Here is a 144,179-nt window from a genome sequence, read left to right as displayed (position 1 = left end):
CGAGGTATATCGAGATATTTAAAAGTTCCGAAGCCGCACCAACATAATAGAGATACAGAAACACCGTGGCCCCTTTCTTTGAGATAACTCTGCACTATTGCGAGCTGCAAATGCCACTTCGAGCTTAGCTGTGCAGAAGAAGAACAACAAGAAGAAGAAATATCTCGAAATATGTCCGTCAGGCCCCTTCCCTTGAGATAAATCTGCAAATATCTCGGAAACGAAGAGAGCTATGGCAAAATGTTAAGAGACCTTTTTTGTAGAGAATTAAGTTTCCTACTTTTCATGTTCTATGATATTTTTTGATCAGATGCGTAGTTCTCGAGATATATCAAGATATTTAAAAGTTCCGAAGCAGCACCAACATAATAGAGATACAGAAACACCGTGGCCCCTTTCTTTGAGATAACTCTGCACTATTGCGAGCTGTAAATGCCACTTCCAGCTTAGCTGTGCAGAAGAAGAACAACAAGAAGAAGAAATATCTCGAAATATGTCCGTCAGGCCCCTCCCCTTGAGATAAATATGCAAATATCTCGGAAACGAAGCGAGCTATGGCAAAATGTTAAGAGACCTTTTTTGTAGAGAATTAAGTTTCCTACTTTTTATGTTCTATGATATTTTTTGATCAGATGCGTAGTTCTCGAGATATATCAAGATATTTAAAAGTTCCGAAGCCGCACCAACATAATAGAGATACAGAAACACCGTGGCCCCTTTCTTTGAGATAACTCTGCACTATTGCGAGCTGCAAATGCCACTTCCAGCTTAGCTGTGCAGAGGAAGAACAACAAGAAGAAGAAATATCTCGAAATATGTCCGTCAGGCCAGTTCCTTTGAGCTGAATCTGCAAATATCTCGGAAACGAAACGAGCTATGGCAAAATGTTAAGAGACGTTTTTTGTAGAGAATTATGTTTCCTACAATTTATGTTCTATGATATTTTTTGATCAGAAGCGTAGTTTTCGAGATATATCGAGATATTTAAAAGTTCCGAAGCCGCACCAACATAATAGAGATACAGAAACACCGTGGCCCCTTTCTTTGAGATAACTCTGCACTAGTGCGAGCCGCAAATGCCACTTCCAGCTTAGCTGTGCAGAAGAAGAACAACAAGAAGAAGAAATATCTCGAAATATGTCCGTCAGGCCCCTTCCCTTGAGATAAATCTGCAAATATCTCGGAAACGAAGCGAGCTATGGCAAAATGTTAAGAGACCTTATTTGTAGAGATTTAAGTTTCCTACTTTTTATGTTCTACGATATTTTTTGATCAGATGCGTAGTTCTCGAGATATATCAAGATATTTAAAAGTTCCGAAGCCGCACCAACATAATAGAGATACAGAAACACCGTGGCCCCTTTCTTTGAGATAACTCTGCACTATTGCGCGCTGCAAATGCCACTTCCAGCTTAGCTGTGCAGAAGAAGAACAACAAGAAAAAGAAATATCTCGAAATATGTCCGTCAGGCCCCTTCCCTTGAGATAAATCTGCAAATATCTCGGAAACGAAGCGAGCTATGGCAAAATGTTAAGAGACCTTTTTTGTAGAGAATTAAGTTTCCTACTTTTTATGTTCTATGATATTTTCTGATCAGATGCGTAGTTCTCGAGATATATCAAGATATTTAAAAGTTCCGAAGCCGCACCAACATAATAGAGATACAGAAACACCGTGGCCCCTTTCTTTGAGATAACTCTGCACTAGTGCGAGCCGCAAATGCCACTTCCAGCTTAGCTGTGCAGAAGAAGAACAACAAGAAGAAGAAATATCTCGAAATATGTCCGTCAGGCCCCTTCCCTTGAGATAAATCTGCAAATATCTCGGAAACGAAGAGAGCTATGGCAAAATGTTAAGAGACCTTTTTTGTAGAGAATTATGTTTCCTACTTTTTATGTTCTATGATATCTTTTGATCAGACGCGTAGTTCTCGAGATATATCAAGATATTTAAAAGTTCCGAAGCCGCACCAACATAATAGAGATACAGAAACACCGTGGCCCCTTTCTTTGAGATAACTCTGCACTATTGCGAGCTGTAAATGCCACTTCCAGCTTAGCTGTGCAGAAGAAGAACAACAAGAAGAAGAAATATCTCGAAATATGTCCGTCAGGCCCCTTCCCTTGAGATATATCTGCAAATATCTCGGAAACGAAGCGAGCTATGGCAAAATGTTGAGAGACCTTTTTTGTAGAGAATTATGTTTCCTACAATTTATGTTCTATGATATTTTTTGATCAGAAGCGTAGTTTTCGAGATATATCGAGATATTTAAAAGTTCCGAAGCCGCACCAAGATAATAGAGATACAGAAACACCGTGGCCCCTTTCGTTGAGATAACTCTGCACTAGTGCGAGCCGCAAATGCCACTTCCAGCTTAGCTGTGCAGAAGAAGAACAACAAGAAGAAGAAATATCTCGAAATATGTCCGTCAGGCCCCTTCCCTTGAGATAAATCTGCACATATCTCGGAAACGAAGCGAGCTATGGCAAAATGTTAAGAGACGTTTTTTGTAGAGAATTATGTTTCCTACTATTTATGTTCTATGATATTTTTTGATCCGAAGCGTAGTTTTCGAGATATATCGAGATATTTAAAAGTTCCGAAGCCGCACCAACATAATAGAGATACAGAAACACCGTGGCCCCTTTCTTTGCGATAACTCTGCACTAGTGCGGGCCGCAAATGCCACTTCCAGCTTAGCTGTGCAGAAGAAGAACAACAAGAAGAAGAAATATCTCGAAATATGTCCGTCAGGCCCCTTCCCTTGAGATAAATCTGCAAATATCTCGGAAACCAAGCGAGCTATGGCAAAATGTTAAGAGACCTTTTTTGTAGAGAATTAAGTTTCCTACTTTTTATGTTCTATGATATTTTTTGATCAGATGCGTAGTTCTCGAGATATATCAAGATATTTAAAAGTTCCGAAGCCGCACCAACATAATAGAGATACAGAAACATCGTGGCCCCTTTCTTTGAGATAACTCTGCACTAGTGCGAGCTGCAAATGCCACTTCCAGCTTAGCTGTGCAGAAGAAGAACAACAAGAAGAAGAAGTATCTCGAAATATGTCCGTCAGGCCCGTTCCTTTGAGCTGAATCTGCAAATATCTCGGAAACGAAGCGAGCTATGGCAAAATGTTAAGAGACGTTTTTTGTAGAGAATTATGTTTCCTACAATTTATGTTCTATGATATTTTTTGATCAGAAGCGTAGTTTTCGAGATATATCGAGATATTTAAAAGTTCCGAAGCCGCACCAACATAATAGAGATACAGAAACACCGTGGCCCCTTTCTTTGAGATAACTCTGCACTAGTGCGAGCCGCAAATGCCACTTCCAGCTTAGCTGTGCAGAAGAAGAACAACAAGAAGAAGAAATATCTCGAAATATGTCCGACAGGCCCCTTCCCTTGAGATAAATCTGCAAATATCTCGGAAACGAAGCGAGCTATGGCGAAATGTTAAGAGACCTTTTTTGTAGAGAATTAAGTTTCCTACTTTTTATCTTCTATGATATTTTTTGATCAGATGCGTAGTTCTCGAGATATATCAAGATATTTAAAAGTTCCGAAGCCGCACCAACATAATAGAGATACAGAAACACCGTGGCCCCTCTCTTTGAGATAACTCTGCACTGTTGCGAGCTGCAAATGCCACTTCCAGCTTAGCTGTGCAGAAGAAGAACAACAAGAAGAAGAAATATCTCGAAATATGTCCGTCAGGCCAGTTCCTTTGAGCTGAATCTGCAAATATCTCGGAAACGAAGCGAGCTATGGCAAAATGTTAAGAGACGTTTTTTGTAGAGAATTATGTTTCCTACAATTTATGTTCTATGATATTTTTTGATCGGAAGCGTAGTTTTCGAGATATATAAAAGTTCCGAAGACGCACCAACATAATAGAGATACAGAAACACCGTGGCCCCTTTCTTTGAGATAACTGTGCACTAGTGCGAGCCACAAATGCCACTTCCAGCTTAGCTGTGCAGAAGAAGAACAACAAGAAGAAGAAATATCTCGAAATATGTCCGTCAGGCCAGTTCCTTTGAGCTGAATCTGCAAATATCTCGGAAACGAAGCGAGCTATGGCAAAATGTTAAGAGACGTTTTTTGTAGAGAATTATGTTTCCTACAATTTATGTTCTATGATATTTTTTGATCAGAAGCGTAGTTTTCGAGATATATCGAGATATTTAAAAGTTCCGAAGACGCACCAACATAATAGAGATACAGAAACACCGTGGCCCCTTTCTTTGAGATAACTGTGCACTAGTGCGAGCCGCAAATGCCACTTCCAGCTTAGCTGTGCAGAAGAAGAACAACAAGAAGAAGAAATATCTCGAAATATGTCCGTCAGGCCCCTTCCCTTGAGATATATCTGCAAATATCTCGGAAACGAAGCGAGCTATGGCAAAATGTTAAGAGACCGTTTTTGTAGAGAATTAAGTTTCCTACTTTTTATGTTCTATGATATTTTGTGATCAGACGCGTAGTTCTCGAGATATATCAAGATATTTAAAAGTTCCGAAGCCGCACCAACATAATAGAGATACAGAAACACCGTGGCCCCTTTCGTTGAGACAACTCTGCACTAGTGCGACCCGCAAATGCCACTTCCAGCTTAGCTGTGCAGAAGAAGAACAAGAAGAAGAAATATCTCGAAATATGTCCGTCAGGCCCCTTCCCTTGAGATAAATCTGCAAATATCTCGGAAACGAAGCGAGCTATGGCAAAATGTTAAGAGACCTTTTTTGTAGAGAATTATGTTTCCTACTTTTTATGTTCTATGATATTTTTTGATCAGATGCGTAGTTCTCGAGATATATCAAGATATATAAAAGTTCCGAAGCCGCACCAACATAATAGAGATACAGAAACACCGTGGCCCCTTTCTTTGAGATAACTCTGCACTATTGCGAGCTGCAAATGCCACTTCGAGCTTAGCTGTGCAGAAGAAGAACAACAAGAAGAAGAAATATCTCGAAATATGTCCGTCAGACCCCTTCCCTTGAGATATATCTGCAAATATCTCGGAAACGAAGCGAGCTATGGCAAAATGTTAAGAGACCTTTTTTGTAGAGAATTATGCTTCCTACAATTTATGTTCTATGATATTTTTTGATCAGAAGCGTAGTTTTCGAGGTATATCGAGATATTTAAAAGTTCCGAAGCCGCACCAACATAATAGAGATACAGAAACACCGTGGCCCCTTTCTTTGAGATAACTCTGCACTATTGCGAGCTGCAAATGCCACTTCGAGCTTAGCTGTGCAGAAGAAGAACAACAAGAAGAAGAAATATCTCGAAATATGTCCGTCAGGCCCCTTCCCTTGAGATAAATCTGCAAATATCTCGGAAACGAAGAGAGCTATGGCAAAATGTTAAGAGACCTTTTTTGTAGAGAATTAAGTTTCCTACTTTTCATGTTCTATGATATTTTTTGATCAGATGCGTAGTTCTCGAGATATATCAAGATATTTAAAAGTTCCGAAGCAGCACCAACATAATAGAGATACAGAAACACCGTGGCCCCTTTCTTTGAGATAACTCTGCACTATTGCGAGCTGTAAATGCCACTTCCAGCTTAGCTGTGCAGAAGAAGAACAACAAGAAGAAGAAATATCTCGAAATATGTCCGTCAGGCCCCTCCCCTTGAGATAAATATGCAAATATCTCGGAAACGAAGCGAGCTATGGCAAAATGTTAAGAGACCTTTTTTGTAGAGAATTAAGTTTCCTACTTTTTATGTTCTATGATATTTTTTGATCAGATGCGTAGTTCTCGAGATATATCAAGATATTTAAAAGTTCCGAAGCCGCACCAACATAATAGAGATACAGAAACACCGTGGCCCCTTTCTTTGAGATAACTCTGCACTATTGCGAGCTGCAAATGCCACTTCCAGCTTAGCTGTGCAGAGGAAGAACAACAAGAAGAAGAAATATCTCGAAATATGTCCGTCAGGCCAGTTCCTTTGAGCTGAATCTGCAAATATCTCGGAAACGAAACGAGCTATGGCAAAATGTTAAGAGACGTTTTTTGTAGAGAATTATGTTTCCTACAATTTATGTTCTATGATATTTTTTGATCAGAAGCGTAGTTTTCGAGATATATCGAGATATTTAAAAGTTCCGAAGCCGCACCAACATAATAGAGATACAGAAACACCGTGGCCCCTTTCTTTGAGATAACTCTGCACTAGTGCGAGCCGCAAATGCCACTTCCAGCTTAGCTGTGCAGAAGAAGAACAACAAGAAGAAGAAATATCTCGAAATATGTCCGTCAGGCCCCTTCCCTTGAGATAAATCTGCAAATATCTCGGAAACGAAGCGAGCTATGGCAAAATGTTAAGAGACCTTATTTGTAGAGATTTAAGTTTCCTACTTTTTATGTTCTACGATATTTTTTGATCAGATGCGTAGTTCTCGAGATATATCAAGATATTTAAAAGTTCCGAAGCCGCACCAACATAATAGAGATACAGAAACACCGTGGCCCCTTTCTTTGAGATAACTCTGCACTATTGCGCGCTGCAAATGCCACTTCCAGCTTAGCTGTGCAGAAGAAGAACAACAAGAAAAAGAAATATCTCGAAATATGTCCGTCAGGCCCCTTCCCTTGAGATAAATCTGCAAATATCTCGGAAACGAAGCGAGCTATGGCAAAATGTTAAGAGACCTTTTTTGTAGAGAATTAAGTTTCCTACTTTTTATGTTCTATGATATTTTCTGATCAGATGCGTAGTTCTCGAGATATATCAAGATATTTAAAAGTTCCGAAGCCGCACCAACATAATAGAGATACAGAAACACCGTGGCCCCTTTCTTTGAGATAACTCTGCACTACTGCGAGCTGCAAATGCCACTTCCAGCTTAGCTGTGCAGAAGAAGAACAACAAGAAGAAGAAATATCTCGAAATATGTCCGTCAGGCCCCTTCCCTTGAGATAAATCTGCAAATATCTCGGAAACGAAGCGAGCTATGGCAAAATGTTAAGAGACCATTTTTGTAGAGAATTAAGTTTCCTACTTTTTATGTTCTATGATATTTTTTGATCAGATGCGTAGTTCTCGAGATATATCCTGATATTTAAAAGTTCCGAAGCGGCACCAACATAATAGAGATACAGAAACACCGTGGCCCCTTTCTTTGAGGTAACTCTGCACTATTGCGAGCTGCAAATGCCACTTCCAGCTTAGCTGTGCAGAAGAAGAACAACAAGAAGAAGGAATATCTCGAAATATGTCCGTCAGGCCCCTTCCCTTGAGATAAATCTGCAAATATCTCGGAAACCAAGTGAGCTATCGCAAAATGTTAAGAGACCTTATTTGTAGAGAATTAAGTTTCCTACTTTTTATGTTCTACGATATTTTTTGATCAGATGCGTAGTTCTCGAGATATATCAAGATATTTAAAAGTTCCGAAGCCGCACCAACATAATAGAGATACAGAAACACCGTGGCCCCTTTCTTTGAGATAACTCTGCACTATTGCGAGCTGCAAATGCCACTTCCAGCTTAGCTGTGCAGAAGAAGAACAACAAGAAGAAGGAATATCTCGAAATATGTCCGTCAGGCCCCTTCCCTTGAGATAAATCTGCAAATATCTCGGAAACCAAGCGAGCTGTGGCAAAATGTTTAGAGACCTTATTTGTAGAGAATTAAGTTTCCTACTTTTTATGTTCTACGATATTTTTTGATCAGATGCGTAGTTCTCGAGATATATCAAGATATTTAAAAGTTCCGAAGCCGCACCAACATAATAGAGATACAGAAACACCGAGGCCCCTTTCTTTGAGATAACTCTGCACTATTGCGAGCTGCAAATGCCACTTCCAGCTTAGCTGTGCAGAAGAAGAACAACAAGAAGAAGAAATATCTCGAAATATGTCCGTCAGGCCCCTTCCCTTGAGATAAATCTGCAAATATCTCGGAAACGAAGCGAGCTATGGCAAAATGTTAATAGACCTTTTTTGTAGAGAATTATGTTTCCTACAATTTACGTTCTCTGATATTTTTTGATCAGAAGCGTAGTTTTCGAGATATATCGAGATATTTAAAAGTTCCGAAGCCGCACCAACATAATAGAGATACAGAAACACCGTGGCCCCTTTCTTTGAGATAACTCTGCACTATTGCGACCTGCAAATGCCACTTCCAGCTTAGCTGTGCAGAAGAGGAACAACAAGAAGAAGAAATATCTCGGAATATGTCCGTCAGGCCCCTTCCCTTGAGCTAAATCTGCAAATATCTCGGAAACGATGCCAGCTATGGGAAAATGTTAAGAGACCTTTTTTGTAGAGAATTAAGTTTCCTACTTTTTATGTTCTATGATATTTTTTGATCAGATGCGTAGTTCTCGAGATATATCAAGATATTTAAAAGCTCCGAAGCTGCACCAACATAATAGAGGTACAGAAACACCGTGGCCCCTTTCTTTGAGATAACTCTGCACTATTGCGAGCTGCAAATGCCACTTCCAGCTTAGCTGTGCAGAAGAAGAACAACAAGAATAAGAAATATTTCGAAATATGTCCGTCAGGCCCCTTCCCTTGAGATAAATCTGCAAATATCTCGGAAACGAAGCGAGCTACGGCAAAATGTTAAGAGACCTTTTTTGTAGAAAATTAGGTTTCCTACTTTTTATGTTCTATGATATTTTTTGATCAGATGCGTAGTTCTCGAGATATATCAAGATATTTAAAAGTTCCGAAGCCGCACCAACATAATAGAGATACAGAAACACCGTGGCCCCTTTCTTTGCGATAACTCTGCACTATTGCGAGCTGCAAATGCCACTTCCAGCTTAGCTGTGCAGAAGAAGAACAACAAGAAGAAGAAATATCTCGAAATATGTCCGTCAGGCCCCTTCCCTTGAGATAAATCTGCAAATATCTCGGAAACGAAGCGAGCTATGGCAAAATGTTAAGAGACCTTTTTTGTAGAGAATTAAGTTTCCTACTTTTGATGTTCTATGATATTTTTCGATCAGAGGCGTAGTTCTCGAGATATATCAAGATATTTAAAAGTTCCGAAGCCGCACCAACATAATAGAGATACAGAAACACCGTGGCCCCTTTCTTTGAGATAACTCTGCACGATTGCGAGCTGGAAATGCCACTTCCAGTTTAGCTGTGCAGAAGAAGAGCAACAAGAAGAAGAAATATCTAGAAATATGTCCGTCAGGCCCCTTCCCTTGAGATAAATCTGCAAATATCTCGGAAACGAAGCGAGCTACGGCAAAATGTTAAGAGACCTTTTTTGTAGAAAATTAGGTTTCCTACTTTTAATGTTCTATGATATTTTTTGATCCGATGCGTAGTTCTCGAGATATATCAAGATATTTAAAAGTTCCGAAGCCGCACCAACATTATAGAGATACAGAAACACCGTGGCCCCTTTCTTTGCGATAACTCTGCACTATTGCGAGCTGCAAATGCCACTTCCAGCTTAGCTGTGCAGAAGAAGAACAACAAGAAGAAGAAATATCTCGAAATATGTCCGTCAGGCCCCTTCCCTTGAGATAAATCTTCAAATATCTCGGAAACGAAGCGAGCTACGGCAAAATGTTAAGAGACCTTTTTTGTAGAAAATTAGGTTTCCTACTTTTTATGTTCTATGATATTTTTTGATCAGATGCGTAGTTCTCGAGATATATCAAGATATTTAAAAGTTCCGAAGCCGCACCAACATAATAGAGATACAGAAACACCGTGGCCCCTTTCTTTGCGATAACTCTGCACTATTGCGAGCTGCAAATGCCACTTCCAGCTTAGCTGTGCAGAAGAAGAACAACAAGAAGAAGAAATATCTCGAAATATGTCCGTCAGGCCCCTTCCCTTGAGATAAATCTGCAAATATCTCGGAAACGAAGCGAGCTATGGCAAAATGTTAATAGACCTTTTTTGTAGAGAATTATGTTTCCTACAATTTACGTTCTCTGATATTTTTTGATCAGAAGCGTAGTTTTCGAGATATATCGAGATATTTAAAAGTTCCGAAGCCGCACCAACATAATAGAGATACAGAAACACCGTGGCCCCTTTCTTTGAGATAACTCTGCACTATTGCGACCTGCAAATGCCACTTCCAGCTTAGCTGTGCAGAAGAGGAACAACAAGAAGAAGAAATATCTCGGAATATGTCCGTCAGGCCCCTTCCCTTGAGCTAAATCTGCAAATATCTCGGAAACGATGCCAGCTATGGGAAAATGTTAAGAGACCTTTTTTGTAGAGAATTAAGTTTCCTACTTTTTATGTTCTATGATATTTTTTGATCAGATGCGTAGTTCTCGAGATATATCAAGATATTTAAAAGCTCCGAAGCTGCACCAACATAATAGAGGTACAGAAACACCGTGGCCCCTTTCTTTGAGATAACTCTGCACTATTGCGAGCTGCAAATGCCACTTCCAGCTTAGCTGTGCAGAAGAAGAACAACAAGAATAAGAAATATTTCGAAATATGTCCGTCAGGCCCCTTCCCTTGAGATAAATCTGCAAATATCTCGGAAACGAAGCGAGCTACGGCAAAATGTTAAGAGACCTTTTTTGTAGAAAATTAGGTTTCCTACTTTTTATGTTCTATGATATTTTTTGATCAGATGCGTAGTTCTCGAGATATATCAAGATATTTAAAAGTTCCGAAGCCGCACCAACATAATAGAGATACAGAAACACCGTGGCCCCTTTCTTTGCGATAACTCTGCACTATTGCGAGCTGCAAATGCCACTTCCAGCTTAGCTGTGCAGAAGAAGAACAACAAGAAGAAGAAATATCTCGAAATATGTCCGTCAGGCCCCTTCCCTTGAGATAAATCTGCAAATATCTCGGAAACGAAGCGAGCTATGGCAAAATGTTAAGAGACCTTTTTTGTAGAGAATTAAGTTTCCTACTTTTTATGTTCTATGATATTTTTCGATCAGAGGCGTAGTTCTCGAGATATATCAAGATATTTAAAAGTTCCGAAGCCGCACCAACATAATAGAGATACAGAAACACCGTGGCCCCTCTCTTTGAGATAACTCTGCACGATTGCGAGCTGGAAATGCCACTTCCAGTTTAGCTGTGCAGAAGAAGAACAACAAGAAGAAGAAATATCTAGAAATATGTCCGTCAGGCCCCTTCCCTTGAGATAAATCTGCAAATATCTCGGAAACGAAGCGAGCTACGGCAAAATGTTAAGAGACCTTTTTTGTAGAAAATTAGGTTTCCTACTTTTAATGTTCTATGATATTTTTTGATCAGATGCGTAGTTCTGGAGATATATCAAGATATTTAAAAGTTCCGAAGCCGCACCAACATAATAGAGATACAGAAACACCGTGGCCCCTTTCTTTGCGATAACTCTGCACTATTGCGAGCTGCAAATGCCACTTCCAGCTTAGCTGTGCAGAAGAAGAACAACAAGAAGAAGAAATATCTCGAAATATGTCCGTCAGGCCCCTTCCCTTGAGATAAATCTGCAAATATCTCGGAAACGAAGCTAGCTACGGCAAAATGTTAAGAGACCTTTTTTGTAGAGAATTATGTTTCCCACAATTTACGTTCTCTGATATTTTTTGATCAGAAGCGTAGTTTTCGAGATATATCGAGATATTTAAAAGTTCCGAAGCCGCACCAACATAATAGAGATACAGAAACACCGTGGCCCCTTTCTTTGAGATAACTCTGCACTATTGCGACCTGCAAATGCCACTTCCAGCTTAGCTGTGCAGAAGAAGAACAACAAGAAGAAGGAATATCTCAAAATATGTCCGTCAGGCCCCTTCCCTTGAGATAAATCTGCAAATATCTCGGAAACCAAGCGAGCTATGGCAAAATGTTTAGAGACCTTATTTGTAGAGAATTAAGTTTCCTACTTTTTATGTTCACCGATATTTTTTGATCAGATGCGTAGTTCTCGAGATATATCAAGATATTTAAAAGTTCCGAAGCCGCACCAACATAATAGAGATACAGAAACACCGAGGCCCCTTTCTTTGAGATAACTCTGCACTATTGCGAGCTGCAAATGCCACTTCCAGCTTAGCTGTGCAGAAGAAGAACAACAAGAAGAAGAAATATCTCGAAATATGTCCGTCAGGCCCCTTCCCTTGAGATAAATCTGCAAATATCTCGGAAACGAAGCGAGCTACGGCAAAATGTTAAGAGACCTTTTTTGTAGAGAATTATGTTTCCCACAATTTACGTTCTCTGATATTTTTTGATCAGAAGCGTAGTTTTCGAGATATATCGAGATATTTAAAAGTTCCGAAGCCGCACCAACATAATAGAGATACAGAAACACCGTGGCCCATTTCTTTGAGATAACTCTGCACTATTGCGACCTGCAAATGCCACTTCCAGCTTAGCTGTGCAGAAGAAGAACAACAAGAAGAAGAAATATCTCGAAATATGTCCGTCAGGCCCCTTCCCTTGAGATAAATCTGCAAATATCTCGGAAACGAAGCGAGCTATGGCAAAATGTTAAGAGACCATTTTTGTAGAGAATTAAGTTTCCTACTTTTTATGTTCTATGATATTTTTTGATCAGATGCGTAGTTCTCGAGATATATCCTGATATTTAAAAGTTCCGAAGCGGCACCAACATAATAGAGATACAGAAACACCGTGGCCCCTTTCTTTGAGGTAACTCTGCACTATTGCGAGCTGCAAATGCCACTTCCAGCTTAGCTGTGCAGAAGAAGAACAACAAGAAGAAGGAATATCTCGAAATATGTCCGTCAGGCCCCTTCCCTTGAGATAAATCTGCAAATATCTCGGAAACCAAGTGAGCTATCGCAAAATGTTAAGAGACCTTATTTGTAGAGAATTAAGTTTCCTACTTTTTATGTTCTACGATATTTTTTGATCAGATGCGTAGTTCTCGAGATATATCAAGATATTTAAAAGTTCCGAAGCCGCACCAACATAATAGAGATACAGAAACACCGTGGCCCCTTTCTTTGAGATAACTCTGCACTATTGCGCGCTGCAAATGCCACTTCCAGCTTAGCTGTGCAGAAGAAGAACAACAAGAAGAAGAAATATCTCGAAATATGTCCGTCAGGCCCCTTCCCTTGAGATAAATCTGCAAATATCTCGGAAACAAAGCGAGCTATGGCAAAATGTTAAGAGACCTTTTTTGTAGAGAATTAAGTTTCCTACTTTTTATGTTCTATGATATTTTCTGATCAGATGCGTAGTTCTCGAGATATATCAAGATATTTAAAAGTTCCGAAGCCGCACCAACATAATAGAGATACAGAAACACCGTGGCCCCTTTCTTTGAGATAACTCTGCACTACTGCGAGCTGCAAATGCCACTTCCAGCTTAGCTGTGCAGAAGAAGAACAACAAGAAGAAGAAATATCTCGAAATATGTCCGTCAGGCCCCTTCCCTTGAGATAAATCTGCAAATATCTCGGAAACGAAGCGAGCTATGGCAAAATGTTAAGAGACCATTTTTGTAGAGAATTAAGTTTCCTACTTTTTATGTTCTATGATATTTTTTGATCAGATGCGTAGTTCTCGAGATATATCCTTATATTTAAAAGTTCCGAAGCGGCACCAACATAATAGAGATACAGAAACACCGTGGCCCCTTTCTTTGAGGTAACTCTGCACTATTGCGAGCTGCAAATGCCACTTCCAGCTTAGCTGTGCAGAAGAAGAACAACAAGAAGAAGGAATATCTCGAAATATGTCCGTCAGGCCCCTTCCCTTGAGATAAATCTGCAAATATCTCGGAAACCAAGTGAGCTATCGCAAAATGTTAAGAGACCTTATTTGTAGAGAATTAAGTTTCCTACTTTTTATGTTCTACGATATTTTTTGATCAGATGCGTAGTTCACGAGATATATCAAGATATTTAAAAGTTCCGAAGCCGCACCAACATAATAGAGATACAGAAACACCGTGGCCCCTTTCTTTGAGATAACTCTGCACTATTGCGAGCTGCAAATGCCACTTCCAGCTTAGCTGTGCAGAAGAAGAACAACAAGAAGAAGGAATATCTCGAAATATGTCCGTCAGGCCCCTTCCCTTGAGATAAATCTGCAAATATCTCGGAAACCAAGCGAGCTATGGCAAAATGTTTAGAGACCTTATTTGTAGAGAATTAAGTTTCCTACTTTTTATGTTCTACGATATTTTTTGATCAGATGCGTAGTTCTCGAGATATATCAAGATATTTAAAAGTTCCGAAGCCGCACCAACATAATAGAGATACAGAAACACCGAGGCCCCTTTCTTTGAGATAACTCTGCACTATTGCGAGCTGCAAATGCCACTTCCAGCTTAGCTGTGCAGAAGAAGAACAACAAGAAGAAGAAATATCTCGAAATATGTCCGTCAGGCCCCTTCCCTTGAGATAAATCTGCAAATATCTCGGAAACGAAGCGAGCTATGGCAAAATGTTAATAGACCTTTTTTGTAGAGAATTATGTTTCCTACAATTTACGTTCTCTGATATTTTTTGATCAGAAGCGTAGTTTTCGAGATATATCGAGATATTTAAAAGTTCCGAAGCCGCACCAACATAATAGAGATACAGAAACACCGTGGCCCCTTTCTTTGAGATAACTCTGCACTATTGCGACCTGCAAATGCCACTTCCAGCTTAGCTGTGCAGAAGAGGAACAACAAGAAGAAGAAATATCTCGGAATATGTCCGTCAGGCCCCTTCCCTTGAGCTAAATCTGCAAATATCTCGGAAACGATGCCAGCTATGGGAAAATGTTAAGAGACCTTTTTTGTAGAGAATTAAGTTTCCTACTTTTTATGTTCTATGATATTTTTCGATCAGAGGCGTAGTTCTCGAGATATATCAAGATATTTAAAAGTTCCGAAGCCGCACCAACATAATAGAGATACAGAAACACCGTGGCCCCTCTCTTTGAGATAACTCTGCACGATTGCGAGCTGGAAATGCCACTTCCAGTTTAGCTGTGCAGAAGAAGAGCAACAAGAAGAAGAAATATCTAGAAATATGTCCGTCAGGCCCCTTCCCTTGAGATAAATCTGCAAATATCTCGGAAACGAAGCGAGCTACGGCAAAATGTTAAGAGACCTTTTTTGTAGAAAATTAGGTTTCCTACTTTTAATGTTCTATGATATTTTTTGATCAGATGCGTAGTTCTCGAGATATATCAAGATATTTAAAAGCTCCGAAGCTGCACCAACATAATAGAGGTACAGAAACACCGTGGCCCCTTTCTTTGAGATAACTCTGCACTATAGCGAGCTGCAAATGCCACTTGCAGCTTAGCTGTGCAGAAGAAGAACAACAAGAATAAGAAATATTTCGAAATATGTCCGTCAGGCCCCTTCCCTTGAGATAAATCTGCAAATATCTCGGAAACGAAGCGAGCTACGGCAAAATGTTAAGAGACCTTTTTTGTAGAGAATTATGTTTCCCACAATTTACGTTCTCTGATATTTTTTGATCAGAAGCGTAGTTTTCGAGATATATCGAGATATTTAAAAGTTCCGAAGCCGCACCAACATAATAGAGATACAGAAACACCGTGGCCCCTTTCTTTGAGATAACTCTGCACTATTGCGACCTGCAAATGCCACTTCCAGCTTAGCTGTGCAGAAGAGGAACAACAAGAAGAAGAAATATCTCGGAATATGTCCGTCAGGCCCCTTCCCTTGAGCTAAATCTGCAAATATCTCGGAAACGATGCCAGCTATGGGAAAATGTTAAAAGACCTTTTTTGTAGAGAATTAAGTTTCCTACTTTTTATGTTTTATGATATTTTTTGATCAGATGCGTAGTTCTCGAGATATATCAAGATATTTAAAAGCTCCGAAGCTGCACCAACATAATAGAGGTACAGAAACACCGTGGCCCCTTTCTTTGAGATAACTCTGCACTATTGCGAGCTGCAAATGCCACTTCCAGCTTAGCTGTGCAGAAGAAGAACAACAAGAATAAGAAATATTTCGAAATATGTCCGTCAGGCCCCTTCCCTTGAGATAAATCTGCAAATATCTCGGAAACGAAGCGAGCTACGGCAAAATGTTAAGAGACCTTTTTTGTAGAAAATTAGGTTTCCTACTTTTTATGTTCTATGATATTTTTTGATCAGATGCGTAGTTCTCGAGATATATCAAGATATTTAAAAGTTCCGAAGCCGCACCAACATAATAGAGATACAGAAACACCGTGGCCCCTTTCTTTGCGATAACTCTGCACTATTGCGAGCTGCAAATGCCACTTCCAGCTTAGCTGTGCAGAAGAAGAACAACAAGAAGAAGAAATATCTCGAAATATGTCCGTCAGGCCCCTTCCCTTGAGATAAATCTGCAAATATCGCGGAAACGAAGCGAGCTATGGCAAAATGTTAAGAGACCTTTTTTGTAGAGAATTAAGTTTCCTACTTTTTATGTTCTATGATATTTTTCGATCAGAGGCGTAGTTCTCGAGATATATCAAGATATTTAAAAGTTCCGAAGCCGCACCAACATAATAGAGATACAGAAACACCGTGGCCCCTCTCTTTGAGATAACTCTGCACTATTGCGAGCTGCAAATGCCACTTCCAGCTTAGCTGTGCAGAAGAAGAACAACAAGAAGAAGAAATATCTGGAAATATGTCCGTCAGGCCCCTTCCCTTGAGATATATCTGCAAATATCTCGGAAACGAAGCGAGCTACGGCAAAATGTTAAGAGACCTTTTTTGTAGAAAATTAGGATTCCTACTTTTTATGTTCTATGATATTTTTTGAACAGATGCGTAGTTCTCGAGATATATCAAGATATTTAAAAGTTCCGAAGCCGCACCAACATAATAGAGATACAGAAACACCGTGGCCCCTTTCTTTGAGATAACTCTGCACTATTGCGCGCTGCAAATGCCACTTCCAGCTTAGCTGTGCAGAAGAAGAACAACAAGAAGAAGAAATATCTCGAAATATGTCCGTCAGGCCCCTTCCCTTGAGATAAATCTGCAAATATCTCGGAAACCAAGCGAGCTATCGCAAAATGTTAAGAGACCTTATTTGTAGAGAATTAAGTTTCCTACTTTTTATGTTCTACGATATTTTTTGATCAGATGCGTAGTTCTAGAGATATATCAAGATATTTAAAAGTTCCGAAGCCGCACCAACATAATAGAGATACAGAAACACCGTGGCCCCTTTCTTTGAGATAACTCTGCACTATTGCGAGCTGCAAATGCCACTTCCAGCTTAGCTGTGCAGAAGAAGAACAACAAGAAGAAGAAATATCTCGAAATATGTCCGTCAGGACCCTTCCCTTGAGATAAATCTGCAAATATCTCGGAAACGAAGCGAGCTATTGCAAAACGTTAAAAGACCTTTTTTGTAGAGAATTAAGTTTCCTACTTTTTATGCTCTATGATATTTTTTGATCGGATGCGTAGTTCTCGAGATATATCAAGATATTTAAAAAATCCGAAGCCGCACCAACATAATAGAGATACAGAAACACCGTGGCCCCTTTCTTTGAGATAACTCTGCACTATTGCGAGCTGCAAATGCCACTTCCTGTTTAGCTGTGCAGAAGAAGAACAACAAGAAGAAGAAATATCTCGAAATATGTCCGTCAGGCCCCTTCCCTTGAGATAAATCTGCAAATATCTCTGAAACGAAGCGAGCTATGGCAAAATGTTAAGAGACCTTTTTTGTAGAGAATTAAGTTTCCTACTTTTTATGTTCTATGATATTTTTTGATCAGATGCGTAGTTCTCGAGATATATCAAGATATCTAAAAGTTCCGAAGCCGCACCGACATAATAGAGATACAGAAACACCGTGGCCCCTTTCTTCGAGATAACTCTGCACTATTGCGAGCTGCAAATGCCACTTCCAGCTTAGCTGTGCAGAAGAAGAACAACAAGAAGAAGAAATATCTCGAAAAATGTCCGTCAGGCCCCTTCCCTTGAGATAAATCTGCAAATATCTCGGAAACGAAGCGAGCTATGGCAAAATGTTGAGAGACCTTATTTGTAGAGAATTAAGTTTCCTACTTTTTATGTTCTATGATATTATTTGATCAGATGCGTAGTTCTCGAGATATATCAAGATATTTAAAAGTTCCGAAGCCGCACCAACATAATAGAGATACAGAAACACCGTGGCCCCTTTCTTTCAGATAACTCTGCACTATTGCGAGCTGGAAATGCCACTTCCTGTTTAGCTGTGCAGAAGAAGAACAACAAGAAGAAGAAATATCCCGAAATATGTCCGTCAGGCCCCTTCCCTTGAGATAAATCTGCATATATCTCGGAAACGAAGCGAGCTATGGCAAAATGTTAGGAGACCTTTTTGGTAGAGAATGAAGTTTCCTACTTTTTATGTTCTATGATATTTTTTGATCAGATGCGTAGTTCTCGAGATATATCAAGATATTTAAAAGTTCCGAAGCCGCACCATCATAATAGAGATACAGAAACACCGTGGCCCCTTTCTTTGAGATAACTCTGCACTATTGCGAGCTGCAAATGCCACTTCCAGCTTAGCTGTGCAGAAGAAGACCAACAAGAAGAAGAAATATCTCGAAATATGTCCGTCAGGCCCCTTCCCTTGAGATAAATCTGCAAATATCTCGGAAACGAAGCGAGCTATGGCAAAATGTTAAGAGACCTTATTTGTAGAGAATTAAGTTTCCTACTTTTTATGTTCTATGATATTATTTGATCAGATGCGTAGTTCTCGAGATATATCAAGATATTTAAAAGTTCCGAAGCCGCACCAACATAATAGAGATACAGAAACACCGTGGCCCCTTTCTTTCAGATAACTCTGCACTATTGCGAGCTGGAAATGCCACTTCCTGTTTAGCTGTGCAGAAGAAGAACAACAAGAAGAAGAAACATCCCGAAATATGTCCGTCAGGCCCCTTCCCTTGAGATAAATCTGCATATATCTCGGAAACGAAGCGAGCTATGGCAAAATGTTAAGAGACCTTTTTGGTAGAGAATGAAGTTTCCTACTTTTTATGTTCTATGATATTTTTTGATCAGATGCGTAGTTCTCGAGATATATCAAGATATTTAAAAGTTCCGAAGCCGCACCAACATAATAGAGATACAGAAACACCGTGGCCCCTTTCTTTGAGATAACTCTGCACTATTGCGAGCTGCAAATGCCACTTCCAACTTAGCTGTGCAGAAGAAGAACAACAAGAAGAAGAAATATCTCGAAATATGTCCGTCAGGCCCCTTCCCTTGAGATAAATCTGCAAATATCTCGGAAACGAAGCGAGCTATGGCAAAATGTTAAGAGACCTTTTTTGTAGAGAATTAAGTTTCCTACTTTTTATGTTCTATGATATTTTTTGATCAGATGCGTAGTTCTCGAGATATATCAAGATATCTAAAAGTTCCGAAGCCGCACCGACATAATAGAGATACAGAAACACCGTGGCCCCTTTCTTCGAGATAACTCTGCACTATTGCGAGCTGCAAATGCCACTTCCAGCTTAGCTGTGCAGAAGAAGAACAACAAGAAGAAGAAATATCTCGAAAAATGTCCGTCAGGCCCCTTCCCTTGAGATAAATCTGCAAATATCTCGGAAACGAAGCGAGCTATGGCAAAATGTTGAGAGACCTTATTTGTAGAGAATTAAGTTTCCTACTTTTTATGTTCTATGATATTATTTGATCAGATGCGTAGTTCTCGAGATATATCAAGATATTTAAAAGTTCCGAAGCCGCACCAACATAATAGAGATACAGAAACACCGTGGCCCCTTTCTTTCAGATAACTCTGCACTATTGCGAGCTGGAAATGCCACTTCCTGTTTAGCTGTGCAGAAGAAGAACAACAAGAAGAAGAAATATCCCGAAATATGTCCGTCAGGCCCCTTCCCTTGAGATTAATCTGCATATATCTCGGAAGCGAAGCGAGCTATGGCAAAATGTTAGGAGACCTTTTTGGTAGAGAATGAAGTTTCCTACTTTTTATGTTCTATGATATTTTTTGATCAGATGCGTAGTTCTCGAGATATATCAAGATACTTAAAAGTTCCGAAGCCGCACCAACATAATAGAGATACAGAAACACCGTGGCCCCTTTCTTTGAGATAACTCTGCACTATTGCGAGCTGCAAATGCCACTTCCAGCTTAGCTGTGCAGAAGAAGAACAACAAGAAGAAGAAATATCTCGAAATATGTCCGTCAGGCCCCTTCCCTTGAGATAAATCTGCAAATATCTCGGAAACGAAGCGAGCTATGGCAAAATGTTAAGAGACCTGTTTTGTAGAGAATTAAGTTTCCTACTTTTTATGGTGTATAATATTTTTCGATCAGATGCGTAGTTCTCGAGATATATCAAGATATTTAAAAGTTCCGAAGCCGCACCAACATAATAGAGATACAGAAACACCGTGGCCCCTTTCTTTGAGATAACTCTGCACTATTGCGAGCTGCAAATGCCACTTCCAGCTTAGCTGTGCAGAAGAAGACCAACAAGAAGAAGAAATATCTCGAAATATGTCCGGCAGGCCCCTTCCCTTGAGATATATCTGCAAATATCTCGGAAACGAAACGAGCTATGGCAAAATGTTAAGAGACCTTTTTTGTAGAGAATTATGTTTCCTACAATTTATGTTCTATGATATTTTTTGATCAGAAGCGTAGTTTTCGAGATATATCGAGATATTTAAAAGATCCGAAGCTGCACCAACATAATAGAGATACAGAAACACCGTGGCCCCTTTCTTTGAGATAACTCTGCACTAGTGCGAGCCGCAAATGCCGCTTCCAGCTTAGCTGTGCAGAAGAAGAACAACAAGAAGAAGAAATATCTCGAAATATGTCCGTCAGGCCCCTTCCCTCGAGATAAATCTGCAAATATCTCGGAAACGAAGCGAGCTATGGCAAAATGTTAAGAGACCTTTTTTGTAGAGAATTAAGTTTCCTACTTTTTATGTTCTATGATATTTTTTGATCGGATGCGTAGTTCTCGAGATATATCAAGATATTTAAAAGTTCCGAAGCCGCACCAACATAATAGAGATACAGAAACACCGTGGCCCCTTTCTTTGAGATAACTCTGCACTATTGCGAGCTGCAAATGCCACTTCCAGCTTAGCTGTGCAGAAGAAGAACAACAAAAAGAAGAAATATCTCGAAATATGTCCGTCAGGCCCCTTCCCTTGAGATAAATCTGCAAACATCTCGGAAACGAAGCGAGCTATGGCAAAATGTTAAGAGACCTCTTTTGTAGAGAATTAAGTTTCCTACTTTTTATGTTCTATGATATTTTTCGATCAGATGCGTAGTTCTCGAGATATATCAAGATATTTAAAAGTTCCGAAGCCGCACCAACATAATAGAGATACAGACACACCGTGGCCCCTTTCTTTGAGATAACTCTGCACTATTGCGAGCTGCAAATGCCACTTCCAGCTTAGCTGTGCAGAAGAAGAACAACAAGAAGAAGAAATATCTCGAAATATGTCCGTCAGGCCCCTTCCCTTGAGATAAATCTGCAAATATCTCGGAAACGAAGCGAGCTATGGCAAAATGTTAAGAGACCTGTTTTGTAGAGAATTAAGTTTCCTACTTTTTATGGTGTATGATATTTTTCGATCAGATGCGTAGTTCTCGAGATATATCAAGATATTTAAAAGTTCCGAAGCCGCACCAACATAATAGAGATACAGAAACACCGTGGCCCCTTTCTTTGAGTTAACTCTGCACTATTGCGAGCTGCAAATGCCACTTCCAGCTTAGCTGTGCAGAAGAAGACCAACAAGAAGAAGAAATATCTCGAAATATGTCCGTCAGGCCCCTTCCCTTGAGATATATCTGCAAATATCTCGGAAACGAAACGAGCTATGGCAAAATGTTAAGAGACCTTTTTTGTAGAGAATTATGTTTCCTACAATTTATGTTCTATGATATTTTTTGATCAGAAGCGTAGTTTTCGAGATATATCGAGATATTTAAAAGATCCGAAGCTGCACCAACATAATAGAGATACAGAAACACCGTGGCCCCTTTCTTTGAGATAACTCTGCACTAGTGCGAGCCGCAAATGCCGCTTCCAGCTTAGCTGTGCAGAAGAAGAACAACAAGAAGAAGAAGTATCTCGAAATATGTCCGTCAGGCCCCTTCCCTCGAGATAAATCTGCAAATATCTCGGAAACGAAGCGAGCTATGGCAAAATGTTAAGAGACCTTTTTTGTAGAGAATTAAGTTTCCTACTTTTTATGTTCTATGATATTTTTTGATCGGATGCGTAGTTCTCGAGATATATCAAGATATTTAAAAGTTCCGAAGCCGCACCAACATAATAGAGATACAGAAACACCGTGGCCCCTTTCTTTGAGATAACTCTGCACTAGTGCGAGCCGCAAATGCCACTTCCAGCTTAGCTGTGCAGAAGAAGAACAACAAGAAGAAGAAATATCTCGAAATATGTCCGTCAGGCCCCTTCCCTTGAGATAAATCTGCAAATATCTCGGAAACGAAGCGAGCTATGGCAAAATGTTGAGAGACCTTTTTTGTAGAGAATTAAGTTTCCTACGTTTTATGTTCTATGATATTTTTTGATCAGATGCGTAGTTCTCGAGATATATCAAGATATTTAAAAGTTCCGAAGCCGCACCAACATAATAGAGATACAGAAACACCGTGGCCCCTCTCTTTGAGATAACTCTGCACTATTGCGAGCTGGAAATGCCACTTCCAGTTTAGCTGTGCAGAAGAAGAACAACAAGAAGAAGAAATATCTCGAAATATGTCCGTCAGGCCCCTTCCCTTGAGATAAATCTGCAAATATCTCGGAAACGAAGCGAGCTATGGCAAAATGTTAAGAGACCTTTTTTGTAGAGAATTATGTTTCCTACAATTTATGTTCTATGATATTTTTTGATCAGAAGCGTAGTTTTCGAGATATATCGAGATATTTAAAAGTTCCGAAGCCGCACCAACATAATAGAGATACAGAAACACCGTGGCCCCTTTCTTTGAGATAACTCTGCACTAGTGCGAGCCGCAAATGCCACTTCCAGCTTAGCTGTGCAGAAGAAGAACAACAAGAAGAAGAAATATCTCGAAATATGTCCGTCAGGCCCCTTTCCTTGAGATAAATCTGCAAATATCTCGGAAACGAAGCGAGCTATGGTAAAATGTTAAGAGACCTTTTTTGTAGAGAATTAAGTTTCCTACTTTTTATGTTCTATGATATTTTTTGATCAGATGCGTAGTTCTCGAGATATATCAAGATATTTAAAAGTTCCGAAGCCGCACCAACATAATAGAGATACAGAAACACCGTGGCCCCTTTCTTTGAGATAACTCTGCACTATTGCGAGCCGCAAATGCCACTTCCAGCTTAGCTGTGCAGAAGAAGAACAACAAGAAGAGGAAATATCTCGAAATATGTCCGTCAGGCCCCTTCCCTTGAGATATATCTGCAAATATCTCGGAAACGAAGCGAGCTATGGCAAAATGTTAGGAGACCTTTTTTGTAGAGAATTAAGTTTCCTACTTTTTATGTTCTATGATATTTTTCGATCAGATGCGTAGTTCTCGAGATATATCAAGATATTTAAAAGTTCCGAAGCCGCGCCAACATAATAGAGATACAGAAACACCGTGGCCCCTCTCTTTGAGATAACTCTGCACTATTGCGAGCTGGAAATGCCACTTCCAGTTTAGCTGTGCAGAAGAAGAACAACAAGAAGAAGAAATATCTCGAAATATGTCCGTGAGGCCCCTTCCCTTGAGATAAATCTGCAAATATCTCGGAAACGAAGCGAGCTATGGCAAAATGTTAAGAGACCTTTTTTGTAGAGAATTATGTTTCCTACAATTTATGTTCTATGATATTTTTTGATCTGATGCGTAGTTCTCGAGATATATCGAGATATTTAAAAGTTCCGAAGCCGCACCAACATAATAGGGATACAGAAACACCGTGGCCCCTTTCTTTGAGATAACTCTGCACTAGTGCGAGCCGCAAATGCCACTTCCAGCTTAGCTGTGCAGAAGAAGAACAACAAGAAGAAGAAATATCTCGAAATATGTCCGTCAGGCCCCTTCCCTTGAGATAAATCTGCAAATATCTCGGAAACGAAGCGAGCTATGGCAAAATGTTGAGAGACCTTTTTTGTAGAGAATTAAGTTTCCTACTTTTTATGTTCTATATTATTTTTTGATCAGATGCGTAGTTCTCGAGATATATCAAGATATTTAAAAGTTCCGAAGCCGCACCAACATAATAGAGATACAGAAACACCGTGGCCCCTCTCTTTGAGATAACTCTGCACTATTGCGAGCTGGAAATGCCACTTCCAGTTTAGCTGTGCAGAAGAAGAACAACAAGAAGAAGAAATATCTCGAAATATGTCCGTCAGGCCCCTTCCCTTGAGATAAATCTGCAAATATCTCGGAAACGAAGCGAGCTATGGCAAAATGTTAAGAGACGTTTTTTGTAGAGAATTATGTTTCCTACAATTTATGTTCTATGATATTTTTTGATCAGAAGCGTAGTTTTCGAGATATATCGAGATATTTAAAAGTTCCGAAGCCGCACCAACATAATAGGGATACAGAAACACCGTGGCCCCTTTCTTTGAGATAACTCTGCACTAGTGCGAGCCGCAAATGCCACTTCCACCTTAGCTGTGCAGAAGACGAGCAACAAGAAGAAGGAATATCTCGAAATATGTCCGTCAGGCCCCTTCCCTTGAGATATATCTGCAAATATCTCGGAAACGAAGCGAGCTATGGCAAAATGTTAAGAGACCTTTTTTGTAGGGAATTATGTTTCCTACAATTTATGTTCTATGATATTTTTTGATCAGAAGCGTAGTTTTCGAGATATATCGAGATATTTAAAAGTTCCAAAGCCGCACCAACATAATAGAGATACAGAAACACCGTGGCCCCTTTCTTTGAGATAACTCTGCACTATTGCGAGCTGCAAATGCCACTTCCAGCTTAGCTGTGCAGAGGAAGAACAACAAGAAGAAGAAATATCTCGAAATATGTCCGTCAGGCCAGTTCCTTTGAGCTGAATCTGCAAATATCTCGGAAACGAAGCGAGCTATGGCAAAATGTTAAGAGACCTTTTTTGTAGAGAATTAAGTTTCCTACTTTTTATGTTCTATGATATTTTTTGATCAGATGCGTAGTTCTCGAGATATATCAAGATATTTAAAAGTTCCGAAGCCGCACCAACATAATAGAGATACAGAAACACCGTGGCCCCTTTCTTTGAGATAACTCTGCACTATTGCGAGCTGTAAATGCCACTTCCAGCTTAGCTGTGCAGAAGAAGAACAACAAGAACAAGAAATATCTCGAAATATGTCCGTCAGGCCCCTTCCCTTGAGATATATCTGCAAATATCTCGGAAACGAAGCGAGCTATGGCAAAATGTTAAGAGACCTGTTTTGTAGAGAATTAAGTTTCCTACTTTTTATGGTGTATGATATTTTTTGATCAGATGCGTAGTTCTCGAGATATATCAAGATATTTAAAAGCTCCGAAGCTGCACCAACATAATAGAGGTACAGAAACACCGTGGCCCCTTTCTTTGAGATAACTCTGCACTATTGCGAGCTGCAAATGCCACTTCCAGCTTAGCTGTGGAGAAGAAGAACAACAAGAATACGAAATATTTCGAAATATGTCCGTCAGGCCCCTTCCCTTGAGATAAATCTGCAAATATCTCGGAAACGAAGCGAGCTACGGCAAAATGTTAAGAGACCTTTTTTGTAGAGAATTATGTTTCCTACAATTTATGTTCTATGATATTGTTTGATCAGAAGCGTAGTTTTCGAGATATATCGAGATATTTAAAAGTTCCAAAGCCGCACCAACATAATAGAGATACAGAAACACCGTGGCCCCTTTCTTTGAGATAACTCTGCACTAGTGCGAGCCGCAAATGCCACTTCCAGCTTAGCTGTGCAGAAGAAGAACAACAAGAAGAAGAAATATCTCGAAATATGTCCGTCAGGCCCCTTCCCTTGAGATAAATCTGCAAATATCTCGGAAACGAAGCGAGCTATGGCAAAATGTTGAGAGACCTTTTTTGTAGAGAATTAAGTTTCCTACGTTTTATGTTCTATGATATTTTTTGATCAGATGCGTAGTTCTCGAGATATATCAAGATATTTAAAAGTTCCGAAGCCGCACCAACATAATAGAGATACAGAAACACCGTGGCCCCTCTCTTTGAGATAACTCTGCACTATTGCGAGCTGGAAATGCCACTTCCAGTTTAGCTGTGCAGAAGAAGAACAACAAGAAGAAGAAATATCTCGAAATATGTCCGTCAGGCCCCTTCCCTTGAGATAAATCTGCAAATATCTCGGAAACGAAGCGAGCTATGGCAAAATGTTAAGAGACCTTTTTTGTAGAGAATTATGTTTCCTACAATTTATGTTCTATGATATTTTTTGATCAGAAGCGTAGTTTTCGAGATATATCGAGATATTTAAAAGTTCCGAAGCCGCACCAACATAATAGAGATACAGAAACACCGTGGCCCCTTTCTTTGAGATAACTCTGCACTAGTGCGAGCCGCAAATGCCACTTCCAGCTTAGCTGTGCAGAAGAAGAACAACAAGAAGAAGAAATATCTCGAAATATGTCCGTCAGGCCCCTTCCCTTGAGATAAATCTGCAAATATCTCGGAAACGAAGCGAGCTATGGTAAAATGTTAAGAGACCTTTTTTGTAGAGAATTAAGTTTCCTACTTTTTATGTTCTATGATATTTTTTGATCAGATGCGTAGTTCTCGAGATATATCAAGATATTTAAAAGTTCCGAAGCCGCACCAACATAATAGAGATACAGAAACACCGTGGCCCCTTTCTTTGAGATAACTCTGCACTATTGCGAGCCGCAAATGCCACTTCCAGCTTAGCTGTGCAGAAGAAGAACAACAAGAAGAGGAAATATCTCGAAATATGTCCATCAGGCCCCTTCCCTTGAGATATATCTTCAAATATCTCGGAAACGAAGCGAGCTATGGCAAAATGTTAGGAGACCTTTTTTGTAGAGAATTAAGTTTCCTACTTTTTATGTTCTATGATATTTTTTGATCAGATGCGTAGTTCTCGAGATATATCAAGATATTTAAAAGTTCCGAAGCCGCACCAACATAATAGAGATACAGAAACACCGTGGCCCCTCTCTTTGAGATAACTCTGCACTATTGCGAGCTGGAAATGCCACTTCCAGTTTAGCTGTGCAGAAGAAGAACAACAAGAAGAAGAAATATCTCGAAATATGTCCGTGAGGCCCCTTCCCTTGAGATAAATCTGCAAATATCTCGGAAACGAAGCGAGCTATGGCAAAATGTTAAGAGACCTTTTTTGTAGAGAATTATGTTTCCTACAATTTATGTTCTATGATATTTTTTGATCTGATGCGTAGTTCTCGAGATATATCGAGATATTTAAAAGTTCCGAAGCCGCACCAACATAATAGGGATACAGAAACACCGTGGCCCCTTTCTTTGAGATAACTCTGCACTAGTGCGAGCCGCAAATGCCACTTCCAGCTTAGCTGTGCAGAAGAAGAACAACAAGAAGAAGAAATATCTCGAAACATGTCCGTCAGGCCCCTTCCCTTGAGATAAATCTGCAAATATCTCGGAAACGAAGCGAGCTATGGCAAAATGTTGAGAGACCTTTTTTGTAGAGAATTAAGTTTCCTACTTTTTATGTTCTATATTATTTTTTGATCAGATGCGTAGTTCTCGAGATATATCAAGATATTTAAAAGTTCCGAAGCCGCACCAACATAATAGAGATACAGAAACACCGTGGCCCCTCTCTTTGAGATAACTCTGCACTATTGCGAGCTGGAAATGCCACTTCCAGTTTAGCTGTGCAGAAGAAGAACAACAAGAAGAAGAAATATCTCGAAATATGTCCGTCAGGCCCCTTCCCTTGAGATAAATCTGCAAATATCTCGGAAACGAAGCGAGCTATGGCAAAATGTTAAGAGACGTTTTTTGTAGAGAATTATGTTTCCTACAATTTATGTTCTATGATATTTTTTGATCAGAAGCGTAGTTTTCGAGATATATCGAGATATTTAAAAGTTCCGAAGCCGCACCAACATAATAGGGATACAGAAACACCGTGGCCCCTTTCTTTGAGATAACTCTGCACTAGTGCGAGCCGCAAATGCCACTTCCACCTTAGCTGTGCAGAAGACGAGCAACAAGAAGAAGGAATATCTCGAAATATGTCCGTCAGGCCCCTTCCCTTGAGATATATCTGCAAATATCTCGGAAACGAAGCGAGCTATGGCAAAATGTTAAGAGACCTTTTTTGTAGGGAATTATGTTTCCTACAATTTATGTTCTATGATATTTTTTGATCAGAAGCGTAGTTTTCGAGATATATCGAGATATTTAAAAGTTCCAAAGCCGCACCAACATAATAGAGATACAGAAACACCGTGGCCCCTTTCTTTGAGATAACTCTGCACTATTGCGAGCTGCAAATGCCACTTCCAGCTTAGCTGTGCAGAGGAAGAACAACAAGAAGAAGAAATATCTCGAAATATGTCCGTCAGGCCAGTTCCTTTGAGCTGAATCTGCAAATATCTCGGAAACGAAGCGAGCTATGGCAAAATGTTAAGAGACCTTTTTTGTAGAGAATTAAGTTTCCTACTTTTTATGTTCTATGATATTTTTTGATCAGATGCGTAGTTCTCGAGATATATCAAGATATTTAAAAGTTCCGAAGCCGCACCAACATAATAGAGATACAGAAACACCGTGGCCCCTTTCTTTGAGATAACTCTGCACTATTGCGAGCTGTAAATGCCACTTCCAGCTTAGCTGTGCAGAAGAAGAACAACAAGAACAAGAAATATCTCGAAATATGTCCGTCAGGCCCCTTCCCTTGAGATATATCTGCAAATATCTCGGAAACGAAGCGAGCTATGGCAAAATGTTAAGAGACATTTTTTGTAGAGAATTATGTTTCGTACAATTTATGTTCTATGATATTTTTTGGTCAGAAGCGTAGTTTTCGAGATATATCGAGATATTTAAAAGTTCCAAAGCCCCACCAACATAATAGAGATACAGAAACACCGTGGCCCCTTTCTTTGAGATAACTCTGCACTAGTGCGAGCCGCAAATGCCACTTCCAGCTTAGCTGTGCAGAAGAAGAACAACAAGAAGAAGAAATATCTCGAAATATGTCCGTCAGGCCCCTTCCCTTGAGATAAATCTGCAAATATCTCGGAAACGAAGCGAGCTATGGCAAAATGTTGAGAGACCTTTTTTGTAGAGAATTAAGTTTCCTACGTTTTATGTTCTATGATATTTTTTGATCAGATGCGTAGTTCTCGAGATATATCAAGATATTTAAAAGTTCCGAAGCCGCACCAACATAATAGGGATACAGAAACACCGTGGCCCCTTTCTTTGAGATAACTCTGCACTAGTGCGAGCCGCAAATGCCATTTCCAGCTTAGCTGTGCAGAAGAAGAACAACAAGAAGAAGAAATATCTCGAAATATGTCCGTCAGGCCCCTTCCCTTGAGATAAATCTGCAAATATCTCGGATACGAAGCGAGCTATGGCAAAATGTTAAGAGACCTTTTTTGTAGAGAATTAAGTTTCCTACTTTTTATGTTCTATGATATTTTTTGATCAGATGCGTAGTTCTCGAGATATATCAAGATATTTAAAAGTTCCGAAGCCGCACCAACATAATAGAGATACAGAAACACCGTGGCCCCTTTCTTTGAGATAACTCTGCACTATTGCGAGCTGTAAATGCCACTTCCAGCTTAGCTGTGCAGAAGAAGAACAACAAGAAGAAGAAATATCTCGAAATATGTCCGTCAGGCCCCTTCCCTTGAGATAAAGCTGCAAATATCTCGGAAACGAAGCGAGCTATGGCAAAATGTTAAGAGACCTTTTTTGTAGAGAATTAAGTTTCCTACTTTTTATGTTCTATGATATTTTTTGATCAGATGCGTAGTTCTCGAGATATATCAAGATATTTAAAAGTTCCGAAGCCGCACCAACATAATAGAGATACAGAAACACCGTGGCCCCTTTCTTTGAGATAACTCTGCACTATTGCGAGCTGCAAATGCCACTTCCAGCTTAGCTGTGCAGAGGAAGAACAACAAGAAGAAGAAATATCTCGAAATATGTCCGTCAGGCCCCTTCCCTTGAGATATATCTGCAAATATCTCGGAAACGAAGCGAGCTATGGCAAAATGTTAAGAGACCTTTTTTGTAGAGAATTAAGTTTCCTACTTTTTATGTTCTATGATATTTTTTGATCAGATGCGTAGTTCTCGAGATATATCAAGATATTTAAAAGTTCCGAAGCCGCACCAACATAATAAGAGATACAGAAACACCGTGGCCCCTTTCTTTGAGATAACTCTGCACGATTGCGAGCTGTAAATGCAACTTCCAGCTTAGCTGTGCAGAAGAAGAACAACAAGAAGAAGAAATATCTCGAAATATGTCCGTCAGGCCCCTTCCCTTGAGATAAATCTGCAAATATCTCGGAAACGAAGCGAGCTATGGCGAAATGTTAAGAGACGTTTTTTGTAGAGAATTATGTTTCCTACAATTTATGTTCTATGATATTTTTTGATCAGAAGCGTAGTTTTCGAGATATATCGAGATATTTAAAAGTTCCGAAGCCGCACCAACATAATAGGGATACAGAAACACCGTTGCCCCTTTCTTTGAGATAACTCTGCACTAGTGCGAGCCGCAAATGCCACTTCCAGCTTAGCTGTGCAGAAGAAGAACAACAAGAAGAAGAAATATCTCGAAATATGTCCGTCAGGCCCCTTCCCTTGAGATAAATCTGCAAATATCTCGGAAACGAAGCGAGCTATGGCAAAATGTTAAGAGACCTTTTTTGTAGAGAATTAAGTTTCCTACTTTTTATGTTCTATGATATTTTTTGATGAGATGCGTAGATCTCGAGATATATCAAGATATTTAAAAGTTCCGAAGCCGCACCAACATAATAGAGATACAGAAACACCGTGGCCCCTTTCTTTGAGACAACTCTGCACTATTGCGAGCTGCAAATGGCACTTCCAGCTTAGCTGTGCAGAGGAAGAACAACAAGAAGAAGAAATATCTCGAAATATGTCCGTCAGGCCAGTTCCTTTGAGCTGAATCTGCAAATATCTCGGAAACGAAGCGAGCTATGGCAAAATGTTAGGAGACGTTTTTTGTAGAGAATTATGTTTCCTACAATTTATGTTCTATGATATTTTTTGATCAGAAGCGTAGTTTTCGAGATATATCGAGATATTTAAAAGTTCCGAAGCCGCACCAACATAATAGGGATACAGAAACACCGTGGCCCCTTTCTTTGAGATAACTCTGCACTAGTGCGAGCCGCAAATGCCACTTCCAGCTTAGCTGTGCAGAAGAAGAACAACAAGAAGAAGAAATATCTCGAAATATGTCCGTCAGGCCCCTTCAATTGAGATAAATCTGCAAATATCTCGGAAACGAAGCGAGCTATGGCAAAATCTTAAGAGACCTTTTTTGTAGAGAATTAAGTTTCCTACTTTTTATGTTCTATGATATTTTTTGATCAGATGCGTAGTTCTCGAGATATATCAAGATATTTAAAAGTTCCGAAGCCGCACCAACATAATAGAGATACAGAAACACCGTGGCCCCTTTCTTTGAGATAACTCTGCACTATTGCGAGCTGTAAATGCCACTTCCAGCTTAGCTGTGCAGAAGAAGAACAACAAGAAGAAGAAATATCTCGAAATATGTCCGTCAGGCCCCTTCCCTTGAGATATATCTGCAAATATCTCGGAAACGAAGCGAGCTATGGCAAAATGTTAAGAGACCTTTTTTGTAGAGAATTCTGTTTCCTATAATTTATGTTCTATGATATTTTTTGATCAGAAGCGTAGTTTTCGAGATATATCGAGATATTTAAAAGTTCCGAAGCTGCACCAACATAATAGAGATACAGAAACACCGTGGCCCCTTTCTTTGAGATAACTCTGCACTAGTGCGAGCCGCAAATGCCACTTCCAGCTTAGCTGTGCAGAAGAAGAACAACAAGAAGAAGAAATATCTCGAAATATGTCCGTCAGGCCCCTTCCCTTGAGATAAATCTGCAAATATCTCGGAAACGAAGCGAGCTATGGCAAAATGTTGAGAGACCTTTTTTGTAGAGAATTAAGTTTCCTACTTTTTATGTTCTATGATATTTTTTGATCAGATGCGTAGTTCTCGAGATATATCAAGATATTTAAAAGTTCCGAAGCCACACCAACATAATAGAGATACAGAAACACCGTGGCCCCTTTCTTTGAGATAACTCTGCACTATTGCGAGCTGCAAATGTCACTTCCAGCTTAGCTGTGCAGAGGAAGAACAACAAGAAGAAGAAATATCTCGAAATATGTCCGTCAGGCCAGTTCCTTTGAGCTGAATCTGCAAATATCTCGGAAACGAAGCGAGCTATGGCAAAATCTTAGAGACGTTTTTTGTAGAGAATTATGTTTCCTACAATTTATGTTCTATGATATTTTTTGATCAGAAGCGTAGTTTTCGAGATATATCGAGATATTTAAAAGTTCCGAAGCCGCACCAACATAATAGAGATACAGAAACACCGTGGCCCCTTTCTTTGAGATAACTCTGCACTAGTGCGAGCCGCAAATGCCACTTCCAGCTTAGCTGTGCAGAAGAAGAACAACAAGAAGAAGAAATATCTCGAAATATGTCCGAAAGGCCCCTTCCCTTGAGATAAATCTGCAAATATCTCGGAAACGAAGCGAGCTATGGCAAAACGTTAAGAGAACTTTTTTGTAGAGAATTAAGTTTCCTACTTTTTATGTTCTATGATATTTTTTGATGAGATGCGTAGTTCTCGAGATATATCAAGATATTTAAAAGTTCCGAAGCCGCACCAACATAATAGAGATACAGAAACACCGTGGCCCCTTTCTTTGAGATAACTCTGCACTATTGCGAGCTGCAAATGCCACTTCCAGCTTAGCTGTGCAGAAGAAGAACAACAAGAAGAGGAAATATCTCGAAATATGTCCGTCAGGCCCCTTCCCTTGAGATATATCTGCAAATATCTCGGAAACGAAGCGAGCTATGGCAAAATGTTAGGAGACGTTTTTTGTAGAGAATTAAGTTTCCTACTTTTTATGTTCTATGATATTTTTTGATCAGATGCGTAGTTCTCGAGATATATCAAGATATTTAAAAGTTCCGAAGCCGCACCAACATAATAGAGATACAGAAACACCGTGGCCCCTCTCTTTGAGATAACTCTGCACTATTGCGAGCTGGAAATGCCACTTCCAGTTTAGCTGTGCAGAAGAAGAACAACAAGAAGAAGAAATATCTCGAAATATGTCCGTGAGGCCCCTTCCCTTGAGATAAATCTGCAAATATCTCGGAAACGAAGCGAGCTATGGCAAAATGTTAAGAGACCTTTTTTGTAGAGAATTATGTTTCCTACAATTTATGTTCTATGATATTTTTTGATCTGATGCGTAGTTCTCGAGATATATCGAGATATTTAAAAGTTCCGAAGCCGCACCAACATAATAGGGATACAGAAACACCGTGGCCCCTTTCTTTGAGATAACTCTGCACTAGTGCGAGCCGCAAATGCCACTTCCAGCTTAGCTGTGCAGAAGAAGAACAACAAGAAGAAGAAATATCTCGAAATATGTCCGTCAGGCCCCTTCCCTTGAGATAAATCTGCAAATATCTCGGAAACGAAGCGAGCTATGGCAAAATGTTGAGAGACCTTTTTTGTAGAGAATTAAGTTTCCTACTTTTTATGTTCTATATTATTTTTTGATCAGATGCGTAGTTCTCGAGATATATCAAGATATTTAAAAGTTCCGAAGCCGCACCAACATAATAGAGATACAGAAACACCGTGGCCCCTCTCTTTGAGATAACTCTGCACTATTGCGAGCTGGAAATGCCACTTCCAGTTTAGCTGTGCAGAAGAAGAACAACAAGAAGAAGAAATATCTCGAAATATGTCCGTCAGGCCCCTTCCCTTGAGATAAATCTGCAAATATCTCGGAAACGAAGCGAGCTATGGCAAAATGTTAAGAGACGTTTTTTGTAGAGAATTATGTTTCCTACAATTTATGTTCTATGATATTTTTTGATCAGAAGCGTAGTTCTCGAGATATATCGAGATATTTAAAAGTTCCGAAGCCGCACCAACATAATAGGGATACAGAAACACCGTGGCCCCTTTCTTTGAGATAACTCTGCACTAGTGCGAGCCGCAAATGCCACTTCCACCTTAGCTGTGCAGAAGACGAGCAACAAGAAGAAGGAATATCTCGAAATATGTCCGTCAGGCCCCTTCCCTTGAGATATATCTGCAAATATCTCGGAAACGAAGCGAGCTATGGCAAAATGTTAAGAGACCTTTTTTGTAGGGAATTATGTTTCCTACAATTTATGTTCTATGATATTTTTTGATCAGAAGCGTAGTTTTCGAGATATATCGAGATATTTAAAAGTTCCAAAGCCGCACCAACATAATAGAGATACAGAAACACCGTGGCCCCTTTCTTTGAGATAACTCTGCACTATTGCGAGCTGCAAATGCCACTTCCAGCTTAGCTGTGCAGAGGAAGAACAACAAGAAGAAGAAATATCTCGAAATATGTCCGTCAGGCCAGTTCCTTTGAGCTGAATCTGCAAATATCTCGGAAACGAAGCGAGCTATGGCAAAATGTTAAGAGACCTTTTTTGTAGAGAATTAAGTTTCCTACTTTTTATGTTCTATGATATTTTTTGATCAGATGCGTAGTTCTCGAGATATATCAAGATATTTAAAAGTTCCGAAGCCGCACCAACATAATAGAGATACAGAAACACCGTGGCCCCTTTCTTTGAGATAACTCTGCACTATTGCGAGCTGTAAATGCCACTTCCAGCTTAGCTGTGCAGAAGAAGAACAACAAGAACAAGAAATATCTCGAAATATGTCCGTCAGGCCCCTTCCCTTGAGATATATCTGCAAATATCTCGGAAACGAAGCGAGCTATGGCAAAATGTTAAGAGACATTTTTTGTAGAGAATTATGTTTCGTACAATTTATGTTCTATGATATTTTTTGGTCAGAAGCGTAGTTTTCGAGATATATCGAGATATTTAAAAGTTCCAAAGCCCCACCAACATAATAGAGATACAGAAACACCGTGGCCCCTTTCTTTGAGATAACTCTGCACTAGTGCGAGCCGCAAATGCCACTTCCAGCTTAGCTGTGCAGAAGAAGAACAACAAGAAGAAGAAATATCTCGAAATATGTCCGTCAGGCCCCTTCCCTTGAGATAAATCTGCAAATATCTCGGAAACGAAGCGAGCTATGGCAAAATGTTGAGAGACCTTTTTTGTAGAGAATTAAGTTTCCTACGTTTTATGTTCTATGATATTTTTTGATCAGATGCGTAGTTCTCGAGATATATCAAGATATTTAAAAGTTCCGAAGCCGCACCAACATAATAGGGATACAGAAACACCGTGGCCCCTTTCTTTGAGATAACTCTGCACTAGTGCGAGCCGCAAATGCCATTTCCAGCTTAGCTGTGCAGAAGAAGAACAACAAGAAGAAGAAATATCTCGAAATATGTCCGTCAGGCCCCTTCCCTTGAGATAAATCTGCAAATATCTCGGATACGAAGCGAGCTATGGCAAAATGTTAAGAGACCTTTTTTGTAGAGAATTAAGTTTCCTACTTTTTATGTTCTATGATATTTTTTGATCAGATGCGTAGTTCTCGAGATATATCAAGATATTTAAAAGTTCCGAAGCCGCACCAACATAATAGAGATACAGAAACACCGTGGCCCCTTTCTTTGAGATAACTCTGCACTATTGCGAGCTGTAAATGCCACTTCCAGCTTAGCTGTGCAGAAGAAGAACAACAAGAAGAAGAAATATCTCGAAATATGTCCGTCAGGCCCCTTCCCTTGAGATAAAGCTGCAAATATCTCGGAAACGAAGCGAGCTATGGCAAAATGTTAAGAGACCTTTTTTGTAGAGAATTAAGTTTCCTACTTTTTATGTTCTATGATATTTTTTGATCAGATGCGTAGTTCTCGAGATATATCAAGATATTTAAAAGTTCCGAAGCCGCACCAACATAATAGAGATACAGAAACACCGTGGCCCCTTTCTTTGAGATAACTCTGCACTATTGCGAGCTGCAAATGCCACTTCCAGCTTAGCTGTGCAGAGGAAGAACAACAAGAAGAAGAAATATCTCGAAATATGTCCGTCAGGCCCCTTCCCTTGAGATATATCTGCAAATATCTCGGAAACGAAGCGAGCTATGGCAAAATGTTAAGAGACCTTTTTTGTAGAGAATTAAGTTTCCTACTTTTTATGTTCTATGATATTTTTTGATCAGATGCGTAGTTCTCGAGATATATCAAGATATTTAAAAGTTCCGAAGCCGCACCAACATAATAAGAGATACAGAAACACCGTGGCCCCTTTCTTTGAGATAACTCTGCACGATTGCGAGCTGTAAATGCAACTTCCAGCTTAGCTGTGCAGAAGAAGAACAACAAGAAGAAGAAATATCTCGAAATATGTCCGTCAGGCCCCTTCCCTTGAGATAAATCTGCAAATATCTCGGAAACGAAGCGAGCTATGGCGAAATGTTAAGAGACGTTTTTTGTAGAGAATTATGTTTCCTACAATTTATGTTCTATGATATTTTTTGATCAGAAGCGTAGTTTTCGAGATATATCGAGATATTTAAAAGTTCCGAAGCCGCACCAACATAATAGGGATACAGAAACACCGTTGCCCCTTTCTTTGAGATAACTCTGCACTAGTGCGAGCCGCAAATGCCACTTCCAGCTTAGCTGTGCAGAAGAAGAACAACAAGAAGAAGAAATATCTCGAAATATGTCCGTCAGGCCCCTTCCCTTGAGATAAATCTGCAAATATCTCGGAAACGAAGCGAGCTATGGCAAAATGTTAAGAGACCTTTTTTGTAGAGAATTAAGTTTCCTACTTTTTATGTTCTATGATATTTTTTGATGAGATGCGTAGATCTCGAGATATATCAAGATATTTAAAAGTTCCGAAGCCGCACCAACATAATAGAGATACAGAAACACCGTGGCCCCTTTCTTTGAGACAACTCTGCACTATTGCGAGCTGCAAATGGCACTTCCAGCTTAGCTGTGCAGAGGAAGAACAACAAGAAGAAGAAATATCTCGAAATATGTCCGTCAGGCCAGTTCCTTTGAGCTGAATCTGCAAATATCTCGGAAACGAAGCGAGCTATGGCAAAATGTTAGGAGACGTTTTTTGTAGAGAATTATGTTTCCTACAATTTATGTTCTATGATATTTTTTGATCAGAAGCGTAGTTTTCGAGATATATCGAGATATTTAAAAGTTCCGAAGCCGCACCAACATAATAGGGATACAGAAACACCGTGGCCCCTTTCTTTGAGATAACTCTGCACTAGTGCGAGCCGCAAATGCCACTTCCAGCTTAGCTGTGCAGAAGAAGAACAACAAGAAGAAGAAATATCTCGAAATATGTCCGTCAGGCCCCTTCAATTGAGATAAATCTGCAAATATCTCGGAAACGAAGCGAGCTATGGCAAAATCTTAAGAGACCTTTTTTGTAGAGAATTAAGTTTCCTACTTTTTATGTTCTATGATATTTTTTGATCAGATGCGTAGTTCTCGAGATATATCAAGATATTTAAAAGTTCCGAAGCCGCACCAACATAATAGAGATACAGAAACACCGTGGCCCCTTTCTTTGAGATAACTCTGCACTATTGCGAGCTGTAAATGCCACTTCCAGCTTAGCTGTGCAGAAGAAGAACAACAAGAAGAAGAAATATCTCGAAATATGTCCGTCAGGCCCCTTCCCTTGAGATAAATCTGCAAATATCTCGGAAACGAAGCGAGCTATGGCAAAACGTTAAGAGAACTTTTTTGTAGAGAATTAAGTTTCCTACTTTTTATGTTCTATGATATTTTTTGATGAGATGCGTAGTTCTCGAGATATATCAAGATATTTAAAAGTTCCGAAGCCGCACCAACATAATAGAGATACAGAAACACCGTGGCCCCTTTCTTTGAGATAACTCTGCACTATTGCGAGCTGCAAATGCCACTTCCAGCTTAGCTGTGCAGAGGAAGAACAACAAGAAGAAGAAATATCTCGAAATATGTCCGTCAGGCCAGTTCCTTTGAGCTGAATCTGCAAATATCTCGGAAACGAAGCGAGCTATGGCAAAATGTTAAGAGACGTTTTTTGTAGAGAATTATGTTTCCTACAATTTATGTTCTATGATGATTTTTGATCAGAAGCGTAGTTTTCGAGATATATCGAGATATTTAAAAGTTCCGAAGCCGCACCAACATAATAGGGATACAGAAACACCGTGGCCCCTTTCTTTGAGATAAATCTGCACTAGTGCGAGCCGCAAATGCCACTTCCAGCTTAGCTGTGCAGAAGAAGAACAACAAGAAGAAGAAGTATCTCGAAATATGTCCGACAGGCCCCTTCCCTTGAGATAAATCTGCAAATATCTCGGAAACGAAGCGAGCTATGGCAAAATGTTAAGAGACCTTTTTTGTAGAGAATAATGTTTCCTACAATATACGTTCTATGATATTTTTTGATCAGAAGCGTAGTTTTCGAGATATATCGAGATATTTAAAAGTTCCGAAGCCGCACCAACATAATAGAGATACAGAAACACCGTGGCCCCTTTCTTTGAGATAACTCTGCACTATTGCGAGCTGCAAATGCCACTTCCAGCTTAGCTGTGCAGAAGAAGAACAACAAGAAGAAGAAATATCTCGAAATATGTCCGACAGGCCCCTTCCCTTGAGATAAATCTGCAAATATCTCGGAAACGAAGCGAGCTATGGCGAAATGTTAAGAGACCTTTTTTGTAGAGAATTAGGTTTCCTACTTTTTATGTTCTATGATATTTTTTGATCAGATGCGTCGTTCTCGAGATATATCAAGATATTTAAAAGTTCCGAAGCCGCACCAACATAATAGAGATACAGAAACACCGTGGCCCCTTTCTTTGAGATAACTCTGCACTATTGCGAGCTGCAAATGCCACTTCCAGCTTAGCTGTGCAGAGGAAGAACAACAAGAAGAAGAAGTATCTCGAAATATGTCCGTCAGGCCCGTTCCTTTGAGCTGAATCTGCAAATATCTCGGAAACGAAGCGAGCTATGGCAAAATGTTAAGAGACGTTTTTTGTAGAGAATTATGTTTCCTACAATTTATGTTCTACGATATTTTTTGATCAGAAGCGTAGTTTTCGAGATATATCGAGATATTTAAAAGTTCCGAAGCCGCACCAACATAATAGAGATACAGAAACACCGTGGCCCCTTTCTTTGAGATAACTCTGCACTATTGCGCGCTGCAAATGCCACTTTCAGCTTAGCTGTGCAGAAGAAGAACAACAAGAAGAAGAAATATCTCGAAATATGTCCGTCAGGCCCCTTCCCTTGAGATAAATCTGCAAATATCTCGGAAACGAAGCGAGCTATGGCAAAATGTTAAGAGACCTTTTTTGTAGAGAATTAAGTTTCCTACTTTTTATGTTCTATGATATTTTTCGATCAGAGGCGTAGTTCTCGAGATATATCAAGATATTTAAAAGTTCCGAAGCCGCACCAACATAATAGAGATACAGAAACACCGTGGCCCCTTTCTTTGAGATAACTCTGCACGATTGCGAGCTGGAAATGCCACTTCCAGTTTAGCTGTGCAGAAGAAGAACAACAAGAAGAAGAAATATCTCGAAATATGTCCGTCAGGCCAGCTCCTTTGAGCTGAATCTGCAAATATCTCGGAAACGAAGCGAGCTATGGCAAAATGTTAAGAGACGTTTTTTGTAGAGAATTATGTTTCCTACAATTTATGTTCTATGATATTTTTTGATCAGAAGCGTAGTTTTCGAGATATATCGAGATATTTAAAAGTTCCGAAGCCGCACCAACATAATAGGGATACAGAAACACCGTGGCCCCTTTCTTTGAGATAACTCTGCACTAGTGCGAGCCGCTAATGCCACTTCCAGCTTAGCTGTGCAGAAGAAGAACAACAAGAAGAAGAAATATCTCGAAATATGTCCGTCAGGCGCCTTCCCTTGAGATAAATCTGCAAATATCTCGGAAACAAAGCGAGCTATGGCAAAATGTTAAGAGACCTTTTTTGTAGAAAATTAGGTTTCCTACTTTTTATGTTCTATGATATTTTTTGATCAGATGCGTAGTTCTCGAGATATATCAAGGTATTTAAAAGTTCCGAAGCCGCACCAACATAATAGAGATACAGAAACACCGTGGCCCCTTTCTTTGAGATAACTCTGCACTATTGCGAGCTGTAAATGCCACTTCCAGCTTAGCTGTGCAGAAGAAGAACAACAAGAAGAAGAAATATCTCGAAATATGTCCGTCAGGCCCCTTCCCTTGAGATATATCTGCAAATATCTCGGAAACGAAGCGAGCTATGGCAAAATGTTAAGAGACCTTTTTTGTAGAGAATTATGTTTCCTACAATTTATGTTCTATGATATTTTTTGATCAGAAGCGTAGTTTTCGAGATATATCGAAATATTTAAAAGTTCCGAAGCCGCACCAACATAATAGAGATACAGAAACACCGTGGCCCCTTTCTTTGAGATAACTCTGCACGATTGCGAGCTGGAAATGCCACTTCCAGTTTAGCTGTGCAGAAGAAGAACAACAAGAAGAAGAAATATCTCGAAATATGTCCGTCAGGCCAGTTCCTTTGAGCTGAATCTGCAAATATCTCGGAAACGAAGCGAGCTATGGCAAAATGTTAAGAGACGTTTTTTGTAGAGAATTGTTTCCTACAATTTATGTTCTATGATATTTTTTGATCAGTAGCGTAGTTTTCGAGATATATCGAGATATATAAAAGTTCCGAAGCCGCACCAACATAATAGAGATACAGAAACACCGTGGCCCCTTTCTTTGAGATAACTCTGCACTATTGCGAGCTGTAAATGCCACTTCCAGCTTAGCTGTGTAGAAGAAGAACAACAAGAAGAAGAAATATCTCGAAATATGTCCGTCAGGCCCCTGCCCTTGAGATATATCTGCAAATATCTCGGAAACGAAGCGAGCTATGGCAAAATGTTAAGAGACCTTTTTTGTAGAGACTTATGTTTCCTACAATTTATGTTCTATGATATTTTTTGATCAGAAGCGTAGTTTTCGAGATATATCGAGATATTTAAAGGTTCCGAAGCCGCACCAACATAATAGAGATACAGAAACACCGTGGCCCCTTTCTTTGAGATAACTCTGCACTATTGCGAGCTGGAAATGCCACTTCCAGTTTAGCTGTGCAGAAGAAGAACAACAAGAAGAAGAAATATCTCGAAATATGTCCGTCAGGCCCCTGCCCTTGAGATATATCTGCAAATATCTCGGAAACGAAGCGAGCTATGGCAAAATGTTGAGAGACCTTTTTTGTAGAGAATTATGTTTCCTACAATTTATGTTCTATGATATTTTTTGATCAGATGCGTAGTTTTCGAGATATATCGAGATATTTAAAAGTTCCGAAGCCGCACCAACATAATAGAGATACAGAAACACCGTGGCCCCTTTCTTTGAGATAACTCTGCACTAGTGCGAGCCGCAAATGCCACTTCCAGCTTAGCTGTGCAGAAGAAGAACAACAAGAAGAAGAAATATCTCGAAATATGTCCGTCAGGCCCCTTCCCTTGAGATAAATATGCAAATATCTCGGAAACGAAGCGAGCTATGGCAAAATGTTAAGCGACCTTTTTTGTAGAGAATTAAGTGTCCTACTTTTTATGTTCTATGATATTTTTTGATCAGATGCGTAGTTCTCGAGATATATCAAGATATTTAAAAGTTCCGAAGCCCCACCAACATAATAGAGATACAGAAACACCGTGGCCCCTTTCTTTGAGATAACTCTGCACTATTGCGAGCTGCAAATGCCACTTCCAGCTTAGCTGTGCAGAGGAAGAACAACAAGAAGAAGAAATATCTCGAAATATGTCCGTCAGGCCAGTTCCTTTGAGCTGAATCTGCAAATATCTCGGAAACGAAGCGAGCTATGGCAAAATGTTAAGAGACGTTTTTTGTAGAGAATTATGTTTCCTACAATTTATGTTCTATGATATTTTTTGATCAGAAGCGTAGTTTTCGAGATATATCGAGATACTTAAAAGTTCCGAAGCCGCACCAACATAATAGAGATACAGAAACACCGTGGCCCCTTTCTTTGATATAACTGTGCACTAGTGCGAGCCGCAAATGCCACTTCCAGCTTAGCTGTGCAGAAGAAGAACAACAAGAAGAAGAAATATCTCGAAATATGTCCGTCAGGCCCCTTCCCTTGAGATAAATCTGCAAATATCTCGGAAACGAAGCGAGCTATGGCAAAATGTTAGGAGACCTTTTTTGTACAGAATTATGTTTCCTACTTTTTATGTTCTATGATATTTTTTGATCAGACGCGTAGTTCTCGAGATATATCAAGATATTTAAAAGTTCCGAAGCCGCACCAACATAATAGAGATACAGAAACACCGTGGCCCCTTTCTTTGAGATATCTCTGCACTATTGCGAGCTGCAAATGCCACTTCCAGCTTAGCTGTGCAGAAGAAGAACAACAAGAAGAAGAAATATCTCGAAATATGTCCGTGAGGCCCCTTCCCTTGAGATAAATCTGCAAATATCTCGGAAACGAAGCGAGCTATGGCAAAATGTTAAGAGACCTTTTTTGTAAAGAATTAAGTTTCCTACTTTTTATGTTCTATGATATTTTTTGATCAGATGCGTAGTTCTCGAGATATATTAAGATATTTAAAAGTTCCGAAGCCGCAACAACATAATAGAGATACAGAAACACCGTGGCCCCTTTCTTTGAGATAACTCTGCACTATTGCGAGCTACAAATGCCACTTCCAGCTTAGCTGTGCAGAAGAAGAACAACAAGAAGAAGAAGTATCTCGAAATATGTCCGTCAGGCCCCTTCCCTTGAGATAAATCTGCGAAAATATCTCGGAAACGAAGCGAGCTATGGCAAAATGTTAAGAGATCTTTTTTGTAGAGAATTAAGTTTCCTACTTTTTATGTTCTATGATATTTTTTGATCAGATGCGTAGTTCTCGAGATATATCAAGATATTTAAAAGTTCCGAAGCCGCACCAACATAATAGAGATACAGAAACACCGTGGCCCCTTTCTTTGAGATAACTCTGCACTAGCGCGAGCCGCAAATGCCACTTACAGCTTAGCTGTGCAGAGGAAGAACAACAAGAAGAAGAAGTATCTCGAAATATGTCCGTCAGGCCCGTTCCTTTGAGCTGAATCTGCAAATATCTCGGAAACGAAGCGAGATATGGCAAAATGTTAAGAGACGTTTTTTGTAGAGAATTATGTTTCCTACAATTTATGTTCTACGATATTTTTTGATCAGAAGCGTAGTTTTCGAGATATATCGAGATATTTAAAAGTTCCGAAGCCGCACCAACATAATAGAGATACAGAAACACCGTGGCCCCTTTCTTTGAGATAACTCTGCACTATTGCGAGCTGTAAATGCCACTTCCAGCTTAGCTGTGCAGAAGAAGAACAACAAGAAGAAGAAATATCTCGAAATATGTCCGTCAGGCCCCTGCCCTTGAGATATATCTGCAAATATCTCGGAAACGAAGCGAGCTATTGCAAAATGTTAAGAGACCTTTTTTGTAGAGAATTATGTTTCCTACAATTTATGTTCTATGATATTTTTTGATCAGAAGCGTAGTTTTCGAGATATATCGAGATATTTAAAGGTTCCGAAGCCGCACCAACATAATAGAGATACAGAAACACCGTGGCCCCTTTCTTTGAGATAACTCTGCACTAGTGCGAGACGCAAATGCCACTTACAGCTTAGCTGTGCAGAAGAAGAACAACGAGAAGAAGAAATATCTCGAAATATGTCCGTCAGGCCCCTTCCCTTGAGATAAATCTGCAAATATCTCGGAAACGAAGCGAGCTATGGCAAAATGTTCAGAGACCTTTTTTGTAGAGAATTAAGTTTCCTACATTTTATGTTCTATGATATTTTTTGATCAGATGCGTAGTTCTCGAGATATATCAAGATATTTAAAAGTTCCGAAGCCGCACCAACATAATAGAGATACAGAAACACCGTGGCTCCTTTCTTTGAGATAACTCTGCACTATTGCGAGCTGGAAATGCCACTTCCAGTTTAGCTGTGCAGAAGAAGAACAACAAGAAGAAGAAATATCTCGAAATATGTCCGTCAGGCCCCTGCCCTTGAGATATATCTGCAAATATCTCGGAAACGAAGCGAGCTATGGCAAAATGTTGAGAGACCTTTTTTGTAGAGAATTATGTTTCCTACAATTTATGTTCTATGATATTTTTTGATCAGATGCGTAGTTTTCGAGATATATCGAGATATTTAAAAGTTCCGAAGCCGCACCAACATAATAGAGATACAGAAACACCGTGGCCCCTTTCTTTGAGATAACTCTGCACTAGTGCGAGCCGCAAATGCCACTTCCAGCTTAGCTGTGCAGAAGAAGAACAACAAGAAGAAGAAATATCTCGAAATATGTCCGTCAGGCCCCTTCCCTTGAGATAAATATGCAAATATCTCGGAAACGAAGCGAGCTATGGCAAAATGTTAAGCGACCTTTTTTGTAGAGAATTAAGTGTCCTACTTTTTATGTTCTATGATATTTTTTGATCAGATGCGTAGTTCTCGAGATATATCAAGATATTTAAAAGTTCCGAAGCCCCACCAACATAATAGAGATACAGAAACACCGTGGCCCCTTTCTTTGAGATAACTCTGCACTATTGCGAGCTGCAAATGCCACTTCCAGCTTAGCTGTGCAGAGGAAGAACAACAAGAAGAAGAAATATCTCGAAATATGTCCGTCAGGCCAGTTCCTTTGAGCTGAATCTGCAAATATCTCGGAAACGAAGCGAGCTATGGCAAAATGTTAAGAGACGTTTTTTGTAGAGAATTATGTTTCCTACAATTTATGTTCTATGATATTTTTTGATCAGAAGCGTAGTTTTCGAGATATATCGAGATACTTAAAAGTTCCGAAGCCGCACCAACATAATAGAGATACAGAAACACCGTGGCCCCTTTCTTTGAGATAACTGTGCACTAGTGCGAGCCGCAAATGCCACTTCCAGCTTAGCTGTGCAGAAGAAGAACAACAAGAAGAAGAAATATCTCGAAATATGTCCGTCAGGCCCCTTCCCTTGAGATAAATCTGCAAATATCTCGGAAACGAAGCGAGCTATGGCAAAATGTTAGGAGACCTTTTTTGTACAGAATTATGTTTCCTACTTTTTATGTTCTATGATATTTTTTGATCAGACGCGTAGTTCTCGAGATATATCAAGATATTTAAAAGTTCCGAAGCCGCACCAACATAATAGAGATACAGAAACACCGTGGCTCCTTTCTTTGAGATATCTCTGCACTATTGCGAGCTGCAAATGCCACTTCCAGCTTAGCTGTGCAGAAGAAGAACAACAAGAAGAAGAAATATCTCGAAATATGTCCGTGAGGCCCCTTCCCTTGAGATAAATCTGCAAATATCTCGGAAACGAAGCGAGCTATGGCAAAATGTTAAGAGACCTTTTTTGTAGAGAATTAAGTTTCCTACTTTTTATGGTCTATGATATTTTTTGATCAGATGCGTAGTTCTCGAGATATATTAAGATATTTAAAAGTTCCGAAGCCGCAACAACATAATAGAGATACAGAAACACCGTGGCCCCTTTCTTTGAGATAACTCTGCACTATTGCGAGCTGCAAATGCCACTTCCAGCTTAGCTGTGCAGAAGAAGAACAACAAGAAGAAGAAGTATCTCGAAATATGTCCGTCAGGCCCCTTCCCTTGAGATAAATCTGCAAATATCTCGGAAACGAAGCGAGCCATGGCAAAATGTTAAGAGATCTTTTTTGTAGAGAATTAAGTTTCCTACTTTTTATGTTCTATGATATTTTTTGATCAGATGCGTAGTTCTCGAGATATATCACGATATTTAAAAGTTCCGAAGCCGCACCAACGTAATAGAGATACAGAAACACCGTGGCCCCTTTCTTTGAGATAACTCTGCACTAGCGCGAGCCGCAAATGCCACTTACAGCTTAGCTGTGCAGAAGAAGAACAACGAGAACAAGAAATATCTCGAAATATGTCCGTCAGGCCAGTTCCTTTGAGCTGAATCTGCAAATATCTCGGAAACGAAGCGAGCTATGGCAAAATGTTAAGAGACCTTTTTTGTAGACAATTATGTTTCCTACAATTTATGTTCTATGATATTTTTTGATCAGAAGCGTAGTTTTCGAGATATATCGAGATATTTAAAAGTTCCGAAGCCGCACCAACATAATAGAGATACAGAAACACCGTGGCCCCTTTCTTTGAGATAACTCTGCACTAGTGCGAGCTGCAAATGCCACTTCCAGCTTAGCTGTGCAGAAGAAGAACAACAAGAAGAAGAAATATCTCGAAATATGTACGTCAGGCCCCTTCCCTTGAAATAAATCTGCAAATATCTCGGAAACGAAGCGAGCTATGGCAAAATGTTAAGAGACCTTTTTTGTAGAGAATTAAGTTTCCTACTTTTTATGTTCTATGATATTTTTCGATCAGAGGCGTAGTTCTCGAGATATATCAAGATATTTAAAAGTTCCGAAGCCGCACCAACATAATAGAGATACAGAAACACCGTGGCCCCTTTCTTTGAGATAACTCTGCACGATTGCGAGCTGGAAATGCCACTTCCAGTTTAGCTGTGCAGAAGAAGAACAACAAGAAGAAGAAATATCTCGAAATATGTCCGTCAGGCCAGTTCCTTTGAGCTGAATCTGCAAATATCTCGGAAACGAAGCGAGCTATGGCAAAATGTTAAGAGACGTTTTTTGTAGAGAATTGTTTCCTACAATTTATGTTCTATGATATTTTTTGATCAGAAGCGTAGTTTTCGAGATATATCGAGATATTTAAAAGTTCCGAAGCCGCACCAACATAATAGAGATACAGAAACACCGTGGCCCCTTTCTTTGAGATAACTCTGCACTATTGCGAGCTGTAAATGCCACTTCCAGCTTAGCTGTGCAGAAGAAGAACAACAAGAAGAAGAAATATCTCGAAATATGTCCGTCAGGCCCTTGCCCTTGAGATATATCTGCAAATATCTCGGAAACGAAGCGAGCTATGGCAAAATGTTAAGAGACCTTTTTTGTAGAGAATTATGTTTCCTACAATTTATGTTCTATGATATTTTTTGATCAGAAGCGTAGTTTTCGAGATATATCGAGATATTTAAAAGTTCCGAAGCCGCACCAACATAATAGAGATACAGAAACACCGTGGCCCCTTTCTTTGAGATAACTCTGCACTAGTGCGAGCTGCAAATGCCACTTCCAGCTTAGCTGTGCAGAAGAAGAACAACAAGAAGAAGAAATATCTCGAAATATGTACGTCAGGCCCCTTCCCTTGAAATAAATCTGCAAATATCTCGGAAACGAAGCGAGCTATGGCAAAATGTTAAGAGACCTTTTTTGTAGAGAATTAAGTTTCCTACTTTTTATGTTCTATGATATTTTTCGATCAGAGGCGTAGTTCTCGAGATATATCAAGATATTTAAAAGTTCCGAAGCCGCACCAACATAATAGAGATACAGAAACACCGTGGCCCCTTTCTTTGAGATAACTCTGCACGATTGCGAGCTGGAAATGCCACTTCCAGTTTAGCTGTGCAGAAGAAGAACAACAAGAAGAAGAAATATCTCGAAATATGTCCGTCAGGCCAGTTCCTTTGAGCTGAATCTGCAAATATCTCGGAAACGAAGCGAGCTATGGCAAAATGTTAAGAGACGTTTTTTGTAGAGAATTGTTTCCTACAATTTATGTTCTATGATATTTTTCGATCAGAAGCGTAGTTTTCGAGATATATCGAGATATTTAAAAGTTCCGAAGCCGCACCAACATAATAGAGATACAGAAACACCGTGGCCCCTTTCTTTGAGATAACTCTGCACTATTGCGAGCTGTAAATGCCACTTCCAGCTTAGCTGTGCAGAAGAAGAACAACAAGAAGAAGAAATATCTCGAAATATGTCCGTCAGGCCCCTGCCCTTGAGATATATCTGCAAATATCTCGGAAACGAAGCGAGCTATGGCAAAATGTTAAGAGACGTTTTTTGTAGAGAATTGTTTCCTACAATTTATGTTCCATGATATTTTTTGATCAGAAGCGTAGTTTTCGAGATATATCGAGATATTTAAAAGTTCCGAAGCCGCACCAACATAATAGAGATACAGAAACACCGTGGCCCCTTTCTTTGAGATAACTCTGCACTATTGCGAGCTGTAAATGCCACTTCCAGCTTAGCTGTGCAGAAGAAGAACAACAAGAAGAAGAAATATCTCGAAATATGTCCGTCAGGCCCCTGCCCTTGAGATATATCTGCAAATATCTCGGAAACGAAGCGAGCTATGGCAAAATGTTAAGAGACCTTTTTTGTAGAGAATTATGTTTCCTACAATTTATGTTCTATGATATTTTTTGATCAGAAGCGTAGTTTTCGAGATATATCGAGATATTTAAAGGTTCCGAAGCCGCACCAACATAATAGAGATACAGAAACACCGTGGCCCCTTTCTTTGAGATAACTCTGCACTATTGCGAGCTGCAAATGCCACTTCCAGCTTAGCTGTGCAGAGGAAGAACAACAAGAAGAAGAAATATCTCGAAATATGTCCGTCAGGCCAGTTCCTTTGAGCTGAATCTGCAAATATCTCGGAAACGAAGCGAGCTATGGCAAAATGTTAAGAGACGTTTTTTGTAGAGAATTATGTTTCCTACAATTTATGTTCTATGATATTTTTTGATCAGAAGCGTAGTTTTCGAGATATATCGAGATACTTAAAAGTTCCGAAGCCGCACCAACATAATAGAGATACAGAAACACCGTGGCCCCTTTCTTTGAGATAACTGTGCACTAGTGCGAGCCGCAAATGCCACTTCCAGCTTAGCTGTGCAGAAGAAGAACAACAAGAAGAAGAAATATCTCGAAATATGTCCGTCAGGCCCCTTCCCTTGAGATAAATCTGCAAATATCTCGGAAACGAAGCGAGCTATGGCAAAATGTTAGGAGACCTTTTTTGTACAGAATTATGTTTCCTACTTTTTATGTTCTATGATATTTTTTGATCAGACGCGTAGTTCTCGAGATATATCAAGATATTTAAAAGTTCCGAAGCCGCACCAACATAATAGAGATACAGAAACACCGTGGCCCCTTTCTTTGAGATAACTCTGCACTAGTGCGAGCCGCAAATGCCACTTACAGCTTAGCTGTGCAGAAGAAGAACAACAAGAAGAAGAAATATCTCGAAATATGTCCGTTAGGCCCCTTCCCTTGAGATAAATCTGCAAATATCTCGGAAACGAAGCGAGCTATGGCAAAATGTTAAGAGACCTTTTTTGTAGAGAATTAAGTTTCCTACTTTTTATGTTCTATGATATTTTTTGATCAGATGCGTAGTTCTCGAGATATATTAAGATATTTAAAAGTTCCGCAGCCGCACCAACATAATAGAGATACAGAAACACCGTGGCCCCTTTCTTTGAGATAACTCTGCACTATTGCGAGCTGCAAATGCCACTTCCAGCGTAGCTGTGCAGAAGAAGAACAACAAGAAGAAGAAGTATCTCGAAATATGTCCGTCAGGCCCCTTCCCTTGAGATAAATCTGCAAATATCTCGGAAACGAAGAGAGCTATGGCAAAATGTTAAGAGACCTTTTTTGTAGAGAATTAAGTTTCCTACTTTTTATGTTCTATGATATTTTTTGATCAGATGCGTAGTTCTCGAGATATATCAAAATATTTAAAAGTTCCGAAGCCGCACCAACATAATAGAGATACAGAAACACCGTGGCCCCTTTCTTTGAGATAACTCTGCACTATTGCGAGCTGTAAATGCCACTTCCAGCTTAGCTGTGCAGAAGAAGAACAACAAGAAGAAGAAATATCTCGAAATATGTCCGTCAGGCCCCTGCCCTTGAGATATATCTGCAAATATCTCGGAAACGAAGCGAGCTATGGCAAAATGTTAAGAGACCTTTTTTGTAGAGAATTATGTTTCCTACAATTTATGTTCTATGATATTTTTTGATCAGAAGCGTAGTTTTCGAGATATATCGAGATATTTAAAGGTTCCGAAGCCGCACCAACATAATAGAGATACAGAAACACCGTGGCCCCTTTCTTTGAGATAACTCTGCACTAGTGCGATCCGCAAATGCCACTTACAGCTTAGCTGTGCAGAAGAAGAACAACGAGAAGAAGAAATATCTCGAAATATGTCCGTCAGGCCCCTTCCCTTGAGATAAATCTGCAAATATCTCGGAAACGAAGCGAGCTATGGCAAAATATTAAGAGACCTTTTTTGTAGAGAATTAAGTTTCCTACATTTTACGTTCTATGATATTTTTTGATCAGATGCGTAGTTCTCGAGATATATCAAGATATTTAAAAGTTCCGAAGCCGCACCAACATAATAGAGATACAGAAACACCGTGGCTCCTTTCTTTGAGATAACTCTGCACTATTGCGAGCTGGAAATGCCACTTCCAGTTTAGCTGTGCAGAAGAAGAACAACAAGTAGAAGAAATATCTCGAAATATGTCCGTCAGGCCCCTTCCCTTGAGATAAATATGCAAATATCTCGGAAACGAAGCGAGCTATGGCAAAATGTTAAGCGACCTTTTTTGTAGAGAATTAAGTGTCCTACTTTTTATGTTCTATGATATTTTTTGATCAGATGCGTAGTTCTCGAGATATATCAAGATATTTAAAAGTTCCGAAGCCCCACCAACATAATAGAGATACAGAAACACCGTGGCCCCTTTCTTTGAGATAACTCTGCACTATTGCGAGCTGCAAATGCCACTTCCAGCTTAGCTGTGCAGAGGAAGAACAACAAGAAGAAGAAATATCTCGAAATATGTCCGTCAGGCCCCTTCCCTTGAGATAAATCTGCAAATATCTCGGAAACGAAGCGAGCTATGGCAAAATGTTAGGAGACCTTTTTTGTACAGAATTATGTTTCCTACTTTTTATGTTCTATGATATTTTTTGATCAGACGCGTAGTTCTCGAGATATATCAAGATATTTAAAAGTTCCGAAGCCGCACCAACATAATAGAGATACAGAAACACCGTGGCCCCTTTCTTTGAGATATCTCTGCACTATTGCGAGCTGCAAATGCCACTTCCAGCTTAGCTGTGCAGAAGAAGAACAACAAGAAGAAGAAATATCTCGAAATATGTCCGTGAGGCCCCTTCCCTTGAGATAAATCTGCAAATATCTCGGAAACGAAGCGAGCTATGGCAAAATGTTAAGAGAGCTTTTTTGTAGAGAATTAAGTTTCCTACTTTTTATGTTCTATGATATTTTTTGATCAGATGCGTAGTTCTCGAGATATATTAAGATATCTAAAAGTTCCGAAGCCGCACCAACATAATAGAGATACAGACACACCGTGGCCCCTTTCTTTGAGATAACTCTGCACTACTGCGAGCTGCAAATGCCACTTCCAGCTTAGCTGTGCAGAAGAAGAACAACAAGAAGAAGAATTATCTCGAAATATGTCCGTCAGGCCCCTTCCCTTGAGATAAATCTGGAAATATCTCGGAAACGAAGAGAGCTATGGCAAAATGTTAAGAGACCTTTTTTGTAGAGAATTAAGTTTCCTACTTTTTACGTTCTATGACATTTTTTGATCAGATGCGTAGTTCTCGAGATATATCCAGATATTTAAAAGTTCCGATGCGGCACCAACATAATAGAGATACAGAAACACCGTGGCCCCTTTCTTTGAGGTAACCCTGCACTATTGCGAGCTGCAAATGCCACTTCCAGCTTAGCTGTGCAGAAGAAGAACAACAAGAAGAAGAAATATCTCGAAATATGTCCCTCAGGCCCCTTCCCTTGAGATAAATCTGCAAATATCTCGGAAACCAAGCGAGCTATGGCAAAATGTTAAGAGACCTTATTTGTAGAGAATTAAGTTTCCTACTTTTTATGTTCTACGATATTTTTTGATCAGATGCGTAGTTCTCGAGATATATCAAGATATTTAAAAGTTCCGAAGCCGCACCAACATAATAGAGATACAGAAACACCGTGGCCCCTTTCTTTGAGATAACTCTGCACTAGTGCGAGCCGCAAATGCCACTTCCAGCTTAGCTGTGCAGAAGAAGAACAACAAGAAGAAGAAATATCTCGAAATATGTCCGTCAGGCCCCTTCCCTTGAGATAAATATGCAAATATCTCGGAAACGAAGCGAGCTATGGCAAAATGTTAAGCGACCTTTTTTGTAGAGAATTAAGTGTCCTACTTTTTATGTTCTATGATATTTTTTGATCAGATGCGTAGTTCTCGAGATATATCAAGATATTTAAAAGTTCCGAAGCCCCACCAACATAATAGAGATACAGAAACACCGTGGCCCCTTTCTTTGAGATAACTCTGCACTATTGCGAGCTGCAAATGCCACTTCCAGCTTAGCTGTGCAGAGGAAGAACAACAAGAAGAAGAAATATCTCGAAATATGTCCGTCAGGCCAGTTCCTTTGAGCTGAATCTGCAAATATCTCGGAAACGAAGCGAGCTATGGCAAAATGTTAAGAGACGTTTTTTGTAGAGAATTATGTTTCCTACAATTTATGTTCTATGATATTTTTTGATCAGAAGCGTAGTTTTCGAGATATATCGAGATACTTAAAAGTTCCGAAGCCGCACCAACATAATAGAGATACAGAAACACCGTGGCCCCTTTCTTTGAGATAACTGTGCACTAGTGCGAGCCGCAAATGCCACTTCCAGCTTAGCTGTGCAGAAGAAGAACAACAAGAAGAAGAAATATCTCGAAATATGTCCGTCAGGCCCCTTCCCTTGAGATAAATCTGCAAATATCTCGGAAACGAAGCGAGCTATGGCAAAATGTTAGGAGACCTTTTTTGTACAGAATTATGTTTCCTACTTTTTATGTTCTATGATATTTTTTGATCAGACGCGTAGTTCTCGAGATATATCAAGATATTTAAAAGTTCCGAAGCCGCACCAACATAATAGAGATACAGAAACACCGTGGCTCCTTTCTTTGAGATATCTCTGCACTATTGCGAGCTGCAAATGCCACTTCCAGCTTAGCTGTGCAGAAGAAGAACAACAAGAAGAAGAAATATCTCGAAATATGTCCGTGAGGCCCCTTCCCTTGAGATAAATCTGCAAATATCTCGGAAACGAAGCGAGCTATGGCAAAATGTTAAGAGACCTTTTTTGTAGAGAATTAAGTTTCCTACTTTTTATGGTCTATGATATTTTTTGATCAGATGCGTAGTTCTCGAGATATATTAAGATATTTAAAAGTTCCGAAGCCGCAACAACATAATAGAGATACAGAAACACCGTGGCCCCTTTCTTTGAGATAACTCTGCACTATTGCGAGCTGCAAATGCCACTTCCAGCTTAGCTGTGCAGAAGAAGAACAACAAGAAGAAGAAGTATCTCGAAATATGTCCGTCAGGCCCCTTCCCTTGAGATAAATCTGCAAATATCTCGGAAACGAAGCGAGCCATGGCAAAATGTTAAGAGATCTTTTTTGTAGAGAATTAAGTTTCCTACTTTTTATGTTCTATGATATTTTTTGATCAGATGCGTAGTTCTCGAGATATATCACGATATTTAAAAGTTCCGAAGCCGCACCAACGTAATAGAGATACAGAAACACCGTGGCCCCTTTCTTTGAGATAACTCTGCACTAGCGCGAGCCGCAAATGCCACTTACAGCTTAGCTGTGCAGAAGAAGAACAACGAGAACAAGAAATATCTCGAAATATGTCCGTCAGGCCAGTTCCTTTGAGCTGAATCTGCAAATATCTCGGAAACGAAGCGAGCTATGGCAAAATGTTAAGAGACCTTTTTTGTAGACAATTATGTTTCCTACAATTTATGTTCTATGATATTTTTTGATCAGAAGCGTAGTTTTCGAGATATATCGAGATATTTAAAAGTTCCGAAGCCGCACCAACATAATAGAGATACAGAAACACCGTGGCCCCTTTCTTTGAGATAACTCTGCACTAGTGCGAGCTGCAAATGCCACTTCCAGCTTAGCTGTGCAGAAGAAGAACAACAAGAAGAAGAAATATCTCGAAATATGTACGTCAGGCCCCTTCCCTTGAAATAAATCTGCAAATATCTCGGAAACGAAGCGAGCTATGGCAAAATGTTAAGAGACCTTTTTTGTAGAGAATTAAGTTTCCTACTTTTTATGTTCTATGATATTTTTCGATCAGAGGCGTAGTTCTCGAGATATATCAAGATATTTAAAAGTTCCGAAGCCGCACCAACATAATAGAGATACAGAAACACCGTGGCCCCTTTCTTTGAGATAACTCTGCACGATTGCGAGCTGGAAATGCCACTTCCAGTTTAGCTGTGCAGAAGAAGAACAACAAGAAGAAGAAATATCTCGAAATATGTCCGTCAGGCCAGTTCCTTTGAGCTGAATCTGCAAATATCTCGGAAACGAAGCGAGCTATGGCAAAATGTTAAGAGACGTTTTTTGTAGAGAATTGTTTCCTACAATTTATGTTCTATGATATTTTTTGATCAGAAGCGTAGTTTTCGAGATATATCGAGATATTTAAAAGTTCCGAAGCCGCACCAACATAATAGAGATACAGAAACACCGTGGCCCCTTTCTTTGAGATAACTCTGCACTATTGCGAGCTGTAAATGCCACTTCCAGCTTAGCTGTGCAGAAGAAGAACAACAAGAAGAAGAAATATCTCGAAATATGTCCGTCAGGCCCTTGCCCTTGAGATATATCTGCAAATATCTCGGAAACGAAGCGAGCTATGGCAAAATGTTAAGAGACCTTTTTTGTAGAGAATTATGTTTCCTACAATTTATGTTCTATGATATTTTTTGATCAGAAGCGTAGTTTTCGAGATATATCGAGATATTTAAAAGTTCCGAAGCCGCACCAACATAATAGAGATACAGAAACACCGTGGCCCCTTTCTTTGAGATAACTCTGCACTAGTGCGAGCTGCAAATGCCACTTCCAGCTTAGCTGTGCAGAAGAAGAACAACAAGAAGAAGAAATATCTCGAAATATGTACGTCAGGCCCCTTCCCTTGAAATAAATCTGCAAATATCTCGGAAACGAAGCGAGCTATGGCAAAATGTTAAGAGACCTTTTTTGTAGAGAATTAAGTTTCCTACTTTTTATGTTCTATGATATTTTTCGATCAGAGGCGTAGTTCTCGAGATATATCAAGATATTTAAAAGTTCCGAAGCCGCACCAACATAATAGAGATACAGAAACACCGTGGCCCCTTTCTTTGAGATAACTCTGCACGATTGCGAGCTGGAAATGCCACTTCCAGTTTAGCTGTGCAGAAGAAGAACAACAAGAAGAAGAAATATCTCGAAATATGTCCGTCAGGCCAGTTCCTTTGAGCTGAATCTGCAAATATCTCGGAAACGAAGCGAGCTATGGCAAAATGTTAAGAGACGTTTTTTGTAGAGAATTGTTTCCTACAATTTATGTTCTATGATATTTTTCGATCAGAAGCGTAGTTTTCGAGATATATCACGATATTTAAAAGTTCCGAAGCCGCACCAACATAATAGAGATACAGAAACACCGTGGCCCCTTTCTTTGAGATAACTCTGCACTATTGCGAGCTGCAAATGCCACTTCCAGCTTAGCTGTGCAGAAGAAGAACAACAAGAAGAAGAAATATCTCGAAATATGTCCGTGAGGCCCCTTCCCTTGAGATAAATCTGCAAATATCTCGGAAACGAAGCGAGCTATGGCAAAATGTTAAGAGACCTTTTTTGTAGAGAATTAAGTTTCCTACTTTTTATGGTCTATGATATTTTTTGATCAGATGCGTAGTTCTCGAGATATATTAAGATATTTAAAAGTTCCGAAGCCGCAACAACATAATAGAGATACAGAAACACCGTGGCCCCTTTCTTTGAGATAACTCTGCACTATTGCGAGCTGCAAATGCCACTTCCAGCTTAGCTGTGCAGAAGAAGAACAACAAGAAGAAGAAGTATCTCGAAATATGTCCGTCAGGCCCCTTCCCTTGAGATAAATCTGCAAATATCTCGGAAACGAAGCGAGCCATGGCAAAATGTTAAGAGATCTTTTTTGTAGAGAATTAAGTTTCCTACTTTTTATGTTCTATGATATTTTTTGATCAGATGCGTAGTTCTCGAGATATATCACGATATTTAAAAGTTCCGAAGCCGCACCAACGTAATAGAGATACAGAAACACCGTGGCCCCTTTCTTTGAGATAACTCTGCACTAGCGCGAGCCGCAAATGCCACTTACAGCTTAGCTGTGCAGAAGAAGAACAACGAGAACAAGAAATATCTCGAAATATGTCCGTCAGGCCAGTTCCTTTGAGCTGAATCTGCAAATATCTCGGAAACGAAGCGAGCTATGGCAAAATGTTAAGAGACCTTTTTTGTAGACAATTATGTTTCCTACAATTTATGTTCTATGATATTTTTTGATCAGAAGCGTAGTTTTCGAGATATATCGAGATATTTAAAAGTTCCGAAGCCGCACCAACATAATAGAGATACAGAAACACCGTGGCCCCTTTCTTTGAGATAACTCTGCACTAGTGCGAGCTGCAAATGCCACTTCCAGCTTAGCTGTGCAGAAGAAGAACAACAAGAAGAAGAAATATCTCGAAATATGTACGTCAGGCCCCTTCCCTTGAAATAAATCTGCAAATATCTCGGAAACGAAGCGAGCTATGGCAAAATGTTAAGAGACCTTTTTTGTAGAGAATTAAGTTTCCTACTTTTTATGTTCTATGATATTGTTCGATCAGAGGCGTAGTTCTCGAGATATATCAAGATATTTAAAAGTTCCGAAGCCGCACCAACATAATAGAGATACAGAAACACCGTGGCCCCTTTCTTTGAGATAACTCTGCACGATTGCGAGCTGGAAATGCCACTTCCAGTTTAGCTGTGCAGAAGAAGAACAACAAGAAGAAGAAATATCTCGAAATATGTCCGTCAGGCCAGTTCCTTTGAGCTGAATCTGCAAATATCTCGGAAACGAAGCGAGCTATGGCAAAATGTTAAGAGACGTTTTTTGTAGAGAATTGTTTCCTACAATTTAGGTTCTATGATATTTTTTGATCAGAAGCGTAGTTTTCGAGATATATCGAGATATTTAAAAGTTCCGAAGCCGCACCAACATAATAGAGATACAGAAACACCGTGGCCCCTTTCTTTGAGATAACTCTGCACTATTGCGAGCTGTAAATGCCACTTCCAGCTTAGCTGTGCAGAAGAAGAACAACAAGAAGAAGAAATATCTCGAAATATGTCCGTCAGGCCCTTGCCCTTGAGATATATCTGCAAATATCTCGGAAACGAAGCGAGCTATGGCAAAATGTTAAGAGACCTTTTTTGTAGAGAATTATGTTTCCTACAATTTATGTTCTATGATATTTTTTGATCAGAAGCGTAGTTTTCGAGATATATCGAGATATTTAAAAGTTCCGAAGCCGCACCAACATAATAGAGATACAGAAACACCGTGGCCCCTTTCTTTGAGATAACTCTGCACTAGTGCGAGCTGCAAATGCCACTTCCAGCTTAGCTGTGCAGAAGAAGAACAACAAGAAGAAGAAATATCTCGAAATATGTACGTCAGGCCCCTTCCCTTGAAATAAATCTGCAAATATCTCGGAAACGAAGCGAGCTATGGCAAAATGTTAAGAGACCTTTTTTGTAGAGAATTAAGTTTCCTACTTTTTATGTTCTGTGATATTTTTCGATCAGAGGCGTAGTTCTCGAGATATATCAAGATATTTAAAAGTTCCGAAGCCGCACCAACATAATAGAGATACAGAAACACCGTGGCCCCTTTCTTTGAGATAACTCTGCACGATTGCGAGCTGGAAATGCCACTTCCAGTTTAGCTGTGCAGAAGAAGAACAACAAGAAGAAGAAATATCTCGAAATATGTCCGTCAGGCCAGTTCCTTTGAGCTGAATCTGCAAATATCTCGGAAACGAAGCGAGCTATGGCAAAATGTTAAGAGACGTTTTTTGTAGAGAATTGTTTCCTACAATTTATGTTCTATGATATTTTTCGATCAGAAGCGTAGTTTTCGAGATATATCGAGATATTTAAAAGTTCCGAAGCCGCACCAACATAATAGAGATACAGAAACACCGTGGCCCCTTTCTTTGAGATAACTCTGCACTATTGCGAGCTGTAAATGCCACTTCCAGCTTAGCTGTGCAGAAGAAGAACAACAAGAAGAAGAAATATCTCGAAATATGTCCGTCAGGCCCCTGCCCTTGAGATATATCTGCAAATATCTCGGAAACGAAGCGAGCTATGGCAAAATGTTAAGAGACGTTTTTTGTAGAGAATTGTTTCCTACAATTTATGTTCTATGATATTTTTTGATCAGAAGCGTAGTTTTCGAGATATATCGAGATATTTAAAAGTTCCGAAGCCGCACCAACATAATAGAGATACAGAAACACCGTGGCCCCTTTCTTTGAGATAACTCTGCACTATTGCGAGCTGTAAATGCCACTTCCAGCTTAGCTGTGCAGAAGAAGAACAACAAGAAGAAGAAATATCTCGAAATATGTCCGTCAGGCCCCTGCCCTTGAGATATATCTGCAAATATCTCGGAAACGAAGCGAGCTATGGCAAAATGTTAAGAGACCTTTTTTGTAGAGAATTATGTTTCCTACAATTTATGTTCTATGATATTTTTTGATCAGAAGCGTAGTTTTCGAGATATATCGAGATATTTAAAGGTTCCGAAGCCGCACCAACATAATAGAGATACAGAAACACCGTGGCCCCTTTCTTTGAGATAACTCTGCACTATTGCGAGCTGCAAATGCCACTTCCAGCTTAGCTGTGCAGAGGAAGAACAACAAGAAGAAGAAATATCTCGAAATATGTCCGTCAGGCCAGTTCCTTTGAGCTGAATCTGCAAATATCTCGGAAACGAAGCGAGCTATGGCAAAATGTTAAGAGACGTTTTTTGTAGAGAATTATGTTTCCTACAATTTATGTTCTATGATATTTTTTGATCAGAAGCGTAGTTTTCGAGATATATCGAGATACTTAAAAGTTCCGAAGCCGCACCAACATAATAGAGATACAGAAACACCGTGGCCCCTTTCTTTGAGATAACTGTGCACTAGTGCGAGCCGCAAATGCCACTTCCAGCTTAGCTGTGCAGAAGAAGAACAACAAGAAGAAGAAATATCTCGAAATATGTCCGTCAGGCCCCTTCCCTTGAGATAAATCTGCAAATATCTCGGAAACGAAGCGAGCTATGGCAAAATGTTAGGAGACCTTTTTTGTACAGAATTATGTTTCCTACTTTTTATGTTCTATGATATTTTTTGATCAGACGCGTAGTTCTCGAGATATATCAAGATATTTAAAAGTTCCGAAGCCGCACCAACATAATAGAGATACAGAAACACCGTGGCCCCTTTCTTTGAGATAACTCTGCACTAGTGCGAGCCGCAAATGCCACTTACAGCTTAGCTGTGCAGAAGAAGAACAACAAGAAGAAGAAATATCTCGAAATATGTCCGTTAGGCCCCTTCCCTTGAGATAAATCTGCAAATATCTCGGAAACGAAGCGAGCTATGGCAAAATGTTAAGAGACCTTTTTTGTAGAGAATTAAGTTTCCTACTTTTTATGTTCTATGATATTTTTTGATCAGATGCGTAGTTCTCGAGATATATTAAGATATTTAAAAGTTCCGCAGCCGCACCAACATAATAGAGATACAGAAACACCGTGGCCCCTTTCTTTGAGATAACTCTGCACTATTGCGAGCTGCAAATGCCACTTCCAGCGTAGCTGTGCAGAAGAAGAACAACAAGAAGAAGAAGTATCTCGAAATATGTCCGTCAGGCCCCTTCCCTTGAGATAAATCTGCAAATATCTCGGAAACGAAGAGAGCTATGGCAAAATGTTAAGAGACCTTTTTTGTAGAGAATTAAGTTTCCTACTTTTTATGTTCTATGATATTTTTTGATCAGATGCGTAGTTCTCGAGATATATCAAAATATTTAAAAGTTCCGAAGCCGCACCAACATAATAGAGATACAGAAACACCGTGGCCCCTTTCTTTGAGATAACTCTGCACTATTGCGAGCTGTAAATGCCACTTCCAGCTTAGCTGTGCAGAAGAAGAACAACAAGAAGAAGAAATATCTCGAAATATGTCCGTCAGGCCCCTGCCCTTGAGATATATCTGCAAATATCTCGGAAACGAAGCGAGCTATGGCAAAATGTTAAGAGACCTTTTTTGTAGAGAATTATGTTTCCTACAATTTATGTTCTATGATATTTTTTGATCAGAAGCGTAGTTTTCGAGATATATCGAGATATTTAAAGGTTCCGAAGCCGCACCAACATAATAGAGATACAGAAACACCGTGGCCCCTTTCTTTGAGATAACTCTGCACTAGTGCGAGCCGCAAATGCCACTTACAGCTTAGCTGTGCAGAAGAAGAACAACGAGAAGAAGAAATATCTCGAAATATGTCCGTCAGGCCCCTTCCCTTGAGATAAATCTGCAAATATCTCGGAAACGAAGCGAGCTATGGCAAAATATTAAGAGACCTTTTTTGTAGAGAATTAAGTTTCCTACATTTTACGTTCTATGATATTTTTTGATCAGATGCGTAGTTCTCGAGATATATCAAGATATTTAAAAGTTCCGAAGCCGCACCAACATAATAGAGATACAGAAACACCGTGGCTCCTTTCTTTGAGATAACTCTGCACTATTGCGAGCTGGAAATGCCACTTCCAGTTTAGCTGTGCAGAAGAAGAACAACAAGTAGAAGAAATATCTCGAAATATGTCCGTCAGGCCCCTTCCCTTGAGATAAATATGCAAATATCTCGGAAACGAAGCGAGCTATGGCAAAATGTTAAGCGACCTTTTTTGTAGAGAATTAAGTGTCCTACTTTTTATGTTCTATGATATTTTTTGATCAGATGCGTAGTTCTCGAGATATATCAAGATATTTAAAAGTTCCGAAGCCCCACCAACATAATAGAGATACAGAAACACCGTGGCCCCTTTCTTTGAGATAACTCTGCACTATTGCGAGCTGCAAATGCCACTTCCAGCTTAGCTGTGCAGAGGAAGAACAACAAGAAGAAGAAATATCTCGAAATATGTCCGTCAGGCCCCTTCCCTTGAGATAAATCTGCAAATATCTCGGAAACGAAGCGAGCTATGGCAAAATGTTAGGAGACCTTTTTTGTACAGAATTATGTTTCCTACTTTTTATGTTCTATGATATTTTTTGATCAGACGCGTAGTTCTCGAGATATATCAAGATATTTAAAAGTTCCGAAGCCGCACCAACATAATAGAGATACAGAAACACCGTGGCCCCTTTCTTTGAGATATCTCTGCACTATTGCGAGCTGCAAATGCCACTTCCAGCTTAGCTGTGCAGAAGAAGAACAACAAGAAGAAGAAATATCTCGAAATATGTCCGTGAGGCCCCTTCCCTTGAGATAAATCTGCAAATATCTCGGAAACGAAGCGAGCTATGGCAAAATGTTAAGAGAGCTTTTTTGTAGAGAATTAAGTTTCCTACTTTTTATGTTCTATGATATTTTTTGATCAGATGCGTAGTTCTCGAGATATATTAAGATATCTAAAAGTTCCGAAGCCGCACCAACATAATAGAGATACAGACACACCGTGGCCCCTTTCTTTGAGATAACTCTGCACTACTGCGAGCTGCAAATGCCACTTCCAGCTTAGCTGTGCAGAAGAAGAACAACAAGAAGAAGAATTATCTCGAAATATGTCCGTCAGGCCCCTTCCCTTGAGATAAATCTGGAAATATCTCGGAAACGAAGAGAGCTATGGCAAAATGTTAAGAGACCTTTTTTGTAGAGAATTAAGTTTCCTACTTTTTACGTTCTATGACATTTTTTGATCAGATGCGTAGTTCTCGAGATATATCCAGATATTTAAAAGTTCCGATGCGGCACCAACATAATAGAGATACAGAAACACCGTGGCCCCTTTCTTTGAGGTAACCCTGCACTATTGCGAGCTGCAAATGCCACTTCCAGCTTAGCTGTGCAGAAGAAGAACAACAAGAAGAAGAAATATCTCGAAATATGTCCCTCAGGCCCCTTCCCTTGAGATAAATCTGCAAATATCTCGGAAACCAAGCGAGCTATGGCAAAATGTTAAGAGACCTTATTTGTAGAGAATTAAGTTTCCTACTTTTTATGTTCTACGATATTTTTTGATCAGATGCGTAGTTCTCGAGATATATCAAGATATTTAAAAGTTCCGAAGCCGCACCAACATAATAGAGATACAGAAACACCGTGGCCCCTTTCTTTGAGATAACTCTGCACTATTGCGAGCTGCAAATGCCACTTCCAGCTTAGCTGTGCAGAAGAAGAACAACAAGAAGAAGAAATATCTCGAAATATGTCCGTCAGGCCCCTTCCCTTGAGATAAATCTGCAAATATCTCGGAAACGAAGCGAGCTATGGCAAAATCTTAAGAGACCTTTTTTGTAGAGAATTATGTTTCCTACAATTTACGTTCTCTGATATTTTTTGATCAGAAGCGTAGTTTTCGAGATATATCGAGATATTTAAAAGTTCCGAAGCCGCACCAACATAATAGAGATACAGAAACACCGTAGCCCCTTTCTTTGAGATAACCCTGCACTATTGCGACCTGCAAATGCCACTTGCAGCTTAGCTGTGCAGAAGAAGAACAACAAGAAGAAGAAATATCTCGAAATATGTCCCTCAGGCCCCTTCCCTTGAGATAAATCTGCAAATATCTCGGAAACCAAGCGAGCTATGGCAAAATGTTAAGAGACCTTATTTGTAGAGAATTAAGTTTCCTACTTTTTATGTTCTACGATATTTTTTGATCAGATGCGTAGTTCTCGAGATATATCAAGATATTTAAAAGTTCCGAAGCCGCACCAACATAATAGAGATACAGAAACACCGTGGCCCCTTTCTTTGAGATAACTCTGCACTATTGCGAGCTGCAAATGCCACTTCCAGCTTAGCTGTGCAGAAGAAGAACAACGAGAAGAAGAAATATCTCGAAATATGTCCGTCAGGCCCCTTCCCTTGAGATAAATCTGCAAATATCTCGGAAACGAAGCGAGCTATGGCAAAATGTTAAGAGACCTTTTTTGTAGAGAATTAAGTTTCCTACATTTTATGTTCTATGATATTTTTTGATCAGATGCGTAGTTTTCGAGATATATCGAGATATTTAAAAGTTCCGAAGCCGCACCAACATAATAGAGATACAGAAACATCGTGGCCCCTTTCTTTGGGATAACTCTGCACTATTGCGAGCTGGAAATGCCACTTCCAGTTTAGCTGTGCAGAAGAAGAACAACAAGAAGAAGAATTATCTCGAAATATGTCCGTCAGGCCCCTTCCCTTGAGATAAATCTGGAAATATCTCGGAAACGAAGAGAGCTATGGCAAAATGTTAAGAGACCTTTTTTGTAGAGAATTAAGTTTCCTACTTTTTACGTTCTATGACATTTTTTGATCAGATGCGTAGTTCTCGAGATATATCAAGATATTTAAAAGTTCCGAAGCCGCACCAACATAATAGAGATACAGAAACACCGTGGCCCCTTTCTTTGAGATAACTCTGCACTATTGCGAGCTGTAAATGCCACTTCCAGCTTAGCTGTGCAGAAGAAGAACAACAAGAAGAAGAAATATCTCGAAATATGTCCGTCAGGCCCCTTCCGTTGAGATATATCTGCAAATATCTCGGAAACGAAGCGAGCTATGGCAAAATGTTAAGAGACCTTTTTTGTAGAGAATTAAGTTTCCTACTTTTCATGTTCTATGATATTTTTTGATCAGATGCGTAGTTCTCGAGATATATCAAGATATTTAAAAGTTCCGAAGCCGCACCAACATAATAGAGATACAGAAACACCGTGGCCCCTTTCTTTGAGATAACTCTGCACTACTGCGAGCTGCAAATGCCACTTCCAGCTTAGCTGTGCAGAAGAAGAACAACAAGAAGAAGAAATATCTCGAAATATGTCCGTCAGGCCCCTTCCCTTGAGATAAATCTGGAAATATCTCGGAAACGAAGAGAGCTATGGCAAAATGTTAAGAGACCTTTTTTGTAGAGAATTAAGTTTCCTACTTTTTATGTTCTATGATATTTTTTGATCAGATGCGTAGTTCTCGAGATATATCCAGATATTTAAAAGTTCCGATGCGGCACCAACATAATAGAGATACAGAAACACCGTGGCCCCTTTCTTTGAGGTAACTCTGCACTATTGCGAGCTGCAAATGCCACTTCCAGCTTAGCTGTGCAGAAGAAGAACAACAAGAAGAAGAAATATCTCGAAATATGTCCCTCAGGCCCCTTCCCTTGAGATAAATCTGCAAATATCTCGGAAACCAAGCGAGCTATGGCAAAATGTTAAGAGACCTTATTTGTAGAGAATTAAGTTTCCTACTTTTTATGTTCTACGATATTTTTTGATCAGATGCGTAGTTCTCGAGATATATCAAGATATTTAAAAGTTCCGAAGCCGCACCAACATAATAGAGATACAGAAACACCGTGGCCCCTTTCTTTGAGATAACTCTGCACTATTGCGAGCTGCAAATGCCACTTCCAGCTTAGCTGTGCAGAAGAAGAACAACAAGAAGAAGAAATATCTCGAAATATGTCCGTCAGGCCCCTTCCCTTGAGATAAATCTGCAAATATCTCGGAAACGAAGCGAGCTATGGCAAAATCTTAAGAGACCTTTTTTGTAGAGAATTATGTTTCCTACAATTTACGTTCTCTGATATTTTTTGATCAGAAGCGTAGTTTTCGAGATATATCGAGATATTTAAAAGTTCCGAAGCCGCACCAACATAATAGAGATACAGAAACACCGTAGCCCCTTTCTTTGAGATAACTCTGCACTATTGCGACCTGCAAATGCCACTTGCAGCTTAGCTGTGCAGAAGAAGAACAACAAGAAGAAGAAATATCTCGAAATATGTCCCTCAGGCCCCTTCCCTTGAGATAAATCTGCAAATATCTCGGAAACCAAGCGAGCTATGGCAAAATGTTAAGAGACCTTATTTGTAGAGAATTAAGTTTCCTACTTTTTATGTTCTACGATATTTTTTGATCAGATGCGTAGTTCTCGAGATATATCAAGATATTTAAAAGTTCCGAAGCCGCACCAACATAATAGAGATACAGAAACACCGTGGCCCCTCTCTTTGAGATAACTCTGCACAATTGCGAGCTGCAAATGCCACTTCCAGCTTAGCTGTGCAGAAGAAGAACAACAAGAAGAAGAAATATCTCGAAATATGTCCGTCAGGCCCCTTCCCTTGAGATAAATCTGCAAATATCTCGGAAACGAAGCGAGCTATGGCAAAATGTTAAGAGACCTTTTTTGTAGAGAATTATGTTTCCTACAATTTATGTTCTATGATATTTTTTGATCAGAAGCGTAGTTTTCGAGATATATCGAGATATTTAAAAGTTCCGAAGCCGCACCAACATAATAGAGATACAGAAACATCGTGGCCCCTTTCTTTGGGATAACTCTGCACTATTGCGAGCTGGAAATGCCACTTCCAGGTTAGCTGTGCAGAAGAAGAACAACAAGAAGAAGAAATATCTCGAAATATGTCCGTCAGGACCCTTCCCTTGAGATAAATCTGCAAATATCTCGGAAACGAAGCGCGCTATTGCAAAATGTTCAGAGACCTTTTTTGTAGAGAATTAAGTTTCCTACTTTTTATGTTCTATGATATTTTTTGATCAGATGCGTAGTTCTCGAGATATATCAAGATATTTAAAAGTTCCGAAGCCGCACCAACATAATAGAGATACAGAAACACCGTGGCCCCTTTCTTTGAGATAACTCTGCACTATTGCGAGCTGCAAATGCCACTTCCAGCTTAGCTGTGCAGAAGAAGAACAACAAGAAGAAGAAATATCTGGAAATATGTCCGTCAGGCCCCTTCCCTTGAGATAAATCTGCAAATATCTCGGAAACGAAGCGAGCTACGGCAAAATGTTAAGAGACCTTTTTTGTAGAAAATTAGGATTCCTACTTTTTATGTTCTATGATATTTTTTGAACAGATGCGTAGTTCTCGAGATATATCAAGATATTTAAAAGTTCCGAAGCCGCACCAACATAATAGAGATACAGAAACACCGTGGCCCCTTTCTTTGAGATAACTCTGCACTATTGCGCGCTGCAAATGGCACTTCCAGCTTAGCTGTGCAGAAGAAGAACAACAAGAAGAAGAAATATCTCGAAATATGTCCGTCAGGCCCCTTCCCTTGAGATAAATCTGCAAATATCTCGGAAACGATGCGAGCTATGGCAAAATGTTAAGAGACCTTTTTTGTAGAGAATTAAGTTTCCTACTTTTTATGTTCTATGATATTTTTAGATCAGATGCGTAGTTCTCGAGATATATCAAGATATTTAAAAGTTCCGGAGCTGCACCAACATAATAGAGATACAGAAACACCGTGGCCCCTTTCTTTGAGATAACTCTGCACTACTGCGAGCTGCAAATGCCACTTCCAGCTTAGCTGTGCAGAAGAAGAACAACAAGAAGAAGAAATATCTCGAAATATGTCCGTCAGGCCCCTTCCCTTGGGATAAATCTGCAAATATCTCGGAAACGAAGCGAGCTATGGCAAAATGTTAAGAGACCTTTTTTGTAGAGAATTAAGTTTCCTACTTTTTATGTTCTATGATATTTTTTGATCAGGTGCGTAGTTCTCGAGATATATCCAGATATTTAAAAGTTCCGAAGCGGCACCAACATAATAGAGATACAGAAACACCGTGGCCCCTTTCTTTGAGGTAACTCTGCACTATTGCGAGCTGCAAATGCCACTTCCAGCTTAGCTGTGCGGAAGAAGAACAACAAGAAGAAGAAATATCTCGAAATATGTCCCTCAGGCCCCTTCCCTTGAGATAAATCTGCAAATATCTCGGAAACCAAGCGAGCTATGGCAAAATGTTAAGAGACCTTATTTGTAGAGAATTAAGTTTCCTACTTTTTATGTTCTACGATATTTTTTGATCAGATGCGTAGTTCTCGAGATATATCAAGATATTTAAAAGTTCCGAAGCCGCACCAACATAATAGAGATACAGAAACACCGTGGCCCCTTTCTTTGAGATAACTCTGCACTATTGCGAGCTGCAAATGCCACTTCCAGCTTAGCTGTGCAGAAGAAGAACAACAAGAAGAAGAAATATCTCGAAATATGTCCGTCAGGCCCCTTCCCTTCAGATAAATCTGCAAATATCTCGGAAACGAAGCGAGCTATGGCAAAACGTTAAGAGACCTTTTTTGTAGAGAATTATGTTTCCTACAATTTACGTTCTGTGATATTTTTTGATCAGAAGCGTAGTTTTCGAGATATATCGAGATATTTAAAAGTTCCGAAGCCGCACCAACATAATAGAGATACAGAAACACCGTAGCCCCTTTCTTTGAGATAACTCTGCACTATTGCGACCTGCAAATGCCACTTGCAGCTTAGCTGTGCAGAAGAAGAACAACAAGAAGAAGAAACATCTCGAAATATGTCCCTCAGGCCCCTTCCCTTGAGATAAATCTGCAAATATCTCGGAAACCAAGCGAGCTATGGCAAAATGTTAAGAGACCTTATTTGTAGAGAATTAAGTTTCCTACTTTTTATGTTCTACGATATTTTTTGATCAGATGCGTAGTTCTCGAGATATATCAAGATATTTAAAAGTTCCGAAGCCGCACCAACATAATAGAGATACAGAAACACCGTGGCCCCTCTCTTTGAGATAACTCTGCACAATTGCGAGCTGCAAATGCCACTTCCAGCTTAGCTGTGCAGAAGAAGAACAACAAGAAGAAGAAATATCTCGAAATATGTCCCTCAGGCCCCTTCCCTTGAGATAAATCTGCAAATATCTCGGAAACCAAGCGAGCTATGGCAAAATGTTAAGAGACCTTATTTGTAGACAATTAAGTTTCCTACTTTTTATGTTCTACGATATTTTTTGATCAGATGCGTAGTTCTCGAGATATATCAAGATATTTAAAAGTTCCGAAGCCGCACCAACATAATAGAGATACAGAAACACCGTGGCCCCTCTCTTTGAGATAACTCTGCACAATTGCGAGCTGCAAATGCCACTTCCAGCTTAGCTGTGCAGAAGAAGAACAACAAGAAGAAGAAATATCTCGAAATATGTCCGTCAGGCCCCTTCCCTTGAGATAAATCTGCAAATATCTCGGAAACGAAGCGAGCTATGGCAAAATGTTAAGAGACCTTTTTTGTAGAGAATTATGTTTCCTACAATTTATGTTCTATGATATTTTTTGATCAGAAGCGTAGTTTTCGAGATATATCGAGATATTTAAAAGTTCCGAAGCCGCACCAACATAATAGAGATACAGAAACATCGTGGCCCCTTTCTTTGGGATAACTCTGCACTATTGCGAGCTGGAAATGCCACTTCCAGTTTAGCTGTGCAGAAGAAGAACAACAAGAAGAAGAAATATCTCGAAATATGTCCGTCAGGACCCTTCCCTTGAGATAAATCTGCAAATATCTCGGAAACGAAGCGAGCTATTGCAAAACGTTCAGAGACCTTTTTTGTAGAGAATTAAGTTTCCTACTTTTTATGTTCTATGATATTTTTTGATCAGATGCGTAGTTCTCGAGATATATCAAGATATTTAAAAGTTCCGAAGCCGCACCAACATAATAGAGATACAGAAACACCGTGGCCCCTTTCTTTGAGATAACTCTGCACTATTGCGAGCTGCAAATGCCACTTCCAGCTTAGCTGTGCAGAAGAAGAACAACAAGAAGAAGAAATATCTGGAAATATGTCCGTCAGGCCCCTTCCCTTGAGATAAATCTGCAAATATCTCGGAAACGAAGCGAGCTACGGCAAAATGTTAAGAGACCTTTTTTGTAGAAAATTAGGATTCCTACTTTTTATGTCCTATGATATTTTTTGAACAGATGCGTAGTTCTCGAGATATATCAAGATATTTAAAAGTTCCGAAGCCGCACCAACATAATAGAGATACAGAAACACCGTGGCCCCTTTCTTTGAGATAACTCTGCACTATTGCGCGCTGCAAATGGCACTTCCAGCTTAGCTGTGCAGAAGAAGAACAACAAGAAGAAGAAATATCTCGAAATATGTCCGTCAGGCCCCTTCCCTTGAGATAAATCTGCAAATATCTCGGAAACGATGCGAGCTATGGCAAAATGTTAAGAGACCTTTTTTGTAGAGAATTAAGTTTCCTACTTTTTATGTTCTATGTTATTTTTTGATCAGATGCGTAGTTCTCGAGATATATCAAGATATTTAAAAGTTCCGGAGCCGCACCAACATAATAGAGATACAGAAACACCGTGGCCCCTTTCTTTGAGATAACTCTGCACTACTGCGAGCTGCAAATGCCACTTCCAGCTTAGCTGTGCAGAAGAAGAACAACAAGAAGAAGAAATATCTCGAAATATGTCCGTCAGGCCCCTTCCCTTGGGATATATCTGCAAATATCTCGGAAACGAAGCGAGCTATGGCAAAACGTTAAGAGACCTTTTTTGTAGAGAATTATGTTTCCTACAATTTACGTTCTCTGATATTTTTTGATCAGAAGCGTAGTTTTCGAGATATATCGAGATATTTAAAAGTTCCGAAGCCGCACCAACATAATAGAGGTACAGAAACACCGTAGCCCCTTTCTTTGAGATAACTCTGCACTATTGCGACCTGCAAATGCCACTTGCAGCTTAGCTGTGCAGAAGAAGAACAACAAGAAGAAGAAACATCTCGAAATATGTCCCTCAGGCCCCTTCCCTTGAGATAAATCTGCAAATATCTCGGAAACCAAGCGAGCTATGGCAAAATGTTAAGAGACCTTATTTGTAGAGAATTAAGTTTCCTACTTTTTATGTTCTACGATATTTTTTGATCAGATGCGTAGTTCTCGAGATATATCAAGATATTTAAAAGTTCCGAAGCCGCACCAACATAATAGAGATACAGAAACACCGTGGCCCCTCTCTTTGAGATAACTCTGCACAATTGCGAGCTGCAAATGCCACTTCCAGCTTAGCTGTGCAGAAGAAGAACAACAAGAAGAAGAAATATCTCGAAATATGTCCGTCAGGCCCCTTCCCTTGAGATAAATCTGCAAATATCTCGGAAACGAAGCGAGCTATGGCAAAATGTTAAGAGACCTTTTTTGTAGCGAATTAAGTTTCCTACTTTTTATGTTCTATGATATTTTTTGATCAGATGCGTCGTTCTCGAGATATATCAAGATATTTAAAAGTTCCGAAGCCGCACCAACATAATAGAGATACAGAAACACCGGGGCCCCTTTCTTTCAGATAGCTATGCACTATTGCGAGCTGCAAATGCCACTTCCAGCTTAGCTGTGCAGAAGAAGAACAACAAGAAGAAGAAATATCTCGAAATATGTCCGTCAGGCCCCTTACCTTGAGATAAATCTGCAAATATCTCGGAAACGAAGCGAGCTATGGCAAAATGTTAAGAGACCTTTTTTGTAGCGAATTAAGTTTCCTACTTTTTATGTTCTATGATATTTTTTGATCAGATGCGTAGTTCTCGAGATATATCAAGATATTTAAAAGTTCCGAAGCCGCACCAACATAATAGAGATACAGAAACACCGTGGCCCCTTTCTTTCAGATAGCTATGCACTATTGCGAGCTGCAAATGCCACTTCCAGCTTAGCTGTGCAGAAGAAAAACAACAAGAAGAAGAAATATCTCGAAATATGTCCGTCAGGCCCCTTACCTTGAGATAAATCTGCAAATATCTCGGAAACGAAGCGAGCTATGGCAAAATGTTAAGAGACCTTTTTTGTAGAGAATTAAGTTTCCTACTTTTTATCTTCTATGATATTTTCTGATCAGATGCGTAGTTCTCGAGATATATCAAGATATTTAAAAGTTCCGAAGCCGCACCAACATAATAGAGATACAGAAACACCGTGGCCCCTTTCTTTGAGATAACTCTGCACTATTGCGAGCTGCAAATGCCACTTCCAGCTTAGCTGTGCAGAAGAAGAACAACAAGAAGAAGAAATATCTGGAAATATGTCCGTCAGGCCCCTTCCCTTGAGATAAATCTGCAAATATCTCGGAAACGAAGCGAGCTACGGCAAAATGTTAAGAGACCTTTTTTGTAGAAAATTAGGATTCCTACTTTTTATGTCCTATGATATTTTTTGAACAGATGCGTAGTTCTCGAGATATATCAAGATATTTAAAAGTTCCGGAGCCGCACCAACATAATAGAGATACAGAAACACCGTGGCCCCTTTCTTTGAGATAACTCTGCACTACTGCGAGCTGCAAATGCCACTTCCAGCTTAGCTGTGCAGAAGAAGAACAACAAGAAGAAGAAATATCTCGAAATATGTCCGTCAGGCCCCTTCCCTTGGGATAAATCTGCAAATATCTCGGAAACGAAGCGAGCTATGGCAAAATGTTAAGAGACCTTTTTTGTAGAGAATTAAGTTTCCTACTTTTTATGTTCTATGATATTTTTTGATCAGATGCGTAGTTCTCGAGATATATCCAGATATTTAAAAGTTCCGAAGCGGCACCAACATAATAGAGATACAGAAACACCGTGGCCCCTTTCTTTGAGGTAACTCTGCACTATTGCGAGCTGCAAATGCCACTTCCAGCTTAGCTGTGCAGAAGAAGAACAACAAGAAGAAGAAATATCTCGAAATATGTCCCTCAGGCCCCTTCCCTTGAGATAAATCTGCAAATATCTCGGAAACCAAGCGAGCTATGGCAAAATGTTAAGAGACCTTATTTGTAGAGAATTAAGTTTCCTACTTTTTATGTTCTACGATATTTTTTGATCAGATGCGTAGTTCTCGAGATATATCAAGATATTTAAAAGTTCCGAAGCCGCACCAACATAATAGAGATACAGAAACACCGTGGCCCCTCTCTTTGAGATAACTCTGCACAATTGCGAGCTGCAAATGCCACTTCCAGCTTAGCTGTGCAGAAGAAGAACAACAAGAAGAAGAAATATCTCGAAATATGTCCGTCAGGCCCCTTCCCTTGAGATAAATCTGCAAATATCTCGGAAACGAAGCGAGCTATGGCAAAATGTTAAGAGACCTTTTTTGTAGCGAATTAAGTTTCCTACTTTTTATGTTCTATGATATTTTTTGATCAGATGCGTCGTTCTCGAGATATATCAAGATATTTAAAAGTTCCGAAGCCGCACCAACATAATAGAGATACAGAAACACCGGGGCCCCTTTCTTTCAGATAGCTATGCACTATTGCGAGCTGCAAATGCCACTTCCAGCTTAGCTGTGCAGAAGAAGAACAACAAGAAGAAGAAATATCTCGAAATATGTCCGTCAGGCCCCTTACCTTGAGATAAATCTGCAAATATCTCGGAAACGAAGCGAGCTATGGCAAAATGTTAAGAGACCTTTTTTGTAGCGAATTAAGTTTCCTACTTTTTATGTTCTATGATATTTTTTGATCAGATGCGTAGTTCTCGAGATATATCAAGATATTTAAAAGTTCCGAAGCCGCACCAACATAATAGAGATACAGAAACACCGTGGCCCCTTTCTTTCAGATAGCTATGCACTATTGCGAGCTGCAAATGCCACTTCCAGCTTAGCTGTGCAGAAGAAAAACAACAAGAAGAAGAAATATCTCGAAATATGTCCGTCAGGCCCCTTACCTTGAGATAAATCTGCAAATATCTCGGAAACGAAGCGAGCTATGGCAAAATGTTAAGAGACCTTTTTTGTAGAGAATTAAGTTTCCTACTTTTTATCTTCTATGATATTTTCTGATCAGATGCGTAGTTCTCGAGATATATCAAGATATTTAAAAGTTCCGAAGCCGCACCAACATAATAGAGATACAGAAACACCGTGGCCCCTTTCTTTGAGATAACTCTGCACTATTGCGAGCTGCAAATGCCACTTCCAGCTTAGCTGTGCAGAAGAAGAACAACAAGAAGAAGAAATATCTGGAAATATGTCCGTCCGGCCCCTTCCCTTGAGATAAATCTGCAAATATCTCGGAAACGAAGCGAGCTACGGCAAAATGTTAAGAGACCTTTTTTGTAGAAAATTAGGATTCCTACTTTTTATGTCCTATGATATTTTTTGAACAGATGCGTAGTTCTCGAGATATATCAAGATATTTAAAAGTTCCGGAGCCGCACCAACATAATAGAGATACAGAAACACCGTGGCCCCTTTCTTTGAGATAACTCTGCACTACTGCGAGCTGCAAATGCCACTTCCAGCTTAGCTGTGCAGAAGAAGAACAACAAGAAGAAGAAATATCTCGAAATATGTCCGTCAGGCCCCTTCCCTTGGGATAAATCTGCAAATATCTCGGAAACGAAGCGAGCTATGGCAAAATGTTAAGAGACCTTTTTTGTAGAGAATTAAGTTTCCTACTTTTTATGTTCTATGATATTTTTTGATCAGATGCGTAGTTCTCGAGATATATCCAGATATTTAAAAGTTCCGAAGCGGCACCAACATAATAGAGATACAGAAACACCGTGGCCCCTTTCTTTGAGGTAACTCTGCACTATTGCGAGCTGCAAATGCCACTTCCAGCTTAGCTGTGCAGAAGAAGAACAACAAGAAGAAGAAATATCTCGAAATATGTCCCTCAGGCCCCTTCCCTTGAGATAAATCTGCAAATATCTCGGAAACCAAGCGAGCTATGGCAAAATGTTAAGAGACCTTATTTGTAGAGAATTAAGTTTCCTACTTTTTATGTTCTACGATATTTTTTGATCAGATGCGTAGTTCTCGAGATATATCAAGATATTTAAAAGTTCCGAAGCCGCACCAACATAATAGAGATACAGAAACACCGTGGCCCCTTTCTTTGAGATAACTCTGCACTATTGCGAGCTGCAAATGCCACTTCCAGCTTAGCTGTGCAGAAGAAGAACAACAAGAAGAAGAAATATCTCGAAATATGTCCGTCAGGCCCCTTCCCTTCAGATAAATCTGCAAATATCTCGGAAACGAAGCGAGCTATGGCAAAACGTTAAGAGACCTTTTTTGTAGAGAATTATGTTTCCTACAATTTACGTTCTCTGATATTTTTTGATCAGAAGCGTAGTTTTCGAGATATATCGAGATATTTAAAAGTTCCGAAGCCGCACCAACATAATAGAGATACAGAAACACCGTAGCCCCTTTCTTTGAGATAACTCTGCACTATTGCGACCTGCAAATGCCACTTGCAGCTTAGCTGTGCAGAAGAAGAACAACAAGAAGAAGAAACATCTCGAAATATGTCCCTCAGGCCCCTTCCCTTGAGATAAATCTGCAAATATCTCGGAAACCAAGCGAGCTATGGCAAAATGTTAAGAGACCTTATTTGTAGAGAATTAAGTTTCCTACTTTTTATGTTCTACGATATTTTTTGATCAGATGCGTAGTTCTCGAGATATATCAAGATATTTAAAAGTTCCGAAGCCGCACCAACATAATAGAGATACAGAAACACCGTGGCCCCTCTCTTTGAGATAACTCTGCACAATTGCGAGCTGCAAATGCCACTTCCAGCTTAGCTGTGCAGAAGAAGAACAACAAGAAGAAGAAATATCTCGAAATATGTCCGTCAGGCCCCTTCCCTTGAGATAAATCTGCAAATATCTCGGAAACGAAGCGAGCTATGGCAAAATGTTAAGAGACCTTTTTTGTAGAGAATTATGTTTCCTACAATTTATGTTCTATTATATTTTTTGATCAGAAGCGTAGTTTTCGAGATATATCGAGATATTTAAAAGTTCCGAAGCCGCACCAACATAATAGAGATACAGAAACATCGTGGCCCCTTTCTTTGGGATAACTCTGCACTATTGCGAGCTGGAAATGCCACTTCCAGTTTAGCTGTGCAGAAGAAGAACAACAAGAAGAAGAAATATCTCGAAATATGTCCGTCAGGACCCTTCCCTTGAGATAAATCTGCAAATATCTCGGAAACGAAGCGAGCTATTTCAAAACGTTAAGAGACCTTTTTTGTAGAGAATTAAGTTTCCTACTTTTTATGTTGTATGATATTTTATGATCAGATGCGTAGTTCTCGAGATATATCAAGATATTTAAAAGTTCCGAAGCCGCACCAACATAATAGAGATACAGAAACACCGTGGCCCCTTTCTTTGAGATAACTCTGCACTATTGCGCGCTGCAAATGGCACTTCCAGCTTAGCTGTGCAGAAGAAGAACAACAAGAAGAAGAAATATCTCGAAATATGTCCGTCAGGCCCCTTCCCTTGAGATCAATCTGCAAATATCTCGGAAACGATGCGAGCTATGGCAAAATGTTAAGAGACCTTATTTGTAGAGAATTAAGTTTCCTACTTTTTATGTTCTACGATATTTTTTGATCAGATGCGTAGTTCTCGAGATATATCAAGATATTTAAAAGTTCCGAAGCCGCACCAACATAATAGAGATACAGAAACACCGTGGCCCCTTTCTTTGAGATAACTCTGCACTATTGCGAGCTGCAAATGCCACTTCCAGCTTAGCTGTGCAGAAGAAGAACAACAAGAAGAAGAAATATCTCGAAATATGTCCGTCAGGCCCCTTCCCTTCAGATAAATCTGCAAATATCTCGGAAACGAAGCGAGCTATGGCAAAACGTTAAGAGACCTTTTTTGTAGAGAATTATGTTTCCTACAATTTACGTTCTCTGATATTTTTTGATCAGAAGCGTAGTTTTCGAGATATATCGAGATATTTAAAAGTTCCGAAGCCGCACCAACATAATAGAGATACAGAAACACCGTAGCCCCTTTCTTTGAGATAACTCTGCACTATTGCGACCTGCAAATGCCACTGGCAGCTTAGCTGTGCAGAAGAAGAACAACAAGAAGAAGAAACATCTCGAAATATGTCCCTCAGGCCCCTTCCCTTGAGATAAATCTGCAAATATCTCGGAAACCAAGCGAGCTATGGCAAAATGTTAAGAGACCTTATTTATAGAGAATTAAGTTTCCTACTTTTTATGTTCTACGATATTTTTTGATCAGATGCGTAGTTCTCGAGATATATCAAGATATTTAAAAGTTCCGAAGCCGCACCAACATAATAGAGATACAGAAACACCGTGGCCCCTCTCTTTGAGATAACTCTGCACAATTGCGAGCTGCAAATGCCACTTCCAGCTTAGCTGTGCAGAAGAAGAACAACAAGAAGAAGAAATATCTCGAAATATGTCCGTCAGGCCCCTTCCCTTGAGATAAATCTGCAAATATCTCGGAAACGAAGCGAGCTATGGCAAAATGTTAAGAGACCTTTTTTGTAGAGAATTATGTTTCCTACAATTTATGTTCTATTATATTTTTTGATCAGAAGCGTAGTTTTCGAGATATATCGAGATATTTAAAAGTTCCGAAGCCGCACCAACATAATAGAGATACAGAAACATCGTGGCCCCTTTCTTTGGGATAACTCTGCACTATTGCGAGCTGGAAATGCCACTTCCAGTTTAGCTGTGCAGAAGAAGAACAACAAGAAGAAGAAATATCTCGAAATATGTCCGTCAGGACCCTTCCCTTGAGATAAATCTGCAAATATCTCGGAAACGAAGCGAGCTATTTCAAAACGTTAAGAGACCTTTTTTGTAGAGAATTAAGTTTCCTACTTTTTATGTTCTATGATATTTTATGATCAGATGCGTAGTTCTCGAGATATATCAAGATATTTAAAAGTTCCGAAGCCGCACCAACATAATAGAGATACAGAAACACCGCGGCCCCTTTCTTTGAGGTAACTCTGCACTATTGCGAGCTGCAAATGCCACTTCCAGCTTAGCTGTGCAGAAGAAGAACAACAAGAAGAAGAAATATCTCGAAATATGTCCGTCAGGCCCCTTCCCTTGAGATAAATCTACAAATATCTCGGAAACGAAGAGAGCTATGGCAAAATGATAAGAGACCTTTTTTGTAGAGAATTAAGTTGCCTACTTTTTATGTTCTATGATATTTTTTGATCAGATGCGTAGTTCTCGAGATATATCAAGATATTTAAAAGTTCCGAAGCCGCACCAACATAATAGAGATACAGAAACACCGTGGCCCCTTTCTTTGAGATAACTCTGCACTATTGCGAGCTGCAAATGCCACTTCCAGCTTAGCTGTGCAGAAGAAGAACAACAAGAAGAAGAAATATCACGAAATATGTCCGTTAGGCCCCTTCCCTTGAGATAAATCTGCAAATATCTCGGAAACGAAGCGAGCTATGGCAAAATGTTAAGAGACATTTTTTGTAGCGAATTAAGTTTCCTACTTTTTATGTTCTATGATATTTTTTGATCAGATGCGTAGTTCTCGAGATATATCAAGATATTTAAAAGTTCCGAAGCCGCACCAACATAATAGAGATACAGAAACACCGTGGCCCCTTTCTTTCAGATAGCTATGCACTATTGCGAGCTGCAAATGCCACTTCCAGCTTAGCTGTGCAGAAGAAGAACAACAAGAAGAAGAAATATCTCGAAATATGTCCGTCAGGCCCCTTACCTTGAGATAAATCTGCAAATATCTCGGAAACGAAGCGAGCTATGGCAAAATGTTAAGAGATCTTTTTTGTAGAGAATTAAGTTTCCTACTTTTTATCTTCTATGATATTTTCTGATCAGATGCGTAGTTCTCGAGATATATCAAGATATTTAAAAGTTCCGAAGCCGCACCAACATAATAGAGATACAGAAACACCGTGGCCCCTCTCTTTGAGATAACTCTGCACAATTGCGAGCTGCAAATGCCACTTCCAGCTTAGCTGTGCAGAAGAGGAACAACAAGAAGAAGAAATATCTCGAAATATGTCCGTCAGGCCCCTTCCCTTGAGATAAATCTGCAAATATCTCGGAAACGAAGCGAGCTATGGCAAAATGTTAAGAGACCTTTTTTGTAGAGAATTAAGTTTCCTACGTTTTATGTTCTATGATATTTTTTGATCAGATGCGTAGTTCTCGAGATATATCAAGATATTTAAAAGTTCCGAAGCCGCACCAACATAATAGAGATACAGAAACACCGTGGCCCCTTTCTTTGAGATAACTCTGCACTATTGCGAGCTGCAAATGCCACTTCCAGCTTAGCTGTGCAGAAGAAGAACAACAAGAAGAAGAAATATCTCGAAATATGTCCGTCAGGCCCCTTCCCTTGAGATAAATCTGCAAATATCTCGGAAACGAAGCGAGCTATTGCAAAATGTTAAGAGACCTTTTTTGTAGAGAATTGAGTTTCCTACTTTTTATGTTCTATGATATTTTTTGATCAGATGCGTAGTTCTCGAGATATATCAAGATATTTAAAAGTTAAGAAGCCGCACCAACATAATAGAGATACAGAAACACCGTGGCCCCTTTCTTTGAGATAACTCTGCACTATTGCGAGCTGCAAATGCCACTTCCAGCTTAGCTGTGCAGAAGAAGAACAACAAGAAGAAGAAATATCTCGAAATATGTCCGTCAGGCCCCTTACCTTGAGATAAATCTGCAAATATCTCGGAAACGAAGCGAGCTATGGCAAAATGTTAAGAGATCTTTTTTGTAGAGAATTAAGTTTCCTACTTTTTATCTTCTATGATATTTTCTGATCAGATGCGTAGTTCTCGAGATATATCAAGATATTTAAAAGTTCCGAAGCCGCACCAACATAATAGAGATACAGAAACACCGTGGCCCCTCTCTTTGAGATAACTCTGCACAATTGCGAGCTGCAAATGCCACTTCCAGCTTAGCTGTGCAGAAGAGGAACAACAAGAAGAAGAAATATCTCGAAATATGTCCGTCAGGCCCCTTCCCTTGAGATAAATCTGCAAATATCTCGGAAACGAAGCGAGCTATGGCAAAATGTTAAGAGACCTTTTTTGTAGAGAATTAAGTTTCCTACGTTTTATGTTCTATGATATTTTTTGATCAGATGCGTAGTTCTCGAGATATATCAAGATATTTAAAAGTTCCGAAGCCGCACCAACATAATAGAGATACAGAAACACCGTGGCCCCTTTCTTGGAGATAACTCTGCACTATTGCGAGCTGCAAATGCCACTTCCAGCTTAGCTGTGCAGAAGAAGAACAACAAGAAGAAGAAATATCTCGAAATATGTCCGTCAGGCCCCTTCCCTTGAGATAAATCTGCAAATATCTCGGAAACGAAGCGAGCTATTGCAAAATGTTAAGAGACCTTTTTTGTAGAGAATTGAGTTTCCTACTTTTTATGTTCTATGATATTTTTTGATCAGATGCGTAGTTCTCGAGATATATCAAGATATTTAAAAGTTAAGAAGCCGCACCAACATAATAGAGATACAGAAACACCGTGGCCCCTTTCTTTGAGATAACTCTGCACTATTGCGAGCTGCAAATGCCACTTCCAGCTTAGCTGTGCAGAAGAAGAACAACAAGAAGAAGAAATATCTGGAAATATGTCCGTCAGGCCCCTTACCTTGAGATAAATCTGCAAATATCTCGGAAACGAAGCGAGCTATGGCAAAATGTTAAGAGACCTTTTTTGTAGAGAATTAAGTTTCCTACTTTTTATCTTCTATGATATTTTCTGATCAGATGCGTAGTTCTCGAGATATATCAAGATATTTAAAAGTTCCGAAGCCGCACCAACATAATAGAGATACAGAAACACCGTGGCCCCTCTCTTTGAGATAACTCTGCACTATTGCGAGCTGGAAATGCCACGTCCAGTTTAGCTGTGCAGAAGAAGAACAACAAGAAGAAGAAATATCTCGAAGTATGTCCGTCAGGCCCCTTCCCTTGAGATAAATCTGCAAATATCTCGGAAACGAAGCGAGCTATGGCAAAATGTTAAGAGACCTTTTTTGTAGAGAATTAAGTTTCCTACTTTTTATCTTCTATGATATTTTCTGATCAGATGCGTAGTTCTCGAGATATATCAAGATATTTAAAAGTTCCGAAGCCGCACCAACATAATAGAGATACAGAAACACCGTGGCCCCTCTCTTTGAGATAACTCTGCACTATTGCGAGCTGGAAATGCCACGTCCAGTTTAGCTGTGCAGAAGAAGAACAACAAGAAGAAGAAATATCTCGAAGTATGTCCGTCAGGCCCCTTCCCTTGAGATAAATCTGCAAATATCTCGGAAACGAAGCGAGCTATGGCAAAATGTTAAGAGACCTTTTCTGTAGAGAATTAAGTTTTCTACTTTTTATGTTCCATGATATTTTTTGATCAGATGCGTAGTTCTCGAGATACATCAAGATATTTAAAAGTTCTGAAGCTGCACCAACATAATAGAGATACAGAAACACCGTGGCCCCTTTCTTTGAGATAACTCTGCACTAGTGCGAGCCGCAAATGCCACTTCCAGCTTAGCTGTGCAGAAGAAGAACAACAAGAAGAAGAAATATCTGGAAATATGTCCGTTAGGCCCCTTCCCTTGAGATAAATCTGCAAATATCTCGGAAACGAAGCGAGCTATGGCAAAATGTTGAGAGACCTTTTTTGTAGAGAATTAAGTTTCCTACTATTTATGTTCTATGATATTTTTGGATCAGATGCGTAGTTCTCGAGATATATCAAGATATTTAAAAGTTCCGAAGCCGCACCAACATAATAGAGATACAGAAACACCGTGGCCCCTTTCTTTGAGATAACTCTGCACTATTGCGAGCTGCAAATGCCACTTCCAGCTTAGCTGTGCAGAAGAAGAACAACAAGAAGAAGAAATATCTCGAAATATGTTCGTCAGGCCCCTTCCCTTGAGATAAATCTGCAAATATCTCGGAAACGAAGCGAGCTATGGCAAAATGTTAAGAGACCTTTTTTGTAGCGAATTAAGTTTCCTACTTTTTATGTTCTATGATATTTTTTGATCAGATGCGTAGTTCTCGAGATATATCAAGATATTTAAAAGTTCCGAAGCCGCACCAACATAATAGAGATACAGAAACACCGTGGCCCCTTTCTTTCAGATAGCTATGCACTATTGCGAGCTGCAAATGCCACTTCCAGCTTAGCTGTGCAGAAGAAAAACAACAAGAAGAAGAAATATCTCGAAATATGTCCGTCAGGCCCCTTACCTTGAGATAAATCTGCAAATATCTCGGAAACGAAGCGAGCTATGGCAAAATGTTAAGAGACCTTTTTTGTAGAGAATTAAGTTTCCTACTTTTTATCTTCTATGATATTTTCTGATCAGATGCGTAGTTCTCGAGATATATCAAGATATTTAAAAGTTCCGAAGCCGCACCAACATAATAGAGATACAGAAACACCGTGGCCCCTCTCTTTGAGATAACTCTGCACTATTGCGAGCTGCAAATGCCACTTCCAGCTTAGCTGTGCAGAAGAGGAACAACAAGAAGAAGAAATATCTCGGAATATGTCCGTCAGGCCCCTTCCCTTGAGATAAATCTGCAAATATCTCAGAAACGATGCCAGGTATGGGAAAATGTTAAGAGACCTTTTTTGTAGACAATTATGTTTCCTACAATTTATGTTCTATGATATTTTTTGATCAGATACGTAGTTCTCGAGATATATCAAGATATTTAAAAGTTCCGAAGCCGCACCAACATAATAGAGATACAGAAACACCGTGGCCCCTCTCTTTGAGATAACTCTGCACTATTGCGAGCTGGAAATGCCACGTCCAGTTTAGCTGTGCAGAAGAAGAACAACAAGAAGAAGAAATATCTCGAAGTATGTCCGTCAGGCCCCTTCCCTTGAGATAAATCTGCAAATATCTCGGAAACGAAGCGAGCTATGGCAAAATGTTAAGAGACCTTTTCTGTAGAGAATTAAGTTTTCTACTTTTTATGTTCCATGATATTTTTTGATCAGATGCGTAGTTCTCGAGATACATCAAGATATTTAAAAGTTCTGAAGCTGCACCAACATAATAGAGATACAGAAACACCGTGGCCCCTTTCTTTGAGATAACTCTGCACTAGTGCGAGCCGCAAATGCCACTTCCAGCTTAGCTGTGCAGAAGAAGAACAACAAGAAGAAGAAATATCTGGAAATATGTCCGTTAGGCCCCTTCCCTTGAGATAAATCTGCAAATATCTCGGAAACGAAGCGAGCTATGGCAAAATGTTGAGAGACCTTTTTTGTAGAGAATTAAGTTTCCTACTATTTATGTTCTATGATATTTTTGGATCAGATGCGTAGTTCTCGAGATATATCAAGATATTTAAAAGTTCCGAAGCCGCACCAACATAATAGAGATACAGAAACACCGTGGCCCCTTTCTTTGAGATATCTCTGCACTATTGCGAGCTGCAAATGCCACTTCCAGCTTAGCTGCGCAGAAGAAGAACAACAAGAAGAAGAAATATCTCGAAATATGTCCGTCAGGCCCCTTCCCTTGAGATAAATCTGCAAATATCTCGGAAACGAAGCGAGCTATGGCAAAATGTTAAGAGACCTTTTTTGTAGAGAATTATGTTTCCCACTTTTTATGTTCTATGATATTTTTTGATCAGACGCGTAGTTCTCGAGATATATCAAGATATTTAAAAGTTCCGAAGCCGCACCAACATAATAGAGATACAGAAACACCGTGGCCCCTTTCTTTGAGATAACTCTGCACTATTGCGAGCTGCAAATGCCACTTCCAGCTTAGCTGTGCAGAAGAAGAACAACAAGAAGAAGAAATATCTCGAAATATGTCCGTCAGGCCCCTTCCCTTGAGATAAATCTGCAAATATCTCGGAAACGAAGCGAGCTATGGCAAAATGTTAAGAGACCTTTTTTGTAGAGAATTATGTTTCCCACTTTTTATGTTCTATGATATTTTTTGATCAGACGCGTAGTTCTCGAGATATATCAAGATATTTAAAAGTTCCGAAGCCGCACCAACATAATAGAGATACAGAAACACCGTGGCCCCTCTCTTTGAGATAACTCTGCACTATTGCGAGCTGGAAATGCCACGTCCAGTTTAGCTGTGCAGAAGAAGAACAACAAGAAGAAGAAATATCTCGAAGTATGTCCGTCAGGCCCCTTCCCTTGAGATAAATCTGCAAATATCTCGGAAACGAAGCGAGCTATGGCAAAATGTTAAGAGACCTTTTCTGTAGACAATTAAGTTTTCTACTTTTTATGTTCCATGATATTTTTTGATCAGATGCGTAGTTCTCGAGATACATCAAGATATTTAAAAGTTCTGAAGCTGCACCAACATAATAGAGATACAGAAACACCGTGGCCCCTTTCTTTGAGATAACTCTGCACTAGTGCGAGCCGCAAATGCCACTTCCAGCTTAGCTGTGCAGAAGAAGAACAACAAGAAGAAGAAATATCTGGAAATATGTCCGTTAGGCCCCTTCCCTTGAGATAAATCTGCAAATATCTCGGAAACGAAGCGAGCTATGGCAAAATGTTGAGAGACCTTTTTTGTAGAGAATTAAGTTTCCTACTATTTATGTTCTATGATATTTTTGGATCAGATGCGTAGTTCTCGAGATATATCAAGATATTTAAAAGTTCCGAAGCCGCACCAACATAATAGAGATACAGAAACACCGTGGCCCCTTTCTTTGAGATATCTCTGCACTATTGCGAGCTGCAAATGCCACTTCCAGCTTAGCTGCGCAGAAGAAGAACAACAAGAAGAAGAAATATCTCGAAATATGTCCGTCAGGCCCCTTCCCTTGAGATAAATCTGCAAATATCTCGGAAACGAAGCGAGCTATGGCAAAATGTTAAGAGACCTTTTTTGTAGAGAATTATGTTTCCCACTTTTTATGTTCTATGATATTTTTTGATCAGACGCGTAGTTCTCGAGATATATCAAGATATTTAAAAGTTCCGAAGCCGCACCAACATAATAGAGATACAGAAACACCGTGGCCCCTTTCTTTGAGATAACTCTGCACTATTGCGAGCTGCAAATGCCACTTCCAGCTTAGCTGTGCAGAAGAAGAACAACAAGAAGAAGAAATATCTCGAAATATGTCCGTCAGGCCCCTTCCCTTGAGATAAATCTGCAAATATCTCGGAAACGAAGCGAGCTATGGCAAAATGTTAAGAGACCTTTTTTGTAGAGAATTATGTTTCCCACTTTTTATGTTCTATGATATTTTTTGATCAGACGCGTAGTTCTCGAGATATATCAAGATATTTAAAAGTTCCGAAGCCGCACCAACATAATAGAGATACAGAAACACCGGGGCCCCTTTCTTTCAGATAGCTATGCACTATTGCGAGCTGCAAATGCCACTTCCAGCTTAGCTGTGCAGAAGAAGAACAACAAGAAGAAGAAATATCTCGAAATATGTCCGTCAGGCCCCTTACCTTGAGATAAATCTGCAAATATCTCGGAAACGAAGCGAGCTATGGCAAAATGTTAAGAGACCTTTTTTGTAGCGAATTAAGTTTCCTACTTTTTATGTTCTATGATATTTTTTGATCAGATGCGTAGTTCTCGAGATATATCAAGATATTTAAAAGTTCCGAAGCCGCACCAACATAATAGAGATACAGAAACACCGTGGCCCCTTTCGTTGAGATAACTCTGCACTATTGCGAGCTGTAAATGCCACTTCCAGTTAAGCTGTGCAGAAGAAGAACAACAAGAAGAAGAAATATCTCGAAATATGTCCGTCAGGCCCCTTCCCTTGAGATATATCTGCAAATATCTCGGAAACGAAGCGAGCTATGGCAAAATGTTAAGAGACCTTTTTTGTAGAGAATGATGTTTCCTACAACTTATGTTCTATGATATTTTTTGTTCAGAAGCGTAGTTTTCGAGATATATCGAGATATTTAAAAGTTCCGAAGCCGCACCAACATAATAGAGATACAGAAACACCGTGGCCCCTTTCGTTGAGATAACTCTGCACTAGTGCGAGCCGCAAATGCCACTTCCAGCTTAGCTGTGCAGAAGAAGAACGACAAGAAGAAGAAATATCTCGAAATATGTCCGTCAGGCCCCTTCCCTTGAGATAAATCTGCAAATATCTCGGAAACGAAGCGAGCTATGGCAAAATGTTAAGAGACCTTTTTTGTAGAGAATTATGTTTCCTACAATTTATGTTCTATGATATTTTTTGATCAGAAGCGTAGTTTTCGAGATATATCGAGATATTTAAAAGTTCCGAAGCCGCACCAACATAATAGAGATACAGAAACACCGTGGCCCCTTTCGTTGAGATAACTCTGCACTAGTGCGAGCCGCAAATGCCACTTCCAGCTTAGCTGTGCAGAAGAAGAACAACAAGAAGAAGAAATATCTCGAAATATGTCCGTCAGGCCCCTTCCCTTGAGATAAATCTGCAAATATCTCGGAAACGAAGCGAGCTATGGCAAAATGTTAAGAGACCTTTTTTGTAGAGAATTAAGTTTCCTACTTTTTATCTTCTATGATATTTTCTGATCAGATGCGTAGTTCTCGAGATATATCAAGATATTTAAAAGTTCCGAAGCCGCACCAACATAATAGAGATACAGAAACACCGTGGCCCCTCTCTTTGAGATAACTCTGCACTATTGCGAGCTGCAAATGCCACTTCCAGCTTAGCTGTGCAGAAGAGGAACAACAAGAAGAAGAAATATCTCGGAATATGTCCGTCAGGCCCCTTCCCTTGAGATAAATCTGCAAATATCTCGGAAACGATGCCAGGTATGGGAAAATGTTAAGAGACCTTTTTTGTAGACAATTATGTTTCCTACAATTTATGTTCTATGATATTTTTTGATCAGATACGTAGTTCTCGAGATATATCAAGATATTTAAAAGTTCCGAAGCCGCACCAACATAATAGAGATACAGAAACACCGTGGCCCCTCTCTTTGAGATAACTCTGCACTATTGCGAGCTGGAAATGCCACGTCCAGTTTAGCTGTGCAGAAGAAGAACAACAAGAAGAAGAAATATCTCGAAGTATGTCCGTCAGGCCCCTTCCCTTGAGATAAATCTGCAAATATCTCGGAAACGAAGCGAGCTATGGCAAAATGTTAAGAGACCTTTTCTGTAGAGAATTAAGTTTTCTACTTTTTATGTTCCATGATATTTTTTGATCAGATGCGTAGTTCTCGAGATACATCAAGATATTTAAAAGTTCTGAAGCTGCACCAACATAATAGAGATACAGAAACACCGTGGCCCCTTTCTTTGAGATAACTCTGCACTAGTGCGAGCCGCAAATGCCACTTCCAGCTTAGCTGTGCAGAAGAAGAACAACAAGAAGAAGAAATATCTGGAAATATGTCCGTTAGGCCCCTTCCCTTGAGATAAATCTGCAAATATCTCGGAAACGAAGCGAGCTATGGCAAAATGTTGAGAGACCTTTTTTGTAGAGAATTAAGTTTCCTACTATTTATGTTCTATGATATTTTTGGATCAGATGCGTAGTTCTCGAGATATATCAAGATATTTAAAAGTTCCGAAGCCGCACCAACATAATAGAGATACAGAAACACCGTGGCCCCTTTCTTTGAGATATCTCTGCACTATTGCGAGCTGCAAATGCCACTTCCAGCTTAGCTGCGCAGAAGAAGAACAACAAGAAGAAGAAATATCTCGAAATATGTCCGTCAGGCCCCTTCCCTTGAGATAAATCTGCAAATATCTCGGAAACGAAGCGAGCTATGGCAAAATGTTAAGAGACCTTTTTTGTAGAGAATTATGTTTCCCACTTTTTATGTTCTATGATATTTTTTGATCAGACGCGTAGTTCTCGAGATATATCAAGATATTTAAAAGTTCCGAAGCCGCACCAACATAATAGAGATACAGAAACACCGTGGCCCCTTTCTTTGAGATAACTCTGCACTATTGCGAGCTGCAAATGCCACTTCCAGCTTAGCTGTGCAGAAGAAGAACAACAAGAAGAAGAAATATCTCGAAATATGTCCGTCAGGCCCCTTCCCTTGAGATAAATCTGCAAATATCTCGGAAACGAAGCGAGCTATGGCAAAATGTTAAGAGACCTTTTTTGTAGAGAATTATGTTTCCCACTTTTTATGTTCTATGATATTTTTTGATCAGACGCGTAGTTCTCGAGATATATCAAGATATTTAAAAGTTCCGAAGCCGCACCAACATAATAGAGATACAGAAACACCGTGGCCCCTTTCTTTGAGATAACTCTGCACTATTGCGAGCTGCAAATGCCACTTCCAGCTTAGCTGTGCAGAAGAAGAACAACAAGAAGAAGAAATATCTCGAAATATGTCCGTCAGGCCCCTTCCCTTGAGATAAATCTGCAAATATCTCGGAAACGAAGCGAGCTATGGCAAAATGTTAAGAGACCTTTTTTGTAGAGAATTAAGTTTCCTACTTTTTATGTTCTATGATATTTTTTGATCAGATGCGTAGTTCTCGAGATATATCAAGATATTCAAAAGTTCCGAAGCCGCACCAACATAATAGAGATACAGAAACACCGTGGCCCCTTTCTTTGAGATAACTCTGCACTATTGCGAGCTGCAAATGCCACTTCCAGCTTAGCTGTGCAGTGGAAGAACAACAAGAAGAAGAAATATCTCGAAATATGTCCGTCAGGCCAGTTCCTTTGAGCTGAATCTGCAAATATCTCGGAAACGAAGCGAGCTATGGCAAAATGTTAAGAGACGTTTTTTGTAGAGAATTATGTTTCCTACAATTTATGTTCTATGATATTTTTTGATCAGAAGCGTAGTTCTCGAGATATATCAAGATATTTAAAAGTTCCGAAGCCGCACCAACATAATAGGGATACAGAAACACCGTGGCCCCGTTCTTTGAGATAACTCTGCACTAGTGCGAGCCGCAAATGCCACTTCCAGCTTAGCTGTGCAGAAGAAGAACAACAAGAAGAAGAAATATCTCGAAATATGTCCGTCAGGCCCCTTCCCTTGAGATAAATATGCAAATATCTCGGAAACGAAGCGAGCTATGGCAAAATGTTAAGCGACCTTTTTTGTAGAGAATTAAGTTTCCTACTTTTTATGTTCTATGATATTTTTTGATCAGATGCGTAGTTCTCGAGATATATCAAGATATTTAAAAGTTCCGAAGCCGCACCAACATAATAGAGATACAGAAACACCGTGGCCCCTTTCTTTGAGATAACTCTGCACTATTGCCAGCTGCAAATGCCACTTTCAGCTTAGCTGTACAGAAGAAGAACAACAAGAAGAAGAAATATCTCGAAATATGTCCGTCAGGCCCCTTCCCTTGAGATAAATCTGCAAATATCTCGGAAACGAAGAGAGGTATGGCAAAATGTTAAGAGACCTTTTTTGTAGAGAATTAGGTTTCCTACTTTTTATGTTCTATGATATTTTTTGATCAGATGCGTAGTTCTCGAGATATATCAAGATATTTAAAAGTTCCGAAGCCGCACCAACATAATAGAGATACAGAAACACCGTGGCCCCTTTCTTTGAGATAACTCTGCACTATTGCGAGCTGTAAATGCCACTTCCAGCTTAGCTGTGCAGAAGAAGAACAACAAGAAGAAGAAATATCTCGAAATATGTCCGTCAGGCCCCTTCCCTTGAGATATATCTGCAAATATCTCGGAAACGAAGCGAGCTATGGCAAAATGTTAAGAGACCTTTTTTGTAGAGAATTAAGTTTCCTACTTTTTATGTTCTATGATATTTTTTGATCAGATGCGTAGTTCTCGAGATATATCAAGATATTCAAAAGTTCCGAAGCCGCACCAACATAATAGAGATACAGAAACACCGTGGCCCCTTTCTTTGAGATAACTCTGCACAAGTGCGAGCCGCAAATGCCACTTCCAGCTTAGCTGTGCAGAAGAAGAACAACAAGAAGAAGAAATATCTCGAAATATGTCCGTCAGGCCCCTTCCCTTGAGATAAATCTGCAAATATCTCGGAAACGAAGAGAGCTATGGCAAAATGTTAAGAGACCTTTTTTGTAGAGAATTAGGTTTCCTACTTTTTATGTTCTATGATATTTTTTGATCAGATGCGTAGTTCTCGAGATATATCAAGATATTCAAAAGTTCCGAAGCCGCACCAACATAATAGAGATACAGAAACACCGTGGCCCCTTTCTTTGAGATAACTCTGCACTATTGCGAGCTGCAAATGCCACTTCCAGCTTAGCTGTGCAGTGGAAGAACAACAAGAAGAAGAAATATCTCGAAATATGTCCGTCAGGCCAGTTCCTTTGAGCTGAATCTGCAAATATCTCGGAAACGAAGCGAGCTATGGCAAAATGTTAAGAGACGTTTTTTGTAGAGAATTATGTTTCCTACAATTTATGTTCTATGATATTTTTTGATCAGAAGCGTAGTTCTCGAGATATATCAAGATATTTAAAAGTTCCGAAGCCGCACCAACATAATAGGGATACAGAAACACCGTGGCCCCGTTCTTTGAGATAACTCTGCACTAGTGCGAGCCGCAAATGCCACTTCCAGCTTAGCTGTGCAGAAGAAGAACAACAAGAAGAAGAAATATCTCGAAATATGTCCGTCAGGCCCCTTCCCTTGAGATAAATATGCAAATATCTCGGAAACGAAGCGAGCTATGGCAAAATGTTAAGCGACCTTTTTTGTAGAGAATTAAGTTTCCTACTTTTTATGTTCTATGATATTTTTTGATCAGATGCGTAGTTCTCGAGATATATCAAGATATTTAAAAGTTCCGAAGCCGCACCAACATAATAGAGATACAGAAACACCGTGGCCCCTTTCTTTGAGATAACTCTGCACTATTGCCAGCTGCAAATGCCACTTTCAGCTTAGCTGTACAGAAGAAGAACAACAAGAAGAAGAAATATCTCGAAATATGTCCGTCAGGCCCCTTCCCTTGAGATAAATCTGCAAATATCTCGGAAACGAAGAGAGGTATGGCAAAATGTTAAGAGACCTTTTTTGTAGAGAATTAGGTTTCCTACTTTTTATGTTCTATGATATTTTTTGATCAGATGCGTAGTTCTCGAGATATATCAAGATATTTAAAAGTTCCGAAGCCGCACCAACATAATAGAGATACAGAAACACCGTGGCCCCTTTCTTTGAGATAACTCTGCACTATTGCGAGCTGTAAATGCCACTTCCAGCTTAGCTGTGCAGAAGAAGAACAACAAGAAGAAGAAATATCTCGAAATATGTCCGTCAGGCCCCTTCCCTTGAGATATATCTGCAAATATCTCGGAAACGAAGCGAGCTATGGCAAAATGTTAAGAGACCTTTTTTGTAGAGAATTAAGTTTCCTACTTTTTATGTTCTATGATATTTTTTGATCAGATGCGTAGTTCTCGAGATATATCAAGATATTCAAAAGTTCCGAAGCCGCACCAACATAATAGAGATACAGAAACACCGTGGCCCCTTTCTTTGAGATAACTCTGCACAAGTGCGAGCCGCAAATGCCACTTCCAGCTTAGCTGTGCAGAAGAAGAACAACAAGAAGAAGAAATATCTCGAAATATGTCCGTCAGGCCCCTTCCCTTGAGATAAATCTGCAAATATCTCGGAAACGAAGAGAGCTATGGCAAAATGTTAAGAGACCTTTTTTGTAGAGAATTAGGTTTCCTACTTTTTATGTTCTATGATATTTTTTGATCAGATGCGTAGTTCTCGAGATATATCAAGATATTTAAAAGTTCCGAAGCCGCACCAACATAATAGAGATACAGAAACACCGTGGCCCCTTTCTTTCAGATAGCTATGCACTATTGCGAGCTGCAAATGCCACTTCCAGCTTAGCTGTGCAGAAGAAAAACAACAAGAAGAAGAAATATCTCGAAATATGTCCGTCAGGCCCCTTACCTTGAGATAAATCTGCAAATATCTCGGAAACGAAGCGAGCTATGGCAAAATGTTAAGAGACCTTTTTTGTAGAGAATTAAGTTTCCTACTTTTTATCTTCTATGATATTTTCTGATCAGATGCGTAGTTCTCGAGATATATCAAGATATTTAAAAGTTCCGAAGCCGCACCAACATAATAGAGATACAGAAACACCGTGGCCCCTCTCTTTGAGATAACTCTGCACTATTGCGAGCTGCAAATGCCACTTCCAGCTTAGCTGTGCAGAAGAGGAACAACAAGAAGAAGAAATATCTCGGAATATGTCCGTCAGGCCCCTTCCCTTGAGATAAATCTGCAAATATCTCGGAAACGATGCCAGGTATGGGAAAATGTTAAGAGACCTTTTTTGTAGACAATTATGTTTCCTACAATTTATGTTCTATGATATTTTTTGATCAGATACGTAGTTCTCGAGATATATCAAGATATTTAAAAGTTCCGAAGCCGCACCAACATAATAGAGATACAGAAACACCGTGGCCCCTCTCTTTGAGATAACTCTGCACTATTGCGAGCTGGAAATGCCACGTCCAGTTTAGCTGTGCAGAAGAAGAACAACAAGAAGAAGAAATATCTCGAAGTATGTCCGTCAGGCCCCTTCCCTTGAGATAAATCTGCAAATATCTCGGAAACGAAGCGAGCTATGGCAAAATGTTAAGAGACCTTTTCTGTAGAGAATTAAGTTTTCTACTTTTTATGTTCCATGATATTTTTTGATCAGATGCGTAGTTCTCGAGATACATCAAGATATTTAAAAGTTCTGAAGCTGCACCAACATAATAGAGATACAGAAACACCGTGGCCCCTTTCTTTGAGATAACTCTGCACTAGTGCGAGCCGCAAATGCCACTTCCAGCTTAGCTGTGCAGAAGAAGAACAACAAGAAGAAGAAATATCTGGAAATATGTCCGTTAGGCCCCTTCCCTTGAGATAAATCTGCAAATATCTCGGAAACGAAGCGAGCTATGGCAAAATGTTGAGAGACCTTTTTTGTAGAGAATTAAGTTTCCTACTATTTATGTTCTATGATATTTTTGGATCAGATGCGTAGTTCTCGAGATATATCAAGATATTTAAAAGTTCCGAAGCCGCACCAACATAATAGAGATACAGAAACACCGTGGCCCCTTTCTTTGAGATATCTCTGCACTATTGCGAGCTGCAAATGCCACTTCCAGCTTAGCTGCGCAGAAGAAGAACAACAAGAAGAAGAAATATCTCGAAATATGTCCGTCAGGCCCCTTCCCTTGAGATAAATCTGCAAATATCTCGGAAACGAAGCGAGCTATGGCAAAATGTTAAGAGACCTTTTTTGTAGAGAATTATGTTTCCCACTTTTTATGTTCTATGATATTTTTTGATCAGACGCGTAGTTCTCGAGATATATCAAGATATTTAAAAGTTCCGAAGCCGCACCAACATAATAGAGATACAGAAACACCGTGGCCCCTTTCTTTGAGATAACTCTGCACTATTGCGAGCTGCAAATGCCACTTCCAGCTTAGCTGTGCAGAAGAAGAACAACAAGAAGAAGAAATATCTCGAAATATGTCCGTCAGGCCCCTTCCCTTGAGATAAATCTGCAAATATCTCGGAAACGAAGCGAGCTATGGCAAAATGTTAAGAGACCTTTTTTGTAGAGAATTATGTTTCCCACTTTTTATGTTCTATGATATTTTTTCATCAGACGCGTAGTTCTCGAGATATATCAAGATATTTAAAAGTTCCGAAGCCGCACCAACATAATAGAGATACAGAAACACCGTGGCCCCTTTCTTTGAGATAACTCTGCACTATTGCGAGCTGCAAATGCCACTTCCAGCTTAGCTGTGCAGAAGAAGAACAACAAGAAGAAGAAATATCTCGAAATATGTCCGTCAGGCCCCTTCCCTTGAGATAAATCTGCAAATATCTCGGAAACGAAGCGAGCTATGGCAAAATGTTAAGAGACCTTTTTTGTAGCGAATTAAGTTTCCTACTTTTTATGTTCTATGATATTTTTTGATCAGATGCGTAGTTCTCGAGATATATCAAGATATTTAAAAGTTCCGAAGCCGCACCAACATAATAGAGATACAGAAACACCGGGGCCCCTTTCTTTCAGATAGCTATGCACTATTGCGAGCTGCAAATGCCACTTCCAGCTTAGCTGTGCAGAAGAAGAACAACAAGAAGAAGAAATATCTCGAAATATGTCCGTCAGGCCCCTTACCTTGAGATAAATCTGCAAATATCTCGGAAACGAAGCGAGCTATGGCAAAATGTTAAGAGACCTTTTTTGTAGCGAATTAAGTTTCCTACTTTTTATGTTCTATGATATTTTTTGATCAGATGCGTAGTTCTCGAGATATATCAAGATATTTAAAAGTTCCGAAGCCGCACCAACATAATAGAGATACAGAAACACCGTGGCCCCTTTCGTTGAGATAACTCTGCACTATTGCGAGCTGTAAATGCCACTTCCAGTTAAGCTGTGCAGAAGAAGAACAACAAGAAGAAGAAATATCTCGAAATATGTCCGTCAGGCCCCTTCCCTTGAGATATATCTGCAAATATCTCGGAAACGAAGCGAGCTATGGCAAAATGTTAAGAGACCTTTTTTGTAGAGAATTATGTTTCCTACAATTTATGTTCTATGATATTTTTTGTTCAGAAGCGTAGTTTTCGAGATATATCGAGATATTTAAAAGTTCCGAAGCCGCACCAACATAATAGAGATACAGAAACACCGTGGCCCCTTTCGTTGAGATAACTCTGCACTAGTGCGAGCCGCAAATGCCACTTCCAGCTTAGCTGTGCAGAAGAAGAACGACAAGAAGAAGAAATATCTCGAAATATGTCCGTCAGGCCCCTTCCCTTGAGATAAATCTGCAAATATCTCGGAAACGAAGCGAGCTATGGCAAAATGTTAAGAGACCTTTTTTGTAGAGAATTATGTTTCCTACAATTTATGTTCTATGATATTTTTTGATCAGAAGCGTAGTTTTCGAGATATATCGAGATATTTAAAAGTTCCGAAGCCGCACCAACATAATAGAGATACAGAAACACCGTGGCCCCTTTCGTTGAGATAACTCTGCACTAGTGCGAGCCGCAAATGCCACTTCCAGCTTAGCTGTGCAGAAGAAGAACAACAAGAAGAAGAAATATCTCGAAATATGTCCGTCAGGCCCCTTCCCTTGAGATAAATCTGCAAATATCTCGGAAACGAAGCGAGCTATGGCAAAATGTTAAGAGACCTTTTTTGTAGAGAATTAAGTTTCCTACTTTTTATCTTCTATGATATTTTCTGATCAGATGCGTAGTTTTCGAGATATATCGAGATATTTAAAAGTTCCGAAGCCGCACCAACATAATAGAGATACAGAAACACCGTGGCCCCTCTCTTTGAGATAACTCTGCACTAGTGCGAGCCGCAAATGCCACTTCCAGCTTAGCTGTGCAGAAGAAGAACAACAAGAAGAAGAAATATCTCGAAATATGTCCGTCAGGCCCCTTCCCTTGAGATAAATCTGCAAATATCTCGGAAACGAAGCGAGCTATGGCAAAATGTTAAGAGACCTTTTTTGTAGAGAATTAAGTTTCCTACTTTTTATCTTCTATGATATTTTCTGATCAGATGCGTAGTTCTCGAGATATATCAAGATATTTAAAAGTTCCGAAGCCGCACCAACATAATAGAGATACAGAAACACCGTGGCCCCTCTCTTTGAGATAACTCTGCACTATTGCGAGCTGCAAATGCCACTTCCAGCTTAGCTGTGCAGAAGAGGAACAACAAGAAGAAGAAATATCTCGGAATATATCCGTCAGGCCCCTTCCCTTGAGATAAATCTGCAAATATCTCGGAAACGATGCCAGGTATGGGAAAATGTTAAGAGACCTTTTTTGTAGACAATTATGTTTCCTACAATTTATGTTCTATGATATTTTTTGATCAGATACGTAGTTCTCGAGATATATCAAGATATTTAAAAGTTCCGAAGCCGCACCAACATAATAGAGATACAGAAACACCGTGGCCCCTCTCTTTGAGATAACTCTGCACTATTGCGAGCTGGAAATGCCACGTCCAGTTTAGCTGTGCAGAAGAAGAACAACAAGAAGAAGAAATATCTCGAAGTATGTCCGTCAGGCCCCTTCCCTTGAGATAAATCTGCAAATATCTCGGAAACGAAGCGAGCTATGGCAAAATGTTAAGAGACCTTTTCTGTAGAGAATTAAGTTTTCTACTTTTTATGTTCCATGATATTTTTTGATCAGATGCGTAGTTCTCGAGATACATCAAGATATTTAAAAGTTCTGAAGCTGCACCAACATAATAGAGATACAGAAACACCGTGGCCCCTTTCTTTGAGATAACTCTGCACTAGTGCGAGCCGCAAATGCCACTTCCAGCTTAGCTGTGCAGAAGAAGAACAACAAGAAGAAGAAATATCTGGAAATATGTCCGTTAGGCCCCTTCCCTTGAGATAAATCTGCAAATATCTCGGAAACGAAGCGAGCTATGGCAAAATGTTGAGAGACCTTTTTTGTAGAGAATTAAGTTTCCTACTATTTATGTTCTATGATATTTTTGGATCAGATGCGTAGTTCTCGAGATATATCAAGATATTTAAAAGTTCCGAAGCCGCACCAACATAATAGAGATACAGAAACACCGTGGCCCCTTTCTTTGAGATATCTCTGCACTATTGCGAGCTGCAAATGCCACTTCCAGCTTAGCTGCGCAGAAGAAGAACAACAAGAAGAAGAAATATCTCGAAATATGTCCGTCAGGCCCCTTCCCTTGAGATAAATCTGCAAATATCTCGGAAACGAAGCGAGCTATGGCAAAATGTTAAGAGACCTTTTTTGTAGAGAATTATGTTTCCCACTTTTTATGTTCTATGATATTTTTTGATCAGACGAGAAGTTCTCGAGATATATCAAGATATTTAAAAGTTCCGAAGCCGCACCAACATAATAGAGATACAGAAACACCGTGGCCCCTTTCTTTGAGATAACTCTGCACTATTGCGAGCTGCAAATGCCACTTCCAGCTTAGCTGTGCAGAAGAAGAACAACAAGAAGAAGAAATATCTCGAAATATGTCCGTCAGGCCCCTTCCCTTGAGATAAATCTGCAAATATCTCGGAAACGAAGCGAGCTATGGCAAAATGTTAAGAGACCTTTTTTGTAGAGAATTATGTTTCCCACTTTTTATGTTCTATGATATTTTTTGATCAGACGCGTAGTTCTCGAGATATATCAAGATATTTAAAAGTTCCGAAGCCGCACCAACATAATAGAGATACAGAAACACCGTGGCCCCTTTCTTTGAGATAACTCTGCACTATTGCGAGCTGCAAATGCCACTTCCAGCTTAGCTGTGCAGTGGAAGAACAACAAGAAGAAGAAATATCTCGAAATATGTCCGTCAGGCCAGTTCCTTTGAGCTGAATCTGCAAATATCTCGGAAACGAAGCGAGCTATGGCAAAATGTTAAGAGACGTTTTTGGTAGAGAATTATGTTTCCTACAATTTATGTTCTATGATATTTTTTGATCAGAAGCGTAGTTCTCGAGATATATCAAGATATTTAAAAGTTCCGAAGCCGCACCAACATAATAGGGATACAGAAACACCGTGGCCCCGTTCTTTGAGATAACTCTGCACTAGTGCGAGCCGCAAATGCCACTTCCAGCTTAGCTGTGCAGAAGAAGAACAACAAGAAGAAGAAATATCTCGAAATATGTCCGTCAGGCCCCTTCCCTTGAGATAAATATGCAAATATCTCGGAAACGAAGCGAGCTATGGCAAAATGTTAAGCGACCTTTTTTGTAGAGAATTAAGTTTCCTACTTTTTATGTTCTATGATATTTTTTGATCAGATGCGTAGTTCTCGAGATATATCAAGATATTTAAAAGTTCCGAAGCCGCACCAACATAATAGAGATACAGAAACACCGTGGCCCCTTTCTTTGAGATAACTCTGCACTATTGCCAGCTGCAAATGCCACTTTCAGCTTAGCTGTACAGAAGAAGAACAACAAGAAGAAGAAATATCTCGAAATATGTCCGTCAGGCCCCTTCCCTTGAGATAAATCTGCAAATATCTCGGAAACGAAGAGAGGTATGGCAAAATGTTAAGAGACCTTTTTTGTAGAGAATTAGGTTTCCTACTTTTTATGTTCTATGATATTTTTTGATCAGATGCGTAGTTCTCGAGATATATCAAGATATTTAAAAGTTCCGAAGCCGCACCAACATAATAGAGATACAGAAACACCGTGGCCCCTTTCTTTGAGATAACTCTGCACTATTGCGAGCTGTAAATGCCACTTCCAGCTTAGCTGTGCAGAAGAAGAACAACAAGAAGAAGAAATATCTCGAAATATGTCCGTCAGGCCCCTTCCCTTGAGATATATCTGCGAATATCTCGGAAACGAAGCGAGCTATGGCAAAATGTTAAGAGACCTTTTTTGTAGAGAATTATGTTTCCTACAATTTATGTTCTATGATATTTTTTGATCAGAAGCGTAGTTTTCGAGATATATCGAGATATTTAAAAGTTCCGAAGCCGCACCAACATAATAGAGATACAGAAACACCGTAGCCCCTTTCTTTGAGATAACTCTGCACTATTGCGACCTGCAAATGCCACTTGCAGCTTAGCTGTGCAGAAGAAGAACAACAAGAAGAAGAAACATCTCGAAATATTTCCCTCAGGCCCCTTCCCTTGAGATAAATCTGCAAATATCTCGGAAACCAAGCGAGCTATGGCAAAATGTTAAGAGACCTTATTTGTAGAGAATTAAGTTTCCTACTTTTTATGTTCTACGATATTTTTTGATCAGATGCGTAGTTCTCGAGATATATCAAGATATTTAAAAGTTCCGAAGCCGCACCAACATAATAGAGATACAGAAACACCGTGGCCCCTCTCTTTGAGATAACTCTGCACAATTGCGAGCTGCAAATGCCACTTCCAGCTTAGCTGTGCAGAAGAAGAACAACAAGAAGAAGAAATATCTCGAAATATGTCCGTCAGGCCCCTTCCCTTGAGATAAATCTGCAAATATCTCGGAAACGAAGCGAGCTATGGCAAAATGTTAAGAGACCTTTTTTGTAGAGAATTATGTTTCCTACAATTTATGTTCTATTATATTTTTTGATCAGAAGCGTAGTTTTCGAGATATATCGAGATATTTAAAAGTTCCGAAGCCGCACCAACATAATAGAGATACAGAAACATCGTGGCCCCTTTCTTTGGGATAACTCTGCACTATTGCGAGCTGGAAATGCCACTTCCAGTTTAGCTGTGCAGAAGAAGAACAACAAGAAGAAGAAATATCTCGAAATATGTCCGTCAGGACCCTTCCCTTGAGATAAATCTGCAAATATCTCGGAAACGAAGCGAGCTATTTCAAAACGTTAAGAGACCTTTTTTGTAGAGAATTAAGTTTCCTACTTTTTATGTTGTATGATATTTTATGATCAGATGCGTAGTTCTCGAGATATATCAAGATATTTAAAAGTTCCGAAGCCGCACCAACATAATAGAGATACAGAAACACCGTGGCCCCTTTCTTTGAGATAACTCTGCACTATTGCGCGCTGCAAATGGCACTTCCAGCTTAGCTGTGCAGAAGAAGAACAACAAGAAGAAGAAATATCTCGAAATATGTCCGTCAGGCCCCTTCCCTTGAGATAAATCTGCAAATATCTCGGAAACGATGCGAGCTATGGCAAAATGTTAAGAGACCTTTTTTGTAGAGAATTAAGTTTCCTACTTTTTATGTTCTATGATATTTTTTGATCAGATGCGTAGTTCTCGAGATATATCAAGATATTTAAAAGTTCCGGAGCCGCACCAACATAATAGAGATACAGAAACACCGTGGCCCCTTTCTTTGAGATAACTCTGCACTACTGCGAGCGGCAAATGCCACTTCCAGCTTAGCTGTGCAGAAGAAGAACAACAAGAAGAAGAAATATCTCGAAATATGTCCGTCAGGCCCCTTCCCTTGGGATAAATCTGCAAATATCTCGGAAATGAAGCGAGCTATGGCAAAATGTTAAGAGACCTTTTTTGTAGAGAATTAAGTTTCCTACTTTTTATGTTCTATGATATTTTTTGATCAGATGCGTAGTTCTCGAGATATATCCAGATATTTAAAAGTTCCGAAGCGGCACCAACATAATAGAGATACAGAAACACCGTGGCCCCTTTCTTTGAGGTAACTCTGCACTATTGCGAGCTGCAAATGCCACTTCCAGCTTAGCTGTGCAGAAGAAGAACAACAAGAAGAAGAAATATCTCGAAATATGTCCCTCAGGCCCCTTCCCTTGAGATAAATCTGCAAATATCTCGGAAACCAAGCGAGCTATGGCAAAATGTTAAGAGACCTTATTTGTAGAGAATTAAGTTTCCTACTTTTTATGTTCTACGATATTTTTTGATCAGATGCGTAGTTCTCGAGATATATCAAGATATTTAAAAGTTCCGAAGCCGCACCAACATAATAGAGATACAGAAACACCGTGGCCCCTTTCTTTGAGATAACTCTGCACTATTGCGAGCTGCAAATGCCACTTCCAGCTTAGCTGTGCAGAAGAAGAACAACAAGAAGAAGAAATATCTCGAAATATGTCCGTCAGGCCCCTTCCCTTCAGATAAATCTGCAAATATCTCGGAAACGAAGCGAGCTATGGCAAAACGTTAAGAGACCTTTTTTGTAGAGAATTATGTTTCCTACAATTTACGTTCTCTGATATTTTTTGATCAGAAGCGTAGTTTTCGAGATATATCGAGATATTTAAAAGTTCCGAAGCCGCACCAACATAATAGAGATACAGAAACACCGTAGCCCCTTTCTTTGAGATAACTCTGCACTATTGCGACCTGCAAATGCCACTTGCAGCTTAGCTGTGCAGAAGAAGAACAACAAGAAGAAGAAACATCTCGAAATATGTCCCTCAGGCCCCTTCCCTTGAGATAAATCTGCAAATATCTCGGAAACCAAGCGAGCTATGGCAAAATGTTAAGAGACCTTATTTGTAGAGAATTAAGTTTCCTACTTTTTATGTTCTACGATATTTTTTGATCAGATGCGTAGTTCTCGAGATATATCAAGATATTTAAAAGTTCCGAAGCCGCACCAACATAATAGAGATACAGAAACACCGTGGCCCCTCTCTTTGAGATAACTCTGCACAATTGCGAGCTGCAAATGCCACTTCCAGCTTAGCTGTGCAGAAGAAGAACAACAAGAAGAAGAAATATCTCGAAATATGTCCGTCAGGCCCCTTCCCTTGAGATAAATCTGCAAATATCTCGGAAACGAAGCGAGCTATGGCAAAATGTTAAGAGACCTTTTTTGTAGAGAATTATGTTTCCTACAATTTATGTTCTATTATATTTTTTGATCAGAAGCGTAGTTTTCGAGATATATCGAGATATTTAAAAGTTCCGAAGCCGCACCAACATAATAGAGATACAGAAACATCGTGGCCCCTTTCTTTGGGATAACTCTGCACTATTGCGAGCTGGAAATGCCACTTCCAGTTTAGCTGTGCAGAAGAAGAACAACAAGAAGAAGAAATATCTCGAAATATGTCCGTCAGGACCCTTCCCTTGAGATAAATCTGCAAATATCTCGGAAACGAAGCGAGCTATTTCAAAACGTTAAGAGACCTTTTTTGTAGAGAATTAAGTTTCCTACTTTTTATGTTCTATGATATTTTATGATCAGATGCGTAGTTCTCGAGATATATCAAGATATTTAAAAGTTCCGAAGCCGCACCAACATAATAGAGATACAGAAACACCGCGGCCCCTTTCTTTGAGGTAACTCTGCACTATTGCGAGCTGCAAATGCCACTTCCAGCTTAGCTGTGCAGAAGAAGAACAACAAGAAGAAGAAATATCTCGAAATATGTCCGTCAGGCCCCTTCCCTTGAGATAAATCTACAAATATCTCGGAAACGAAGAGAGCTATGGCAAAATGATAAGAGACCTTTTTTGTAGAGAATTAAGTTGCCTACTTTTTATGTTCTATGATATTTTTTGATCAGATGCGTAGTTCTCGAGATATATCAAGATATTTAAAAGTTCCGAAGCCGCACCAACATAATAGAGATACAGAAACACCGTGGCCCCTTTCTTTGAGATAACTCTGCACTATTGCGAGCTGCAAATGCCACTTCCAGCTTAGCTGTGCAGAAGAAGAACAACAAGAAGAAGAAATATCTCGAAATATGTCCGTCAGGCCAGTTCCTTTGAGCTGAATCTGCAAATATCTCGGAAACGAAGCGAGCTATGGCAAAATGTTAAGAGACGTTTTTTGTAGAGAATTATGTTTCCTACAATTTATGTTCTATGATATTTTTTGATCAGAAGCGTAGTTTTCGAGATATATCGAGATATTTAAAAATTCCGAAGCCGCACCAACATAATAGAGATACAGAAACACCGTGGCCCCTTTCTTTGAGATAACTCTGCACTATTGCGAGCTGCAAATGCCACTTCCAGCTTAGCTGTGCAGAAGAAGAACAACAAGAAGAAGAAATATCTGGAAATATGTCCGTTAGGCCCCTTCCCTTGAGATAAATCTGCAAATATCTCGGAAACGAAGCGAGCTATGGCAAAATGTTGAGAGACCTTTTTTGTAGAGAATTAAGTTTCCTACTATTTATGTTCTATGATATTTTTGGATCAGATGCGTAGTTCTCGAGATATATCAAGATATTTAAAAGTTCCGAAGCCGCACCAACATAATAGAGATACAGAAACACCGTGGCCCCTTTCTTTGAGATAACTCTGCACTATTGCGAGCTGCAAATGCCACTTCCAGCTTAGCTGTGCAGAAGAAGAACAACAAGAAGAAGAAATATCTCGAAATATGTCCGTCAGGCCCCTTCCCTTCAGATAAATCTGCAAATATCTCGGAAACGAAGCGAGCTATGGCAAAATGTTAAGAGACCTTTTTTGTAGCGAATTAAGTTTCCTACTTTTTATGTTCTATGATATTTTTTGATCAGATGCGTAGTTCTCGAGATATATCAAGATATTTAAAAGTTCCGAAGCCGCACCAACATAATAGAGATACAGAAACACCGTGGCCCCTTTCTTTCAGATAGCTATGCACTATTGCGAGCTGCAAATGCCACTTCCAGCTTAGCTGTGCAGAAGAAAAACAACAAGAAGAAGAAATATCTCGAAATATGTCCGTCAGGCCCCTTACCTTGAGATAAATCTGCAAATATCTCGGAAACGAAGCGAGCTATGGCAAAATGTTAAGAGACCTTTTTTGTAGAGAATTAAGTTTCCTACTTTTTATCTTCTATGATATTTTCTGATCAGATGCGTAGTTCTCGAGATATATCAAGATATTTAAAAGTTCCGAAGCCGCACCAACATAATAGAGATACAGAAACACCGTGGCCCCTCTCTTTGAGATAACTCTGCACTATTGCGAGCTGCAAATGCCACTTCCAGCTTAGCTGTGCAGAAGAGGAACAACAAGAAGAAGAAATATCTCGGAATATGTCCGTCAGGCCCCTTCCCTTGAGATAAATCTGCAAATATCTCGGAAACGATGCCAGGTATGGGAAAATGTTAAGAGACCTTTTTTGTAGACAATTATGTTTCCTACAATTTATGTTCTATGATATTTTTTGATCAGATACGTAGTTCTCGAGATATATCAAGATATTTAAAAGTTCCGAAGCCGCACCAACATAATAGAGATACAGAAACACCGTGGCCCCTCTCTTTGAGATAACTCTGCACTATTGCGAGCTGGAAATGCCACGTCCAGTTTAGCTGTGCAGAAGAAGAACAACAAGAAGAAGAAATATCTCGAAGTATGTCCGTCAGGCCCCTTCCCTTGAGATAAATCTGCAAATATCTCGGAAACGAAGCGAGCTATGGCAAAATGTTAAGAGACCTTTTCTGTAGAGAATTAAGTTTTCTACTTTTTATGTTCCATGATATTTTTTGATCAGATGCGTAGTTCTCGAGATACATCAAGATATTTAAAAGTTCTGAAGCTGCACCAACATAATAGAGATACAGAAACACCGTGGCCCCTTTCTTTGAGATAACTCTGCACTAGTGCGAGCCGCAAATGCCACTTCCAGCTTAGCTGTGCAGAAGAAGAACAACAAGAAGAAGAAATATCTGGAAATATGTCCGTTAGGCCCCTTCCCTTGAGATAAATCTGCAAATATCTCGGAAACGAAGCGAGCTATGGCAAAATGTTGAGAGACCTTTTTTGTAGAGAATTAAGTTTCCTACTATTTATGTTCTATGATATTTTTGGATCAGATGCGTAGTTCTCGAGATATATCAAGATATTTAAAAGTTCCGAAGCCGCACCAACATAATAGAGATACAGAAACACCGTGGCCCCTTTCTTTGAGATATCTCTGCACTATTGCGAGCTGCAAATGCCACTTCCAGCTTAGCTGTGCAGAAGAAGAACAACAAGAAGAAGAAATATCTGGAAATATGTCCGTTAGGCCCCTTCCCTTGAGATAAATCTGCAAATATCTCGGAAACGAAGCGAGCTATGGCAAAATGTTAAGAGACCTTTTTTGTAGAGAATTATGTTTCCCACTTTTTATGTTCTATGATATTTTTTGATCAGACGCGTAGTTCTCGAGATATATCAAGATATTTAAAAGTTCCGAAGCCGCACCAACATAATAGAGATACAGAAACACCGTGGCCCCTTTTTTTGAGATAACTCTGCACTATTGCGAGCTGCAAATGCCACTTCCAGCTTAGCTGTGCAGAAGAAGAACAACAAGAAGAAGAAATATCTCGAAATATGTCCGTCAGGCCCCTTCCCTTGAGATAAATCTGCAAATATCTCGGAAACGAAGCGAGCTATGGCAAAATGTTAAGAGACCTTTTTTGTAGAGAATTATGTTTCCCACTTTTTATGTTCTATGATATTTTTTGATCAGACGCGTAGTTCTCGAGATATATCAAGATATTTAAAAGTTCCGAAGCCGCACCAACATAATAGAGATACAGAAACACCGTGGCCCCTCTCTTTGAGATAACTCTGCACTATTGCGAGCTGGAAATGCCACGTTCAGTTTAGCTGTGCAGAAGAAGAACAACAAGAAGAAGAAATATCTCGAAGTATGTCCGTCAGGCCCCTTCCCTTGAGATAAATCTGCAAATATCTCGGAAACGAAGCGAGCTATGGCAAAATGTTAAGAGACCTTTTCTGTAGACAATTAAGTTTTCTACTTTTTATGTTCCATGATATTTTTTGATCAGATGCGTAGTTCTCGAGATACATCAAGATATTTAAAAGTTCTGAAGCTGCACCAACATAATAGAGATACAGAAACACCGTGGCCCCTTTCTTTGAGATAACTCTGCACTAGTGCGAGCCGCAAATGCCACTTCCAGCTTAGCTGTGCAGAAGAAGAACAACAAGAAGAAGAAATATCTGGAAATATGTCCGTTAGGCCCCTTCCCTTGAGATAAATCTGCAAATATCTCGGAAACGAAGCGAGCTATGGCAAAATGTTGAGAGACCTTTTTTGTAGAGAATTAAGTTTCCTACTATTTATGTTCTATGATATTTTTGGATCAGATGCGTAGTTCTCGAGATATATCAAGATATTTAAAAGTTCCGAAGCCGCACCAACATAATAGAGATACAGAAACACCGTGGCCCCTTTCTTTGAGATATCTCTGCACTATTGCGAGCTGCAAATGCCACTTCCAGCTTAGCTGCGCAGAAGAAGAACAACAAGAAGAAGAAATATCTCGAAATATGTCCGTCAGGCCCCTTCCCTTGAGATAAATCTGCAAATATCTCGGAAACGAAGCGAGCTATGGCAAAATGTTAAGAGACCTTTTTTGTAGAGAATTATGTTTCCCACTTTTTATGTTCTATGATATTTTTTGATCAGACGCGTAGTTCTCGAGATATATCAAGATATTTAAAAGTTCCGAAGCCGCACCAACATAATAGAGATACAGAAACACCGTGGCCCCTTTCTTTGAGATAACTCTGCACTATTGCGAGCTGCAAATGCCACTTCCAGCTTAGCTGTGCAGAAGAAGAACAACAAGAAGAAGAAATATCTCGAAATATGTCCGTCAGGCCCCTTCCCTTGAGATAAATCTGCAAATATCTCGGAAACGAAGCGAGCTATGGCAAAATGTTAAGAGACCTTTTTTGTAGAGAATTATGTTTCCCACTTTTTATGTTCTATGATATTTTTTGATCAGACGCGTAGTTCTCGAGATATATCAAGATATTTAAAAGTTCCGAAGCCGCACCAACATAATAGAGATACAGAAACACCGTGGCCCCTCTCTTTGAGATAACTCTGCACTATTGCGAGCTGGAAATGCCACGTCCAGTTTAGCTGTGCAGAAGAAGAACAACAAGAAGAAGAAATATCTCGAAGTATGTCCGTCAGGCCCCTTCCCTTGAGATAAATCTGCAAATATCTCGGAAACGAAGCGAGCTATGGCAAAATGTTAAGAGACCTTTTCTGTAGACAATTAAGTTTTCTACTTTTTATGTTCCATGATATTTTTTGATCAGATGCGTAGTTCTCGAGATACATCAAGATATTTAAAAGTTCTGAAGCTGCACCAACATAATAGAGATACAGAAACACCGTGGCCCCTTTCTTTGAGATAACTCTGCACTAGTGCGAGCCGCAAATGCCACTTCCAGCTTAGCTGTGCAGAAGAAGAACAACAAGAAGAAGAAATATCTGGAAATATGTCCGTTAGGCCCCTTCCCTTGAGATAAATCTGCAAATATCTCGGAAACGAAGCGAGCTATGGCAAAATGTTGAGAGACCTTTTTTGTAGAGAATTAAGTTTCCTACTATTTATGTTCTATGATATTTTTGGATCAGATGCGTAGTTCTCGAGATATATCAAGATATTTAAAAGTTCCGAAGCCGCACCAACATAATAGAGATACAGAAACACCGTGGCCCCTTTCTTTGAGATATCTCTGCACTATTGCGAGCTGCAAATGCCACTTCCAGCTTAGCTGCGCAGAAGAAGAACAACAAGAAGAAGAAATATCTCGAAATATGTCCGTCAGGCCCCTTCCCTTGAGATAAATCTGCAAATATCTCGGAAACGAAGCGAGCTATGGCAAAATGTTAAGAGACCTTTTTTGTAGAGAATTATGTTTCCCACTTTTTATGTTCTATGATATTTTTTGATCAGACGCGTAGTTCTCGAGATATATCAAGATATTTAAAAGTTCCGAAGCCGCACCAACATAATAGAGATACAGAAACACCGTGGCCCCTTTCTTTGAGATAACTCTGCACTATTGCGAGCTGCAAATGCCACTTCCAGCTTAGCTGTGCAGAAGAAGAACAACAAGAAGAAGAAATATCTCGAAATATGTCCGTCAGGCCCCTTCCCTTGAGATAAATCTGCAAATATCTCGGAAACGAAGCGAGCTATGGCAAAATGTTAAGAGACCTTTTTTGTAGAGAATTATGTTTCCCACTTTTTATGTTCTATGATATTTTTTGATCAGACGCGTAGTTCTCGAGATATATCAAGATATTTAAAAGTTCCGAAGCCGCACCAACATAATAGAGATACAGAAACACCGTGGCCCCTTTCTTTGAGATAACTCTGCACTATTGCGAGCTGCAAATGCCACTTCCAGCTTAGCTGTGCAGAAGAAGAACAACAAGAAGAAGAAATATCTCGAAATATGTCCGTCAGGCCCCTTCCCTTGAGATAAATCTGCAAATATCTCGGAAACGAAGCGAGCTATGGCAAAATGTTAAGAGACCTTTTTTGTAGCGAATTAAGTTTCCTACTTTTTATGTTCTATGATATTTTTTGATCAGATGCGTAGTTCTCGAGATATATCAAGATATTTAAAAGTTCCGAAGCCGCACCAACATAATAGAGATACAGAAACACCGGGGCCCCTTTCTTTCAGATAGCTATGCACTATTGCGAGCTGCAAATGCCACTTCCAGCTTAGCTGTGCAGAAGAAGAACAACAAGAAGAAGAAATATCTCGAAATATGTCCGTCAGGCCCCTTACCTTGAGATAAATCTGCAAATATCTCGGAAACGAAGCGAGCTATGGCAAAATGTTAAGAGACCTTTTTTGTAGCGAATTAAGTTTCCTACTTTTTATGTTCTATGATATTTTTTGATCAGATGCGTAGTTCTCGAGATATATCAAGATATTTAAAAGTTCCGAAGCCGCACCAACATAATAGAGATACAGAAACACCGTGGCCCCTTTCGTTGAGATAACTCTGCACTATTGCGAGCTGTAAATGCCACTTCCAGTTAAGCTGTGCAGAAGAAGAACAACAAGAAGAAGAAATATCTCGAAATATGTCCGTCAGGCCCCTTCCCTTGAGATATATCTGCAAATATCTCGGAAACGAAGCGAGCTATGGCAAAATGTTAAGAGACCTTTTTTGTAGAGAATTATGTTTCCTACAATTTATGTTCTATGATATTTTTTGTTCAGAAGCGTAGTTTTCGAGATATATCGAGATATTTAAAAGTTCCGAAGCCGCACCAACATAATAGAGATACAGAAACACCGTGGCCCCTTTCGTTGAGATAACTCTGCACTAGTGCGAGCCGCAAATGCCACTTCCAGCTTAGCTGTGCAGAAGAAGAACGACAAGAAGAAGAAATATCTCGAAATATGTCCGTCAGGCCCCTTCCCTTGAGATAAATCTGCAAATATCTCGGAAACGAAGCGAGCTATGGCAAAATGTTAAGAGACCTTTTTTGTAGAGAATTATGTTTCCTACAATTTATGTTCTATGATATTTTTTGATCAGAAGCGTAGTTTTCGAGATATATCGAGATATTTAAAAGTTCCGAAGCCGCACCAACATAATAGAGATACAGAAACACCGTGGCCCCTTTCGTTGAGATAACTCTGCACTAGTGCGAGCCGCAAATGCCACTTCCAGCTTAGCTGTGCAGAAGAAGAACAACAAGAAGAAGAAATATCTCGAAATATGTCCGTCAGGCCCCTTCCCTTGAGATAAATCTGCAAATATCTCGGAAACGAAGCGAGCTATGGCAAAATGTTAAGAGACCTTTTTTGTAGAGAATTAAGTTTCCTACTTTTTATCTTCTATGATATTTTCTGATCAGATGCGTAGTTCTCGAGATATATCAAGATATTTAAAAGTTCCGAAGCCGCACCAACATAATAGAGATACAGAAACACCGTGGCCCCTCTCTTTGAGATAACTCTGCACTATTGCGAGCTGCAAATGCCACTTCCAGCTTAGCTGTGCAGAAGAGGAACAACAAGAAGAAGAAATATCTCGGAATATGTCCGTCAGGCCCCTTCCCTTGAGATAAATCTGCAAATATCTCGGAAACGATGCCAGGTATGGGAAAATGTTAAGAGACCTTTTTTGTAGACAATTATGTTTCCTACAATTTATGTTCTATGATATTTTTTGATCAGATACGTAGTTCTCGAGATATATCAAGATATTTAAAAGTTCCGAAGCCGCACCAACATAATAGAGATACAGAAACACCGTGGCCCCTCTCTTTGAGATAACTCTGCACTATTGCGAGCTGGAAATGCCACGTCCAGTTTAGCTGTGCAGAAGAAGAACAACAAGAAGAAGAAATATCTCGAAGTATGTCCGTCAGGCCCCTTCCCTTGAGATAAATCTGCAAATATCTCGGAAACGAAGCGAGCTATGGCAAAATGTTAAGAGACCTTTTCTGTAGAGAATTAAGTTTTCTACTTTTTATGTTCCATGATATTTTTTGATCAGATGCGTAGTTCTCGAGATACATCAAGATATTTAAAAGTTCTGAAGCTGCACCAACATAATAGAGATACAGAAACACCGTGGCCCCTTTCTTTGAGATAACTCTGCACTAGTGCGAGCCGCAAATGCCACTTCCAGCTTAGCTGTGCAGAAGAAGAACAACAAGAAGAAGAAATATCTGGAAATATGTCCGTTAGGCCCCTTCCCTTGAGATAAATCTGCAAATATCTCGGAAACGAAGCGAGCTATGGCAAAATGTTGAGAGACCTTTTTTGTAGAGAATTAAGTTTCCTACTATTTATGTTCTATGATATTTTTGGATCAGATGCGTAGTTCTCGAGATATATCAAGATATTTAAAAGTTCCGAAGCCGCACCAACATAATAGAGATACAGAAACACCGTGGCCCCTTTCTTTGAGATATCTCTGCACTATTGCGAGCTGCAAATGCCACTTCCAGCTTAGCTGCGCAGAAGAAGAACAACAAGAAGAAGAAATATCTCGAAATATGTCCGTCAGGCCCCTTCCCTTGAGATAAATCTGCAAATATCTCGGAAACGAAGCGAGCTATGGCAAAATGTTAAGAGACCTTTTTTGTAGAGAATTATGTTTCCCACTTTTTATGTTCTATGATATTTTTTGATCAGACGCGTAGTTCTCGAGATATATCAAGATATTTAAAAGTTCCGAAGCCGCACCAACATAATAGAGATACAGAAACACCGTGGCCCCTTTCTTTGAGATAACTCTGCACTATTGCGAGCTGCAAATGCCACTTCCAGCTTAGCTGTGCAGAAGAAGAACAACAAGAAGAAGAAATATCTCGAAATATGTCCGTCAGGCCCCTTCCCTTGAGATAAATCTGCAAATATCTCGGAAACGAAGCGAGCTATGGCAAAATGTTAAGAGACCTTTTTTGTAGAGAATTATGTTTCCCACTTTTTATGTTCTATGATATTTTTTGATCAGACGCGTAGTTCTCGAGATATATCAAGATATTTAAAAGTTCCGAAGCCGCACCAACATAATAGAGATACAGAAACACCGTGGCCCCTTTCTTTGAGATAACTCTGCACTATTGCGAGCTGCAAATGCCACTTCCAGCTTAGCTGTGCAGAAGAAGAACAACAAGAAGAAGAAATATCTCGAAATATGTCCGTCAGGCCGCTTCCCTTGAGATAAATCTGCAAATATCTCGGAAACGAAGCGAGCTATGGCAAAATGTTAAGAGACCTTTTTTGTAGAGAATTATGTTTCCCACTTTTTATGTTCTATGATATTTTTTGATCAGACGCGTAGTTCTTGAGATATATCAAGATATTTAAAAGTTCCGAAGCCGCACCAACATAATAGAGATACAGAAACACCGTGGCCCCTTTCTTTGAGATAACTCTGCACTATTGCGAGCTGCAAATGCCACTTCCAGCTTAGCTGTGCAGAAGAAGAACAACAAGAAGAAGAAATATCTCGAAATATGTCCGTCAGGCCCCTTCCCTTGAGATAAATCTGCAAATATCTCGGAAACGAAGCGAGCTATGGCAAAATGTTAAGAGACCTTTTTTGTAGAGAATTAAGTTTCCTACTTTTTATGTTCTATGATATTTTTTGATCAGATGCGTAGTTCTCGAGATATATCAAGATATTCAAAAGTTCCGAAGCCGCACCAACATAATAGAGATACAGAAACACCGTGGCCCCTTTCTTTGAGATAACTCTGCACTATTGCGAGCTGCAAATGCCACTTCCAGCTTAGCTGTGCAGTGGAAGAACAACAAGAAGAAGAAATATCTCGAAATATGTCCGTCAGGCCAGTTCCTTTGAGCTGAATCTGCAAATATCTCGGAAACGAAGCGAGCTATGGCAAAATGTTAAGAGACGTTTTTTGTAGAGAATTATGTTTCCTACAATTTATGTTCTATGATATTTTTTGATCAGATGCGTAGTTCTCGAGATATATCAAGATATTTAAAAGTTCCGAAGCCGCACCAACATAATAGAGATACAGAAACACCGTGGCCCCTTTCTTTCAGATAGATATGCACTATTGCGAGCTGCAAATGCCACTTCCAGCTTAGCTGTGCAGAAGAAAAACAACAAGAAGAAGAAATATCTCGAAATATGTCCGTCAGGCCCCTTACCTTGAGATAAATCTGCAAATATCTCGGAAACGAAGCGAGCTATGGCAAAATGTTAAGAGACCTTTTTTGTAGAGAATTAAGTTTCCTACTTTTTATCTTCTATGATATTTTCTGATCAGATGCGTAGTTCTCGAGATATATCAAGATATTTAAAAGTTCCGAAGCCGCACCAACATAATAGAGATACAGAAACACCGTGGCCCCTCTCTTTGAGATAACTCTGCACTATTGCGAGCTGCAAATGCCACTTCCAGCTTAGCTGTGCAGAAGAGGAACAACAAGAAGAAGAAATATCTCGAAATATGTCCGTCAGGCCCCTTCCCTTGAGATAAATCTGCAAATATCTCGGAAACGAAGAGAGCTATGGCAAAATGTTAAGAGACCTTTTTTGTAGAGAATTAGGTTTCCTACTTTTTATGTTCTATGATATTTTTTGATCAGATGCGTAGTTCTCGAGATATATCAAGATATTTAAAAGTTCCGAAGCCGCACCAACATAATAGAGATACAGAAACACCGTGGCCCCTTTCTTTCAGATAGATATGCACTATTGCGAGCTGCAAATGCCACTTCCAGCTTAGCTGTGCAGAAGAAAAACAACAAGAAGAAGAAATATCTCGAAATATGTCCGTCAGGCCCCTTACCTTGAGATAAATCTGCAAATATCTCGGAAACGAAGCGAGCTATGGCAAAATGTTAAGAGACCTTTTTTGTAGAGAATTAAGTTTCCTACTTTTTATCTTCTATGATATTTTCTGATCAGATGCGTAGTTCTCGAGATATATCAAGATATTTAAAAGTTCCGAAGCCGCACCAACATAATAGAGATACAGAAACACCGTGGCCCCTTTCTTTGAGATAACTCTGCACTATTGCGAGCTGCAAATGCCACTTCCAGCTTAGCTGTGCAGAAGAAGAACAACAAGAAGAAGAAATATCTCGAAATATGTCCGTCAGGCCCCTTCCCTTGAGATAAATCTGCAAATATCTCGGAAACGAAGCGAGCTATGGCAAAATGTTAAGAGACCTTTTTTGTAGAGAATTATGTTTCCCACTTTTTATGTTCTATGATATTTTTTGATCAGACGCGTAGTTCTCGAGATATATCAAGATATTTAAAAGTTCCGAAGCCGCACCAACATAATAGAGATACAGAAACACCGTGGCCCCTTTCTTTGAGATAACTCTGCACTATTGCGAGCTGCAAATGCCACTTCCAGCTTAGCTGTGCAGAAGAAGAACAACAAGAAGAAGAAATATCTCGAAATATGTCCGTCAGGCCGCTTCCCTTGAGATAAATCTGCAAATATCTCGGAAACGAAGCGAGCTATGGCAAAATGTTAAGAGACCTTTTTTGTAGAGAATTATGTTTCCCACTTTTTATGTTCTATGATATTTTTTGATCAGACGCGTAGTTCTTGAGATATATCAAGATATTTAAAAGTTCCGAAGCCGCACCAACATAATAGAGATACAGAAACACCGTGGCCCCTTTCTTTGAGATAACTCTGCACTATTGCGAGCTGCAAATGCCACTTCCAGCTTAGCTGTGCAGAAGAAGAACAACAAGAAGAAGAAATATCTCGAAATATGTCCGTCAGGCCCCTTCCCTTGAGATAAATCTGCAAATATCTCGGAAACGAAGCGAGCTATGGCAAAATGTTAAGAGACCTTTTTTGTAGAGAATTAAGTTTCCTACTTTTTATGTTCTATGATATTTTTTGATCAGATGCGTAGTTCTCGAGATATATCAAGATATTCAAAAGTTCCGAAGCCGCACCAACATAATAGAGATACAGAAACACCGTGGCCCCTTTCTTTGAGATAACTCTGCACTATTGCGAGCTGCAAATGCCACTTCCAGCTTAGCTGTGCAGTGGAAGAACAACAAGAAGAAGAAATATCTCGAAATATGTCCGTCAGGCCAGTTCCTTTGAGCTGAATCTGCAAATATCTCGGAAACGAAGCGAGCTATGGCAAAATGTTAAGAGACGTTTTTTGTAGAGAATTATGTTTCCTACAATTTATGTTCTATGATATTTTTTGATCAGATGCGTAGTTCTCGAGATATATCAAGATATTTAAAAGTTCCGAAGCCGCACCAACATAATAGAGATACAGAAACACCGTGGCCCCTTTCTTTCAGATAGATATGCACTATTGCGAGCTGCAAATGCCACTTCCAGCTTAGCTGTGCAGAAGAAAAACAACAAGAAGAAGAAATATCTCGAAATATGTCCGTCAGGCCCCTTACCTTGAGATAAATCTGCAAATATCTCGGAAACGAAGCGAGCTATGGCAAAATGTTAAGAGACCTTTTTTGTAGAGAATTAAGTTTCCTACTTTTTATCTTCTATGATATTTTCTGATCAGATGCGTAGTTCTCGAGATATATCAAGATATTTAAAAGTTCCGAAGCCGCACCAACATAATAGAGATACAGAAACACCGTGGCCCCTCTCTTTGAGATAACTCTGCACTATTGCGAGCTGCAAATGCCACTTCCAGCTTAGCTGTGCAGAAGAGGAACAACAAGAAGAAGAAATATCTCGAAATATGTCCGTCAGGCCCCTTCCCTTGAGATAAATCTGCAAATATCTCGGAAACGAAGAGAGCTATGGCAAAATGTTAAGAGACCTTTTTTGTAGAGAATTAGGTTTCCTACTTTTTATGTTCTATGATATTTTTTGATCAGATGCGTAGTTCTCGAGATATATCAAGATATTTAAAAGTTCCGAAGCCGCACCAACATAATAGAGATACAGAAACACCGTGGCCCCTTTCTTTCAGATAGATATGCACTATTGCGAGCTGCAAATGCCACTTCCAGCTTAGCTGTGCAGAAGAAAAACAACAAGAAGAAGAAATATCTCGAAATATGTCCGTCAGGCCCCTTACCTTGAGATAAATCTGCAAATATCTCGGAAACGAAGCGAGCTATGGCAAAATGTTAAGAGACCTTTTTTGTAGAGAATTAAGTTTCCTACTTTTTATCTTCTATGATATTTTCTGATCAGATGCGTAGTTCTCGAGATATATCAAGATATTTAAAAGTTCCGAAGCCGCACCAACATAATAGAGATACAGAAACACCGTGGCCCCTCTCTTTGAGATAACTCTGCACTATTGCGAGCTGCAAATGCCACTTCCAGCTTAGCTGTGCAGAAGAGGAACAACAAGAAGAAGAAATATCTCGGAATATGTCCGTCAGGCCCCTTCCCTTGAGATAAATCTGCAAATATCTCGGAAACGATGCCAGGTATGGGAAAATGTTAAGAGACCTTTTTTGTAGACAATTATGTTTCCTACAATTTATGTTCTATGATATTTTTTGATCAGATACGTAGTTCTCGAGATATATCAAGATATTTAAAAGTTCCGAAGCCGCACCAACATAATAGAGATACAGAAACACCGTGGCCCCTCTCTTTGAGATAACTCTGCACTATTGCGAGCTGGAAATGCCACGTCCAGTTTAGCTGTGCAGAAGAAGAACAACAAGAAGAAGAAATATCTCGAAGTATGTCCGTCAGGCCCCTTCCCTTGAGATAAATCTGCAAATATCTCGGAAACGAAGCGAGCTATGGCAAAATGTTAAGAGACCTTTTCTGTAGAGAATTAAGTTTTCTACTTTTTATGTTCCATGATATTTTTTGATCAGATGCGTAGTTCTCGAGATACATCAAGATATTTAAAAGTTCTGAAGCTGCACCAACATAATAGAGATACAGAAACACCGTGGCCCCTTTCTTTGAGATAACTCTGCACTAGTGCGAGCCGCAAATGCCACTTCCAGCTTAGCTGTGCAGAAGAAGAACAACAAGAAGAAGAAATATCTGGAAATATGTCCGTTAGGCCCCTTCCCTTGAGATAAATCTGCAAATATCTCGGAAACGAAGCGAGCTATGGCAAAATGTTGAGAGACCTTTTTTGTAGAGAATTAAGTTTCCTACTATTTATGTTCTATGATATTTTTGGATCAGATGCGTAGTTCTCGAGATATATCAAGATATTTAAAAGTTCCGAAGCCGCACCAACATAATAGAGATACAGAAACACCGTGGCCCCTTTCTTTGAGATATCTCTGCACTATTGCGAGCTGCAAATGCCACTTCCAGCTTAGCTGCGCAGAAGAAGAACAACAAGAAGAAGAAATATCTCGAAATATGTCCGTCAGGCCCCTTCCCTTGAGATAAATCTGCAAATATCTCGGAAACGAAGCGAGCTATGGCAAAATGTTAAGAGACCTTTTTTGTAGAGAATTATGTTTCCCACTTTTTATGTTCTATGATATTTTTTGATCAGACGCGTAGTTCTCGAGATATATCAAGATATTTAAAAGTTCCGAAGCCGCACCAACATAATAGAGATACAGAAACACCGTGGCCCCTTTCTTTGAGATAACTCTGCACTATTGCGAGCTGCAAATGCCACTTCCAGCTTAGCTGTGCAGAAGAAGAACAACAAGAAGAAGAAATATCTCGAAATATGTCCGTCAGGCCCCTTCCCTTGAGATAAATCTGCAAATATCTCGGAAACGAAGCGAGCTATGGCAAAATGTTAAGAGACCTTTTTTGTAGAGAATTATGTTTCCCACTTTTTATGTTCTATGATATTTTTTGATCAGACGCGTAGTTCTCGAGATATATCAAGATATTTAAAAGTTCCGAAGCCGCACCAACATAATAGAGATACAGAAACACCGTGGCCCCTTTCTTTGAGATAACTCTGCACTATTGCGAGCTGCAAATGCCACTTCCAGCTTAGCTGTGCAGAAGAAGAACAACAAGAAGAAGAAATATCTCGAAATATGTCCGTCAGGCCCCTTCCCTTGAGATAAATCTGCAAATATCTCGGAAACGAAGCGAGCTATGGCAAAATGTTAAGAGACCTTTTTTGTAGCGAATTAAGTTTCCTACTTTTTATGTTCTATGATATTTTTTGATCAGATGCGTAGTTCTCGAGATATATCAAGATATTTAAAAGTTCCGAAGCCGCACCAACATAATAGAGATACAGAAACACCGGGGCCCCTTTCTTTCAGATAGCTATGCACTATTGCGAGCTGCAAATGCCACTTCCAGCTTAGCTGTGCAGAAGAAGAACAACAAGAAGAAGAAATATCTCGAAATATGTCCGTCAGGCCCCTTACCTTGAGATAAATCTGCAAATATCTCGGAAACGAAGCGAGCTATGGCAAAATGTTAAGAGACCTTTTTTGTAGCGAATTAAGTTTCCTACTTTTTATGTTCTATGATATTTTTTGATCAGATGCGTAGTTCTCGAGATATATCAAGATATTTAAAAGTTCCGAAGCCGCACCAACATAATAGAGATACAGAAACACCGTGGCCCCTATCGTTGAGATAACTCTGCACTATTGCGAGCTGTAAATGCCACTTCCAGTTAAGCTGTGCAGAAGAAGAACAACAAGAAGAAGAAATATCTCGAAATATGTCCGTCAGGCCCCTTACCTTGAGATAAATCTGCAAATATCTCGGAAACGAAGCGAGCTATGGCAAAATGTTAAGAGACCTTTTTTGTAGCGAATTAAGTTTCCTACTTTTTATGTTCTATGATATTTTTTGATCAGATGCGTAGTTCTCGAGATATATCAAGATATTTAAAAGTTCCGAAGCCGCACCAACATAATAGAGATACAGAAACACCGTGGCCCCTTTCGTTGAGATAACTCTGCACTATTGCGAGCTGTAAATGCCACTTCCAGTTAAGCTGTGCAGAAGAAGAACAACAAGAAGAAGAAATATCTCGAAATATGTCCGTCAGGCCCCTTCCCTTGAGATATATCTGCAAATATCTCGGAAACGAAGCGAGCTATGGCAAAATGTTAAGAGACCTTTTTTGTAGAGAATTATGTTTCCTACAATTTATGTTCTATGATATTTTTTGTTCAGAAGCGTAGTTTTCGAGATATATCGAGATATTTAAAAGTTCCGAAGCCGCACCAACATAATAGAGATACAGAAACACCGTGGCCCCTTTCGTTGAGATAACTCTGCACTAGTGCGAGCCGCAAATGCCACTTCCAGCTTAGCTGTGCAGAAGAAGAACGACAAGAAGAAGAAATATCTCGAAATATGTCCGTCAGGCCCCTTCCCTTGAGATAAATCTGCAAATATCTCGGAAACGAAGCGAGCTATGGCAAAATGTTAAGAGACCTTTTTTGTAGAGAATTATGTTTCCTACAATTTATGTTCTATGATATTTTTTGATCAGAAGCGTAGTTTTCGAGATATATCGAGATATTTAAAAGTTCCGAAGCCGCACCAACATAATAGAGATACAGAAACACCGTGGCCCCTTTCGTTGAGATAACTCTGCACTAGTGCGAGCCGCAAATGCCACTTCCAGCTTAGCTGTGCAGAAGAAGAACAACAAGAAGAAGAAATATCTCGAAATATGTCCGTCAGGCCCCTTCCCTTGAGATAAATCTGCAAATATCTCGGAAACGAAGCGAGCTATGGCAAAATGTTAAGAGACCTTTTTTGTAGAGAATTAAGTTTCCTACTTTTTATCTTCTATGATATTTTCTGATCAGATGCGTAGTTTTCGAGATATATCGAGATATTTAAAAGTTCCGAAGCCGCACCAACATAATAGAGATACAGAAACACCGTGGCCCCTCTCTTTGAGATAACTCTGCACTAGTGCGAGCCGCAAATGCCACTTCCAGCTTAGCTGTGCAGAAGAAGAACAACAAGAAGAAGAAATATCTCGAAATATGTCCGTCAGGCCCCTTCCCTTGAGATAAATCTGCAAATATCTCGGAAACGAAGCGAGCTATGGCAAAATGTTAAGAGACCTTTTTTGTAGAGAATTAAGTTTCCTACTTTTTATCTTCTATGATATTTTCTGATCAGATGCGTAGTTCTCGAGATATATCAAGATATTTAAAAGTTCCGAAGCCGCACCAACATAATAGAGATACAGAAACACCGTGGCCCCTCTCTTTGAGATAACTCTGCACTATTGGGAGCTGCAAATGCCACTTCCAGCTTAGCTGTGCAGAAGAGGAACAACAAGAAGAAGAAATATCTCGGAATATGTCCGTCAGGCCCCTTCCCTTGAGATAAATCTGCAAATATCTCGGAAACGATGCCAGGTATGGGAAAATGTTAAGAGACCTTTTTTGTAGACAATTATGTTTCCTACAATTTATGTTCTATGATATTTTTTGATCAGATACGTAGTTCTCGAGATATATCAAGATATTTAAAAGTTCCGAAGCCGCACCAACATAATAGAGATACAGAAACACCGTGGCCCCTCTCTTTGAGATAACTCTGCACTATTGCGAGCTGGAAATGCCACGTCCAGTTTAGCTGTGCAGAAGAAGAACAACAAGAAGAAGAAATATCTCGAAGTATGTCCGTCAGGCCCCTTCCCTTGAGATAAATCTGCAAATATCTCGGAAACGAAGCGAGCTATGGCAAAATGTTAAGAGACCTTTTCTGTAGAGAATTAAGTTTTCTACTTTTTATGTTCCATGATATTTTTTGATCAGATGCGTAGTTCTCGAGATACATCAAGATATTTAAAAGTTCTGAAGCTGCACCAACATAATAGAGATACAGAAACACCGTGGCCCCTTTCTTTGAGATAACTCTGCACTAGTGCGAGCCGCAAATGCCACTTCCAGCTTAGCTGTGCAGAAGAAGAACAACAAGAAGAAGAAATATCTGGAAATATGTCCGTTAGGCCCCTTCCCTTGAGATAAATCTGCAAATATCTCGGAAACGAAGCGAGCTATGGCAAAATGTTGAGAGACCTTTTTTGTAGAGAATTAAGTTTCCTACTATTTATGTTCTATGATATTTTTGGATCAGATGCGTAGTTCTCGAGATATATCAAGATATTTAAAAGTTCCGAAGCCGCACCAACATAATAGAGATACAGAAACACCGTGGCCCCTTTCTTTGAGATATCTCTGCACTATTGCGAGCTGCAAATGCCACTTCCAGCTTAGCTGCGCAGAAGAAGAACAACAAGAAGAAGAAATATCTCGAAATATGTCCGTCAGGCCCCTTCCCTTGAGATAAATCTGCAAATATCTCGGAAACGAAGCGAGCTATGGCAAAATGTTAAGAGACCTTTTTTGTAGAGAATTATGTTTCCCACTTTTTATGTTCTATGATATTTTTTGATCAGACGCGAAGTTCTCGAGATATATCAAGATATTTAAAAGTTCCGAAGCCGCACCAACATAATAGAGATACAGAAACACCGTGGCCCCTTTCTTTGAGATAACTCTGCACTATTGCGAGCTGCAAATGCCACTTCCAGCTTAGCTGTGCAGAAGAAGAACAACAAGAAGAAGAAATATCTCGAAATATGTCCGTCAGGCCCCTTCCCTTGAGATAAATCTGCAAATATCTCGGAAACGAAGCGAGCTATGGCAAAATGTTAAGAGACCTTTTCTGTAGAGAATTAAGTTTTCTACTTTTTATGTTCCATGATATTTTTTGATCAGATGCGTAGTTCTCGAGATACATCAAGATATTTAAAAGTTCTGAAGCTGCACCAACATAATAGAGATACAGAAACACCGTGGCCCCTTTCTTTGAGATAACTCTGCACTAGTGCGAGCCGCAAATGCCACTTCCAGCTTAGCTGTGCAGAAGAAGAACAACAAGAAGAAGAAATATCTCGAAATATGTCCGTCAGGCCCCTTCCCTTGAGATAAATCTGCAAATATCTCGGAAACGAAGCGAGCTATGGCAAAATGTTAAGAGACCTTTTTTGTAGAGAATTAAGTTTCCTACTTTTTACCTTCTATGATATTTTCTGATCAGATGCGTAGTTCTCGAGATATATCAAGATATTTAAAAGTTCCGAAGCCGCACCAACATAATAGAGATACAGAAACACCGTGGCCCCTCTCTTTGAGATAACTCTGCACTATTGGGAGCTGCAAATGCCACTTCCAGCTTAGCTGTGCAGAAGAGGAACAACAAGAAGAAGAAATATCTCGGAATATGTCCGTCAGGCCCCTTCCCTTGAGATAAATCTGCAAATATCTCGGAAACGATGCCAGGTATGGGAAAATGTTAAGAGACCTTTTTTGTAGACAATTATGTTTCCTACAATTTATGTTCTATGATATTTTTTGATCAGATACGTAGTTCTCGAGATATATCAAGATATTTAAAAGTTCCGAAGCCGCACCAACATAATAGAGATACAGAAACACCGTGGCCCCTCTCTTTGAGATAACTCTGCACTATTGCGAGCTGGAAATGCCACGTCCAGTTTAGCTGTGCAGAAGAAGAACAACAAGAAGAAGAAATATCTCGAAGTATGTCCGTCAGGCCCCTTCCCTTGAGATAAATCTGCAAATATCTCGGAAACGAAGCGAGCTATGGCAAAATGTTAAGAGACCTTTTCTGTAGAGAATTAAGTTTTCTACTTTTTATGTTCCATGATATTTTTTGATCAGATGCGTAGTTCTCGAGATACATCAAGATATTTAAAAGTTCTGAAGCTGCACCAACATAATAGAGATACAGAAACACCGTGGCCCCTTTCTTTGAGATAACTCTGCACTAGTGCGAGCCGCAAATGCCACTTCCAGCTTAGCTGTGCAGAAGAAGAACAACAAGAAGAAGAAATATCTGGAAATATGTCCGTTAGGCCCCTTCCCTTGAGATAAATCTGCAAATATCTCGGAAACGAAGCGAGCTATGGCAAAATGTTGAGAGACCTTTTTTGTAGAGAATTAAGTTTCCTACTATTTATGTTCTATGATATTTTTGGATCAGATGCGTAGTTCTCGAGATATATCAAGATATTTAAAAGTTCCGAAGCCGCACCAACATAATAGAGATACAGAAACACCGTGGCCCCTTTCTTTGAGATATCTCTGCACTATTGCGAGCTGCAAATGCCACTTCCAGCTTAGCTGCGCAGAAGAAGAACAACAAGAAGAAGAAATATCTCGAAATATGTCCGTCAGGCCCCTTCCCTTGAGATAAATCTGCAAATATCTCGGAAACGAAGCGAGCTATGGCAAAATGTTAAGAGACCTTTTTTGTAGAGAATTATGTTTCCCACTTTTTATGTTCTATGATATTTTTTGATCAGACGCGAAGTTCTCGAGATATATCAAGATATTTAAAAGTTCCGAAGCCGCACCAACATAATAGAGATACAGAAACACCGTGGCCCCTTTCTTTGAGATAACTCTGCACTATTGCGAGCTGCAAATGCCACTTCCAGCTTAGCTGTGCAGAAGAAGAACAACAAGAAGAAGAAATATCTCGAAATATGTCCGTCAGGCCCCTTCCCTTGAGATAAATCTGCAAATATCTCGGAAACGAAGCGAGCTATGGCAAAATGTTAAGAGACCTTTTTTGTAGAGAATTATGTTTCCCACTTTTTATGTTCTATGATATTTTTTGATCAGACGCGTAGTTCTCGAGATATATCAAGATATTTAAAAGTTCCGAAGCCGCACCAACATAATAGAGATACAGAAACACCGTGGCCCCTTTCTTTGAGATAACTCTGCACTATTGCGAGCTGCAAATGCCACTTCCAGCTTAGCTGTGCAGTGGAAGAACAACAAGAAGAAGAAATATCTCGAAATATGTCCGTCAGGCCAGTTCCTTTGAGCTGAATCTGCAAATATCTCGGAAACGAAGCGAGCTATGGCAAAATGTTAAGAGACGTTTTTTGTAGAGAATTATGTTTCCTACAATTTATGTTCTATGATATTTTTTGATCAGAAGCGTAGTTCTCGAGATATATCAAGATATTTAAAAGTTCCGAAGCCGCACCAACATAATAGGGATACAGAAACACCGTGGCCCCGTTCTTTGAGATAACTCTGCACTAGTGCGAGCCGCAAATGCCACTTCCAGCTTAGCTGTGCAGAAGAAGAACAACAAGAAGAAGAAATATCTCGAAATATGTCCGTCAGGCCCCTTCCCTTGAGATAAATATGCAAATATCTCGGAAACGAAGCGAGCTATGGCAAAATGTTAAGCGACCTTTTTTGTAGAGAATTAAGTTTCCTACTTTTTATGTTCTATGATATTTTTTGATCAGATGCGTAGTTCTCGAGATATATCAAGATATTTAAAAGTTCCGAAGCCGCACCAACATAATAGAGATACAGAAACACCGTGGCCCCTTGCTTTGAGATAACTCTGCACTATTGCCAGCTGCAAATGCCACTTTCAGCTTAGCTGTACAGAAGAAGAACAACAAGAAGAAGAAATATCTCGAAATATGTCCGTCAGGCCCCTTCCCTTGAGATAAATCTGCAAATATCTCGGAAACGAAGAGAGGTATGGCAAAATGTTAAGAGACCTTTTTTGTAGAGAATTAGGTTTCCTACTTTTTATGTTCTATGATATTTTTTGATCAGATGCGTAGTTCTCGAGATATATCAAGATATTTAAAAGTTCCGAAGCCGCACCAACATAATAGAGATACAGAAACACCGTGGCCCCTTTCTTTGAGATAACTCTGCACTATTGCGAGCTGTAAATGCCACTTCCAGCTTAGCTGTGCAGAAGAAGAACAACAAGAAGAAGAAATATCTCGAAATATGTCCGTCAGGCCCCTTCCCTTGAGATATATCTGCAAATATCTCGGAAACGAAGCGAGCTATGGCAAAATGTTAAGAGACCTTTTTTGTAGAGAATTATGTTTCCTACAATTTATGTTCTATGATATTTTTTGATCAGAAGCGTAGTTTTCGAGATATATCGAGATATTTAAAAGTTCCGAAGCCGCACCAACATAATAGAGATACAGAAACACCGTGGCCCCTTTCTTTGAGATAACTCTGCACTATTGCGAGCTGCAAATGCCACTTCCAGCTTAGCTGTGCAGAGGAAGAACAACAAGAAGAAGAAATATCTCGAAATATGTCCGTCAGGCCCCTTCCCTTGAGATATATCTGCAAATATCTCGGAAACGAAGCGAGCTATGGCAAAATGTTAAGAGACCTTTTTTGTAGAGAATTATGTTTCCTACAATTTATGTTCTATGATATTTTTTGTTCAGAAGCGTAGTTTTCGAGATATATCGAGATATTTAAAAGTTCCGAAGCCGCACCAACATAATAGAGATACAGAAACACCGTGGCCCCTTTCGTTGAGATAACTCTGCACTATTGCGAGCTGTAAATGCCACTTCCAGTTAAGCTGTGCAGAAGAAGAACAACAAGAAGAAGAAATATCTCGAAATATGTCCGTCAGGCCAGTTCCTTTGAGCTGAATCTGCAAATATCTCGGAAACGAAGCGAGCTATGGCAAAATGTTAAGAGACGTTTTTTGTAGAGAATTATGTTTCCTACAATTTATGTTCTATGATATTTTTTGATCAGAAGCGTAGTTTTCGAGATATATCGAGATATTTAAAAGTTCCGAAGCCGCACCAACATAATAGGGATACAGAAACACCGTGGCTCCTTTCTTTGAGATAACTCTGCACTATTGCGAGCCGCAAATGCCACTTCCAGCTTAGCTGTGCAGAAGAAGAACAACAAGAAGAAGAAATATCTCGAAATATGTCCGTCAGGCCCCTTCCCTTGAGATAAATATGCAAATATCTCGGAAACGAAGCGAGCTATGGCAAAATGTTAAGAGACCTTTTTTGTAGAGAATTATGTTTCCTACAATTTATGTTCTATGATATTTTTTGATCAGAAGCGTAGTTTTCGAGATATATCGAGATATTTAAAAGTTCCGAAGCCGCACCAACATAATAGAGATACAGAAACACCGTGGCCCCTTTCGTTGAGATAACTCTGCACTAGTGCGAGCCGCAAATGCCACTTCCAGCTTAGCTGTGCAGAAGAAGAACAACAAGAAGAAGAAATATCTCGAAATATGTCCGTCAGGCCCCTTCCCTTGAGATAAATCTGCAAATATCTCGGAAACGAAGCGAGCTATGGCAAAATGTTAAGAGACCTTTTTTGTAGAGAATTATGTTTCCTACAATTTATGTTCTATGATATTTTTTGATCAGAAGCGTAGTTTTCGAGATATATCGAGATATTTAAAAGTTCCGAAGCCGCACCAACATAATAGAGATACAGAAACACCGTGGCCCCTTTCGTTGAGATAACTCTGCACTAGTGCGAGCCGCAAATGCCACTTCCAGCTTAGCTGTGCAGAAGAAGAACAACAAGAAGAAGAAATATCTCGAAATATGTCCGTCAGGCCCCTTCCCTTGAGATAAATCTGCAAATATCTCGGAAACGAAGCGAGCTATGGCAAAATGTTAAGAGACCTTTTTTGTAGAGAATTATGTTTCCTACAATTTATGTTCTATGATATTTTTTGATCAGAAGCGTAGTTTTCGAGATATATCGAGATATTTAAAAGTTCCGAAGCCGCACCAACATAATAGAGATACAGAAACACCGTGGCCCCTTTCTTTGAGATAACTCTGCACTATTGCGAGCTGCAAATGCCACTTCCAGCTTAGCTGTGCAGAGGAAGAACAACAAGAAGAAGAAATATCTCGAAATATGTCCGTCAGGCCCCTTCCCTTGAGATATATCTGCAAATATCTCGGAAACGAAGCGAGCTATGGCAAAATGTTAAGAGACCTTTTTTGTAGAGAATTATGTTTCCTACAATTTATGTTCTATGATATTTTTTGTTCAGAAGCGTAGTTTTCGAGATATATCGAGATATTTAAAAGTTCCGAAGCCGCACCAACATAATAGAGATACAGAAACACCGTGGCCCCTTTCGTTGAGATAACTCTGCACTATTGCGAGCTGTAAATGCCACTTCCAGTTAAGCTGTGCAGAAGAAGAACAACAAGAAGAAGAAATATCTCGAAATATGTCCGTCAGGCCAGTTCCTTTGAGCTGAATCTGCAAATATCTCGGAAACGAAGCGAGCTATGGCAAAATGTTAAGAGACGTTTTTTGTAGAGAATTATGTTTCCTACAATTTATGTTCTATGATATTTTTTGATCAGAAGCGTAGTTTTCGAGATATATCGAGATATTTAAAAGTTCCGAAGCCGCACCAACATAATAGGGATACAGAAACACCGTGGCTCCTTTCTTTGAGATAACTCTGCACTATTGCGAGCCGCAAATGCCACTTCCAGCTTAGCTGTGCAGAAGAAGAACAACAAGAAGAAGAAATATCTCGAAATATGTCCGTCAGGCCCCTTCCCTTGAGATAAATATGCAAATATCTCGGAAACGAAGCGAGCTATGGCAAAATGTTAAGAGACCTTTTTTGTAGAGAATTATGTTTCCTACAATTTATGTTCTATGATATTTTTTGATCAGAAGCGTAGTTTTCGAGATATATCGAGATATTTAAAAGTTCCGAAGCCGCACCAACATAATAGAGATACAGAAACACCGTGGCCCCTTTCGTTGAGATAACTCTGCACTAGTGCGAGCCGCAAATGCCACTTCCAGCTTAGCTGTGCAGAAGAAGAACAACAAGAAGAAGAAATATCTCGAAATATGTCCGTCAGGCCCCTTCCCTTGAGATAAATCTGCAAATATCTCGGAAACGAAGCGAGCTATGGCAAAATGTTAAGAGACCTTTTTTGTAGAGAATTATGTTTCCTACAATTTATGTTCTATGATATTTTTTGATCAGAAGCGTAGTTTTCGAGATATATCGAGATATTTAAAAGTTCCGAAGCCGCACCAACATAATAGAGATACAGAAACACCGTGGCCCCTTTCGTTGAGATAACTCTGCACTAGTGCGAGCCGCAAATGCCACTTCCAGCTTAGCTGTGCAGAAGAAGAACAACAAGAAGAAGAAATATCTCGAAATATGTCCGTCAGGCCCCTTCCCTTGAGATAAATCTGCAAATATCTCGGAAACGAAGCGAGCTATGGCAAAATGTTAAGAGACCTTTTTTGTAGAGAATTAAGTTTCCTACTTTTTATGTTCTATGATATTTTTTGATCAGATGCGTAGTTCTCGAGATATATCAAGATATTCAAAAGTTCCGAAGCCGCACCAACATAATAGAGATACAGAAACACCGTGGCCCCGTTCTTTGAGATAACTCTGCACTAGTGCGAGCCGCAAATGCCACTTCCAGCTTAGCTGTGCAGAAGAAGAACAACAAGAAGAAGAAATATCTCGAAATATGTCCGTCAGGCCCCTTCCCTTGAGATAAATATGCAAATATCTCGGAAACGAAGCGAGCTATGGCAAAATGTTAAGCGACCTTTTTTGTAGAGAATTAAGTTTCCTACTTTTTATGTTCTATGATATTTTTTGATCAGATGCGTAGTTCTCGAGATATATCAAGATATTTAAAAGTTCCGAAGCCGCACCAACATAATAGAGATACAGAAACACCGTGGCCCCTTTCTTTGAGATAACTCTGCACTATTGCGAGCTGCAAATGCCACTTTCAGCTTAGCTGTACAGAAGAAGAACAACAAGAAGAAGAAATATCTCGAAATATGTCCGTCAGGCCCCTTCCCTTGAGATAAATCTGCAAATATCTCGGAAACGAAGAGAGCTATGGCAAAATGTTAAGAGACCTTTTTTGTAGAGAATTAGGTTTCCTACTTTTTATGTTCTATGATATTTTTTGATCAGATGCGTAGTTCTCGAGATATATCAAGATATTTAAAAGTTCCGAAGCCGCACCAACATAATAGAGATACAGAAACACCGTGGCACCTTTCTTTGAGATAACTCTGCACTATTGCGAGCTGTAAATGCCACTTCCAGCTTAGCTGTGCAGAAGAAGAACAACAAGAAGAAGAAATATCTCGAAATATGTCCGTCAGGCCCCTTCCCTTGAGATATATCTGCAAATATCTCGGAAACGAAGCGAGCTATGGCAAAATGTTAGGAGACGTTTTTTGTAGAGAATTATGTTTCCTACAATTTATGTTCTATGATATTTTTTGATCAGAAGCGTAGTTTTCGAGATATATCGAGATATTTAAAAGTTCCGAAGACGCACCAACATAATAGAGATACAGAAACACCGTGGCCCCTTTCTTTGAGATAACTGTGCACCAGTGCGAGCCGCAAATGCCACTTCCAGCTTAGCTGTGCAGAAGAATAACAACAAGAAGAAGAAATATCTCGAAATATGTCCGTCAGGCCCCTTCCCTTGAGATATATCTGCAAATATCTCGGAAACGAAGCGAGCTATGGCAAAATGTTAAGAGACCTTTCTGTAGAGAATTATGTTTCCTACTTTTTAGGTTCTATGATATTTTTTGATCAGACGCGTAGTTCTCGAGATATATCAAGATATTTAAAAGTTCCGAAGCCGCACCAACATAATAGAGATACAGAAACACCGTGGCCCCTTTCTTTGAGATAACTCTGCACTATTGCAAGCTGCAAATGCCACTTCCAGCTTAGCTGTGCAGAAGAAGAACAACAAGAAGAAGAAGTATCTCGAAATATGTCCGTCAGGCCCCTTCCCTTGAGATAAATCTGCAAATATCTCGGAAACGAAGAGAGCTATGGCAAAATGTTAAGAGACCATTTTTGTAGAGAATTAAGTTTCCTACTTTTGATGTTCTATGATATTTTTTGATCAGATGCGTAGTTCTCGAGATATATCAAGATATTTAAAAGTTCCGAAGCCGCACCAACATAATAGAGATACAGAAACACCGTGGCCCCTTTCTTTGAGATAACTCTGCACTAGTGCGAGCCGCAAATGCCACTTCCAGCTTAGCTGTGCAGAAGAAGAACAACAAGAAGAAGAAATATCTCGAAATATGTCCGTCAGGCCCCTTCCCTTGAGATAAATCTGCAAATATCTCGGAAACGAAGCGAGCTATGGCAAAATGTTAAGAGACCTTTTTTGTTGAGAATTATGTTTCCTACAATTTATGTTCTACGATATTTTTTGATCAGAAGCGTAGTTTTCGAGATATATCGAGATATTTAAAAGTTCCGAAGCCGCACCAACATAATAGAGATACAGAAACACCGTGGCCCCTTTCTTTGAGATAACTCTGCACTAGTGCGAGCTGCAAATGCCACTTCCAGCTTAGCTGTGCAGAAGAAGAACAACAAGAAGAAGAAATATCTCGAAATATGTCCGTCAGGCCCCTTCCCTTGAGATACATCTGCAAATATCTCGGAAACGAAGCGAGCTATGGTAAAATGTTAAGAGACCTTTTTTGTAGAGAATTAAGTTTCCTACTTTTTATGTTCTACGATATTTTTTGATCAGAAGCGTAGTTTTCGAGATATATCGAGATATTTAAAAGTTCCGAAGCCGCACCAACATAATAGAGATACAGAAACACCGTGTCCCCTCTCTTTGAGATAACTCTGCACTATTGCGAGCTGCAAATGCCACTTCCAGCTTAGCTGTGCAGAAGAAGAACAACAAGAAGAAGAAATATCTCGAAATATGTCCGTCAGGCCCCTTCCCTTGAGATAAATCTGCAAATATCTCGGAAACGAAGCGAGCTATGGCAAAATGTTTAGAGACCTTTCTTGTAGAGAATAAAGTTTCCTACTTTTTATGTAGTATGACATTTTGTGATCAGATGCGTAGTTCTCGAGATATATCAAGATATTTAAAAGTTCCGAAGCCGCACCAACATAATAGAGATACAGAAACACCGTGGCCCCTTTCTTTGAGATAACTCTGCACTATTGCGCGCTGCAAATGCCACTTCCAGCTTAGCTGTGCAGAAGAAGAACAACAAGAAGAAGAAATATCTCGAAATATGTCCGTCAGGCCCCTTCCCTTGAGATAAATCTGCAAATATCTCGGAAACGAAGCGAGCTATGGCAAAATGTTAAGAGACCTTTTTTGTAGAGAATTATGTTTCCTACAATTTATGTTCTATGATATTTTTTGATCAGAAGCGTAGTTTTCGAGATATATCGAGATATTTAAAAGTTCCGAAGCCGCACCAACATAATAGAGATACAGAAACATCGTGGCCCCTTTCTTTGGGATAACTCTGCACTATTGCGAGCTGGAAATGCCACTTCCAGTTTAGCTGTGCAGAAGAAGAACAACAAGAAGAAGAAATATCTCGAAATATGTCCGTCAGGCCCCTTCCCTTGAGATAAATCTGCAAATATCTCGGAAACGAAGCGAGCTATGGCAAAATGTTAAGAGACCTTTTTTGTAGAGAATTAAGTTTCCTACTTTTTATGTTCTATGATATTTTTTGATCAGATGCGTAGTTCTCGAGATATATCAAGATATTTAAAAGTTCCGAAGCCGCACCAACATAATAGGGATACAGAAACACCGTGGCCCCTTTCTTTGAGATAACTCTGCACTAGTGCGAGCCGCAAATGCCACTTCCAGCTTAGCTGTGCAGAAGAAGAACAACAAGAAGAAGAAATATCTCGAAATATGTCCGTCAGGCCCCTTCCCTTGAGATAAATCTGCAAATATCTCGGAAACGAAGCGAGCTATCGCAAAATGTTAAGAGACCTTTCTTGTAGAGAATTATGTTTCCTACAATTTATGTTCTATGATATTTTTTGATCAGAAGCGTAGTTTTCGAGATATATCGAGATATTTAAAAGTTCCGAAGCCGCACCAACATAATAGAGATACAGAAACACCGTGGCCCCTTTCTTTGAGATAACTCTGCACTATTGCGAGCTGCAAATGCTACTTCCAGCTTAGCTGTGCAGAAGAAGAACAACAAGAAGAAGAAATATCTCGAAATATGTCCGTCAGGCCACTTCCCTTGAGATAAATCTGCAAATATCTCGGAAACGAAGCGAGCTATGGCAAAATGTTAAGAGACCTTTTTTGTAGAGAATTAAGTTTCCTACTTTTTATGTTCGATGATATTTTTTGATCAGATGCGTAGTTCTCGAGATATATCAAGATATTTAAAAGTTCCGAAGCTGCACCAACATAATAGAGGTACAGAAACACCGTGGCCTCTTTCTTTGAGATAACTCTGCACTATTGCGAGCTGCAAATGCCACTTCGAGCTTTGCTGTGCAGAAGAAGAACAACAAGAAGAAGAAATATCTCGAAATATGTCCGTCAGGCCCCTTCCCTTGAGATAAATATGCAAATATCTCGGAAACGAAGCGAGCTATGGCAAAATGTTAAGAGACCTTTTTTGTAGAGAATTATGTTTCCTACTTTTTATGTTCTATGATATTTTTTGATGAGATGCGTAGTTCTCGAGATATATCAAGATATTTAAAAGTTCCGAAGCCGCACCAACATAATAGAGATACAGAAACACCGTGGCCCCTTTCTTTGAGATAACTCTGCACTATTGCGAGCTGCAAATGCCACTTCCAGCTTAGCTGTGCAGAGGAAGAACAACAAGAAGAAGAAATATCTCGAAATATGTCCGTCAGGCCAGTTCCTTTGAGCTGAATCTGCAAATATCTCGGAAACGAAGCGAGCTATGGCAAAATGTTGAGAGACGTTTTTTGTAGAGAATTATGTTTCCTACAATTTATGTTCTATGATATTTTTTGATCAGAAGCGTAGTTTTCGAGATATATCGAGATATTTAAAAGTTCCGAAGACGCACCAACATAATAGAGATACAGAAACACCGTGGCCCCTTTCTTTGAGATAACTGTGCACCAGTGCGAGCCGCAAATGCCACTTCCAGCTTAGCTGTGCAGAAGAAGAACAACAAGAAGAAGAAATATCTCGAAATATGTCCGTCAGGCCCCTTCCCTTGAGATAAATCTGCAAATATCTCGGAAACGAAGAGAGCTCTGGCAAAATGTTGAGAGACCTTTTTTGTAGAGAATTATGTTTCCTACAATTTATGTTGTATGATATTTTTTGATCAGAAGCGTAGTTTTCGAGATATATCGAGATATTTAAAAGTTCCGAAGCCGCACCAACATAATAGAGGTACAGAAACACCGTGGCCCCTTTCTTTGAGATAACTCTGCACTAGTGCGAGCCGCAAATGCCACTTCCAGCTTAGCTGTGCAGAAGAAGAACAACAAGAAGAAGAAATATCTCGAAATATGTCCGTCAGGCCCCTTCCCTTGAGATAAATCTGGAAATATCTCGGAAACGAAGCGAGCTATGGCAAAATGTTAAGAGACCTTTTTTGTAGAGAATTAAGTTGCCTACTTTTTATGTTCTATGATATTTTTTGATCAGAAGCGTAGTTTTCGAGATATATCGAGATATTTAAAAGTTCCGAAGCTGCACCAACATAATAGAGGTACAGAAACACCGTGGCCTCTTTCTTTGAGATAACTCTGCACTATTGCGAGCTGCAAATGCCACTTCGAGCTTAGCTGTGCAGAAGAAGAACAACAAGAAGAAGAAATATCTCGAAATATGTCCGTCAGGCCCCTTCCCTTGAGATAAATATGCAAATATCTCGGAAACGAAGCGAGCTATGGCAAAATGTTAAGAGACCTTTTTTGTAGAGAATTAAGTTTCCTACTTTTTATGTTCTATGATATTTTTTGATGAGATGCGTAGTTCTCGAGATATATCGAGATATTTAAAAGTTCCGAAGCCGCACCAACATAATAGAGATACAGAAACACCGTGGCCCCTTTCTTTGAGATAACTCTGCACTAGTGCGAGCCGCAAATGCCACTTCCAGCTTAGCTGTGCAGAAGAAGAACAACAAGAAGAAGAAATATCTCGAAATATGTCCGTCAGGCCCCTTCCCTTGAGATAAATCTGCAAATATCTCGGAAACGAAGCGAGCTATGGCAAAATGTTAAGAGACCTTTTTTGTAGAGAATTAAGTTTCCTACTTTTTATGTTCTATGATATTTTTTGATCAGATGCGTAGTTCTCGAGATATATCAAGATATTTAAAAGTTCCGAAGCCGCACCAACATAATAGGGATACAGAAACACCGTGGCCCCTTTCTTTGAGATAACTCTGCACTAGTGCGAGCCGCAAATGCCACTTCCAGCTTAGCTGTGCAGAAGAAGAACAACAAGAAGACGAAATATCTCGAAATATGTCCGTCAGGCCCCTTCCCTTGAGATAAATCTGCAAATATCTCGGAAACGAAGCGAGCTATCGCAAAATGTTAAGAGACCTTTCTTGTAGAGAATTATGTTTCCTACAATTTATGTTCTATGATATTTTTTGATCAGAAGCGTAGTTTTCGAGATATATCGAGATATTTAAAAGTTCCGAAGCCGCACCAACATAATAGAGATACAGAAACACCGTGGCCCCTTTCTTTGAGATAACTCTGCACTATTGCGAGCTGCAAATGCTACTTCCAGCTTAGCTGTGCAGAAGAAGAACAACAAGAAGAAGAAATATCTCGAAATATGTCCGTCAGGCCACTTCCCTTGAGATAAATCTGCAAATATCTCGGAAACGAAGCGAGCTATGGCAAAATGTTAAGAGACCTTTTTTGTAGAGAATTAAGGTTCCTACTTTTTATGTTCTATGATATTTTTTGATCAGATGCGTAGTTCTCGAGATATATCAAGATATTTAAAAGTTCCGAAGCCGCACCAACATAATAGAGATACAGAAACACCGTGGCCCCTTTCTTTGAGATAACTCTGCACTAGTGCGAGCCGCAAATGCCACTTCCAGCTTAGCTGTGCAGAAGAAGAACAAGAAGAAGAAGAAATATCTCGAAATATGTCCGTCAGGCCCCTTCCCTTGAGATAAATCTGCAAATATCTCGGAAACGAAGCGAGCTATTGCAAAATGTTAAGAGACCTTTTTTGTAGAGAATTAAGTTTCCTACTTTTTATGTTCTATGATATTTTTTGATCAGATGCGTAGTTCTCGAGATATATCAAGATATTTAAAAGTTCCGAAGCCGCACCAACATAATAGAGATACAGAAACACCGTGGCCCCTTTCTTTGAGATAACTCTGCACTAGTGCGAGCCGCAAATGCCACTTCCAGCTTAGCTGTGCAGAAGAAGAACAACAAGAAGAAGAAATATCTCGAAATATGTCCGTCAGGCCCCTTCCCTTGAGATAAATCTGCAAATATCTCGGAAACGAAGCGAGCTATGGCAAAATGTTAAGAGACCTTTTTTGTTGAGAATTATGTTTCCTACAATTTATGTTCTACGATATTTTTTGATCAGAAGCGTAGTTTTCGAGATATATCGAGATATTTAAAAGTTCCGAAGCCGCACCAACATAATAGAGATACAGAAACACCGTGGCCCCTTTCTTTGAGATAACTCTGCACTAGTGCGAGCTGCAAATGCCACTTCCAGCTTAGCTGTGCAGAAGAAGAACAACAAGAAGAAGAAATATCTCGAAATATGTCCGTCAGGCCCCTTCCCTTGAGATACATCTGCAAATATCTCGGAAACGAAGCGAGCTATGGTAAAATGTTAAGAGACCTTTTTTGTAGAGAATTAAGTTTCCTACTTTTTATGTTCTATGATATTTTTTGATCAGAAGCGTAGTTTTCGAGATATATCGAGATACTTAAAAGTTCCGAAGCCGCACCAACATAATAGAGATACAGAAACACCGTGTCCCCTCTCTTTGAGATAACTCTGCACTATTGCGAGCTGCAAATGCCACTTCCAGCTTAGCTGTGCAGAAGAAGAACAACAAGAAGAAGAAATATCTCGAAATATGTCCGTCAGGCCAGTTCCTTTGAGCTGAATCTGGAAATATCTCGGAAACGAAGCGAGCTATGGCAAAATGTTTAGAGACCTTTCTTGTAGAGAATTAAGTTTCCTACTTTTTATGTAGTATGATATTTTTTGATCAGATGCGTAGTTCTCGAGATATATCAAGATACTTAAAAGTTCCGAAGCCGCACCAACATAATAGAGATACAGAAACACCGTGTCCCCTCTCTTTGAGATAACTCTGCACTATTGCGAGCTGCAAATGCCACTTCCAGCTTAGCTGTGCAGAAGAAGAACAACAAGAAGAAGAAATATCTCGAAATATGTCCGTCAGGCCCCTTCCCTTGAGATAAATCTGCAAATATCTCGGAAACGAAGCGAGCTATGGCAAAATGTTTAGAGACCTTTCTTGTAGAGAATAAAGTTTCCTACTTTTTATGTAGTATGACATTTTGTGATCAGATGCGTAGTTCTCGAGATATATCAAGATATTTAAAAGTTCCGAAGCCGCACCAACATAATAGAGATACAGAAACACCGTGGCCCCTTTCTTTGAGATAACTCTGCACTATTGCGCGCTGCAAATGCCACTTCCAGCTTAGCTGTGCAGAAGAAGAACAACAAGAAGAAGAAATATCTCGAAATATGTCCGTCAGGCCCCTTCCCTTGAGATAAATCTGCAAATATCTCGGAAACGAAGCGAGCTATGGCAAAATGTTAAGAGACCTTTTTTGTAGAGAATTATGTTTCCTACAATTTATGTTCTATGATATTTTTTGATCAGAAGCGTAGTTTTCGAGATATATCGAGATATTTAAAAGTTCCGAAGCCGCACCAACATAATAGAGATACAGAAACATCGTGGCCCCTTTCTTTGGGATAACTCTGCACTATTGCGAGCTGGAAATGCCACTTCCAGTTTAGCTGTGCAGAAGAAGAACAACAAGAAGAAGAAATATCTCGAAATATGTCCGTCAGGCCCCTTCCCTTGAGATAAATCTGCAAATATCTCGGAAACGAAGCGAGCTATGGCAAAATGTTAAGAGACCTTTTTTGTAGAGAATTAAGTTTCCTACTTTTTATGTTCTATGATATTTTTTGATCAGATGCGTAGTTCTCGAGATATATCAAGATATTTAAAAGTTCCGAAGCCGCACCAACATAATAGGGATACAGAAACACCGTGGCCCCTTTCTTTGAGATAACTCTGCACTAGTGCGAGCCGCAAATGCCACTTCCAGCTTAGCTGTGCAGAAGAAGAACAACAAGAAGAAGAAATATCTCGAAATATGTCCGTCAGGCCCCTTCCCTTGAGATAAATCTGCAAATATCTCGGAAACGAAGCGAGCTATCGCAAAATGTTAAGAGACCTTTCTTGTAGAGAATTATGTTTCCTACAATTTATGTTCTATGATATTTTTTGATCAGAAGCGTAGTTTTCGAGATATATCGAGATATTTAAAAGTTCCGAAGCCGCACCAACATAATAGAGATACAGAAACACCGTGGCCCCTTTCTTTGAGATAACTCTGCACTATTGCGAGCTGCAAATGCTACTTCCAGCTTAGCTGTGCAGAAGAAGAACAACAAGAAGAAGAAATATCTCGAAATATGTCCGTCAGGCCACTTCCCTTGAGATAAATCTGCAAATATCTCGGAAACGAAGCGAGCTATGGCAAAATGTTAAGAGACCTTTTTTGTAGAGAATTAAGTTTCCTACTTTTTATGTTCGATGATATTTTTTGATCACATGCGTAGTTCTCGAGATATATCAAGATATTTAAAAGTTCCGAAGCCGCACCAACATAATAGAGATACAGAAACACCGTGGCCCCTTTCTTTGAGATAACTCTGCACTATTGCGAGCTGCAAATGCCACTTCCAGCTTAGCTGTGCAGAGGAAGAACAACAAGAAGAAGAAATATCTCGAAATATGTCCGTCAGGCCAGTTCCTTTGAGCTGAATCTGCAAATATCTCGGAAACGAAGCGAGCTATGGCAAAATGTTGAGAGACGTTTTTTGTAGAGAATTATGTTTCCTACAATTTATGTTCTATGATATTTTTTGATCAGAAGCGTAGTTTTCGAGATATATCGAGATATTTAAAAGTTCCGAAGACGCACCAACATAATAGAGATACAGAAACACCGTGGCCCCTTTCTTTGAGATAACTGTGCACCAGTGCGAGCCGCAAATGCCACTTCCAGCTTAGCTGTGCAGAAGAAGAACAACAAGAAGAAGAAATATCTCGAAATATGTCCGTCAGGCCCCTTCCCTTGAGATAAATCTGCAAATATCTCGGAAACGAAGAGAGCTCTGGCAAAATGTTGAGAGACCTTTTTTGTAGAGAATTATGTTTCCTACAATTTATGTTCTATGATATTTTTTGATCAGAAGCGTAGTTTTCGAGATATATCGAGATATTTAAAAGTTCCGAAGCCGCAGCAACATAATAGAGGTACAGAAACACCGTGGCCCCTTTCTTTGAGATAACTCTGCACTAGTGCGAGCCGCAAATGCCACTTCCAGCTTAGCTGTGCAGAAGAAGAACAACAAGAAGAAGAAATATCTCGAAATATGTCCGTCAGGCCCCTTCCCTTGAGATAAATCTGGAAATATCTCGGAAACGAAGCGAGCTATGGCAAAATGTTAAGAGACCTTTTTTGTAGAGAATTAAGTTTCCTACTTTTTATGTTCTATGATATTTTTTGATCAGATGCGTAGTTCTCGAGATATATCAAGATATTTAAAAGTTCCGAAGCCGCACCAACATAATAGGGATACAGAAACACCGTGGCCCCTTTCTTTGAGATAACTCTGCACTAGTGCGAGCCGCAAATGCCACTTCCAGCTTAGCTGTGCAGAAGAAGAACAACAAGAAGAAGAAATATCTCGAAATATGTCCGTCAGGCCCCTTCCCTTGAGATAAATCTGCAAATATCTCGGAAACGAAGCGAGCTATCGCAAAATGTTAAGAGACCTTTCTTGTAGAGAATCATGTTTCCTACAATTTATGTTCTATGATATTTTTTGATCAGAAGCGTAGTTTTCGAGATATATCGAGATATTTAAAAGTTCCGAAGCTGCACCAACATAATAGAGGTACAGAAACACCGTCGCCTCTTTCTTTGAGATAACTCTGCACTATTGCGAGCTGCAAATGCCACTTCGAGCTTAGCTGTGCAGAAGAAGAACAACAAGAAGAAGAAATATCTCGAAATATGTCCGTCAGGCCCCTTCCCTTGAGATAAATATGCAAATATCTCGGAAACGAAGCGAGCTATGGCAAAATGTTAGGAGACCTTTTTTGTAGAGAATTAAGTTTCCTACTTTTTATGTTCTATGATATTTTTTGATGAGATGCGTAGTTCTCGAGATATATCGAGATATTTAAAAGTTCCGAAGCCGCACCAACATAATAGAGATACAGAAACACCGTGGCCCCTTTCTTTGAGATAACTCTGCACTAGTGCGAGCCGCAAATGCCACTTCCAGCTTAGCTGTGCAGAAGAAGAACAACAAGAAGAAGAAATATCTCGAAATATGTCCGTCAGGCCCCTTCCCTTGAGATAAATCTGCAAATATCTCGGAAACGAAGCGAGCTATGGCAAAATGTTAAGAGACCTTTTTTGTAGAGAATTAAGTTTCCTACTTTTTATGTTCTATGATATTTTTTGATCAGATGCGTAGTTCTCGAGATATATCAAGATATTTAAAAGTTCCGAAGCCGCACCAACATAATAGGGATACAGAAACACCGTGGCCCCTTTCTTTGAGATAACTCTGCACTAGTGCGAGCCGCAAATGCCACTTCCAGCTTAGCTGTGCAGAAGAAGAACAACAAGAAGACGAAATATCTCGAAATATGTCCGTCAGGCCCCTTCCCTTGAGATAAATCAGCAAATATCTCGGAAACGAAGCGAGCTATCGCAAAATGTTAAGAGACCTTTCTTGTAGAGAATTATGTTTCCTACAATTTATGTTCTATGATATTTTTTGATCAGAAGCGTAGTTTTCGAGATATATCGAGATATTTAAAAGTTCCGAAGCCGCACCAACATAATAGAGATACAGAAACACCGTGGCCCCTTTCTTTGAGATAACTCTGCACTATTGCGAGCTGCAAATGCTACGTCCAGCTTAGCTGTGCAGAAGAAGAACAACAAGAAGAAGAAATATCTCGAAATATGTCCGTCAGGCCACTTCCCTTGAGATAAATCTGCAAATATCTCGGAAACGAAGCGAGCTATGGCAAAATGTTAAGAGACCTTTTTTGTAGAGAATTAAGGTTCCTACTTTTTATGTTCTATGATATTTTTTGATCAGATGCGTAGTTCTCGAGATATATCAAGATATTTAAAAGTTCCGAAGCCGCACCAACATAATAGAGATACAGAAACACCGTGGCCCCTTTCTTTGAGATAACTCTGCACTAGTGCGAGCCGCAAATGCCACTTCCAGCTTAGCTGTGCAGAAGAAGAACAAGAAGAAGAAGAAATATCTCGAAATATGTCCGTCAGGCCCCTTCCCTTGAGATAAATATGCAAATATCTCGGAAACGAAGCGAGCTATGGCAAAATGTTAAGAGACCTTTTTTGTAGAGAATTAAGTTTCCTACTTTTTATGTTCTATGATATTTTTTGATCAGATGCGTAGTTCTCGAGATATATCAAGATATTTAAAAGTTCCGAAGCCGCACCAACATAATAGAGATACAGAAACACCGTGGCCCCTTTCTTTGAGATAACTCTGCACTATTGCGAGCTGCAAATGCCACTTCCAGCTTAGCTGTGCAGAGGAAGAACAACAAGAAGGAGAAATATCTCGAAATATGTCCGTGAGGCCAGTTCCTTTGAGCTGAATCTGCAAATATCTCGGAAACGAAGCGAGCTATGGCAAAATGTTAAGAGACGTTTTTTGTAGAGAATTATGTTTCCTACAATTTATGTTCTATGATATTTTTTGATCAGAAGCGTAGTTTTCGAGATATATCGAGATATTTAAAAGTTCCGAAGACGCACCAACATAATAGAGATACAGAAACACCGTGGCCCCTTTCTTTGAGATAACTGTGCACCAGTGCGAGCCGCAAATGCCACTTCCAGCTTAGCTGTGCAGAAGAAGAACAACAAGAAGAAGAAATATCTCGAAATATGTCCGTCAGGCCCCTTCCCTTGAGATATATCTGCAAATATCTCGGAAACAAAGCGAGCTATGGCAAAATGTTAGGAGACCTTTTTTGTAGAGAATTAAGTTTCCTACTTTTTATGTTCTATGATATTTTTTGATGAGATGCGTAGTTCTCGAGATATATCGAGATATTTAAAAGTTCCGAAGCCGCACCAACATAATAGAGATACAGAAACACCGTGGCCCCTTTCTTTGAGATAACTCTGCACTAGTGCGAGCCGCAAATGCCACTTCCAGCTTAGCTGTGCAGAAGAAGAACAACAAGAAGAAGAAATATCTCGAAATATGTCCGTCAGGCCCCTTCCCTTGAGATAAATCTGCAAATATCTCGGAAACGAAGCGAGCTATGGCAAAATGTTAAGAGACCTTTTTTGTAGAGAATTAAGTTTCCTACTTTTTATGTTCTATGATATTTTTTGATCAGATGCGTAGTTCTCGAGATATATCAAGATATTTAAAAGTTCCGAAGCCGCACCAACATAATAGGGATACAGAAACACCGTGGCCCCTTTCTTTGAGATAACTCTGCACTAGTGCGAGCCGCAAATGCCACTTCCAGCTTAGCTGTGCAGAAGAAGAACAACAAGAAGACGAAATATCTCGAAATATGTCCGTCAGGCCCCTTCCCTTGAGATAAATCTGCAAATATCTCGGAAACGAAGCGAGCTATCGCAAAATGTTAAGAGACCTTTCTTGTAGAGAATTATGTTTCCTACAATTTATGTTCTATGATATTTTTTGATCAGAAGCGTAGTTTTCGAGATATATCGAGATATTTAAAAGTTCCGAAGCCGCACCAACATAATAGAGATACAGAAACACCGTGGCCCCTTTCTTTGAGATAACTCTGCACTATTGCGAGCTGCAAATGCTACGTCCAGCTTAGCTGTGCAGAAGAAGAACAACAAGAAGAAGAAATATCTCGAAATATGTCCGTCAGGCCACTTCCCTTGAGATAAATCTGCAAATATCTCGGAAACGAAGCGAGCTATGGCAAAATGTTAAGAGACCTTTTTTGTAGAGAATTAAGGTTCCTACTTTTTATGTTCTATGATATTTTTTGATCAGATGCGTAGTTCTCGAGATATATCAAGATATTTAAAAGTTCCGAAGCCGCACCAACATAATAGAGATACAGAAACACCGTGGCCCCTTTCTTTGAGATAACTCTGCACTAGTGCGAGCCGCAAATGCCACTTCCAGCTTAGCTGTGCAGAAGAAGAACAAGAAGAAGAAGAAATATCTCGAAATATGTCCGTCAGGCCCCTTCCCTTGAGATAAATATGCAAATATCTCGGAAACGAAGCGAGCTATGGCAAAATGTTAAGAGACCTTTTTTGTAGAGAATTAAGTTTCCTACTTTTTATGTTCTATGATATTTTTTGATCAGATGCGTAGTTCTCGAGATATATCAAGATATTTAAAAGTTCCGAAGCCGCACCAACATAATAGAGATACAGAAACACCGTGGCCCCTTTCTTTGAGATAACTCTGCACTATTGCGAGCTGCAAATGCCACTTCCAGCTTAGCTGTGCAGAGGAAGAACAACAAGAAGGAGAAATATCTCGAAATATGTCCGTGAGGCCAGTTCCTTTGAGCTGAATCTGCAAATATCTCGGAAACGAAGCGAGCTATGGCAAAATGTTAAGAGACGTTTTTTGTAGAGAATTATGTTTCCTACAATTTATGTTCTATGATATTTTTTGATCAGAAGCGTAGTTTTCGAGATATATCGAGATATTTAAAAGTTCCGAAGACGCACCAACATAATAGAGATACAGAAACACCGTGGCCCCTTTCTTTGAGATAACTGTGCACCAGTGCGAGCCGCAAATGCCACTTCCAGCTTAGCTGTGCAGAAGAAGAACAACAAGAAGAAGAAATATCTCGAAATATGTCCGTCAGGCCCCTTCCCTTGAGATATATCTGCAAATATCTCGGAAACGAAGCGAGCTATGGCAAAATGTTAAGAGACCTTTTTGTAGAGAATTATGTTTCCTACTTTTTAGGTTCTATGATATTTTTTGATCAGACGCGTAGTTCTCGAGATATATCAAGATATTTAAAAGTTCCGAAGCCGCACCAACATAATAGAGATACAGAAACACCGTGGCCCCTTTCTTTGAGATAACTCTGCACTATTGCGAGCTGCAAATGCCACTTCCAGCTTAGCTGTGCAGAAGAAGAACAACAAGAAGAAGAAATATCTCGAAATATGTCCGTCAGGCCCCTTCCCTTGAGATAAATCTGCAAATATCTCGGAAACGAAGAGAGCTATGGCAAAATGTTAAGAGACCATTTTTGTAGAGAATTAAGTTTCCTACTTTTGATGTTCTATGATATTTTTTGATCAGATGCGTAGTTCTCGAGATATATCAAGATATTTAAAAGTTCCGAAGCCGCACCAACATAATAGAGATACAGAAACACCGTGGCCCCTTTCTTTGAGATAACTCTGCACTAGTGCGAGCCGCAAATGCCACTTCCAGCTTAGCTGTGCAGAAGAAGAACAACAAGAAGAAGAAATATCTCGAAATATGTCCGTCAGGCCCCTTCCCTTGAGATAAATCTGCAAATATCTCGGAAACGAAGCGAGCTATGGCAAAATGTTAAGAGACCTTTTTTGTTGAGAATTATGTTTCCTACAATTTATGTTCTACGATATTTTTTGATCAGAAGCGTAGTTTTCGAGATATATCGAGATATTTAAAAGTTCCGAAGCCGCACCAACATAATAGAGATACAGAAACACCGTGGCCCCTTTCTTTGAGATAACTCTGCACTAGTGCGAGCTGCAAATGCCACTTCCAGCTTAGCTGTGCAGAAGAAGAACAACAAGAAGAAGAAATATCTCGAAATATGTCCGTCAGGCCCCTTCCCTTGAGATAAATCTGCAAATATCTCGGAAACGAAGCGAGCTATGGTAAAATGTTAAGAGACCTTTTTTGTAGAGAATTAAGTTTCCTACTTTTTATGTTCTATGATATTTTTTGATCAGAAGCGTAGTTTTCGAGATATATCGAGATACTTAAAAGTTCCGAAGCCGCACCAACATAATAGAGATACAGAAACACCGTGTCCCCTCTCTTTGAGATAACTCTGCACTATTGCGAGCTGCAAATGCCACTTCCAGCTTAGCTGTGCAGAAGAAGAACAACAAGAAGAAGAAATATCTCGAAATATGTCCGTCAGGCCAGTTCCTTTGAGCTGAATCTGGAAATATCTCGGAAACGAAGCGAGCTATGGCAAAATGTTTAGAGACCTTTCTTGTAGAGAATTAAGTTTCCTACTTTTTATGTAGTATGATATTTTTTGATCAGATGCGTAGTTCTCGAGATATATCAAGATACTTAAAAGTTCCGAAGCCGCACCAACATAATAGAGATACAGAAACACCGTGTCCCCTCTCTTTGAGATAACTCTGCACTATTGCGAGCTGCAAATGCCACTTCCAGCTTAGCTGTGCAGAAGAAGAACAACAAGAAGAAGAAATATCTCGAAATATATCCGTCAGGCCCCTTCCCTTGAGATAAATCTGCAAATATCTCGGAAACGAAGCGAGCTATGGCAAAATGTTTAGAGACCTTTCTTGTAGAGAATTAAGTTTCCTACTTTTTATGTAGTATGACATTTTGTTATCAGATGCGTAGTTCTCGAGATATATCAAGATATTTAAAAGTTCCGAAGCCGCACCAACATAATAGAGATACAGAAACACCGTGGCCCCTTTCTTTGAGATAACTCTGCACTATTGCGCGCTGCAAATGCCACTTCCAGCTTAGCTGTGCAGAAGAAGAACAACAAGAAGAAGAAATATCTCGAAATATGTCCGTCAGGCCCCTTCCCTTGAGATAAATCTGCAAATATCTCGGAAACGAAGCGAGCTATGGCAAAATGTTAAGAGACCTTTTTTGTAGAGAATTATGTTTCCTATAATTTATGTTCTATGATATTTTTTGATCAGAAGCGTAGTTTTCGAGATATATCGAGATATTTAAAAGTTCCGAAGCCGCACCAACATAATAGAGATACAGAAACATCGTGGCCCCTTTCTTTGGGATAACTCTGCACTATTGCGAGCTGGAAATGCCACTTCCAGTTTAGCTGTGCAGAAGAAGAACAACAAGAAGAAGAAATATCTCGAAATATGTCCGTCAGGACCCTTCCCTTGAGATAAATCTGCAAATATCTCGGAAACGAAGCGAGCTATTGCAAAACGTTAAGAGACCTTTTTTGTAGAGAATTAAGTTTCCTACTTTTTATGTTGTATGATATTTTTTATCAGAAGCGTAGTTTTCGAGATATATCGAGATATTTAAAAGTTCCGAAGCCGCACCAACATAATAGAGATACAGAAACACCGTGGCCCCTTTCTTTGGGATAACTCTGCACTATTGCGAGCTGCAAATACCACTTCCAGCTTAGCTGTGCAGAAGAAGAACAACAAGAAGAAGAAATATCTCGAAATATGTCCGTCAGGCCACTTCCCTTGAGATAAATCTGCAAATATCTCGGAAACGAAGCGAGCTATCGCAAAATGTTAAGAGACCTTTCTTGTAGAGAATCATGTTTCCTACAATTTATGTTCTATGATATTTTTTGATCAGAAGCGTAGTTTTCGAGATATATCGAGATATTTAAAAGTTCCGAAGCTGCACCAACATAATAGAGGTACAGAAACACCGTGGCCTCTTTCTTTGAGATAACTCTGCACTATTGCGAGCTGCAAATGCCACTTCGAGCTTAGCTGTGCAGAAGAAGAACAACAAGAAGAAGAAATATCTCGAAATATGTCCGTCAGGCCCCTTCCCTTGAGGTAAATATGCAAATATCTCGGAAACGAAGCGAGCTATGGCAAAATGTTAAGAGACCTTTTTTGTAGAGAATTAAGTTTCCTACTTTTTATGTTCTATGATATTTTTTGATGAGATGCGTAGTTCTCGAGATATATCAAGATATTTAAAAGTTCCGAAGCCGCACCAACATAATAGAGATACAGAAACACCGTGGCCCCTTTCTTTGAGATAACTCTGCACTATTGCGAGCTGCAAATGCCACTTCCAGCTTAGCTGTGCAGAGGAAGAACAACAAGAAGAAGAAATGTCTCGAAATATGTCCGTCAGGCCAGTTCCTTTGAGCTGAATCTGCAAATATCTCGGAAACGAAGCGAGCTATGGCAAAATGTTAAGAGACGTTTTTTGTAGAGAATTATGTTTCCTACAATTTATGTTCTATGATATTTTTTGATCAGAAGCGTAGTTTTCGAGATATATCGAGATATTTAAAAGTTCCGAAGACGCACCAACATAATAGAGATACAGAAACACCGTGGCCCCTTTCTTTGAGATAACTGTGCACCAGTGCGAGCCGCAAATGCCACTTCCAGCTTAGCTGTGCAGAAGAAGAACAACAAGAAGAAGAAATATCTCGAAATATGTCCGTCAGGCCCCTTCCCTTGAGATAAATCTGCAAATATCTCGGAAACGAAGAGAGCTATGGCAAAATGTTCAGAGACCTTTTTTGTAGAGAATTATGTTTC

This window comes from Osmia lignaria, unplaced genomic scaffold (genome assembly GCF_051020975.1).
Source record: "Osmia lignaria lignaria isolate PbOS001 unplaced genomic scaffold, iyOsmLign1 scaffold0011, whole genome shotgun sequence".
Lineage (NCBI taxonomy): Eukaryota > Metazoa > Arthropoda > Insecta > Hymenoptera > Megachilidae > Osmia > Osmia lignaria.
This window is presented reverse-complemented; position numbering follows the sequence as displayed.